Genomic DNA, 121,896 nt, shown 5'->3' on the forward strand with positions numbered 1-121,896 from the left:
ACCTAAAAAAAAGGGTTTGAGATCAATTACCATTTCCAGTCTTAACTGTTGCACGTTCAAGGTTTACAGTCAAAGACACAGAGAAAAAAACATTACAGAAACACAAAAAAAGTTTTAAAAATTGAAGTATGAATGTATTATTAGTCTCCATAATTCACTGTTCACTTGAATTGTTTATAGAGCTGTGTTTTTGTTATTTTATATCTATATATATATATATATATATATATATAATATATTAATAATTTGTTAACTAATGAACTAATGAAATTTTAAAAATAATAATACATTTTTAAAAAACAATGTACAGCAGAGTGTAAATTCTATTTCCATGTAGGGATTACAATTAGTGATGATAATAATAATAATATTTCAGGAATCCCATTCATAGCAATAATATGAATACAATTTGTAAATTGCCACCAGAATCAGCTGCTGTGACTTGGTTACCCCTGGATGCAGATTCAGGTATCATACTGCCACCTACTGGTCTGCCAGTGCCACGAGAAAATATTCCCTCATTGAGCTCCTTGTCAATAAAATTATTTTGTATTATTTCAGAGAGGATGAAATGACGGATAAGAACCAGGAGACGGCTTCATGATGCTGCAGATGAGATGTGATCATGTCTCAAGACTCTTATTGCTCAACCATACAATGAAACATAAAAGCATTGCGATTTATTTTAATGGAAGAGTCGCATCGATATATCATAGTTGGGCGCTACCGCTGTAAATAAATAAGAAGTGGAACATCTGCGATGCCCAGGAGATACACTGACAGCCCATCAAAATAATAACACAGGTACTATTATGAAATATTTATAAATATGTTATAAAGTGTTTAGAAATAATGAAAGTTAGGGACAATGGTCACAGCATGAAATTGTGATTAATGAGCTACGACCACTTTGTGTCAAGAGGGCTTAGCGTTGGATCTGAATGTTTGCTCGCTATTTGGCAAGCAGGAGGTCTCTTCTGAGTGTGTTTTCCAAAAAGACTTTTTAAATCATTTTTTTTAAATAAAACTAAACAATGACAACTTGTGTATGAACAATTAATATGCATATCCCTGTTGTAAAGTGGTACCCTTTAAAGACCTATTTTCATGATTTTTCCAGCGCCTTACAATCCATGAAAATTAAATATCTATTGAACTAAAAACATCCGAAGACTGAATGTAAGAATAACAACAGAAAGATGCTCTTAAGGTGAGATTTGGTTTCATAATTGACGGAAAAGATTATGAAAGGACTGCTTTTGTGGGAACCATATTTGGAAACTTCAACACAAAATGGATGCCACGTGCTTCATTATAAAGACAGTAGAAGTATGTGATTTCTCCCCTAATTGTTACAAACTATGACATTCTTAGTCTTGTAACGCACTAAAATCATTTTCTTGAGGTTTCGAATTTTCAAGTTCTTCAGCGAGTGCCCTTAATGCTTTGTTTCTCCATCTAATGAGCAAACTACTGAGTTCCATTTGCTGTAGTTGGGGGGGGAATAAAGTTGAAATTTCAATCATTTACTCCAAAATTGCAAACAAAACAATTTCTCAAACTCTGAAAGCATTTTCAAGAATTTCAAAATGGCACTGGAATAGTGTTTCGAGTGTTTCAAGTATTTTGCCCCTCTCTCGTGTACAGTATCTATTAGGTAATCCAAATATTGCCAACACTTTTTCTGTACAAATTCTTTGTAATTACTAGATATAAATATTGTTAAACTGAATTTCTCCCTCATCATCACATTTGGACATCGTTATCCTCATTAATTTATTCAATTTTTTTGCATTTACTTACTCAACTGTAGCATCTGTGAAGGGTAAAAAGATTTTTTAAAAGGTTACGCCTTTATTTGTCTAATTGTTTTTATTTTAAAAATGTTTCTTTTTTTGCCTGCATTCAAACTTTTCTCTTCAAACTCTCTTCAGACAGTGTCTTAAACTTTTGTAATCTTTTTGTACATTTGTTAAATACAGTTCAGTTGTATTGAACTTATGTACAATGCACTTGCATTTAATCTTTCAGGACATCGAGGGAACATTTTTATTTGACTTCTATGTCCAATACATTTTAATGGAATCATTCAGAACTGTTTTTATTTTCTATATTTTAGCGCAGTGTTAACAGTGCATAATGTTACAGTGTTTTACAATAACCTTAAATATACTTTTTAGGAATAAAACATCTGCCTCGTTTTTAATGAACACTTGAGTCTACTGCTAGACTGCATTTTAGTGTCAGTTATGATGGTGGTACTTGGAGACCCAAGTATTTTTTTAGGTGCTATTTGGTGTAAAAGGTTTGAGAACCGGCGGCACGGTGGACGACTGGTTAGAGCGTCAGCCTCCAGTTCTGAGGACCCGGGTTCAATCCCCGGCCCTGTCTGTGTGGAGTTTGCATGTTCTCCCCGTGCCTGCGTGGGTTTTCTCCGGGCACTCCGGTTTTCCTCCCACATCCCAAAAACATGCATTAATTGGAGACTCTAAATTGCCCGTAGGCATGACTGTGAGTGCGAATGGTTGTTTGTTTCTATGTGCCCTGCGATTGGCTGGCAACCAGTTCAGGGTGTACCCCGCCTCCTGCCCGATGACAGCTGGGATAGGCTCCAGCACGCCCGCGACCCTAGTGAGGAGAAGCGGCTCAGACAATGGATGGATGGATGGATGGTTTGAGAACCGCCACTTTAGATTATGTACGTGTGCCTAATGTTGTGTCCGTTAAGTCTATTTGATATTGAACATACAGCACAGTTAACTCCAAGTTTCTGTCAGACTATCTAGCCATCCATCCAGCGAGCTGACCCGGCCAGCCAATTGCAGGGCACATATAGACAACTATTCAGACTCAAAACAGTGAGGAATTAAGCAAGCAAGCACGCGGAGAACATACAAACTCCGGAATCTAACCGAGAACCTCAGAACTGTGAGGCAAACGTGCTAACCACTAGTGCGCCGTCCGCTATTTTTCTAAGATTATTCATCCCTGCAAAACACACAAAGTAGTTGAGGTTCATTGTGTTTGCCATGTTTAAAAACCTCCCGGAGGCTCGGCATCTGCCGCCATGCCGTGTCCACAACTGGAGGAGAGGAGGCGGTTGTCACTTTGGTGAAGCAGCCGTGCCGGAAGACGGCCGGATGACGCAATCGCAAAGGTTGCAGGGATGGCCTGGCCTGGCCTGCCCGCCTGCACGCGCGTCGGCAGATGGGCCGACGTGTCGCTGCGTGTTCACGGCCAAACGAATGACCCCGCAGATGTTTAACGTCGAGGCCGGCCTGTCACATGCAAAGGCAAGTGCACACAGAGTACACTTTGTTACCGCATTAGGAGCAGAAAAAGGCACGCTGTAATACAGATTTATCCCAAAATAACCATCACTCAAGCACACAATCGAGAGATGCAATGACCTCACAAGAACTTTTAAAAGTCCTCTGATGGCCATATTAAACATATGAAAAACAATGTATTATTATTATTACAGTGAATATAAAAGTCTACACGGCCCTGTTCAAATGCCAGGTTTTGAGACCAAGCTGAACCACTTCGAAACTTCTTCCACCTTTAATGTTACCTATAATCTGTCCAACTCAATTACACACAAAAATAATCAGGATGGATGAAATCTTTTAGCGAGGGGAAGTTTAAAAAAATACAAAAATTAAAAACTGCTATTGTCTCATACCTTGAGATTTGGCTGTGTTCAGAATTAACAATTGCATTCAAATTTATGCCAAATGGGAGTTGGCACTAACGAGCCATTTAAAGTGCTTCTGATTTACTCCAGCTGCTCTAGTAGTCTTTTCTTGTTGTTTTGTAACGTTTCATCTTTATTTCATTTTTGTTTATATCGTAAAAACAATTATTTGAACAAGGGAGTGTCGGCTTTTTATATTGACTGTATGAGTATTTGTTGGTTAAATGTCAAATTGTGGTCTTTTTTTTTTTTTAATAACAGTTGCTCTGAGGTTTTTATTTGGCTGTAGAATTGTATGGTAGCCTGGATCAAATGTTCTTGGAGGCTGTTTATGGCTCATGAGTGTTCTCACCAATTGATGTTGTGCAAATATTGCCAGATAATTTGGTGGCAATCTAAAGGAAAGGCACAAAAATATGGATATTCTTAAGTATGCTTTCATAGGTCAGGAACGGGTAAAAGCTAAATATTCAACAAAAACTCTATTCATCCCTCACCGTCAGATTTTGATTTTTTTCTAATATAATGGCTGGGGGTGTTTATTCCCTGAACTGCATAGGGCACCAGTCGCTTAAGGTGTTTTTTCAGGGTATACAGGAACACATTTTTATGAAAAATATGAATCACATTTTAAACTTCACAGTCAACTTCAGCTTTACAGAGGCCATGTCTTCTCTGCAGTCAGTGCGTGTTGGGAGGTAAAGACTACCGCAACACATAGTGATCAGTCATAGTGAAGGTAATTACAGCCACAAACTGGTTTTAGTGAGGGACAAAGGAAGCATTCTATGTGAGGTGTGGCGCTTATTAATGTGTGAAGTTAACATCAGTCAGTCACTTATTCCGCCCTGTTGTGTGGAAAGCAACGATCGCGGTTGGACAAGGATTTTTCGCCTTGAACTGTGCCGAAGACGTCAGCTTTACAGACACCGTGTCTTCTCTGCAGGCGACGTGTGTTGTAAGACATTTATATGAGGCGTGGCGCTTAATTATTGATGTCACTCAGTTGATTAATCAGAATACTGCGTCTATTAGAGGTCAGTATTTGAGGAAATAAATACAATCTAGAGCCAGGTCGGCGAACTCTAGTCTGCTTGTCAGAGCAATAATTTTTTTAACATTTTTTGCCCTGTCGCTGTTCTGTATAATGGCACCAACACGCAATGAGGAAATTAAGTCGATGCGGCAATTTTCCAGTTATGGAGGTAGTATAAGATTCGTAAAAGAGGGATGCCGTCTGTGTGTAAAGATATTTTGTAATCCTGGGAAAGGGATGTGAAGTTTAAACTCCTCACTCACTTCTCCCACCATTTAGTGTTGAAAAGAATCATTGGTATACCATCCTTCTTTTGCTGGGTTCTGTTGATTTTGCGGTGTCTTTGCGTGAAAGAGGTTGCTCGGAATATCATTTTTGGCAGATGTTGATGATTTATTAGCATAAAGTATACGGATCTTTAAGCAAAGAGTTTCTGGATGTTTGAGGACATTTTTGAGGTCTGCTTTCAGTGAAAACCTGGCCAGATAAAATGCAAACACTAGGACGGATTGAAGCCATCACAACATATCAGCATAAAACCGCTGGAGCCTTTTTTTTTTTTTTTTTTTTTTTTTTGCCCTCTGCATTTTTCAAACACAGTCAATAGATCTAAATATTTTACGGTGCCGCCGTGGCTGATTTATTGTTTGATGTTTCAGAAAAAAGAAAAAAAAAAACTTGCACGGAATGAAAGCGGCTTCATTAAAAGCAGAAGACCCCCCACCCCACACCACTCCCCATACCCACTAGCCTCCCCTGAATGAACGAGACCCCGCCATAGGCTTTGAACATGGAGTTTAACTGGGATATTGATCATTCTCTTTCTTCTGTGACAAAGGCCACCAGGGACGCCGGGAGGTGTCGGCGGATAAAGGCGCGCCGCCAATAATACCAGTGTGTGTGTGTGTGAGTGTGTGAGTGTGTGTGTATGTGTGTGTGTGTACAAGGTGAAGCTGGGACATTCTTAAAAAAAAAAAAAAAAAAAAAAAAAAAGTCAATTTCTTGACTTCTAACGTGTCAAAAAAAATGAGAACCTTTGTTTGAGACTTCGGTACCTCAATAGACCTTTGTTCAGCCAGCACCAAATGATTAACTCCTCCTTCAGTCCTTTTCTCCGGATTTTTGCGATTTCTTTTTTTCTCGCCATGCTTATTCCAAGAGAAGAACCAGCCTTAAAAAGTGTCAAGGGAAGAAAGTACGCAAAGTACACAGACTCACATTTAAAGCAGTAAAGCGCTAGCATGTTCGTTATAGCTGGAATCCGACTGGCCAGCACACATTAACAAGAGTTAACAGTACAATGGTTCAGGTATTTTTACACTTGAATGGCCATTGAAAATGTCTTATTATTAATTAAGGTTTTATGATTGCTAAAGTCTGACCCTGGACCAATTTATTTCCTATAGGATTTTATTTTATTTTTTTATCCGAACAAACCCTTTTCCAACCCCTGACTGGTACCCCGAATATGTTTATCAACTTTATTTTTTTTAAAAAAGGTATGTCAAAAATGTTTTTTTCTTTTTATACAGTCGTATAAAACTTAATTTACCTCAGTAGATCAATTCAAAAAGTGAAACTTAAAGCTTTACTACACAGAGTGAAATACTGTATTTTTAAGTTAAGTCAAAAAAAAAAAATTTTTCTCTCTTAAATTGTGTTGATTATAGCTTACGGGTAACGGAAACCCAAAACTAATTTAAAACTTATTTTATCTGTTATATTTAATATGTAAGCTGGTTCAAGAAGCTGCTCAAGAGCTATTTTAAATAATATTTAGGAATCACTTTTTCGATACCTATTGACGGGCACTGCATGATGGGGGCCCATCAGGCCTTTGGTCGGGAGTCTGGGCAAACATGCCGAGGTGGCGCAAAAAGAGGGGGACGGTTGTCCTTCATAGATATTCTACACGCTAGCCTCACCCTCGGCCGCCCTGTCAAGGTCTGCGCGCCGACCTCCAAGGGAGCCCTGACGGGGGTCACGGATGACGCCTGCCGCCTCGCTGCCAGACGTGACAGCGCAGCTGGGCCGCTTAATGACAGAAGCGGCCCGGCTCGCACCTGCCCACCCCGGGCAGGGCTGGCAACCTCGTGAGAGGAAGGGGGAGGACGAGATGCCGCCATGTTGGACAGGCAGATGTTCGGGACACGACGGAGACAGCTGCACCGTGGGGACCCCTCTCATCTCACTTCTATAATTGAAAATCATGTAAAAGGTCAATTGTGAGATACTGTCTCTGCAAGAAGAATGTGACAAAAACAATGCATGACAGTTTTGCCATTTAAATGCACATAAGGGAAGATGTGAGGGCCATCTGCTGAGGGAAACCTCATCATGAAGTTTATTAAGCAGACTGTTGTGACAAATGGACTCCAAAACAAGAAAGAATGCAGGGGGAAGGGATGAAATAACACCGATCCCAAGCTTATCAACATGTGATTAATGTCAGGCCACTGTGAGTCCGCCGAATACCTTCACGGGGGCGATCCTCGTCTTGGGTTTCAAGTTTGATGAGAAGTGGCAGTGTTCCAACCTCCCCTCTGCTGAATGTACTCTCCATTTGTGGTCATCTTTAAGCAGAACCAGCTCCGGAACTGTCACAAAACATCAGCCTCTCTGGAAGTCTGCAGAGACGTCCAAGCAATTGCGGCAGATTACAGCGGACAGCAATGAGGACTTGTCAAACTCACCAAACAGGTAAGTGAGAAACTAGTTTTGTCTTAGTTTTGCATTGATCTGGGAATTTTCCAGAGGCGAAGGTAGTATGAAGCCCTTTTCAGGCCACCTGGATTTTTACCATGCCACTGTTCTGTATAAACGGCACTGACACTCAATGGAGGTTTAAATCGACCCTGTAATTTTCCCTCATCTGTTCTATCAAAAGCCCCTTTCACACTACCTGTAAAATCCATCATTATCCCTGTTTCACCCTTGTTGATCTGTATATGGATCACTGGCATGGAAGAGGGGGATAAAGTCGACCCAACAATTTCTGGATTCTGAGGTAGTATCAGAAGCCCATTTCCTACTGCCTGTAAAAGCCGGCATTTTCGTAGATATTCCCCTGACGCTCCTCTGTATAAATGGCACTGATGCAGAATGGGAGAACAAAGTCGACCAGTAAATTTTCCAGGTTCAGAGGTAGAGTGAGAAGTCCCTTGCACACTTCCTGTAAAAAAAAAAAAAAAAAACTGCATTTTCTCGGGTTTTCCCAGGTCACTGTTCTGTATAAACGGCACAGACCTGGAATGGGAGAGGTGGGAGGGGGACACGTCAATTCTCCAGATTCTGAGGTAGAAACAGATGTCCCTTTAATATTGCTTTTAAAAGCCAGCGTTTTCCTGGGTTTCCCCATGTCACTCTTCTGTATAAAGACATTGACATGGAATGGGAAGACCAAATCAAAACGGAAATTTCACACACTCACAAAGATGTGTAGCACTGACTTCCAGTTCTGTTTCTATGGTCATGATCACATTTCCGTCTTTGCCATCCTAGGTGTTGATACTGACTGAACTGAAGTTCCGCAATATTTGTTTAGACTTTATAGCTGTATTTTTCCTTATGATTTGGGTCAGTTTGGAAAATGTATAGAGTTTAGGGGATTTAACTTGCATGGTCCACAGTCATAAAACTAGAGAGGATGCCTGATGGCATGCACTTTTGCATTTCTATTTTTGTTAGAGCATCATTTTTAATATGATGATTGTCACAGTGTACACACTTGGAGCGCAGAATGCACATTTCAAAGGCAAGACAGCTTTTGGGCTTGCTGAACTTTTGCTTGTTATCAGGAGCTGAGAGTGAAGTGGAGGGAATTGATCTTTTGTCTCGCAGAGGTGCGTTTCACCCCCCCCAAGCCTGGGCTCTCATCCTTCCTCACCGCCCTCCCTCCCTCTTTCGCTGCTCCCCGCACGATGGCTGCCTCTCCTCCAGCTGACACTTGTCCTGCCACTGCTGAGAGAGGCATATGCGGAATTGCTGACACCGGGATTGATCCTTTCTCTCTTTTTTTAAAGCTCGGTATCAAACTCCTGGAGACTACTTGCAGACAAAGGGTGGGCGGAGAGGCGGGGCACGAGTCAGTGGAGATGGGGTGAGAGAGTGAGGGGGATGAAGGATATTGTCAACACCCATTGTGTTATCAAACTAACAATGGTTAGAGATGAGTAGGAAAAGAAAACACTGGATTACAACTAACTTGATCATGCTACAGCACAACAGTGAGGTACATATAGAATGAAAAAAAATAGAGTGAGGCTCTTCTTCAAAGCCATCCAGCCACGTTCTATAGTGCTTGTTTTCAATAGGGTCACTCGGGTCTATTACCTGAAATCATTACACTTACTGTTTTTTTTCCTGGTGCGTTTATTTGTTTTGAGTGGATGACGCAACTACTCTACTCAAAGAACGGCCACTGCTTGAGGAGATATGTATATGTTTGGGATATGGCTGGATGTTGGCAGTAAAGATGACACTTCCACATTTAAGGAGACATATTTTCATTCCCCCCACACACAAAAAAATCTATCACTATTGAATCGTTTTAGAATCGCATCACGTATTGATTATTGATCGAAAAATCAACCCCCCCCCCCCACACCCCCAACACGATTAAAAATTTAAAAAACTTACTACTCCCATGCATTTATTGTCATTTGTGAGGGATGGACTTCAATCCCTAAACTGCATATGTTGGTAGTGAGTGTATGGTATAAAGTTGGTGTACAGAATTTGAGACCACAAAATGTTAAATGCTAAATGGTTAGCAACCACGATTAGCATTTTGCTGTAGGTCAAACAAACGCTAACTACCATTCAGCTCACTCATACTTATCATGTTATATATACATTACACATCTAACAGTGTCTTAAAAATCACTTACAGACGCTGCTTTGTCATTCTGGCAAAGTTTATTATTGGCCCAACACTGCGTCTGCCTGCTCCGGCGGCACAAACATGGTTCCAGGTGAAATTATTTTTTTTGTCCTGGCGGAGTTTCGAGGCAGAACTTTTGTGTTGACATATTTATTCCTTTTTTTCCCAGCCCTAAAAAAAAATCAGGAACATGCTTTTATCAAAAAGACAAACAGAATTCACCCTCTTTTTCGACACTCGCTGAAAGAAAACCGCTTAGCGCAGCCATCTACTGCTTGGCTCAAGCTTATTATGGCCTTTAAGAGCAACTAGGAGTAGAGATACTTATTGAGCTCTAACTCTAGAATAGCAAGTGCAAACTGTGAAGCTCACATCGCCTTAGTTTTGGTTTCTAAAACAAATCCATACGTATTTATGTTCCTACAATGGCAAATTTGTACGTAAGTCGGAACTCGTCGAAGCACTTCGCTACACTAACGCAATAGTAAATTCCAAATTACAGTAAATATTTGTGTGAAAAACACGTACCGTATGGCATCATATTCTCACACCAACTAGTTCTTTGCACACCAATCACAATCTCAAAACATCGTATGCTGGCACTGTCGTAAACCAATGATCCCCTGTAGCACTACCCTCTTAGTGAAGGCAACACTTTCGAGACACTTCTTGTATTAGGTCTATTTTATAATTTTTTTTTATTAAAAACATACCCCAAAGAGCATGTTGTCAGAGGCTTCTTACGACTTCTGTTATGTTTGTTAGGCCAGTGGATTTGTGTGGATGGACTGGGGCATCTTTACAGTTATTACTGTGTGGTTATTGGCATTGTGAAGGGCGGGGGTGTAGGAGGGTGGGGGGTTATGGGGATGGGCAGACAACGGGGGGACGTCTGGCAGCAGACGCGATAATTTGCAGGTTAGCCAATTTCAGTGGGTTGGATGGCCCGATACCCTTGGTAAGCATCGGCGAGCGGAGCGGGGCTGAGGCACGCTGGAGGAGACGAATCAAGTTTAATAACAAAGGGTTCTAATTGCCCCCCGCAACCTATCAACCCCCCCCCCCCCCCACCACCCCCACCTAAATTCTGAACTCTAATTACGGTGAGAACACAGCACACTGTCACCCAATATTAAGTTGTCGAGGAGCCAGGCCGAGATAATCGATAAACACTAAGTTGCGGCGAGAGCGCGGAGAATGAAAGCAATGACGCTGCTTCTGTTCAGTGGGAACCGGCAGCACCCAAAGCCCTCCTGGCTCATGAGAATACTTTTGGGATGGTCCGAGGATGATTGCGGGGTAATAATCCTGAGCACACTCGCCCCTCGTCGATAGAAACACTCAAATACTTTCATGTGAGGAGAACCCCACCACAACCGCTGGCAGCACCTTCCCAGCGGGCCGCCTGAGCACCCGTGTGTCTTGAGTGGAAAGGTGAACACGGTCACTCTAATTACAGGGGCCCCGACTCTCTCACACACTCGCCAGGCATAAGTAAAGACAGGCCAATTAGGGCGAGCGGGAGATAAGGGAAGTTTTATTTGTATACTAATTAAGCCCCTGATGAAATTCAAAGGGGAGGCGGTCGGAAAGGGGATCAGGGGAGGGAGCGGGTAATTGTGTGTTTGAGGAAAGGTTGCTCTAGGTGCAGTTATCTGAGAAGCACAGCCTTGAGATAGTTGCCCCCTAATCCCACGCTGAGCCCACCGCCGCGCTGCAAGGTCTCTCATAATTTGATCCGTTACGTACCAAACGGTAAGCTCTGACAGCAAGATCATCAGCGGCGTTTATTGCTTATTTGCTGGGAAACAACAACAAAAAAAAGTAACGTCATTGTACTACTGTCGTTTACACCAAAATAAGGACGACGATTGCACAGGTTAAATTAGGTACAAATTCTTATTTTTGCAATCTGTTTCCACTGACAAAAGTTGAAGGGCACCAAAATAACCGATCCGTAGAATACCGCGAACTTGCAGCATGGTAGATTCGACCGCACCGCACTCCAGTCCTTTGATTGGTGTACAGAGAATCGTCAGTCCTGTGGGGCAATTTACGGATTGCAGGCAGTTTACCGTTCCAAACCGTACTGAACTGGACCACTGGGTGGAAACATGGCTTTAGAGCAATAACATCCAATCATCCTAGAAAGGTTTGCTTATAACACAGCAGGGCGGGAGAATTGAGTATCGGGTGTTGAGTCACACTATGTTACAGCTCGGATATTATCCCTAAGGACAACAGATTGCCAGGTTGGCTTTGTCCACCCATTCCTGTGTTTACCCTTTTTTAACTGTATTGTTTCAAACTGAACTTTCAAATTGACTTATCCTAGAAGGGCCCAAGTCTTTTTCGTTACGCCCATGCTGTCGTTGCTGTTAGAGAAGTCAGCAAATGCCAGCACACCTAATAGCCGCAATTCCTTCAGGTCATGTCCTGTATAAATCCATTAAACAGCCACAGATCCGAGTGAAGCGTCACTTATTGCGACCACCTGAAGAAGTCATCATTAGCAGTCAACCCTGAAGCAGTCCTTTAAAGATCAGCCGGGCTATTCAATCGGGAGGAGTGTTTCATCCCTTATTAGAGATTAGCTTCACAGAGGCACCCCTTGATCCGTTGTCACAGTAAGCCATGTTGGTTCGGCTATCAAAGCTAGTTCCCTAACAGAGCTTTTCAAAGCCACCTCTTTTCCCCGGGCCCTCCAAAAAGACCACATGCGGCAGCTTCTTGAAAAAAATAAATAAATAAAAAGCGTGCCACAAAACTCAAGAAATCTGCTAATTGAGGGACCGCAGCAGGGGGCCTGTTTTCACCCATTTCTTAGACCAACTTTTCCATCCGTGCCTCACCATTGTGCCAAAGCTCTCTCTACTTCAAATTGAATTTGCACACTGGCGGATAAAAATATTAATGATGTAATAATTCCAGCTCACATTGGTAGTGTAATGTGTGAGGGGTAAAGGGAATACATTATGTCCCTAAACGCTAACACGCCAATAAAAATGGCATTTTGGGGTTCAGGGCTGCATGAGTAGATTGTTATGCGATATTGTCTTGACACTTTGATGCTTTAATGCTGACTTTGAACTATTCCCACTGTCACACACACATTTTTCATGTCATTTACATTTAACATCACCACACCATGAGAAAAATAACATTTAGCCGCGACCGTTTGCGAGTTGATGCGCTCGCCGGAGAGCCAGTCGGGGAAGATTTGAATAATTCATCCACGTTAAACCCATTAAGAATATCCGTGTGGGCACCTTTTTTGATGTTAAAGACAGTGTATGATCTCGGGGTGCTTTCAAAATAGCTCGGGCTTTACTTGGGGTGCTTGTTTTCCCCCCCAAGCGACAAAGATCAACTGGCTCTTGTGCTAATTCTGCAGAAGTGTACTGTACAGAGAAGTCTTTGCTACAACTGGCAGGCTCCAACCCCAATCAGCGTCTCGATGCCTCTACGGCCTCAGATTGCTGAATCACTCGGTACGTCTTTCAGTAGATGCATGTTGTAGGGTAGAATTACTGCACTTACTGTCAAACGACTTTGAGAGTGTACTTCAAAACTTGGACTTCTACCTCAAAAGTTTATCAGCTTGAGAATTACTCGCTGCTTTTTCATATGAAATTAATGTTGTTTACTCATTTTCTGCAAACACATCAGTTCAATCTTCATCCATCTGATAGGTCCTCCTCACCCCTCTCCAATATATATTTGTAGGTGATGCAAACTCAAGCAACAACCAGTAGCTCAAACAGAGGTCCGAGGAGCATAAATCATCAAAAATCAGCGAGCACTCCGAAGTGAGTACCAGACAAGCGTCAGTGTAAGCATTTGAATGAAAAGTAATTCAACACAATGCACGTCATGGATGGCAAAGAGAGACAGGCCGTTGTCTCCTGCAGCACGAGAGCTGTCAAATTTTTGCATGATACTTACCTGACTCTTCAAGGCCTATCGCCCCCACCCACCCACCCACAAGAGTGGGGGCGGTCAAGAAGCGCAGAGAAAGCAGCCACTCACCCTCAGGTCTTCTCCAATGCCAGACATTGTGCGCTGAGGGTACGTTTACATGTGCGCGACCAAGTAAAACGTGTCTGTGAAAAGTTTCACATAAAGACGACAAAGTTGCAAAAACCAATGAAAACACTGCAATCTCAATGCCAGGCCAGTCGTTGCCCGTGCCACTCTGTGCATGCGGACCAAGTACTTCTACCAGGATTTGTCTTCAGCCTTTATCTCAGTGATTCTCAAAGTGTGGTACAAGTACCACTAGTGGCACGTGAATGAATCATTGAATTAAATGTTCAAACTGTGCATTTTACCGTGGCTTAAATCTTTTTTAAATTCAGTACATTTGTTTAGTAGTTAAATTTAAGTCCGTTCTATTTTACTTTTAAGTACTGCATTTAAATTGAATCTCTCGTTTTCAAGCATTTAGGTAAATTTTTTTATATAACTTTTATGTGCAATAGCCTACATTATAATTGAATCATTATATAATTACAGTTTTTTTATTTTCCTATATTTAAACGCAGTGTTAATGTTCAAACGATGCATAATTATACAGTGGCTTACTAGTGCTTAAATTAAATGTACTTTTTAGGAATAAAACCTCTGCCTTGTTTTTGATAAACACTACCTACTAAGCTACTGTATTTTCATGTTGGTCATTATTGTGGTACTTGTCAACCAATTGTTGTTGTTTTTTTTTGAGGTGGTACTTGGTGTAAAAAGTTTGAGAGCCACCACTTAACTGAAAATCATTTCCTGATTCAGAGTTTAACATATGTACGTAATGTGGCATAAGCAATATCACAAAAGAAGCACAAAACAACACAACAATGCATCAAGGTTTTTAATTGCCTATAGATGCCACAAGGTGACAGCAAAACATTTTTTCAATTAGACAAGGCTATATGGCCTGACTGAATGAAGCTCCTCCCATTATGTGAGATGCCACAAGATGGCACCAAAGCAATGTTTTTATATAAGACATGGCTTTGGCCTGCACATTATGTTTTTCAGCATTTAGACATAAATGATGGCTGCGTCATTTGCAAAAACATTCACGATAAGATGCATTGTCAAATTGTGAAAACAACTTTTTTTATTATCCATTTCCAGTTGATATTCTGTGAATGGTCCTTCACTTCATTTCCATCCATCCATCAATTTTCTGAGCCGCTTCTCCTCACTAGGGTCGCGGGCGTGCTGGAGTCTATCCCAGCTATCATGGGGCAGGAGGTGGGGTACACCCTGAAGTGGTTGCCAGCCAATCGCAGGGCACATACAAGCAAACAACCATTCGCACTCACGTTCACACCTACGGGCAATTAAGAGTTGTCAATTAACCTACCACTCATGTTTTTGGGATGTGGGAGGAAACCGGAGTGCCCGGAGAAAACCACTTCATTTCAATGGGGACAATTTATTTGCCATATTAGTAAATTTTTATAATTCATTTATAATTAAGTTATCAACTTGCTCACAGAACAAATTAAACTCATACGGGGGCAAATGAGCATTGCTCACCCTGGCCCTCTAGTACTGGGCCATATTGAGACCTCACAATCCAGCGAAATTCCATTTTAATTTTATTGATGAATAATTTTCTTCAGTTTTTTGTCAACAAACCTATTTCTTCTGATGAAAACAAGATGAATAAAAACAAAAACAAACTATGGCAAATCAAAATGACACTTTCATCACCAAATAAAAATGAGACAAAATCCAATCAGATCTAATTTTGCCCTGTTGAAGGTGGAGACAAGCCAGAAATGTATCCAATCACAACTACTTTAGCCATAACTGTGTGGTAAGCCGGGACAAATGCTGTAAAGACAAAAGAGATGATTATCTACCCAATGCAGAGGGAAAAGCAGCTTGCACGTCTTGTCATCAATTTGACACCACATCAGCGATGACCTCACATGGACCCACAACACACAGCATATCATTAGGAAGGCTAAACAGAGAATGTACTTCTTGAGGAAGCTGAGACGATTTGGAGTTCCCCACAAACTGCTCAGCAACTTCTACAGGTTTATAGTGTAAAGCATCCTGGTCACCTCCATCAGACTAATGTACTGTACATGACAGGGAGGTTCCCCAGCGTGTCATTAAAACTACACAACACATTTGAAGAGTAGCCTTCAAGACACTACATCACATTTATAGCAACCATGCCACCAAGAGGGCACAGAACATTATCGGATACAGCACACATCCACAACACACACTTTCCAAACGTCTTTCATCTGGCAGACTTTACAGGAGCGTCGCGGCCAGAACGAGACTAAAAAAAACAGCTTCTACCCACACACCAGACTACTGAACAAATGACATCACAATCTATGAATCGCACTGTGCAATATTTTTTCATTTGTTATTCTGCTGACTTGAATGTTTACACTGTGTCATACCTTTTGCAACCTGGTATACTTGAAATCGAATGCCTGCATCTTTGCACATTATATAAATCTTTTTTAGCTTTCATTATTTAAAATTGCTCTTTTTTATATTATTTGTATAAGTGGAGGGAGACTAAGAAAGGAAGAATTTCATTGCTTAGTGCTACCATTGGCTTTTTAGTGTGCATATAATAATAAACATCTTGAATCTTATACTCACATCGACAGCGTGAATCCGATTTGTCTCTTTGTATTGCATTGCCAGATATGCGAATCATATAAGATTTTATTCAGTGTAGATCCAGACATGTAGGCTCCAAATGTCAAGTAAACAATGGCAGAAACTGCATCGTTTCCATCAGTTTTCACTTAAAATAGTTCTCGTGTCAACCTTCCCTAAACCACCACATATACTCCAGGGTACACTTTACATGACCACCATCAGAAGGTCTCGAAAAAGCGCATCTACAAATAAACATATCTATGGCCCTCATTCACAAATTCCTGCAAGCGCAATGAAACCAACAGGGACCAAACAGGACTGTACCAAGCCTTGTGACCCTTCAACGGTTCCTAGAGTAGTTATTAGCCAGAGGCCATTGAGGAAGGGGAGGGTGGGGATGCGGGGGGCTCTGGAGAGCATCCCACACAAGAGCCAACGACAAGCCCCGCACGGAAAAACTGCCAGAGAAGCACATTAAAGATAATTAGCAATGAGACCACTGACTGCCCCATAGCTTTGTATCCCCCCTGGTTATCTTTACCCATTTGTGCTTTAAGAAGTATTTCACCATTACAAAGATGATAATTTCATTAACTGCGCAGTGGAAAGAAACCAACAATAAGCCCAGTGCACGTTTTCAGGTTTGTCCCAATCCAGTGTTAGCCTTCTCAGCTAACATGCCTCATACTGAAGAGTTAAGTGAACCTAAATACTCAGCTGTTCTTCACCTAAGCAACACACACCTAGACAAAAAGATGGACCTAAAAACGTATATGTTATCAATCTATGTTAACTGGCCAAAGCCGATTTACCTTTAAGAATATCTCTTTTAGCATTCAAAGATAATTGACCTCTCCTTGTGGAATATTTCTCCTAAAATGTAGCTGACCAAGTTACACACATTTATATGCCTATAGAGCTAGATTTGCTAAAAAAAAAAAAAAAAAAAAAAAAAGTCACTAAGTATTATAAGGCAACTTTAATCTTCCTGTAGAAGAGCTAATTTTACCTAAAAAATATCAGTTAGTACACTTAAATAACTTGCCCCTGCCTCTTGAAACAGAGTTATCGAAAAACATGTTACTGTTAGCATTAGAAGGTAACCATCATCTGCCTGAATAATCAGATTTAACCCAAAAATGTCCTTTAGCATTCAAAACTAATTGACCACTGTATTTTGACCCAATTTACAGTGCATCAAACTGTACCTGTTAGCAACAGGGCAACTTTCATCTTGTAGAGCCAGATTTGCCATGAAAAATGTATGCTCTTAGCATTCTATACTCACATATATAGCAGGATTTACCAAAATAATTTAGCCATTTTTTTTCCTACGCTAGATTTCTTTTGACCAGAATATATCTTTTAGCATTCTGGAATAATGTTAATATGATTGTTGACCCAGATCAACCAGCAAAAATGTAACAGTTAGAAACTCAAGATAACGTTCATCTCTCTGTAGAACCAAATTCACACCCCTCAATAATTTGTTAGCATTCAACGCTAACTTGCCACAGCTTTTAGAACTCTAGAACCTTTATATTATTAGCAATCTAAATTAACATGAAGAATCAACAAGAATTTAACCTGTTTCTGTTATTTAGCTTCACGCTATCTTCGCTCTGCTCTTAGAACGGAATGTAGCGCAAATATTTTCTCTGAGCATTCAAAGTAACCCACCCATCTGTCTGTAGCATGTATCACATTGTCAATTCTGCAGTTATACTTATCGTAACATATTCTAACCTTGGCCATCAGCATTCTAAGCTAACCGCCCTCTGTCTATATAATCATGCCTAGTCTGGCAGACCATGAGCGGAGCAGCGACACGGCACTATTATCCCGGCCCTTTAGCCATGTTCCTCCCGTCTTAAAAACAAGGTAGTGTAATCTAGAACGCATTTCAGAGCAATTAAAAATTCTCCGGCACAATTACTTATTCCCCGCGGCGCGGGCTCGCCTCAATCAGCACGCTCGTGTAATGGGTTTACGGCCTTGACGCGCCCAAACATGTCCTGCCTATCTGCCCGCTGCTCTTCTCAAGGCTGCGGTTATTCATCGTGGCTAAAGTCGATAAATACAATCACCGGTGCTCTTAATGCTAATTAGTCTTTGAGATAATATTTATGATTTCATAAGCGCATATTTCTCCAAAGGCTGCGGCGTTGTGGCCCCCTTTCCGTTGGTCGTAGGCTGTCTTGGATATAATCTATCTTTAGGGAAACGCGAGGCCAGAACACAGGCAGTAAATACTAATAGTACTTAGAGGGAGCTTTGCGGGGCTTTACTGAGCCGGGCCGCACAAGCAGACTATTTTATATTGTACTTTTATAGCGAACATCTGTATGATGACTCGGACTCTCTTTCAAAATGGGAAAAATGGGTTCTCAAAAAGACACATATGTAAATGATTCACTGTAGCATCTAAAATAAGAACCCGGCTTTCGTTTTAATTCAAATAATAATAATAAGTGGGTGCCAGTTTGAGTTTACAACATAAACACAATAATTTTAATGTTATCTTCAATATCTTTTATTATGTTAGCTCGTTAGTGCAGAATGCTACATCATCAAATATAAAGTAGTATTTTTTTTTTCTAAAGTAGCATCATAACTTTGCATATACACTTTATCAATTCATTTTAGTGAAGGCTAAAAATGTAAATCATGATTAAAATGTCATAAGGCACTCACTGAAATAACTACTCAAAATAAACAAATTCAGCGTTAAAGTTTTACTATGCTTTTACTTTTACTATTTTACTAATACTTGCTATTTTTAAACAATGATCATTATCATGACACCCTCCAATTTTAATGCATTCAATTAAATACTTTAAACATACTTAAATTTTTTTCAGATAATTATTAGAGTACACTGTATTACAAACATGTCTATTGTGATATTTATTTCAATAATGATGTCATTTGTGGTAACATATTTTACTGACAATGATTTTTAATTAATCATTCATTATTTCAATAATATTTCATTAAACTCTGTTTAAAAGTACCGGCAAGTATTTTAAAATATTAACAATTAATAATATTTATCCTTATTTTTGACCCAAAATGTTTTTACTTACTAATTACTATTATTTATAAATATTTTAAAGAAAAAAGACAAATGATTAAAAAATAATTACAATACAAGTTTTAAAATTGATTTAAAAATGTGATCATTCTTTGTCAATGGAAGAAATCACATGGACAGTTTGAACACCCACTTAACAAAATATGACAGTTTGAACACCTACATAACAAAATATTACAGTTTGAACACCTATGTAACAAAATATGGTCAATAATTTTGTATTACTAGTATTTAGATTTATTTAGTTTTTTTCGTCCAAATTTTATATATATATATATATATATATATATATAACACGCACGCACGCACGTCGGACCTCGCGGCACAGTTGACTACTGTTTAGAGCGTATGCCTCACAGTTCTGAGGACTGGGGTTCAAATCCTGGCCCCGCCTGTGTGGAATTTGCATGTTCTCACCGTGCCTGCGTCCTTTTTCTCCGGGCACTCCGGTTTCCTCCCACATCCCAAAAACGTGCATGGTAGTTTAATTGAAGGCTCTAAATTGCCCGTAGGTGTGAATGTGAGTGCTAATGGTTGTTTGGTTAAATGTGCTCTGCGATTGGCTGGCAACCAGTTCAGGGTGTACCCCGACTCCTGCCTGAAGATAGCTGGGATAGTGTCCAGCACTCCCGCGACCCTTGTGAGCATAAGCGGCTCGGAAAATGGGTGGACGGATGGTCGTACCTCGAAAAACACGAAAGTTGGGGCAATAGTAAGTGAAGGTACCACTGCACAGTATACTGAAATAATGACAATCTTGTCTCAATTTACTCACAAATTTACTTAGTTTGGAATCTGCACCTGTTTACTTGAACACAAAGCTATTACTGTATTATCTTGTATGAATGGCAAAAGGTGGATACAGAGGTTAATTGTACCTTCTGCCATCTAGTGGAAGAGCATGTGATTTTTCTGCCTGTCACTATACCACACTGGCATAGATAGATGAACAAAGATGCACTATTTATAGTAAATAAATAATCATTTTCAGACCAATTAAGTGAAATTGGATATTCCCGTGGCACAGTGGTTGGGAATCACTGTTCTATGCTGACAGGTTGGAAATCATATACATCCTGCTAGTAAAAGCAAAGAACCTAGTGTTCTGATCTCTGGGATGACCCTACCTTCCTTGATGTACAATAAAAAACTACACCGTGTTCAAAAATACATTTAAAGAGGGGTGTTTTCCCCCCTTTTCCTGGATGAATAAGTTATAGCGCTTTGCCAAAAGGGACCTGGTATTTTTTTTTCGCCCTGTGGGCACAGCAGTCTGCATTTCCCTCCCTCCCGTCGTATATTCCCAGCCGCTTGTTGCAGAGTTTGATTGAGTTCCACATATTGGAGTTCTATCTGGCAGCCAAGTGGGTTTATCTGCTTGGGCTGATAACTGTGCCAGCCAGTGTGAAGCCCAAAGACGAGAGGAAGAGTGAAAGGTATAAGAGTAGCGCGGCACGCTCGTATATTCTCCATCTCCTCTGGTCTTTCCTCAATGATTTAGCACATCTTCATCACGTCTGACCCGGGCTAACGCGTGGCTCTTTATCTGGCGCTCCAGCTGAGAGCACTGCTGCGGGCTCGACAGCAGCCTCCGCCCAGCTTGTGTCAGTCAAAGAAAGGCTAAAGAAGGCCGAGGAACATTTATTTGTCGATACCGAACACTGACTGCGGAGGGATGCAGTTCGGAAATCTCCATTCCATATTCCTTGGTTGGAAAATTTGACTATAGTGTAGCGGGGTACTCTGGTTTCCTCCCACATCTCAAAGACATGCATGGTAGGTTAATGGAAGACTCTAAATTGTTCGTAGGTGTGAATGTGAGTGTGAATGGTTGTTTGTTTATATGTGCCCTGCGATTGGCTGGCGACCTGTTCAGAGTGTACCCAGCCTCTCGCCCAGAGTTAGCTGGGATAGGCTCCAGCACGCCCGCGACCCTAGTGACGATAAGTGGTACGGAAAATGAGTGAATGAATGAATGTAGTGATAGTTGCTCAATAAATGGATATGTGCCCATGTCAATATGTGCTAGAATGTCAAGGCAAGAGGTGGCGTTATAAACCATTTTCTATACGGCTGACTTTGGACGAGAAGCGGGGCACATCCTGGACAGAAGGCCAGCCAATCGCAGGGCACAGATAGAAAATCAAGCATTCACAATGTGAATTTCATCAATATACCACAAGGCTCAAGAATGACTTTTCTTAAGAGTTGGGCGGTCCTGTCTCATGCAAATGAGCCACTGCTCACCCTGCTCCTTGTGCTGTCACAATTCAACAAAATTTAGAAAGGCTTGCTCAAAGATTCCCACCCATCCATTTTCCGTTCCGCTTATCCTCACTAGGGTCGTGGGCATGCTGCCGCCTATCTCAGCTGACTTCGGGCGAGAGGTGGGGTACTGACCTGAACTGGTCACCAGCCAATTGCAGGGCACATGTAGATGTAATGGAAAATGGACGGATGGATATATACAGTACAGATATTATATCATATATATATATATATTTTTTTTTTTTTTTTTTTTTGGGCCACATGACATCCCGCATATAGCTTATGCAATGCGCGAGGATAGTTGTGGCACCCTGAGATGGATGAAAATTGATGAATTAATCTGTTTTAATTCTTATTCAATGAACACAATATTAATCAGTATATATATATATACATACAACGTAATCTTGCCAAAGAAATGTTGGCTTGAATTTGCCTTTATATACCAATCATTTATCCTGCTCATCTAAAAATAGATAATTATATTTTAAAATAGATATTATATTTTTATTTTATTATAAATATTTTTATTAAAAATGTTTTTCTTCAAGTAAAGTAATGTGGTGACAAACGCCGGTAGTGGGGCGGCACCCTAGCGCCCTCTATTGACCAGCCACTGCTGATTGCGCCCAAGGAAAATCAACATATCGAGACAGAAGGCGTGCTTTACGGGCTCTAGCTCAAAACACGGCCGTGCGTCTTCCGACTGGTTTCGTGCTGGAGGGTCACATTTAGCATTGGTACTAAAACCAGGAAGTAAAGGTTACAGAGAAACCTTTGCAGTGTCTCCACTTCCTCACATAGACTATGGGAATCTATTTAAAAGGAGAGTAGTGAGGCATTTGGATTGTGGGAGTCTCGAATCCGAGGGAATGCAAACACTCCGGAGCAAAGCAGTGCTTGCTGGAGCCTGACTGCGTGCGAGGCCTCAATTATTCATGCGGCGGTGCACATGTCAAGAGCTCACGGACATGCACAACAGCGAAGCTGAGCGTGAATCAAACACCGCGTCCGAGATGCCACATGGGCAATGCCCACAATGCACCTGGAGGAGGAACACGCCCTTCTCACTCGTTCCCGGATAAACAGACAACAAGTCTGCCCGAGCGCCGCCTCGATAGACTTTTATTTGTTTGTGTCTTGGCGGAGATATCGGTGCGGGTGGGTTTCATCTTTTCATGGGTCATCAATCCACAGTTTGCTTCACTTTATTCTTCTCAACTAGCCATCGTGCCTGCAGTGTTTTTAAGTCGGCTGTCTAGTGTCTGTGCTGGTCCCCGACATGTCTAGATTAGCTGACTGACCTCCAGAATTCTACCACCATTCCATTTTCTACAGTACTTTTTCTTGTACAACCCCAATTCCAATAAAGTTGGGATGTTAAAAATAAATAAACACAGAATACAATGATTTGCAAATCATGTTCAACCTATATTTAATTGAATACACTACAAAGGCAAGATATTTAATGTTCAAACTGATCAACTTTATTGTTTGTAGCAAATAATCATTAACTTAGAATTTTATGGCTGCAACATGTTCCAAAGAAGCTGGGACTGGTGGCAAAAAAGACTGAGAAAGTTGAGGAATGCGCATCAAACACCCGTTTGGAACATCCCACAGGTGAACAGGCTAATTGGGAACAGGTGATGCAGTGCCGCCTGTCTTTGTAGTGTATTAACTTAAATATAGGTTGGACAGGATTTGCAAATCATTGTATTCGGTTTTTATTTATGTTTAACACAACGTCATGGATAAATCCACTTACGGATATTGTGAGACTATCCAGTAATACAGAGCGTACTTAAAGTCTGGGAAAAATGCATATTTTCAAGAAATGACATGCAACAGCTGCGATTGGCTGGCAACCAGTTTAGGGTGCCTCTTGCCCGAAGTCAGCTAGGATAGGCACCAGCGCACCCGTGACCCTATTGAGGATAAGCGATTCAGAGAATGGATGGATGGACATTCAACAGGCAGCACGGGAGACTAATGGTGAACACAGCCACCTATTGTTTCTGAGGTTGCGAGTTCAAATCTGGATTCCTGCCTTGCTGCATGAAGTTTGCATGCGCTCCCTGTGCTTCTGTGGGTTTTCTCCAGTTACTCCGGCTTCATCCCACATTCCAAAAACATGTATGTTTGGTTAATTGAAGACTAAATTGTCCTTAGGTGTGATTGTCAGTGTGAATGGATGTTTGACTATGTTATATGTGCACTGTAATTGGCTGATGACTAGTCCAAGGTGTTACCCCTCTCGCCCCAAAGTCAGTGGAAATAGGCTCCAGCTCAACCACGACCAGGGGCGGTTTTTGATATAGGCTCACCTTGCCCAGCCCCCCCCCCCCCAATCTCTTGGGTATTCCATCGTGCAAGGTTAGACACCTGACAGCCTTCTCCTGCCCTTTTGTGTCAAAAGCAACTGATTGCGGGACACCGTCTCACTGTGGGAAAATGCAGTCAATGGAATAAAAATGGAATGGTTGTCTTTTAAAACAGTTGTTAATTGAATACAGTCACTCAATAAGCTTCTCTCAGAGGGCATGCAAATAAAAAAAACAGTCTAATTCACATTCATAAGAGTGGCGTTACTCACACACTCACACACACAGCAAAACAGACTCAGTCTTGCGAGTGAGGCCATGTCGGTTGAGCCGCATGGACAGCGAAAACAGGCTCAGCAGTACTCGCCCTCCGATGGCACCAGTGACTGCTTTATCAGCATCCCATAATTTATGTTGTGCTAATTAGGTCCCCTGTGGCTGTCTCTCCCTGACACTCGCTGGCCGATAGCGGTGGCTGGTCGTACGTAGATGAGCTAAGGAAGAATGGGGTGGTCCCCGCCAAACTGAGACGCGGGCATGTCATAATTACTGTTAGTGAATAATTAACGTCCCTGTCTCGGTTTGCCTCCCAGAATAAAACATCCACACAGCCTTCATGGACAGATGTCACGGAGGAAGGCTCGGCAGCTGCTGAGACCCAGCGCAACCGTGCTACCTGCTCATTAGCCCGCTGCGCTAGTGGCGAGCCAGGTCGCACACGGTGGTCCAAAGCGAGAGCCTGTGAGTACACGTGGTGTAAACAGGGGAATACAAAATAGATGCTGTCACGTAACGCACCACTCGCTCACATGTTCGCTGCATATACTGAGGTGTTAGGATTCCATATTGACAGACTGGAATCCTGTGAATTATTCCTCCAGGTGCAGCTCATTCCATTTTAGTTCCTTTCTTTCGAATTCCACTGTCGTCCTTGTATTGGCTTCCTGTTCATTATAGGATTCAGTCCATTTCTAACATAGAGACATTAATGGTGATAATGACAATAGTCATCATTAACAGCTCTCAATGGTCAGGCTCCTCCATACTTGGTGGATTTGGTGTCATTTTCGTGTTTTGTTAGGTCAATGCGGTCGACTGTCTGCCTTTACTTAATGTCCCTCGCACGAAATTAAAACAAAAGTGATAGACTCCTGCAGTCCGTTGCAACCAAATTGTAGAATGCACTTTTCTTTTGTTTTTTTAGATTGGGCATTTTTTTAAAAACAGTTAAAAGAGTGTTGTTCACAACACTGTCAAATTTTAAAGATTGAAAAAAATCTTATGTAAAATGAGGCTTAGAAATGGTGAAAAAGAAAGCAGTCGTCTCCGACTCAAACACAGTGGGCGTGTCCGCTAAATGCGCTGAACCCATGCCCCGCTCAACTGTCAATCAAACACCACTACTCCAATATGAAAATGGATGCTACATTATCTGCCAACTTTCTCATGCCTACATGTTTGAGCCACCAGAGCCACAATCAAATTCTGAGCTGAGAATCAACCCCATTCCTCTCAGTCTGCAGTAGGATGGAGCAGCATTTAAAAGTTACCAAAACAGAGGAGTCTAGCATAACCTAACATTAACCACTTGCTAAATAAAGCTAAAGCTGGGCTACCAATACAGATAACTAACATATTTTGTCACTATAATATGTTGTTGCTTTTTAATTCAATCAGAGCCAAGAAACAATTACTACAAACTATACAGGAAATACCTCTGGTCAAAAACTGTTGTTAGCCAACATCATGAATTATAATAGCAGCCTGTCAGACCAGGCATTAATGTAAGCTTGGGTTGATTACATGCTTCTCGCTAGCTATACCACAATGCAAAACCAAGCAAGCCCGCAACAGTAGCTCACTATAATAAATGTTATTTATCTACGGCAAAAGTGTTGGTCCTCTCCATTGCTCTTTGTTGCCTGTAAAAATGGAAAAATGTGTTGCACAGATGTCTAGCTTCAGCCCCTCTTACGTAAATTGTAATAAGCCACTCACAAACTAACAGATCTAAATGAAATACAAAAATGAAATAATTGAACATAAAAATACACTTTAAAACAACATAATACATAGCATATTTTTTAAATGTTATTGTCATGAAGTGCGCCAGCAACAATATTTGTTCCAGTTGTAGTGATAATTTATCTTAAGATATACTGCAATGATATTTTAAATGTTTGATCATTTACAGTGAAGGAGTTTCTTCCAGAGATACAGTATTGCACAATAACAGTATATGTATTGTATGTGCTCAGTTCATGGTGCACCTTTAGACAGTCCCAGCTGCTCCTATCATTGATGTCACTTTATTTGAGTGTTGTTGCACTTACACTGCATTTCATAAAATAAAACAGCTTTACACCCTGCTGGTATGCATAATTAATGCAAACCCAAGCACATGAGGAATAAATATGCTTTTTGAACACACATTACAGAGGCACGGCTTGACAAGTTGCTTTTTCCAAAAATTATTATTTCATTTTCCCCTTCACATACTGTATAAAGAACGTAATAAAACTCACCCCAAGACATTTAAATTGCTAATCACCACATAGCTTTTAATATCATACAGACAATAAATAATTCACACCAATGTCCATTCGGCGAAATTCATTAACTCTGGGCCAAATCCCTCTTTATTTCCAATTTGCACGGCCTTGAAACACTTTAATCTGGCCCTGCTAAATGAGATCAAATCATTATGACGACATGCAGAAGGGGGAGGAGCTCTTTTAAACCTGTTCAAGGACGCACTTTTGAGGAAAAAGGTTCAGTGAACCCCAGCATAGTCACAGATCAGCATTCGTGAACTCACCTAGTTGCTGATTTTTAGGGGGGGGGGGAACCTATTCTCTGAAAAACTCAGCTATTTGTTCTTTTTGTGCTCAGGCCAATGCAATAAAATGATTGCTTCATCACCGTCTGGTGGCATCTTGGTGTCAAGCTAGTATGTTGAAGTGAGTTGAGGTGTTTCATTTAGGAATAAGTAGTATTTTGATTGCCATATTGTGGCATCTATAGGCAATTACAAACTTTTTTTGCAGAGCATTGGCTTGACGCCGACATCCGTGCTGACAAGCCTTGATGTTTACCGCACGTGTGATAGAGCTGCCGGAGCCAAATGCAACCCAATGCAACACTGTTTACCATCTGTGGATGGCTTATTTGTCTGAGTGTTGGGGCGTTTTGCAACACGCTTGCATCAGTCAGGGCTGAATAGAAGAGTGTCTTCTGTCCTGCAAGGAGCGAGATGCGAGTAGTACCACCAGTCCCTTACTTGGGTCTGGATGCAAAGTAGGGTCATTGATGGCAGCTGCATTGGAAATTCAACAAACGCGTACATGGCTTCAGTTACCTTTCTCCAAAGTGGAACAAAAAAGTTTGATATGTGACGCTGGTTGACTTCAAAGTTGCCCTCTTTTTCTTTTAAAGTTCACGTAAAATAATAATAATAAATATATATATATATATATATATATATATATATATATATAGATAGATATATATATATAGAGACGTGGCAGGCCCAAAACGTATTGTGAGGGTCTGCTGGGAACGTCTGGCAGAATCCCCTGTCAGAAGGAGTTTCAACTCCCACCTCCGACAGAACTTTGCTCATCTTCAGGGAGAGGCAGGGGACATCGAGTCCGAGTGGACGATGTTCCGCGAGGCGGCCGACCGGAGCTGTGGCCGTAAGGTGGTCGGTGCCTGTCAGGGCGGAAATCCCCGAATCCGTAAAGCTGAAGAAGGAGTCCTATCGGTCCTTTTTGGCCTCTGCGGCTCCTGAGGCAGCTGATGTGTACCGGCTGGCCAAGCGGAATGCAGCTTTGCTGGTCACTGAAGAAAAACTCGGGCATGGGAGGAGTGCGGTGAGGCCATGGAGAAAGACTTCCGGACGGCTTCGAGGAAATTCTGGTCCACCACCCAGAGTCTCAGGAGGGGGAAGCAGTGCACCATCAACACTGTGTATAGTGGGGATGGGGCGCTGCTGACCCCGACCCGGGACGTTGTGAGCCGGTGGGGAGAATACTTCGAAGACCTCCTCAATTCCACCGACACGCCTTCCCTTGAGGAAGCAGAGTCTGGGGTCTCTGAGGCGGGCTCTCCTATCTCTGGGGTTGAGGTCACTGAGGTGGTTAAAAAGCTCCTCGGTGGCAAGGCCCCGGGGGTGGATGAGATTCGCCCAGAGTTCCTAAAGGCTCTGGATGTTGTGGGGCTGTCCTGGTTGACACGCCTCTGCAACATCGAATGGACATCGGGGATGGTGCCTCTGGATTGGCAGACCGGGGTGGTGGTCCCCTTTTTTAAGAAGGGGGACCGGCGGGAGTGTTACAGAGGGATCACACTCCTCAGCCTCCCTGTTAAGGTCTATTCAGGGGTGCTGGAGAGGAGGGTCCGTCGGGAAGTTCACCCAACCAGTCTACATGTGTTTTGTGGACTTGGAGAAGGCGTTCGACCACGTGCCTCGGGGGGTCCTGTGGGGGGTGCTTCGGGAGTATGGGGTACCGAACCCGCTGATACGGGCTGTTCGGTCCCTGTACGACCGGAGTCAGAGTTTGGTCCGCATATCCGGCAGTAAGTCGGACTTGTTTCCGGTGAGGGTTGGACTCCCACAAGGCTGCCCTTTGTCACCGATTCTGTTCATAACTTTTATGGACAGAATTTCAAGGCGCAGCCGAGGTGTAGAGGGGGTCCCTTTTGGTGGCCTCAGTATTGGATCTCTGCTTTTTGCAGATGACGTGGTTCTGTTGGCTCGGTTCGCAGCCGAGTTAGAAGCGGCTGGGATGAGAATCACCACCTCCAAATCTGAGAGCATGGTCCTCAGTCGGAAAAGGGTGGAGTGCCTTTTCCAGGTCGGGGATGAGATCCTGCCCCACGTGGAGGAGTTCAAGTATCTTGGGGTCTTGTTCACAAGTGAGGGAAGAATGGAATGGGAGATCAACTTGCAGATCGGTGCAGCGTCCGCAGTGATGCAGACTTTGTATCGGTCCGTTGTGGTAAAGAAGGAGCTAAGCCGAAAGGCGAAGCTCTCGATTTACCGGTCGATCTACGTTCCTACCCTCACCTATGGTCACGAGCTGTGGGACGTGACCAAAAGAACAAAATCCCAGGTACAAGCGGCCGAAATGAGTTTCCTCCGCAGGGTGTCCGGGCTCTCCCTTAGAGATAGGGTGAGAAGCTCCGGTCATCCGGGAGGATCTCAGAATAGAGTCGCTGCTCCTCCACATCGAGAGGAGCCAGATGAGGTGGCTGGGGCATCTGATTCGGATGCCTCCCGGACACTTCCCTGGTGAGGTGTTCCAGGCACTTCCCACCAGGAGGAGACCCCAGGGACGACCCAGGACACGCTGGAGAGACTACATCTTTCAGCTGGCCTGGGAATGCCTAGGGATCCCCCCGGAAAAGCTGGATGAAGTGGCTGGGGAGAGGGAAGTCTGGGCGTCCTTGCTAAAGCTACTGCCCCCGCGACCCAACCTCGGAGAAGCGGTAGAAAATGGATGGATGGATGGATGTGCCGCTTTGCACAGTCGCTATAATACCCAAATTAGATTCCACCATTTTGCAGTGAAAATAAAATTAGCAAGGTGAGGTTTGTTACTCGGTACAGAAAGATATGTAACAGACATTTCAGCAAAAATCTAATTCCTTGTACTGCTAAGGATGGACGGGGCTTAGTCACATTCTGTACCATCCGTTCATTTTCAGCAATAAGTTAGCTAGAAACTAATTTACCAATCACTGGCGAGATTGGAAGTGGGTCACGGACCTGGGTGGTGCACATAGTCGTTGTACCACTTATGGGGTATCGGTATTTGACTTAGGGGGTTCCAATGGTTCCAATACTGGACATACTGTAAGTACTCGTAGTGGTGTTTGATGGCCTGAGATGCAGCAGACGTGCCGTAAAAAGCAGCGCTTGAGGAATTACAAGTGGGTTGTGTTGGCTAAAATCAGGTCTCTCACCACAAAAGTCAAGAATCAACACGAAGAATGTCAATGTTTGCGCCAGGAGAGAGAGAGAATAAAATATACATTTATTCAGAGCCGGTGTGAGATCAAACAGCAAAATTGATCTGCTCTTCCTTCAACCCTTGACACCCCCCCAGCTGTAACACCCCCCGCCCCCTTACCATGTATCAACTCGCCATCATAACAGCCATCGAAGTCACAGAGCAGCCCACTGTCACCCTGTGACCATTTCGACTTCATGTGACCACCTAGGGCAATGATGTGTTTGTGAGAGACTCATAACAATCTCCCAAAAGCCCCTTTTATGCTAACCGTGCTGCAATCAAGACAACGGAAGGGAGCCAATGTGGTCTCCGGGATCCTCTTGCACGCGTTAGATTAAAGACTGTGACTCGTCGCTGCGGTTTTAATTAATTGGTCTGTGTCTCTTCTCGAGGCTCGTTGTTTAGACGAGACGGATTAACGCAGTGTTTCCCAACTTTTATTGAGCCAAGGCACATAAACAAAAAAAGTAAGGGCATTCGTGTTGAATAAATAATTTATTTGCTGTGACAATGCATCTTGGCAGTCAATCTTATACCATTGGAAATAATTTCTCTCTCTTTTAACTGGTGCCACATTTGTGAGGAACTTTCATTATAGGATGAGCAGCAGAGTTGCGTATGTGGGTTGCGCCCGTTTGCCAAGTCTTCTCTGGTCCCAATGGCAAACAAAAACTTCCCAAAAGGTACTATATATCTGTCTTGTCTCAATTTATTCAAAAATATACGACTTACTTTGAAATCTGGGCCCGTTTAGTCAAACACAAAGCTTTTATTCTGTTCTGAATGGCAACAGGTGGATACATAAACGTGTATTGATTGTACCGTCTGCTATCGTGGAAGGGCATTTATTTGTTCTGCCTATCACGAGACATTGGTGGCACAGTTGGATGAACAAAGATACATTGTTTTTAGTACGTGAATAATAATTTTCAGACCAATTATGTGAAATTGGATAATTTAATGGATTAATGGATAGGAAAGAAGATGTATGAAATGCATTACATAGAGCGACTTCATAAACCCGTCAGGACTTTCCACGGTTCCGATCCACGTACGCTGTGTCCTGCCTCATTTAGGGCACTGATACGACATCCCAATATATATACATATTGGCTCGACGACTTGGTACGAGCAATTTATGTCACTGCAGCTTGGAAAAAAAGTAGAAAAATGTGTGCTTTCATGCACTTCTAGCCCCTTTCTGACATGCCAAAACTAATGAATGAAGTTGAAACTGAAAAAAGAATGAACGCAAAAACCAGGAAGTTGAAAGAAAAATTAAAAATTAAAGTGCAGTTAATGAACAAACATTGACATGAAAGGGAAATCTGGAGACTGTGTGAATGTGGATGTTTTTATATATATATATATATATATATATATATGTGTGTGTGTGTGTGTGTGTGTGTGTGTGTGTGTGTGTGTGTGTGTGTGTATTACATTTTTCAGTGTTGGTTTTATATTTTTATTGTGTTTTATGTTAATTAGTTTTTCTTTGTCTTCATTTTGAGTATAATACTTGTTTTGGTGTCAATTCAACTTTTACTACATGGCAACGTTTATTTTCAATCTCCCAAATTTAATGACAGTGTTCAGGCTCTATGCATGAAATTACAACCAACATTTTGTCTTTCTCCAACGAAGGCTAAACAGTTGCTGGCTAGTTGTCGAGTAAATATTTTCACTTATGTTTGGTAACATCCATCATATTGCACGTGTAGTTGGATGTTGTCAAGCTGAACATGTCCAAAAACCTTTCAGAAATTCGAAATACATTTGTTAAGCAGCTTGCTAACTGAATCATCTTGCTAAGTGAAGGTCCAATATGTGCTAATTAAATGGTAAGATTAGCCAAAAATATCCACACTGTCATTGTTGATTGTCCTGTCGGCGAGCTCCCATATTTTACTGTCTGCATGTACAAATATCTGCTTGCAGTCAATTTGTTCAAGAGTGGGAGCTTGACCAACAGCTAACAAGAGCTTAGCATTTACTTAATATCATGACTATGAAGTTCAACTTTTTGTGGAGTCAAATAGGGAAGTCCCAAAGTCTCACCTTTTGGTTATGTTGGGCCTCTGAGAATTCTGGTTTTTTTTTTTGTTTAGAAACTTTCCTTTCATATCCAAGTGAGATGACCCAGAAGTACTTGGAAGATAGGTTGCTCAAATTCTAGAAATGCTGAGGAAAGGTGCCTCCAAGACAACTTTGACATAGGTTACTCTTGACCAACCTCCATGGAAGAAAAGGAGATGGAGGAGATGTTACCCACAATCCCTTACGGCAGCAATATTTAAAGCAACAGGCCACCAAGGAAGTCGCTTGAGAGTTTCATGCTCGAGACTTTTAAATATATATGTATATATATATTTTTTTTAAACTATTGAATAACAAAATAGTTCAGTATATATAAACAAACAGCTATAGTCTTACAGAACAGTAGCAATGTGAACATTAAAAAAATGCTTCAATAATTGTAAGACTAACATTACTATTCGTACAGAAAAAAATTGTTGTAAACACGAAATATTAGAAAATACATAAACGTGTGAGTTATAAAACTTCAAGTGAAAGAGAATGAGGACCGAAAAAAGAAAGAAAGCAAGCTAGAGACTTACGTTAACAATACCATTGTGTGGTGACGTCCGTTCGGAAAGGTGGAGACGAATTCAATTGAAACAGTGCTGTCCTTTCTTATGTTCAAAAGAAAGTGGATTCTCAACCCTCCTTGACCTGATGACATATCCAACAAATATTAATAAAAGCTGTCATAAAGGTTAGGAGATTCGACTTTCCGAAGAGGCCCCTTGACTGAGGACTCGTGTCCTAGCTCTGCCGTGGTTGTCATGGTAACAAAAGCTGGGATTTTTATGACACAGACCCGCCTAGTGAAAACGAGCGATTTGGGCCACAGTGCATATTACTAACTGTAAGTGTGCTGTAATTTTTTAATCAATTGTGTATTTTGATAGAATGTCAGAGAGCTTTTCAGAAACCTTGTGGGGGGAAAAAAACTATGTATGTTAATTTAATTTGCAATCTATATTCAAGAGAAGTTACTGTCTTGATGGGCTGCTTGTGCCCCAACCCACCGCAACCCCCCCCCCCAGAGCCAGCCTGTAGGTCAGTCGGTCGTTGTCCCAACGAGGCCGCCCTGCCGAGGGTCACCCACTGCCCACTACCCGCCTTCGTTATTTATCTCACTGGAAGGCTTCATCCCTCTTCCTGTCAAAGCCCCTCCCTTCCCCATCCCCACATTGGTCTCCACTGAGGTTGGCACTGATCCTCGCGTGGGTTCGCCAATACCAGCTACCACGGGCCAAGGCCTGTAGTGTCCACCCCTCCACATCCAGGTCAGATGACATGCAGCTTCGGGGCGCTTCTCTAACAACTGAGACCGACGTCTGTGTGCGAGCAGTCCGTCTGAGGGGTAATTGCTTCCCTAAGTTGGACTCTGGAACTGAACTTCTTGGCCCCCACAAGTCTCCGTGGACCGGTCAGGACGCAGCATCCCCTTCCATTAGGAGCACCCCCGGAAAACAGACCACAAGTGATGCCTGGTGATAAATTGGTTCGCCTCGCAGACTTGGGAGGCGAGGGCGGAGAATGACACTCAGAGGACACAAAGGGGATGAGGAAGTCACAAGTACAGCGATTGTAGATAAAAATATCTTTGGTATAGTGCTCCAATTTCACAGGCGGGAGGCCACACCAGTGGTAGGCCAGGCATTTGGTACCAAGGCTTTCAGTGGGGACTTAACCATTTCTTAGTACCACCAATATCACTATCACAAAAACACAACATTAACAGCATGCAACATCATCTGGAGCAGTTAGAAATTAATATTTATCTAATAGTGACGAAAGCATTTTGAAATTTTGAAATAAAATACACCTTACTCACCAGAGATACTAATTATAAATCGCTACAGACATGTTTTTCTAGTTGAAGTTAGCTGAAACCAGAGGTTGGAAAAATGAGTAGTTTTGTCATTCACTAACAAAGAAATCTTGTGAGGTGAACGTAGCCTACTGTCTGTTCAAGTTAATGCTTAATGTCTGTTGCTACAGGTATGTACAGTATGTTCAGACTGTGTACCAGCTGTGAATTGCCTCAGACTAAGACTAATAAAACATAAAGCATATGCAAAAAGATCTGAAAAGGGAAAAAGACAGTTATAAGGTCATTTAAAAAAATCCTTTATTTCCATAGAAAATTAGTAACAAATAGGACAAATGTCTATAAACTGACATAAGTTCATGAGGTCGGTGGAGAATGGACAAATTAGCACCAAGCAACAACCCTGTTTGAGAACCAGACCAAAATTGCTATGTGCACCCCTGTGCTATTTTTCCTTATTAAAACAAAAACCCAACATTTTTCGTTTTTGGGGCGAGGCTGGAATGGATTAGTGGCATTTCCATTCATTTCGATGGGGGGAAATGATTTGAGATATAATAATATTGAGTGTTTTGAGGTTCGAGTGTGACCACGGAACAAACTGAACTTGTACCTCAAGGCACCACTGTATTAGAATTTAGGTTGTAAATGTGCAGTGTTTAGGCCTTGCTGGGCCTGACCATCCACCACTAGGGCACATACATGAACGACAGATCGCAAAGTAGGGATCATTAACCTCAATGTAAGATAATGACAGAAAAATGGTCGCTCTAAAGCATCCCTGCAGTTTGCACTGACAGACTAAAGTGACACTATAAGGAAAGAAAGCAGTGCAATTAGAGAGCTTCACGTAGTTGCGCTTTGATTTATAATTCAGTGCAAGCAAGCAAGTAGTACCCCACCCCAAACCCCCCACACCCCTGCTAACCCAAGGCTAAGGGGATGACTCGGAATGAGACCCGCGACTGGGAGAGTGTGCAGCAGCGGGGAGGGGAGGTGGAGGGTAGGGGCTCGAGTGAAAGAAGCCGCCTAATTTGTGCTCCGTTTGAGGTGGATTTAAAAAGGGAAGGAGAGACGTGAGGTCCATACCTGTACCTGCGAGGCGTTAGATCACAGAATGTGGCGTACAGAGACGAGCTGAAGGAGGTGAAGCATATGAAGTGAAGAAATGAAAGATGGGATCAGTCACTTCAGAAGGAAAAGTTAGTTAAATTTTGTTTTGTTTTTGCTCCATGGCTCCTCCTACAGGTGAGAGGTTTACAGCACGGTCAACAGGGGACTATATAAATGTAAACCATGTAAGTATTATTTAAAACTGATCTTTTGCAAGCTGCCTTTGAGCAGTGTCATTTGCATGAGACCCCCTCAAGACAGGTTAATTTCAGTGAGGCAACAAAAATGAAAAGTGTGCTATATTTCTTGATCATACCTGTAACCATTTGTCGCCTTTGAACGAAAACACAGGTAAATTCATGTACCCGTCCAGATTATTTTAAAATCCCAGCAGAATGTTTTTTTACTGGTCGAAAAATTTGGACATGGAGACCTTCCGTCTCTGATTGGTTGTTTTTCAGAGATCATGTTTATCATGTACCGCTGTTGTCATAATGACTGTTTTAACAAATTGGATGAAAAGGTTTTTTTGGGTTTTTTTTAAATTAAAGTTCCCTCTGGAACCCACTACTACCACTTTGTACATTAAACTATATAATGCTGCCATAAATAGTTATGATTTTTAATAAGGACATTGGTATTTCCACAAATAGTTGCTGTGTGCGTCCTTCACTTGAGAAAAATAAACACCTCCCTCAAATAGACGCCTCACTTTATCCGCATAACCTCATTTCATAAATGCAATTGTTCACACACGGACATGACAGACTTAACTTGCTGAGCTTGTTTGAGCTCATTTGCTAACCAAAACAGCAGCACCTACCAAAGCATGTTAACAGTCTCTCATATGAAATAAATGAGCTGAGAATTTCCCTGATGTTGTGAATAAATTCTCTGCACAGGATTTAGGATGTTACGTAGGGAGGGTGATTAGCATTCCGGTCGAGATAATAGGTGGTCGCTCCGCTGTGTTGTGTTCGTCCATACGCCGTCAAATTCCCGCTGTGTCTCTGTGTTTTCGCCGTAATAGTCATTTGAGTTTCGTTTTAAACTCCAGTTCCTCTTGTCGTAAACTGGATTATACAATTTTACTATGATTCCAAAAAATAAGTAAATACAGTGAATGTATAACACTATAACCCCATGCAACACTCATACTTAATGTTTCATTGTTGTAGATAATGTAATGACTTACGTTTCTCATCCTGTTTACAATTAGTGCTTTGGGCAAAAAATAAACAAATAAAATAAAGATAAATAAATGCCCCAAGAGCCATTTGTGGAAATACTGTATTCATTTGTGCATTTTCTACTGGAACCCCCCACCCATTCACCGCACAGTTGATAATAGAGGCTCTCTTCTCAACAGCGGCCTGGTTTTCGTGCGTTCAGCTCGGAAACATGTCGGATTCCACCGGGCTCCCCACGGGTCCCGTGATCCCTTCCGATCATCCTGTATTCTGACGCCCCTTATAAAAGCTAATGTGCTGATTTTACGTTTTCAACCTGCCGTGATCCCTCCCCGCAATCCCTCCCTGTTCCCTCCGGTTCTGCTTTCAGCGAGGATCGGCGGCGGCTTTGATCACAGTCCCCCGTTAAAGGTTTAAAAATGTCTCAATTCCTAATGATTGTTGGGGCATCGGCGGTTTACTTAAAGCGTTTCCCCGTGCCCCCCTGTCCAAATTTACCACTCCTAAATGAGACACCTTCTCTCCCATCTTCCCATCCCACCGCCGCTTTCAAGTTCCCCCGTTTGGGTGCCATGGCCGTAAGCCCTAGATTTTGTCTCCCCCATCTTTTTGCCAAATACAAAAAAAGACCCAGTAAGCCGGGTCTTCATCGACGTAATCCCTAGATCTCCCACTCTCTCGGAAATCGATGCCGAGGTTGAGAGAGGGTGAAACTTCCCTCTTAACTCATCGAGCTGGGAAGTGATAAAGTCTTGGGATCACTTTTTTTTTTTTTTTTTTTGTAATCACAGTGGTGCCATGATGAAACTAATGATATGATTTCGTGCTCTTGTGCCGCTTCACGGAGTGTCCATCATCATGAGCCTCAGCGTGGTTTGTTTTTGTACCATATCAGGCAAATATTCTCTTAATTTTAAACTCATTATAAAAGCTGATCAATTTCATTATCTAACGCCTAAACTGTACAGGAAAGGAAAGTAGTGAGACACCCGGCCTAAAGTCAAAAAGGGCTGAGACGGCCTGCTGGCTCATTGCAGTTCAAGGTCATCCCGATGGCTGTTTGACATGCATCTTCCACACCAAACTCATCCAAGCGTGCCTTGGTGGACCTTGCTTTGAGAAGTTGGACCTAGAAAAGGGCCTTTCTCCAAACTGTTCCCCACAAAGTTAGAAGTATCAATCAAACCAGTATATGTTTGAAGCCCAGGCGTGGCTGGTCACCGCAGGATCGCCACCCTTACATTTGTACTGTATAACAGTGTAATTTTACTGCCCCCTCAAAACAACTCATCACACAGCCATTAATGTCTAAACCGCTGCGAAAAAGAAAAAGTGAATACAACTCTAAGTGAAAATGTCCAAATTTTTCCCAATTAGTCATTTCCCCTTCCTGATATCGTGTTACAAGGCCTCAGTTGTGGATCTGGAGCAGGTATGTTAAATTTGGTGCTATCGCTCTCACACGCTCTCATTCTGATCACTCGAAGTTCAATATCGCACCTTGTGGTAAAGAAGTCTGTTAAAAAAAAAATGAATTGTTGCTCTAGTCCAAGATGGCGTTGGCTGTCAACCAACGTGAGCAAAGCTACGGGAACATATTGTTTTGATGGCATAAAATTCAGCTAGCTTTTTGTTCTATACATTACAAGCACGATGAAAGTTAACAAGGGAGGGAAACTATTTTGTGTGGTGTTTTTTTTTTCATTGTGCCAAACAGTTATTGTATGTAAGTGACAGTAAAAATAGTTATGTTTTACTTTTGATCAATTTCAGAGGGTACTTTTTTGAAAGTTTGACTTAAGAAGTGAGTCTTTTTTTAGTATTCTGAACTTCTACTTAGGTAGAATAGTTTTGCCACCTTCGGTCTTAATAGAACTTCCTTATTGGACATGACTCAGAGGTAGCAGTTGTGTTGCATGCCAGTGGTCAGGTTGAGGGTCAGTGCTAGGTAGGACAACAAGATCTCTGCCAGCCATTCTTGGCTAATGTCAACCTGATGGAGGCTACGCAGCAGTGGGGTGGTATGTTCCGCTACAACCCTCTGCCCCTACGCTCCAGCGCTGTAATTAATATGTTGTCGTATCAAAGTTGAAGCGTTTGCCTCGGAAATGTCCCGCGCCCGGCCCCCGCCCCTTATTGAACAGCTGACCTCCAAGCAGCTGAAGGTTGCTTGGCAAACTTGGCTCGCCCCCGAGCGAAAACATCTGCTTTCCTCACGGGCGCGACTGCCGTGGACCCCCGCAGGACCCCGCGCCTCAGCTGGCCGCCGCGGCCCCGGTGGGAGAAAGCCCTTCCGCTGTCCTCGCGCGATGACCCTCACATTTATAACCCCTCAAAGCCTCGGGCCTAGACTCGCGGCCCTCTCCATCACTGGAGTGCCAACACGGTCACTTGACCGCTGAGAGGGAGCGCTCCTGTCTTGTTAGCCCCTCTTCATGGCCTGTCGGCAGGAATGGAGGGATGGGGAGGAAGGTGGTGCAGGGAAGAGGGGGGAGAGTTCTCTGGGCATCTGCGCAGCTCCCACAAAGCGGCGACGGTTGGAACTCTGACAGAAGCATCTGTCATCCCCTTGCCTTCATACACTCACCTGCTGTCCGAGGGCCCGACTGGTCCTGTCTTCCCCTTTTACTCCCCACCCGCTTCCATTCGCCTCCTATCTCATGAGAAGCTCTTGGACGCCTCCTTTGGAAAATCTCACATACTGCAACCTTTCCCATGTTTTGTTCAACTACTGTCAAGTCAGTTTTATGACTTTATAAACATGTGAACAAAATGGTGGTTCATTAAAGAAAGATAAACCAGGAACGGTCACTGAAATAACCTAAGACTAATACTGGAATTTGCCAAAATGCAAACTGACAAGTCAAAAAAGTCAAACAAAAGACAAAACTGGACCTTTTTTTGACAAGTCACACCAAGTCTATGTTGAAACATACATGAAAAGAACACGTCTTAGGTATGTTCTGGGGGTGCTTGCGTTGCATCCAGCACAGGGTGTCTTGAATCTGTGCAAGACTATAAAAGCATTCTGGAGCGAAATGTTGTGTCCAGTGCCAGAAAACTTGGTTTTCTTTGTTTTTTAGGGCTGCTTCACTGCATCTGGCACAGTGGGTTTTGAATCGGTGCAGGGTGCAATGAAATCTCAAGAAAATAAAAGCATTCTGGAGCAACATATGCTATCCAATGTCAGAAATCTTGGCATCAGTCATTGTTCTGGTGCTGCTATGCCGCATCCAGCACTGTGTGTCTTGAATATGTGCAGGGTACAATAAACTCTCAAGATTATCAAGGAATTTGGGAGCAAATTGTGCTGTCCGGTATCAGAAATCTTAGTATTGTACTGTATATGCTCTAAGGCAAATTTGGCGCATCCGGCGCAGGGTATCTTGAATCCATGCAGGGTGCAATGAAATCTCAAAGATTATCGAGGAATTCTGCAGCGAAATGTGCTGTCCAGTGTCAGAAAGCTTGGTCTTGGGTATGTTCTGGGGCTTCTTTGCCACAGCTCCATTGTTTTAATATTAACCTTAGTTCTATTTCCATTCTGATGATTTCCTCTGGATTATTTTACTCTTTTACAAAATAGTGAGCGTTGCAAGAGAGTTTAAATGTGTACATTTGTCACATGATAAGAATAACATGCTGCAGATGGTGCGGGATGCTCTCCTCGGCACTTGCGGCCTCTCGTGATGTACACCAACAATTAGGCCTCCACACATCCCGCGCGTCTTTTAAAGACATTGAAGGATGTCGGTGATACTTGAAGGACGCTTGTCTTCGAGCCACACACGCTCCCAGAGAGGGGGTTAAGGGAGACGAGGAGGCCAGGATGGGGGTCCGGCAGGTCCAGGAATAATACCGAGGCACCCCCCACCCACCCACCCACCCCCCTACCCGCCCAGCCTGCCAGGTGAGAGACCTTCCGTGTTGGAGCCAAGCCAGCTCGGTGGGGGTCCTGCTCAGACAAGGAGATGACAGTGTGTATGACGTGTATGACTGAGCGCGTATCCTTCACCCCGACAGACGAGGCGTTGGCACAACATCCCGACCCGCTCTGTCTCCGGAGGGTCTTGCAAAAAGCCTTCATTTGTTCAAGCTTCTTTTCCACGACCTCGCTCTCACGCCGAGAAGCTACTTTTCCCCCTTCTCCCTGTTTGGCCGCTGCCCTCTGACCATCACGCCAATGAGAGCGTTCATTTGATGAGGGAATGTCAAAAGCTGTCAGAACACCTGTGATTTTAATCCACGCGTTCAATAGCAGAGAAATTTCAATTTCTACAAGGGTTTGTCCAAAAACACCTTGTAATTAAAGCCCTCTGCCTAAATTTTGCTCAAGGATGCTTTGGAAGTCTTCACATTATACTGCACGCCGCACCGATTGAAGAAACCCTGTGCTGGATGCAATGACGCAGCCCCAGAACAAAATCAACACCAAGTTTTCTGACAGTGACAGCACATTTGCCTCCAAAACATTTCGATAGTCTTCAAATTTCACTGTAACCTGCACAGATACAACACACTCTGTGCCAGATGTGGCAAAGATAGACCAAGCTTTCTTACACTGGACAGCACTTTTTGCTTCAGAGGTCCTTGACATTCTTGAGATTTCACTGTACCTTGCACAGATTGAGAGATATCAAAAGCTGACAAAGCACCTCCTGTCTATAGGAGAGAAATTTACATTTTTATGAGGGTCTGTTCAAAAACTTTTTGTAATTAAAGTCGTCGACCTAAATATTAACACAGAAAAAAAATCCATAGCTACCTAAAATCTTTGATTCTGGATCACTGAAGCACTCCTATGTTGAAGGGCACATTTCCTGGACTTGAATGAGCGATGGCGTCCTTGAGCCGGTGTGTGCGTGCGTGTGTGTCATACACATGGATTGGCATCTTTCCCCATTTTACTGCTGGCAAGTCTTCAGCGTGTTCAGGAGAAGCCACTGGAGAATGATAAAGTAGTCACAAGACAGGTCAGTGTGTTCATTAACACCACGGCAAGATTGCTTGATAAATACATTGGATACTCACAGCTTGCCAAGGCTAGAAACCATGTAAGTTCTATTTGAAAGTCGCAGTAATACTGCAGATTTTTTTTTCTGTACATATTCGTTAAAATTCTGAATTATGAACTGCAGTTGCGGGACATGCATTTACAACCTGGGCCTTCATTCGACTTTATCCACCTGCACCCACTATCACGTCACAATGATCGAAACCATCAATACAGTACAAAACATGCAATTTAAAAAAAAAAGCATGTACCTGTGCTACGTACATTATCTGGAGCAGTTCAGAATCAATGTTTGTCTAATAACATGACAAAAAAATAATAATAAATAAAGCACATCATACTTACCATAGGTGCTTATTATTAAATGTATCAATGTCTGCAAATTGCCACAAATGTGGTTGGAAAGTCAAAGTTGACTGAAGCTGAAGTTTTGCACCAACCAACCAACCCACGAGGAGGAATAAAACCTCATTTCTGATGAACACAAAGGCCATATTACGATTTTGTATTTTAATGTTTGACATTTCGGTGGTACTTGGAGATCTCACATGTTTTTTTTTAGGTGCAACTTGCCGTCAAAAGTTTGAGAACCCCTGCAATAATAGATGTACTGAATTTTATTTTCTCCCAACGTGTATTATACAGTAATAGATAACTGCTTACAACACAAATGCACAGAGCCAAACAGTTAACCAAAACAAGTCCTGAATAGTGACCAATAGAAATACAGAAGTCATCCAAGATGAACACAGGAAAAGGAAAGGAAAATAAAATAAATAAAATGAAAATTCCAGTTATATAGCATGCTAGGGGCAAAGGTATTCATATAAATACATTTAGAGCAATTCAAAACTCAATTTGTTTCAGTGCTTTTTGTTTGTGAAAGTACTTAATTGACAGAATGTATTGTGAGACGTACAGAAATTCAGCACCACGGCAAGCAAGTGATGACACAATTCCTTCCTTGCCGTCCTCGCTGTGACATCAGAGCATGGCGCATACGTGTTTGTAAGCAACGATAGCGGCTCTCATCTACTTGTAACGGGGGGTGGGTTATTTATTGATATTTAAAAGTATAAAACAAACCGTCCGCGTGAAATAATTGAATAGATTTTTTTTTTAGTAATTAGAAAATATGTCGTTTCTTCACCATAGTTCAAAACGGGGATTATTAATCTCAGCAAGATGTTTTTTTAAAGTGGCACCCCACGGTATTTTATATCGTAGTGGTACTGTCCGATGACGTCTCGCGCGGGAGGGCAAAACGTGGTTTGGATTGTGTGCGGAAAGGAAGCTTTTCTGGGAGGGTATACGTTGCGCCACAGCGACTGACAAGTAAATACCTCACTCCTAGTTGACGTCGTTATATTCTCCACGCGACTCAAAATCGGTCGGCAGACGCTGATTTTTGGTCGTGGGTAAAGCATTAGCATCGAACAACCGACTGCTAGCGAGATGCTAGCGCGTTTGTTGACGTCCGGTGCTGCCTCCCACGTGATGCCGCTTGAGCATTTGAGTCCTATTTATTTATATTTCCGTGTGAAATGGAAGCATTGTTGTGCTGTGTGAATCATCTTTGTGTGTGTGAATGAATGGTTGAAGATGGTGACGGTCAGGGGGAGGGGCACCCACATGTCATGTGTTGGCAGTATTAGCTTCATGTTTTTCCTCATGTTTTGCGACAGAAAAATGGCCGGCGACTGGAAGCCTGGTGATCTGATTTTTGCCAAAATGAAGGGCTATCCCCACTGGCCAGCGAGAGTAAGTATGTTACTCTGACACATTTACATGGTCAACGACATGAGAACTGCATCTGGCTTTTATTTACTCAACTGCAGAGAGTACCTGCCAGTGGTTGGACCAAAGTCAAATACGGTATTAATAAAAAAATGTCTGGACAGACTGTGATTCATTACACTGCTCTGTCATTGGTTAAATCGGTGTCACGTGATTTATGGGCACCATGTTGTTACCCAGCGTCTCCATTTCCAAACAAAAATAAAGTGACTATTTCTTTTTTAGATGTGAGGGTAATTGTTTCTTTTTGGTAGGTAGTAGCTAGTCGCTGTCAAAAATTGCTCACATTCGTTGTTGTTGTTTGGCGCACTTATATGCGTTCAGACTGCGCTGTCACAAAAAGCAGGTTGCATACGTTCGACTGCAGACGGGCCTGCAAGGACCCTCGCACACTAGGATGGATGACGATATTTTCATCACATGCACCATCATAATTCCAACAATAGCTATAAAACACTTCTAGGTGACAGCCTTGCTCTGCAAGGACCTTCCTGTACGCTCTCGATTACGTCTTTCAGAGGTCTTCACAAGGGTAAACAGTTCTCCTTTAGTTTTATCCGACAGGGGTTAACGTGTATGACACAGAGGAATGTTCAAATGCTACTTAACCCTAGACGTTTTTTGGCCGTGAGGTCTGAAATCAGGTCATTTGCAATTTCTTGAGCTAGCGAAGCTCTCCGTCTACCTCTCCGCTCCCGAGCCAGCGCCGTCACCATAACAAACACATGCTCTCACAAGTGGGTCTTCTAAACGGAGGCAACCAATCGGAGGAAAGGGGGTGGTCTTAGCCAAATATGGACAAAGTGGATACAAAACTGAAACAGAAGTAACTGTCTGAGGAGCCTTTTCTAGACACACGGATGACAAAACCAAGGTGTTTTTTTTTTGTTTGTTTTTTTAATAAATAAAATGTACACTTTTATACTAACTCCATGGTAGATAGTCACTCTATGGAGGTCTAAACAGCCAAAGTATGGGACCTTTAAAACAAGGTTTTTTATGATGGCAAAAATAATAAATTCACTTCATTTTTTTATTCCGCTGACAGATCGATGAAGTCCCAGATGGCGCTGTAAAGCCATCCAACATCAAATTACCCATCTTCTTCTTTGGTACCCATGAAACGTGAGTGATGACACAAAAGCTTTTTTTTTTTTCTTTTCTTTTTTTTTTTTACACTCATTGTTGCAGCACTTCATACACTGAACTGTGTGTATGTGGCACATGGAGATGTCACCAAACACAAATCCTCTACTGCCTCTAATGACTTTGCAACTTCATAGTAGCCTGGAAGACATGGGGTGTAGAGGGAGGTCTTTGGTTTACGGATTTTTATTGTCCTTGTACCTCATCACACTGAGAGGCTCTGAATATGTCACATGTAGCTAAATAAAAAGATACAAATATAGTGAATTTGGTGGGCTAGGTACTGGAGCTCGACTGATTTATCTGTGGGCCGATTATATTATTATATCACCAATAAATCGCCATCAGTCAGTATTTAACCAATGTATTATCTTTTTTTGCTGTGTGGAGATACTTTCGTGCTGCTCCCGTTTGTCTATGCTGTTGTGCACGCTGCCCAAGCGTCACACACAGACATGCAGCACACAATCACACACTTGCATGATGCCTTCACTTACAGTTCAGAAGCATCAACATTACACAGTGGAACATTTAACCGAGTAAATATAAAGTAAAGTATGTGGGGTGTCTGTGAACAACTCCTTTTATGAACTGTATGACCACAATCTTTCCTGAACATTAATGTCTCTCACATAACTCCCATGTCCGCCAATATTATAAAACTACTGTACAGCGTCCCACTTCATACTGCCATGCAGAATTTACCGGGGCACATACACTCACAAGTTAACGTCTTCAAAAATGATGATTCAAATGATTGATTTTAAAAAGGCTTTCATTTATTTAGAATTTTGTGCTGAATGAAGCAAAATTTTTACTTAAAATCTCAAGTCTTCTTAAGTCTAGTAACGTTATACATGCATGCAAACTGTTTTTTTTTTCACTTTTCAGTGTTTGCTTCAGCATTTACTTTTGAAATGTTTCCAGTAAGATGAAGATGATTTTAGGAATTGGTAGTGTTCTGATTCTTTGTCTTGAATATTTTGGGTATTATGAGTATTTGTGTTCATGTACAGTACATATTCTGTGTATATCAATGTTCTTTTTTCACATATCTGTTATATTGTTTATCAGATAGGATATCGGCCGATACATCAGATATCTGCTTTTTTCAGCCCCCAATATCGTTATCGGCCCTAAAAAAAACACTTATTGGTCACGCTCTAACAGGGCCGTGCCCTGCCGCAAGTAGCAAAAATCTGCAAATAATTGACGCCCCCCGCCAAAAAGGGGTTTGTAATTGCGCATAGATGCCACAAGATGGCGGCTAATCACTTAAAATGGAGAGGCTCATAAAGCACCAACACCATGCTTATAGCATGTACACAATCATTAACCCATGTTACATGTATGACTGTATTCAGTAGTTAAATTATTCAACACAAACAAACGAGCTTCACGTGAGGCTCATCGATAGTATTTGCTCGTTCACCAATCTAAATAACACGCTAGCATCAACTGATCTGACGTCACACATGCAAACACAAACAAATATGCACACTGGCACTTTACACAAACGGTATTAGTCATTAAACTCACTTCTTGACAATATGGGAGGCTCCACTGTATTCGACACCGCTGTATCAACGTTACGCTCAATCTTCCCAACAGTGCCTTTCTTGGCCCCAAAGACATCTTTCTGTACCAGCCCAACAAGGAGAAGTATGCCAAACCCAACAAGAGGAAGGGTTTCAACGAAGGACTGTGGGAGATTGAGAACAACCCCAAAGTGGAGCTGACGGCACCCAAGGTTTGCATCTCTCATAGTTGGCAAAAATGTATTAGTAAAAATTTCATTCCTGTGCATCTCACGTTATTTTCTTGTCTTTCTATAGCCGATTCGTCCTGAAATTTTGTCTGAGAAGGATTCAGACGCTGGCCTAGAGAGGCAGGATGAGGCAGATGATAAGGAAAGAAATTCATCAAAAGTAAGTGTTCTTTTGGAACGAAATCTACTTGGAAAGTCATCTGCTTGATGTCATCGACTGCTACTTCTTCATCATAGCTTCCTGTTTTCTTGCTTCTGTTTTATATATTGATTCAAAGCAGATATGTTTGAATTTCAAAATCATTTTTCTCCATCTGAACTAGTGAGGATAAGCGGTACAGAAATTGGATGGATGGGTGAACTAAATAAGCCATCCTTGTATCAAATTACCGGCATCGTAAAACCTTTATTAACTGTAACGACAGTGTTGTAAGATAAACATGAAAAGAAAACTTAAATGACAACGGCATAACGCGACTTTAAAAATACGTTAACATAATGCAAAAGACAACAAAACATGTTACCTTTAATAAGCAGTAACATTGTATTCATACTGAGGCTAAAATAGAATAATTCGACTCTCGTTTACTTGCCTCTTTACATCGAGACTAATAAGGGTGTAACGATTCGTTTGCTTTCCTGTGTTTATAGTTATCACCGCACGTTTCTTCTATGCTATTACTGGTACCCTAAACCAAAAACACATGCATTAAAAAAAAATTTTAAAAAAAGGAGGGGGGGGGACAAATAAGGGAGAAAAAAACAACACTGCTATTCCCAATTGCACCACTAATTTTGAGGTTCCACAAACTGGAACACACGCCCTTTAACCTTTCAGGTTCCAGGAAGGGAGGCAGAGGTGGAGGAAGAAGGGCCTATGATCTCTGAGCAGGTTCTTCAGAAGCAGGATGTACGTACTTTGCATGCTGGGAGATATAAGATTGGCAGGGGCATGGTTTGGTTTTACTAGGTGTTCAGCATTTATTTCACTAATCAACGTGTTTATATTAGCAGTACCACTGATCCATAAAGTGTCTCAGCAAGCGGTCAAGTTGTTGTAGGAAAATTAAGATAAAAATCTGAATGATGTCTGTGCCTCTGTGTCATCATCACTGTGATGATTGATTTTAATTTCCTGCATGGTTTCCTCTGTGGGCTTCGGCGTCACCGCTTCCTGGTTTGCATCATGTTCAAGATCTTTTTAACAAGTTCGCCACTGCATGTTTCACTTTCGCTTTGCTTTCACATCTGCATCTGAACCTTTTAAATGGGCTTTCCCAAGTTTCATTTATATTGCTGTAAAATGCGTTCTGGTTCAGATCCATTGGAAACTCTTTCTCAGTGTCATGGTCATTTTCATCAAATGTAATATCTGATGTATATTTTTGCATCTTCTAAATTTGAATTATAAACTGTGTAGTGAATTACATACAATTCCAGTCAAAAGTTCGGATTACAATTTCTCATGCCTTTTAAAGCTGTGTCCAGACTTTTTTTTTTTTTTTTAAATAAATGGTTTTGGGTCCTTCAGTAACAGGAATACACACACACACACACACACACGAATACATCTCAATAAATTTAAATATCATGGAAAACTATTTCTGTAATTCAATTCAAAAAGTGAAATTCGTAGATTATATCGAGTCACTACACAAAGTGAAATAGTGTATCATTTTATTTTGAATAATTTTGATGAATATAGTTTCCAGCCAATGAAAACTCAAATTTCCCCATCTCGAGAAATGAGAATATTACGTAAGAAAACATCACAATCATTTTTAATATGAAAATTTGATAGGAATTGGAATTGAATTTGGATTGTATTTCCCAATGTGTTTCATAAATCTATATCCTATGAGTTTTGCTTTTTGAATTGAACTGAAATATTTGAATATATTTATGTACAGATATACCTTAAATATAAGATAAGATAAGATAAGATACTGTTAAGCATCCTTGGGTCCCTTGAAGAGCGCTAGTGCATTGCTTAAGCTTGAAAAGAGTGCCAGTCCTGACCTCGCCACATGATGACACTATAGTGCAAGAGCAAAAAAATTAATTAAGTTGGCTGTGTTTGCTGTATTTCACTACATTAGCAGAATAAATGCATTTTAATTTTTTCTTTTATGTGTAAACTGACGCCGGCACTTTACAGGATTTAGCCCAGGTGGAGGCTCCTAAACCGAAGAGAGGACGAAAAAGAAAGGTCATTGTTTATTTATTTTTTTATTTAAATTAATGACGTCGCTAGGTGTTTCAATTATATATCTATTTATGAAATCTTGTTCGAAAGAGATTGAATTTTGATATTGTTGTTTTTATTCAGAATGAGGGTGAGCGGGAGGCTGAGGCAGCGGAAGCTCCCCCGGCGAGTCCAGTCAGTCCTGCTGGTAAATTGAAATGTCCTTGGTCATCCCATAATATTCCGTGTAATGTAGTAATAACTAATGATGTATGTGTTTGTCAGGTGGGGATGCACCCAAACGACGAGGCAGGAAGCCCAAAAGTGAAAAATTGCTTAAGCTGCAGCAACACGACCGGCCAGGATCAGGGAGTGAAATGTAAACGCTCACACACATCCGTCGCAAAACATTAGGTTAAAAAAAAAAAAAAAAAAAAAGATAATTGACACTGTGGTCTTCCTGGCCCTTCAGAGACATGGCCGAGTCGGACAAAAAGAGGAAGAGGGTGGCGGAGGACAAGTCCAAGACCCTCGAGGAGGACAAGCGAAGGAAGGAGGACGTCAAGGCGAAGGACGGCGAGGGGAAAGAGCCCGAGACCAAGAAGAAGAAACAGTCCAAAGACGGCAGCTCCTCGGGTGCCTCGGATGATGACGAGGCAAGTGTGTTCACCAGCCAATCACAGGTAACATATACAGTGGGTATAAAAAGTGTACACACCGCTGCTCAAATGCCAGGTTTTTGTGATATAAAAAAAATTAGACCAAGATACATAATTTCAAAACTTTTTCCACCGTTAATGTGACCTATACAGAACTTCATTGAATTTTTATTTATTTATTTTTTACATTTTTCAGGAGGGGATGTAAAGATAACTGAGATAATGTGGTTGCACACCCTCTCATAATGAGAATGTAACTGTGTCTAGAATTAATCAATCATATTAGAGCTTAAATGCGAGGTATGGCTCAAACACACCGCTGTTCATCACCAAAAGTACACCATACCTACAGTGAAGCATATTGGTGGCAGCATTATGCTTTGGGGCCCTTTTTCTTCAATTGGAACTGTGGCAACATGACAAAAACCTTGCACTTGAACAGTGGCGTGTCGACTTTTTATATACACTGTAGATTACCATTCACAGTCACACCACAATTTAGAGTCTTCAGTAAGGCTAATCATGCATTTTTCTCAAATGTGTATGAAAGTACCTGGAGAAAAGCCACTCAAGGATGGTTAGAACATACCAGGAGGCCCAAGTGGAAATTCCGAAACCTCGAATCTCTTATCTATATATATCCATCCATCCATTTTCTGAGCCGCTTTTCCTCACTAGGGTCGCGGGCGTGCTGGAGCCTATCCCAGCTGTCATCGGGCAGGAGGCGGGGTACACCCTGAACTGGTCGCCAGCCAATCGCAGGGCACATAGAAACAAACAACCATTCGCACTCACAGTCATGCCTACGGGCAATTTAGAGTCTCCAATTAATGCATGTTTTTGGGATGTGGGAGGAAACCGGAGTGCCCGGAGAAAACCCACGCAGACACGGGGGGAGAACATGCAAACTCCACACAGGCGGGGGCGGGGATTGAACCCGGGTCCTCAGAACTGTGAGGCTGACGCTCTAACCAGTCGTCCACCGTGCCGCCTCTATATATATATATATTTTTTTTAATTTATTTTTTCCTCAACCTATCTTAGAAAAACAAAAGCAGGAAAAAACATCAGAACGCTGACATGGACAAGGACGCACGCCGGCGGAAAGAGGAGTAAGTACACGTGTTGTTACTAAAGTATTACAATGCATGAGCGCTGGGAGACAAGTACAGCAGAGGGGAAAAAGTATGTGAACGCTTAGGAATTTCTAAAACTTCTGCATTAATTGGTCATAAAATGTGGGCTCATCATCTAAATCACAAGAATGAACAAACAGTCTACTTAAACTAATACCACACAAACAATTCTGTTTTCATATTTTTATTGAAAATAATGTAAAGATTTGCAGGGCAGGGAGGGAAAAAGTAAGTGAACCTCTAGGCCACGGATTCTCCAAGAGATAATCAAGAGTCAGGTGTGAGCCAACCCGGAGTCCAATCAATGAGACAAGATTGGAGGTTTGGCTGCAAGCTGCTCTGGCCACTCAAACATACACGACTTTATAAATATCTCTTGTTGAGAAGCATTGCCTGATGTGTATCATGCCTTGCTCAAAGGAGTTCTCAAAAGACATATTTTGTGTCATTTGTAGTGTCAAACATCTTTTTTTTTTTTGTTGTTGGTACCATCTGCAAACAGAGCAAACAAAGATGATTCCAAGAAAACCGAAGAGCGGTCAGGGGCCAAGAAAAAGGGTAAGTTCACCACCAGGGCTAACCTCTCAATACTGTGTGATTCCTTGTAAGTGTTTCCATATTTGTCAAGAATCAATGGATCAAATCATAAACTTCACTAATCCCACGAAACCTGTTACATGAGACCATGTGGCACAATGAACCAAAAGCGATTAAACCACTGAACATCCTTTTTTCCCCCATTAGACGCTTTCTTCTTTTTGAAAATAGTGAACGCCACCATTGAATTGGGCCTCTTCGTTCACAGAAATCTCCACAGATGTGAAGCTCCAACGTCTGCACAGTGAAATCAAGATTTCGTTGAAGATCGACAATCCTGTGAGTTCCTGTTTCCTTTTTTGGGTAATAAAAGTCTGTGCGTCACTTCGGGGTGATACGCAGAACAATGTGTTGATTGTTCATCTCGCCGTAAATAGAACCAGAGTTTGTCCTTCTAATGTTCTACCATGTGCTAGATGAATAGCTCGATGCGCTTGTGAGTTGATAAGACTGTGATTGTACCTTAAATACTGTGTTAATTTACCGCCATGCTTGATTACTGCAGTGACGTCGACAAGACATGTCCAAAGGTGTTTTTATTCATTTGGAGATGATGACACGATGAATTATGACAATGCGCTACAGGGCATTCTGACCCTGACCTTGCACAGAAGACGTATTATGTTTTTTTTTTTAAATTACAATTTAAAACAGTTCCCAGTTGATCAATTGCATGCCCGTAATATGCTTTTGTCAAAATACCCAAAGAATTTTCTTTTTTTTTTTTTAAACCAAATAAGTAATGCTACTTTGCAAAGAGAAATATTCAAAAAGGTGACTTCACAAGTAGTGAATCATAAAAAGGCAGGGGAACACTTAATACGGCAAAAAAGTCTGAACACTTGGGTTTCCTTAATAATTAATCACTGTTAAATGAACAGAACTCAACGACACATTGCGTAAAGTAGCCCAGTGTCGTTGAGAGAAAGGAACAAGAATGACGTCTCCGCTGAATAGTATGAGTGTACCAGGATGCTGAAATTATAAACCCGCCATCACATCACGTATGACGTCACTCGCAATAGCTGCTGGGTCTTAAATTTTAATGTAAACAAACAACTGCAGTTTTCTGCAGGCGCCTCTTGGAAGTTCACTACATCGTGGGCATAACAATAGATTCATTCATCGTTAAGAATTCTGTTGATTGCGTAGAATCGATTGCTTATCAGTCACTCCTTGTAGCAAGTGAATACAATGGAGTACAATAGTTGATATGCTGACAATTCAACTATTTTGCTGTCTAAAGATACACATCAGTTAACTCCTACATGCATGCAGACCTCTGCTACAGAAACTCCTCCATGATCTTTATTAATACAACATTGATATGGAAACAGGAGTTTAAAACATTCTGCGAGAGATTCTCCCGTCACACTACGGTTGAAAAAGTGTAACTGCGTGTGTTTGTTCGTGTAAAGGACGTGAAAAAGTGCCTGGACGCCCTGGATGAGATCAGCACCCTTCAGGTGACCACTCAGCACCTGCAGAAGCAAAGCGAACTCATCGCCACACTGAAGAAGGCAAGACGCGCTCCTGCCAAAAAATATCGCAGTCCCGACCTTCCGCGTCACGTTTGTTAATTGTGTTCCAGATCCGCAGGTTCAAAGCCAGCCAGGATGTGATGGACAAAGCCACCATGCTGTACAACAAGTTCAAGAGCATGTTCCTGGTGGGCGAGGGCGAGTGCGTGCTCAGCAAGGTGCTCAACAGGTCCTTAGCCGAGCAGCGGCAGCACGAGGAGGCCAAGAAGGGAACGCTGAGGAAAGCGGAGCAAGCGCAGGAAAACAACGCAGGCACAGGTTGGTGTCATTCTTTTGAAAGTACAGTGGTTGACCTTCATTTTGTTTGGCTATCATAGAAAAAGAGAGTACAGGCAGTCATTACATTCTTTCAGCGGTGACGTCACCCAAATTTGTACGCAACTCAGAATGCGCCGTAATCTATCCCTCGTCTACACTAACGCAGTAGTGAAATCTTAATGACAGAAAAATGTGTCTAGGCCATAAATCTATAACTGTGCAATGAAATACAGTACATATGGCGCAGTGTTAATTTTGTTGGTTGGCAAAAATATTTTCCTCATAGTTATTTAGTTGGTTAGTTAAACGTCAACAACGTTTTTGTTTCCCCGACAAGCGTGACAATGATTACCGGAATTTCTCGTGTATAATGCGCATCCCCCCCCCCCAAAATGTCAAGTCAATAGTGCGCATTATACATGGGTATAGGGGAAAATTGGGGAAAAAAGCCTGAAGTCACTGATGGTGTAGTGGTACACTCGCCTGAGTTTGGTGCGGGCAGCGTGGGATCAGTTTCCACTTAGTGAGAGTGTGAATGTGAGTGCGAATGGTTGTCGGTGTCTATATGTGCCCTGCGACTGACTGGCGACCAGTTCAGGGTGTAGTCCACCTTTCGCCCGAAGTCAGCTGGGATAGGCTCCGGCGTCCCGCGACCCTAACCAGGATAAGCGGTGTTGAAAATAAATTGATGGATGGGAAAAAAACTTCACATTTGATAAATGTATGCCGCCATCTAGAGGTTATGAAAAAGCTGTACACTTTCATTGCAATATGCCACCGCCACCTAAAGGTTATGAGAAAGGTGTACACTTTAATTCTAATATGCCCCCCCCCCATTTAGAGGTTATGAAAAAGGTGTAGCCTACACTTTCATTCCAATATGACAGGGGTACGTAGGACTGCATATATGTACAGTTGTGCTCATACCTTTACATACCCTGGCAAAATTTGTGAAATATTGTTGGTTTTTTTTTTTTTTTTTTTTTTTTTTTAAATACGACTGGTGACTGAACAACAACCATCATTCATTTTATTATGTTTTGGGGGGTTATGTTTTGTTTAATGATAATGCTTTTCTGAATTACTTGACAGTTTTAATTTGAATCCAATTAAAATAAAATTAAATGGGTTTTCACCTGGTCCTTCATGTTTTCTTTAAAGAATTGTACCCGTCTTACAAATTCTGCCTGGGAAATCAAACGCAACTGTGTGTTTTCTCATTTACTAAATAAAAGTAGGACTGCAAATTTCAAAATAAGAGCAAGTAAATAGAAAGTATTTCATGTTCAAATAAAGTGCTTAACTTCAGAATAATTCTTTGGGGAAAAAAAACTAAGTACACCCTGGACTGGTCCCCAATCAATAGCAGGTCTAAGAGAAATCCCACGCAAGTACAGGGAGAACGTGCAAATTCCACAGCTCAGATTCAATCCCAGAGACCGGGCGGACGTGCTAAACGCTTATCCGCCCTTCTTTATGCTTTCAGCTGTACGCTATTCACGTTAGCGCCTACTTGGTAAAATGTGTCCACATAATTGATATTTAATTAAGTGTGTTGCTCATGTTCAAATGAGTCACAGCACAGATGGTGGTTAGCTAGATGGCCTCACAGTCGAGAGGTTCTGGGTTCCAATCTCAGCTCACGGCCCTCATGTGCGGCGTTTGCATGTTCTCCCCCTGCTTGCCTGTTTTTCTGCGTGTACTCCGGCTTCCTCCCACATTCTAAAACCAAAGTATGCTTGGGTCATTGATCACAATATCTTAACTTTCCTTTTTGCCATTACTGGCATCCTCCTCAGGTGGCATCGCAAAAAAAAACAAAGAACCACTTGTAGAGTTCGGAGTTTCCGTTGTACCATACAGACATTTTGTGTACATTAATCCCAAAAACATGCATGGTAGGTTAATTGACAACTCTAAATTGCCCGTAGGTGTGAATGTGAGTGCAAATGGTTGGTTGTTTGTATGTGCCCTGCGATTGGCTGGCAACCAGTTCAGGGTGAACTGGTTGCCAGCCAGGGCTCCTGCCCGATGACAGCTGGGATAGGCTCCAGCACGCCCGCGACCCTAGTGAGGCCTAGTGAGGAAAAGCGGCTCAGAAAATGGATGGATGGATGGACATTCTACATCCTTGGGGGGAGAAAATAATATAACCATCATTAAATAAAATACTTGACAAGGATGTAAACTAACAATGGTCAAAATTAAATTCCCTCCATGGAGGAATTGGTGATCAATGTGCAAAGATTCATTCATAGATTCATATGATTAGCTATGAAAGCGGTGAGGGTGGAAAGAATCCATACAAGGCCAACAATGTGCACTTTTGTGTTTATCATCGGGCGTGAGCGCTCCTCTTAATTGGAGCCCGTTGCTTAACGCGGGGACGCAGCACACTACCATTTTGGTAAAAAAAAATCAAATGCCTGGCCGAGTCACTTGAGATTCTGACTGACTTCAGTTTGGCCGCCGGCGAAATCCATTCAGAACCGACAAGTCACGCAGCATCCTGAGAACCGCGTTCCCGGTCTGCATCCTACGTCCTTTTTCAGCAGGTCACAGGATCTCTTGAGAGCGAGGTTGCGGGGGGTGGGGGACACGCCACATCCTGAGCTTGAGCGGGTGGTCGGGCCCGATGAATACTTTGCTTGCGTGAAAAGGTTCCTTTCTCAGGCGAGGGTGCGGCCAATTTACGTGAAATTGTAATTATCCAAGGTCTGGGGCTAAGACATGTGTCATCACATGCTCACGAATTCTCGTCTTTGCTGTGGTTTGTTTTGGACGTCTGAGCTTGTGTGTGCTTTAACCATGTAGACAAGGCAGGCGAAGGAGATCAGAGCACTGAGGAGAGCAAGCAGGAGCCACGTGAAGATGCCTCGCCGGGGGAGAACCTCAGGTAGCCTCTTACTTAAATAAATAAATAAATTTACCGGTAAGTACCTGGTATACAGTGCGTTAAATATTGATTCAATCTCCTGCTGAACCTCTTATTTTGCTCACTTACAAAGAAATTAACAGTTTCCAATTTTTATGGTTGTTTATTGTAATCGCAGTCAAAAATGTATAAAAAAACAGAAGAGAAAAGTTGGGAAATGTGCATACAGTGTAGCCTTGAGACACAAGTTTAATTCGTTCTGTGACCGCAACTCTACATCACTCTCATCACTCATCACATCATCTTTCCCCATTGAAATGAATAGAAATGCTATTTTCCGTTCTAGCTTCCCCTACAATTTTTTTTTCTTTCATAATACAAATGGTACTCTATAATATTGTACTTTCTAAAACAACAATAACAATAATAATAAATATAATGTAAGGAATTAAACAGTTTGTGCATCATGATTTAATGCTGCAATGCAATTCAGTGTGCCGTTCCTTCTGGTGTGCCCGCCTTGGCCACTGGGAGGCAGTATATCACTTGTGGCATGCTGACACACATGTAGAAGAAGAATGGACTACTTCGACTATAGTACTGTAACTTACTCTATAAGATGCTGCAATATTAGTCATTTTTCATAAAGGATAGAGAATATATGCCAGTGAGTATTGTTATGATCTGTCTACATGTGTTGCTCCCGTTTTGTGTTCAAATATCCGTGGCTTCTAAAACTGCGAATATCCACTCTAACCATTACCATGTCGATGGCGTTTTACATTGCTCCTTAGCATTAAGCTGGCGAGTCGTTCTTAAGGTTATTTCCAACATTGTATTTTACTGCAACTGCTCTAATTTGGTTGATCGGCTCTTCCACAGTGCTCCCGTGTCCCAAGAGCTCTCCGCCTGACTTAACCCGACTGGTCCCTCAAGGTCTTCACACTGGGAAGTCCTGTCCAGTTGCTTGTGACTGAGCACCTTAACAGGTTTCCACGTTAATGAGCTCTGTAGTCGAAGTTGCTGCTTCAAGTTACCAGTTCTTCAGTAGTCGTAGTAGTTGAAGACGACGCAGTTTGTCAGCTTTTACAGTTACTTAGGTAAGAGAAGAAAATGTTTAATTCCAAACATTGTTCATGTCTTTTTTAAATGTGTGTGTAAATAAGAGTTATTTTTGTGCCTTTTGGTTTGCTCTGTTTCAGCGTCAAATAATAAAGTAGTGCACCGTTCTATCCAGTCATCTATGACTGATGTCACTGTTTTTTTTATTTTTTTAACTGTAGTAAAAAAAAGTAACTATTTATTAACCATTTTAAACAGAGATCCTGCAACATTGCCACATCTGTGCCTTGACTCAAGAGCTGGCCTTTATCCACCCAGGATTTGATTCAGATTTCAAAATTTTGATTCAAAGATTATTAAAATAAAAATGAGTGGCATTATGCATGGTTTGCAACTCCAAAAGAGATAACTGCAGACGTCCAACTTATGTCATACTGAAACCCAGAAAGCTCCGTTAACTTCACAGTTTAGCTAACCGATAGCTGGTCAAACAAGTCCGTCACTAAGCGTCATCCCGATGAATTGAGGAAGTAATAGCCAATACAGATACTGGTTTGGTTCCAATATAATACTGATTGTGAATGTATTTGTACAGGTAACTAAAGCAAGTACAGATACTGTGTGCGAAGTGGTTAATGTACAAATATGCAGCATGTTGTGACAGAGCAATCGTATGACTTTCTTGATTTTTGCCACAGTAAGTTGAGTTGCGCCGGCACGGTGGACTACTGGTTAGCACATCTGCCTCACAGTTCTGGGTTCAAATCCCGGCCCCGCCTGTGTGGAATTTGCATGTTCTCTCCGGGCACTCCGGTTTCCTCGCACATCCCAAAAACATGCATGGTAGGTTGATTGAAGAGTCTAAATTGCCCGTAGGTGTGGATGTGAGTGCGAATGGTTGTTTGTCACTATGTGCCCTGTGATTGGCTGGCGACCGGTTCTGGGTGTACCCCGCCTCCCGCCCGAAGATAGCTGGCATAGGCTCCAGCAGCCCGCGACCCTAAGCGGTAAAGGAAATGGATGGATGGAAGTTGAGTTGCTTGAAACTTGGTTAAAAGCTGAGACTTGCTCATAAGTGACTTACGCCCACTTCTCTACGTTCCTTTGAACTACTAAATCACAGTCAACAAGCTTTCAAAGTCTTAATTTTATTACAAGTCTCTTAGAAATATAAATAAAACTGTACAACACAGGAAGTCAGCCTGTCGCCACAACTATGAACATATGTAGTAAGCACATCGAGTGAAGAAAAACTGCATCAGTTGAACGCGCCGCTGTCCACGTAGGGATAGGCCAGAAAGTCTCCCAGCTTGTTGCCGTCAGCATTGTAGTGCAGCATGCGGAAGCACTTGTCGCAAAACAGACACGGGTGACTCGGGGCGAACTGGTCGCCAGTGGTGCACCACCTGGGGATAAACAGCACGTGTGATGTCAAGGGTGTAAATCGGGGTGGGGTGGGCAAACTTTTGTGCTCAAGAGCCACGTTTCATTTTCAAAATGAACAGATAGGTCATTTGAAGAGGTGGTAAAAAGTAGAATAATTTAGATGTATGTACTATATGCATAATTGTTTAGTTTTAAATTGTATTATTTAGTCACACCTTGAGATACAACTAATTCATTCCGTTACCAAGCTCATAAAAACACTTCTCAAATCTTCTTTCACCCTTGAAACTAATTTTCAGTTTCAGCCTCCACCACAAAAAAAATAGTAATAAGGAAAAAGTAATAATTAAATAGAATGTAGACAAACAGTTTGTGCATCAGAATTTAATGCTCCAATTCATTTTGCTGCTGCTCCTGATAAGCCCAACTTGGCCACCACGAGGCAGTATACTATACTGTACAATGTACAGAAAATAGACCTACTACTATGAAAGACTCAGTAAAATGTAATAGTCGTTTTTGTGGAAGATAAAGAATATGCCTCGAAGTATTATAAATAAATATGTGTGGCTCGACAGTTTGTATTCAAATATGCCTTGCTTTTTAAACCGCAACTATCAGTGCTCACCGTTAGCATGTCAATGGGTTAGTGAATTGTTAGTATTAACCTAGGCAGACTTTCCTAAGGCAAAGCTATGTTGTTTTAAATCCTCAACATGTCATTCTCTTTTATGTTTAGTGTGACAGTAAACCTCAAATGGGAGTTGAAACAACTTCACTATTTTCTAAACTTCTGCCTATCGTGAAGCGAGTTCAGTTAACTACCGCCATACAGAGCTCTCAAGTCAAAGCAAAAAAATAAATACATTCGGCCAAATGATGGCTTGTAACTAAAAACTCGGTCAGGTCACTCGAATTGCAAGACACGACTAATTTAATCATAACAATTTTAATTTGCAATAGTCGAACTGATTTAATGAGATGAATAAATTCATTTTGATTGACCAATTGTAAGGGAAAACAATTACATTTAATTAAATGAATGCAACAAAAGTTTATTTTCATAATCATTGCTCATTTTTTAATTGTATTATTTATGATTAATGAAGGTAGCACATACACCAAAATCAAATCTTTGAATCTGGGCTGCACAGTTTGCATGTTTGTGTTTTTTTTTTTCCCCCTCCAGGTACTCTGGGTTCCTCCCACATTCCAAAAACATGCTTTAGGTTAATTGAAGGCTGAAAATACATTCATTTTAACACAAATTTTAGGGGGGGGGGGGGGGGATCGGCTATATTAATGCAAGAAATATTATAGGACTTCATAATATAAATGGTTCAGTGGGCTACCAAAAAAAAAAAAAAAAAAACAGCACGGGCTGCATGTGGCCCACGGACCATATTTTTCCTACCCCTGGTGTAAATGGACAGATGTGTGGAGTGAGTATTTATTCATTTATTTTTAAGAGCGCACCTGGCGATGAAGGTGTAGCAAACGGCGCACTTCTGCGTGGCGACCCGGTGTTTGTGTGTTAGCAGCGGGTAGAACTTCCGGTCCAGGCAGTCGTCCTTGTGTGTAAGCCTAAAAATGGACCCAAAAAATACAAATTCAGCTTTTAATAAGGTGTAAAGCATCAGCCGATTTGCCTCTTGTTGAGGCTGCTTTCACGTGTAGTGAGCTCCCGCTTACGCATCAAAGATGGAGTTGTCTGTTGGCGCAACAGCGGTTTCTTGTGAAGAGCAGTTAAACAAGCCGCTTTTCATATCACCCGATACTACAGAGGTTCCCAAGCGCATCACGTCTTTAAAAGCCGAGCAACCGCGAGATGATTTGCTTCGCGGAGGTACAACGGTGGAGTTCATTCATCCGAGGTGGTGTGACTCCATTTATTTCCGCCACTGAACACAAGTTTCCGAAGTAGGTCATGGTTGGCTCGCTCGCTGGAGACTGAATGCTTGGTAGTGAACAGCCAAAGGACCATATCTCTCATTTGTATTACCTACACCAAGGAGTGTACTTTTGCGTCATCTAGTTTGGTCTCTTAGCGAGCAAACTGTAGAGGGATTGCATGTGAACATATTTTCTTACGATCTCTTTGCCAAAAAAGTATGACGTCCCACGGTAAATGACATTTACTCGTAGGTAATCTTCCCTATGTCTTAAAGTGTTTTTAGGAAACCCTTTTTAAGGCAATTTCTCACAGAATTTGTCTGAAAGGTCTCAGGGTAAAAAAAAAAAAAAGAAACTTCTCTCAGAGGCTGGAAAGAAGATTTTCAGGGCACAAAGAAGAGAAACATATTGCTGTATATTAAGACAATGTGCAGAACAGACCAATGATACAAAAAGAAGAAACAGCTGAAGTCTCAATGTCACTTGGGGAGGGGGGAATGAGCAAGCTCAACTTGTCATTTACACCTAGCGATGATGGTTTGAAAACTGGAGCGGAAATATGAGCCCCTCCACCCTGAATTGTGTGCTGTTCAAAAGCAATAGCGTTCTTGCCTTGAAAAAAAGCAGAATACTTATCAAACATTTGAAGAAGTGTTGTTGATAGTTGCACTCGGCAGAGCAGTGAGCCTTTTACCTAAGAAAATAGCCATTCCTGTGTCAGAAAGCCTCTCAAATCAATAGGGTTCTTGCTTTGGCATACAAATCTTGGTAGGTCCCCTGAATGTGTTGAAAATTGGGACTGATGGGGTGAGAGGCCAAAAAAAACCTCAATGACGTCTTAGGTATGCATTGGTTTGACGTTTCAGCTCGGTTATCTTATGTGAGAGCTTTGATATCAATAGGGTTATTGTTCAAATGTTGCTTTGGCTCCCGAGGTTAGAACGTACCAATTCATGTTGATCGTGATAACTGGTGGCGTGTTGAACAGAACTTTTTGGAATCTCCCAGCATTCAAAACCAATTGGATTCTTGCTCTGACAAGAGCTTGCAGAATATTATTTGATGATGGTAAAAGCACCTTTAGCCTTGGCGATGTCATTCATTCCTATGGCATCATTAAAAAAAAAAAAAAAAACAAGACTTGCTTTGAAATGTTACCATCGTCCCCAAACATCGGAATTTGAAAACCGTGACGAGAAGACATCAAGTATACTGAGATAACCAGCCATGGTTTGAAGTTGATGCCAATAATTACAACTAGAAGAGCGCTGAATAGAAACAGGTTTTTGGGAATACAGTGGTACCTTGAGATACGTGACCCGACTTTTTTTCGAGATACGCTGTCATTTGGACAGTTTTTTTGCTTTGATTTGCAAACGCATACTTGAGATAAGAGCGCTGTATGGTGGCAGTGAACTCAACTCACAAGCAGCACTTTGATAAATTCTTCAAAACAATTCCAAAAAAAAAAGAAGAGGCTTCAAGCTGATTAATGCCACTCCCAGTTGAAGTTTACTAGTGAAGTAAAACAAACAAAAAAAACAAGAATTGCACATTTAAAACAAACACATAGCCTTAAGTCTGCTAGCTTAATGCTAACACATAATGGGGAAATGTATATTAACCATTTAAGCAACTGATATATGAACACAAAAAGTCCAGCAACACATTTAGACATTTACGTATCATAACAGCACTCGGTCATATTCTTTATCCTCTGAGAGGAGCTGAGACGTCTATACTGTACAGACGTCCATGTACGGTGTGTCCGTCTGTCTTGTCTTATGCTGTCCTTAGGTGGCAGTGCAATGGCCATTTAACAGACGCGAGGTGTGGCAAAAACTGTTTCACTGTCGTTTTACCTGACGTCCGTGATGATGACGATGTGCTCGCAGTCGCCCTGGTGGCAGTAGAGGTACGGGAAGCCCACTTTCACCTTCAGATCCACCAGCTTCGTGTCCTCCATCTTGGCCTGGGAATACGAGGGGAAGTTGTTGGCCTTGACCCATGTGATCGTGGTCCTGCAACGACGATTACAAAACACAATGTTCGTCATAAAATGTAGTCCCTTGACATCTTTTGTACAAATCTTTAGTCTTCCCCGAGGTGATATAGAGATTGAAAGGTAAGAGATTGATTCCTACAACAGGGATCAAATACTTATTTAACTCAAATTTACCACGTTTTATAAGTTTTACTGTTTTGTTGTTTTTTTAAATGCATTTTTGACTGGTTTTCCGTTTATGACCATAATCAATAGAACTGTTAATTTCTTTGTCTGTGAGCAAACTTCAAAAACCAACAAATTCAGCAAGATATGTAATTATTTCCCCCAATTTACATCGAGTTAAACAACTTCCGGCATAGGAGTAGGTATATTTTTTAGTGTAGACATAAAAGTGCAATGTTTTGCCCCATGGGCCTACTCTACTTACGTGTGATTATTTTAGTAAACGGTTCCTCTAAGGGAGTAAAATATACACAAACACTTCCTTAGGGCATCTCCATCTGGATCGTACTCGCGATGGCTTTATGTAATCGGCCGATTTGACCACAAATGACCCTTTGACCGAGAATTTCTCCCTTAATGTTTTTTCCAGTTCCGATTTTCCAGGCTCTTTTATCGATAACTCAGTCGGAAACCTGTCTGTACAATTATTCAAGAGATCTTAATTCATGAGAGGCTGCGTTTGTCTCTGGTTCCCAAAGTCAAAACAATGAGTAGTTATGGATTATTGTCCACAACAAAGAAGCGTATTCAAACTCACTGGCTGATGTCGCAGCACTCCGGGTAGCGCATGTCGTTATAGAACACCCCTTCGAAGAAAAAGTAAGCAGACTTGTAGTGGTCCTGAAAGACAATAGAATAACCTCTGCGTATTAAACGTGCGACATAGGAGGTCCGGGTGGACAACGATGATTCACACTCACTTTGCTGACAAAGTCCGGCGCAACGTCCGGCGTGTCGCTGAACTCGCCGCACACCTGCAAGTCGCTGATGCAGCAAATGGCGTCCCGCAGCTCCGTCAAGCTTTGGGAGCCCAGCAACAGTAGCGTCACGTGGGGTCGGACGTAGCAGAACTACGACGGGAAGGGGATCCGTTGAAAACATTCCTCAGCCAACAACTGGTACAAGTGAATTGGAGTTTTCCTTTTCTTGACAACATTGTAGAAAATAATCTTCTGAACTTTAAATATAATCCGTTGAAGACGAGGAACATTTGAGATCTTTTTTTCCTTAACCGACATCTTTTAAAGTCCAGCAAGCTCTGAAGGGTCCATGCCGAGGTCGGCACTCACCTTTTCGAAAGTGGCCGGGTAGTAGACATTGATCGTCAGAATGACGTCTCCTTCGGGAACCCGGTTTTCCACGGCCTCGGGTTTCATTCTGAAGGCCAGTCGCTCCTGAGGAAATGCAGAACAGGAATTCGGTAAAGCTGGTACCTTCAGAAAGGCCCAACCGTGCATTGGCGTCGTCGCCAACTCGCCTGCTCATCTGCGTAGAGGTCGTGTCTGTTCTTGCTGATTTTTAGGGAGGATTTGTAATCTTGCCTCTTCTTCCTTTCACTGTCGAGACAAAATCAAGCGGGTGTCAACGTGGTCTTCGAAGCTGGAGAAGACCAGTTCAAAGCCAATAAAAAGTCGTACACAAGCGTTTTCAACGTGGGGTCCTCTGGTACGACTTCTGGGACAGGCTGCTGGTCCTCGGGATGGCAACGAAGCGCCTCAGTGCTATTCGAAAGATAAAATAGAAAGATAAAACAAGATGACAATGAAATAGGGCTTATGCCTGCTTTCTGGCTGTATCAAACGTCAAAGAGCAGTGGCCTGCTTATGGGATATGACTATTCCCTGACAACAACACTAGGTGCGATGGACCTTATTTCTAATGGAAGTGGGGTCTATTTCCAGACAACCCCAGGTTATTTCTAAATTATCCTCTTATTCCTGACGTCAACAATCTAATAGTCTAATAGGGGCTGTCTTTTTTTTTTTTTTTTTATGATTACGTACACCAGTGTGAAAGGTGACGTCTACTACCTGAGCACAGCAGGACGGATGTAGGTTTTCCATTTCTTCTCTACCTGACTACATCGTGTGTAATAGCGGCTGTGTCTACTTTCCGAATTTAGCAGGTGCGACGGGCATCAATTTCCTCACATTCAGCCGATGTGAAGGAAGCCGTGTCCACTTCCAGACCGCATCAGGTGTGCTACAAGTTACCTGCAGACTTCTTTCAGCGCCCGCATCATGTCCACGCTGACTCCCATCTCGTGAGCAAAGTTGGCGTGAAACGCGTCTTCGTCGTCGGCCCGGTGGGAGTAGTCGGACGGCGTGAGTCGACTCAGCCACTCCTTTCTCAACGAGTCTATGTGAAACGTTGTGGTATTCGCGTTGCCGTATTCGTATTCGGGGATGTTTGGATTGTTGTCCGACGTCGGAGTTGAAGCCGCCATGTTTCGGAAGGAACTGCCGCTCGCTGGGGATTGTGGGTAATGTAGTACGGGTACCGCAAAGCCTCAATAGCAAATGTAAGTATTGTTCTTAATGTTGGAAACAATATAATCGGTCCGGTTGGATTCGTCGTTGTATGACCAAGTTGACAGGAGTCTGGTTTAATTTTCAACCAGAAAATGCGCCGCGCAAAGGATTGTGGGTAAAACAGTGGAAAACGGTGTTTACCTTTTATGTTCTTTCCTTTTTTTTCACCTTCTCATCTCAAATCAGGCAAAATAATAATAATTTGCCGATAAAATTCCTATATCCAGAGTAGAATATGCAAGCTACGAACAGGAATTCGGACCACTGTAGTAGCATTTGAGCACGGTGGAAAATCATTGCCTTAAATTTGTATGATTATTATTTTTTGTAATATCTTGTTTTTTAATTAATCATCTCTAATAATGCAGTGTTATGTGTTTGCTTGCAATGTTTTTTAGGTTTTTTTGTTGTTGTTTTTTTTACAAAATATCACATAACTGACATCACTTGAGAGTAAGAGAAATAGGCCTCATTAATTAATCTCACTAATCTCATTGAATTTGTTGCAAAGTTCTTATATTCCCCAATGCAAATTTGCCAAGGTAAAGCCTATTCTTCGTGTCTTTATGAAAGAACTAAAAGTGTATAATACCTGCTGCTAAAAAACAAAAAAAAGCTATCAAAACATTTTGTGCTTCCATTTCAATCTCTGTCCTCAATGTCATTTAATTAGATTTTTACTCTTGACATTTTTTTAATTTTGTTTTTCTTATTCATCCTTGTATTTGTTTGTTATTTATGTTTGTCTGTCTTCCTCAATGTATCTTTTGTTTTTAAAGGCAATACAATGAAACAGATACAACTTGTACATAAAACAATTTCCTGTATTATAAAACCTAAATGTGTATTGTAGCACAACAAGACTACCTCTTTTAATGTAGTAAAATGAAAAAATATTTAATAAGGTAAAATGTAATCCGCCATACAAGTAGTGTGCTAGAAAAGCTTAAAAATGGATCTTGCAAATCAAAGGCACAAAACATGTTAGTGAGTACTACAACCCCAATTCCAATGAAGTTGGGATGTTGTGTTAAACATTAATAAAAACAGAATACAATGACTTGCAAGTCATGTTCAACCTATATTTAATTGAATACACTACAAAGACACGATATTTAATGTTCAAACTGACAAACTTGATTGTTTTTAGCAAATAATCATTAACTTGGAATTTTATGGCTGCAGCACGTTCCAAAAAAGCTGGGACAGGTGGCAAAAAAGACTGAGAAAGTTGAGGAATGCGCATCAAACACCTGTTTGGAACATCCCACAGGTGAACAGACTAATTGGGAACAGGTGGGTGGCATGATTGGATATATAAGGAGCTTCATTCACAAGCAAAGATGGGGCGAGGTTCACCTCTTTGTGAACAAGTGCGTGAGAAAATAGTCGAACAGTTTAAGGACAATGTTCCTCAACGTACATTTGCTAGGAATTTATGGATTTCATCATCTACGGTCCATAATATCATCAAAATGTTCCGAAAATCTGGAGAAATCACTGCATGTAAGCGGTAAGGCCAAAACCCAGCATTGAATGCCCGTGACCGTCGATCCCTCAGGCGGCACTGCATGAAAAACCGACATCAATGTGTAAAGGATATCACCACATGAGCTCAGGAGGAACACTTCAGAAAACCAATGTCAGTAAATACAGTTCGGTGCTACACGTGGAAGTGCAACTTGAAACTCTACTATGCAAAGCAAAAGCCATTTATCAACAACACCCAGAAACGCCACCGGCTTCTCTGGGCCCGAGCTCATCTAAGATGGACCGATGCAAAGTGGAAAATTGTTCTGTGGCCCGACCAGTCCACATTTCAAATTGTTTTTGGAAATTGTGGACGTCGTGTCCCGGGCCAAAGAGGAAAAGAAGCATCCGGACTGCTATGGGTGCAAAGTTCAAAAGCCAGCATCTGTGATGGTATGGGCCTGTGTTAGTGCCAAAGGCATGGGTAACTTACACATCTGTGAAGGCACCATTAATGCTGAAAGGTACATGCAGGTTTTGGAGAAACATATGCTGCCATCCAAGCAACGTCTTTTTCATGGATGCCCCTGCTTATTTCAGCAAGACAATGCCAAACCACATTCTGCACGTGTTACAACAGCGTGGCTTCGTAGTAAAAGAATGCGTGTACTAGACTGGCCTGCCTGCAGTCCAGACCTGTCTCCCATTGAAAATGTGTGGCGCATTATGAAGCGTAAAATACGACAACGGCGACCCCGGACTGTTGAACAGCTGAAGCTGTACATCAAGCAAGAATGGGAAAGAATTCCACCTACAAAGCTTCAACAATTAGTGTCCTCAGTTCCCAAACGTTTATTGAATGCTGTTAAAAGAAAAGGTGATGTAACACAGTGGTAAACATGACCCTGTCCCAGCTTTTTTTGAATGTGTTGCAGCCATAAAATTCTAAGTTAATGATTATTTGCTAAAAAAAAAAAAAAAAAAAAAGAAGGTTTATCAGTTTGAACATTAAATATATTTTATTTGTAGTGTATTCAATTAAATATAGGTCGAACATGATTTGCAAATCATTGTATTCTGTTTTTATTTATATTTAACACAACATCCCAACTTCATTGGAATTGGGGTTGTACATTACCTTTAAAACAGGCCTAAAAATATTGTTGGAAAATGATCAACAGGCTTTGCAGTGACGTACAGTGCAGGGGTGGCCAACCTATGGCCCTTAGCCCCATAAATGCCCATTATGCTGTATATAACAAATTTGTTCCAAAGTCTTTAGTTTCCTCTTTTAGCATTTTGATCAACCTTTTAAATATCCAGAGAGCACAATGCTAATTTAACACCACAGTCTGGCTGGATAGGTCGCTTTTTAGATGGCGAAACAACCGCCGGATTGTGTGCTTGCACTCACAGTGGTTCTGTGTGTGTGTTTGATATCAGGATATGTAAGAGTGGGCTGGCCGTAGTAACCTTAGTACAGTATAAATATCAAGGAAGGGACTCCCTAATGAACATTTATTTGCCAAAACGAAGATCTGCAACAAAGTTGCAAAGAAGCTTCTTTCCATTCATTCACAGGCGTACGGAAAATCTTTTGATTCTTGCAAATGGAGTTTGAAGACTACTCCCGGAATCAGGTTAGTGTTTGCAAACTAATTTTCTTTAAACACGTTAAACATGTGCAAAAGCCATCTTTAAATTGACATTAACATGAAGATTATGGTAAAAAGAACTATGATAAAAACATTAGTTTTTCCATCCTTTTGCTTCTAGGTGGACAAACTCTCTTCTGACAATTTATTGTAAGTTTTTCTTTTATTATTATAATTATTATTATTCATTTTCATTTAATTGTTTTGGGTCACTAATTGGTCAATACTACGCGGGCAGTGCTATAACACGAAACATTTGTAATAGGCTAATCACCCACTAGAGGGCAGTAAGTGCATTAGGAATCACATCCTTAATATTACACATGAAAATTCAAAAATTATGACATTTAGCCCTAGAATTTATTTTCTTCAAGACTTTTAGTACTTTTTGTGTGTGCCGCTGCACATATCATAATAATGATGTGCCAGGAAAACTATTTGTAACGTTGGTCACCCTGTTTTAAGCCCATTACATGTTTTTACTACTTTTGCACTGGAGTAACTTTTTTAAAATTGTCTCTTCGTGAGTCATGTGGTATCCATTTTGGCTCAACTTTAGGTAGATCATTCGCTTCCGTTTCAGCCTGAGCGAGTGAAATGCATCTACAGTGGGGAGGGAAAGTATTCAGACCCCCTTAAAATGTTCACTCTTTTTTTATATATTGCAGCCATTTGCTAAAATCATTTAAGTTCATTTTCTTTCCTCATTAATGTACACAAAGCATCCCATATTGACAGAAAAAAAACGGAATTGACATTTTTTCAGATTTATTAGAAAAGAAAAACTGAAATATCACACAGCCATAAGTATTCAGACCCTTTGCTCAGTATGTAGTCGAAGCACCCTTTTGAGCTAATACAACCATGAGTCTTTTTGGGAATGATGCAACAAGTTTTTCACACCTGGATTTGGGGATCCTCTGCTATTCCTCCTTGCAGATCCTCTCCAGTTCTGTCAGGTTGGAGGGTGAACGTTGGTGGGCAGCCATTTTCAGGTCTTTCCAGAGATGCTCAATTGGGTTTAAGTCATGGCTCTGGCTGGGCCATTCAAAAACAGTCACGTAGTTGTTCTGAAGCCACTCCTTCGGTATTTTAGCTCTGTGCTTAAGGTCATTGTCTTTTTTGAAGGTGAACCTTCGGCCCAGTCTGAGGTTCTGAGCACTCTGGAGAATGTTTTCGTCCAGGATAGCCCTGTACTTGGCCACATTCATCTTTTCTTCGATTGCAACCAGTCTCCCTGTCCCTGCAGCTGAAAAACACACACCCCTGTCAATACGGGGTGCTGTGTGTACATTAATGAGGGGGGAAAAATTATTTCAGCAAATGGCTCCAATATAAGAGAGTGAAAATTTTAAGGGGGTCTGAATACTTTCCGTACCCACTGTATAAGGTTTAAGTCTGGAGATTACCTTGGCCAGTCTAAAACCTTCACTTCTTGCCCTTGATTAACTCCGTTGCTTTGGCAGTCTACTTTCATTATGCTGTTGCATGGTGAATGCTCTCCAAATCACTGTGGTTGCATTATTCTTTCAAATGCTGCATTGTGATCCTCGTTGTGCTCCCGACAACATCATCGATAAAGATTAGCGAGCCCGTCCAAGAAGAAGCCATGCGAGCTTGAGCCGTGACGAGTTTGTGTGCTTGGGATCACAAGCAGAGCCTTTCTTTCGCCAAGCCCGAACCTTCAAACAGGTTTTTATGACCAACGTTTGTGCGGTGGCTCTGATTGACTTTCCAGTTTCTCTCAGCTTTACAATTGCTTGTTTTTCACCCGGCTCTCTGGTTTTATGTTGGTTACACCACAAATTAGTATAAACGTAGTCCTCACAGGCACACAACAAATCGATGAAATGGGTTTGTTTATTGTTTGATCAGTGAATGTAACAGAACACACTTTGGCAACAAAACTCACCGGTCAGTCACGTTCCACATAAATAATGGGGTTGTTGTTGTCAACAAAAGGTTGTTGTTGTTGTTGTGACTTTCAGCTTGTCCCGTTAGGGGTCTTCACAGTGAGTTCCTCGCATGATTTGTTTGACATAGTTTTCACACCGGGATGCCCTTCCTGGTTCAACTCACCCCTTTGTTTATCTGTGCCTGGGACCAGCAGTGGCTGTATATTGTTTCCAGTCCACAACAAAATAGAAACAAATGGACTTCACTGTTCAAAATTTTTTTGAGGGGATTGTATACAGACTGTTTTTTTTGTATACTGAAGTTTTCATTATTCCCTCCAGAGCTCCACCGGTGGATTTGGAGACTGCGTTGAAGGAATGCTCGGACGCCCTTGATCTCTTTCTGAACAACAGGTTCACAGATGCCTTAGCTCTTTTAGAAGCCTGGTAAGTCCCACTTCTCAGTCTGCACACTTTAACATGATGTACACTGCAAGATATGATGCAAGATGTATTTGCCTTGACTTCAGGAAGAGCCAGAGCATGTACCACGCGATGGGCTACAGCAGCATTCTCGTGATGCAGGCGGCCATGACTTTTGATCCGAAGGACATGAACGCTGCTATGGAGTCACTGAGCGACGCCCTGCTGACGTGCCAGAAGTGTGGGCCGTTAGTTAGTCGGAACCACAGTGCCTTTACAAATACCAGAATTACTCACTTCGTATACACCATTAAACATGTTTTTGTCTTATTTAACTTTAGGTTTAGGAAAAAAACGGGAGTAATGGAGACTCTAGCCAATCTGTGGTACAGACAATCACCTGAAAGCCTAACAGAAGGTGAGACATCACTTCCCACTAGGTCAAGGGTGTCAAACTCGTTTTTGTCGCGGGCCACATCGTAGCTATGATTCCACTCGGAGGGCCGTTATGGCTGCAAACCCATACGAATGTATGATTGCCTCATATTATTACATAAACACAAATTAATGGATAATTAGTTTTGAAATCAGAAGCCAGTCAAAACTGTTTGTTCAACTAGAGTATGAATCAATTTTATTTTAAAAGGGGGGTTGGTAACAAAAAAATGCTTGCAATATCTCAATATTTTTAAAAGTGAAGACAATTTGCAATTTTGGTGTTTTAGCACAAAACACAAAGTCGATGCACACTCTCACAGGCCACATAAAATGATGTGGCGGGCCGCATCTGGCCCCCGGTCCACCAGTTTGACACATGTGCACTAGGTGAGCAATGCAGTATTAACATGCCTATGAATTTAAAAAATTATAATAGAAAACAGACAAATATACATTGTTTGCCAAAACACATACGTTAGGTTCATTGAAGACTCCAAATGATCTTTAATGTTCACGAAAACATGTTAGTTTCATTAACGCAAAATTGTCTGTGATGTTTACAAAAGCACATATAATTTTCATTCAAATCAAACGTTCATGAAGACACACGTTAGGTTCTTTGAACTATAATTTCACTTTGATGTTTACAAAAATATGTAGGTTAGGTTTTTTAAAGATTCAAAATTGACTTTGGTGTTTACAAAAATGCATATTTTGGTTTTGTTAGACATTTAAGAGTTCATTTGAAATGTTTTACGCAACACGTACTTTAGGTTATGTTAAAATCTAATTTGTTTTGATGCTTCAGCAAACATGTACATTAGGTTCCCTGAATCCTAATTTATCTTCAGTTTTTACGAAAATGCATATGTTAAGTTCTTTTTGATGTTACAAAAACACATACTTTTGGTCTGTTAAACTCTAATTTGTCTGCAGTGTAAGAACACGAGTATGTTGGGTTTGTTGAACTCAAATTTGTCTTGGATTTTTACGAAAACAGGTGTTGCTTTCATTGAGGACTAAATCTTCAGTGTTAACAATAACACACGTTACATTATTGAACTCAAATGTGTCTTTGTTCACAAAAGGTTTTTCAAAGATTCTTTTTTTGTGTGTGTTTATGAAAATGTATGTTGAAGTGTCAGTTTCTCTTTGATGTTTACAAAATTGCGTTTTGTTGAGCGATAAATTGTCTTTGGCGTTTACAAAAACGTAACTTAGATTTGTGGAAGGCTAAATCATCTTTGGTGTTTACAAATATGCATAATGTTAGTTTAGTTAAACACTAATTTGTATTTGGTGTTTATGAAAATGCACGTTAGGTTCTCTAACAACTACATGGTCTTTGATGTTTACAAACCCACGTGAGGTCAGTTAAACTTTATTATATTTCATCTTCATGGAAATGCATGTTAAATATGTTAGGTTTGTTTTATGATAAGGAAAACTTTTCAATATAATTTGTCTTTGATTCTAATAAAATCATGTACATTAGGTTTGCTGAAGCCTAATTCACTTTGGGGTTTACGAAAACGTACGTTAGTTTTATCCAACTCCAAATTGTGTTTGATGTTTACGAAAAGGTACGTTTGGTTGGTTGAAGACGAAATTTGTCTTTTGTGTTTTCGTAAACATGTTAAGTTGTTTAACATACAATGGGCTTGTGAAACACTTTGTGTTTGACGTTTAGGAAAAGGGATGTAAAAAATTGTAAAAAATTGTCTTCATTTTTTACATAAAACTTGGACCAAAATGTTATAGTTTCATCCATCTTACGTTGTAATTCTCCCTTCTTTTGTTCTACTTAATAGACAAGACGAGCGTATACGTCTGTGTTTACTCCCATCGCGTCATGTTTCCCCAACAGAGGAGATGCACGCCGAGCTCTGTTACGCCGAAGTGCTGCTGCAGAAGGCGGCGCTCACGTTGCTCGACGAGAGCATCATCGGTTTCATCAAGGGAGGCATGAGGATCCGAAACAGCTATCAGATTTTCAAGTAGGCGAGATGCAGATGTTTGGGATGTTTGTGACGGTTGAATGAATACATAAAAAAAAAAAAAAAAAAATGTTGTGTTTGTGCAGGGAGTGTCAGGCCATGGAACACGGCAATAGCGAAATGGAGAAGAAGAGCACGTACAGTCACTTTAAGGGCGGTGTCAGCATGGGCATTGGATCTTTTAATCTGGTGGGAGCACTCGCACACCTATAGCCGTTCACATAAAAACATACCTAGAGCTTGCAGTATTTCAATGAACTTGTGTCTTTTTCAGATGCTATCGCTCCTACCAGGTAGAATCCTCAAACTGATGGAGTTTTTGGGTTTCTCAGGGGATAGGGTAGGTGCCCTCAGCCCAATGTATGGATAGACACTCACAAAAAGTTAGGGATATTCGGCTTTAGGGTGAAATTTCAATATGAATCTATGACGCCCTTTAACCTTTACGTGTGAACTTACATTGACTTTCTCTAAACCTTTGAATGCACACACCCAATCGTTCAATATTTCAGTAGTTTTTGCACAACTTTCTGTTCTCTGTGATCAGTGAAGCTGTGTGATCCTTGAATGGGCCTTTCCAAAGACGGCCACTTCTATGCCTTTCTGTGCCTCTTCCAGTCTCTCTGAATCTCTTTTGCACCCTTGTGATGAAACGTTACGTTTCGTAGTCACTGCCCTCGTGTCATCCTGGTGTCATGATGTCAAAATGTGAACAGCGTGATGAAGAAAAAATAAATACCAGGAAATGTATTGCCAATATTAAAGCCGAGTATCCTTACTTTTTTGTGACTAGTATACAGGATATGCAATATAGATTATTGTGTGTTAAGTGCCTATGTATTTATATATATTTTTTTTTATTCCACAGGGGATGGGTTTGTCCGAGTTGCGAGCGGGCGCATCCAGCAATAGTCTGCGCTCTATTCTCAGCACATTGACTCTGCTCATGTTTCACCTCTACATTTCAGTCATTCTGGGTAAAGGACATCTCGCTTTTGACATCCGAATTCAAACATGCTATTATTATTTTTATTTTATTTTTTTTAAGCATTCTCTCATGTACCCAAAGGTTCCGGCGACGTGGACCTGAGTGAGGCTGAGGCGCTGCTGGAGCCTTACGCTAAAAGGTTCCCAAATGTAAGTTGTTAAAGTACTCGTGCATCATCAAGTATAACCTAATGACCCACGGAATGGAATCCTGTAGTTACAAAAGACAAATTTGTAAACTTTAAATTTGTAACAAAATTGCCCCATTGACTGCTGTAATTAAGTATAAACTATATCATATTGATGATGGGGAAAACAGGTACGCAAGGTAGATTCTTGTCAGTGTTTGCGAAAACACGTATGTTAGGTGTCCTGAAGACCAAATATATTTTTTTACATTGGTAAAAACAACTACCTCAGGTGTGTTGAGGACTAAATGTTCCATGATGATTACAAAATGTGTACGTTAGGTTTACAAAAACACATATATTAGGGTCTCTGAAGACTCAAGCCTGTCCCAAAACATTGACGATACAAGACGAAACGCTCTTTAATGTTTGCGAAAACGCATTTCGTGAAGTTAATCGAAGACTCAAATTGTCCCTAAGATAGAAATATAGAAAAACATGCAAGCTAGATTTGTTGCTCTAAATTGTCTTTAATATTTACAGAAATTAGCAACAACAACAAAAATTGCAGTGTTTTTTTCTTTCAATGTATTCATGTATATTTCTATCCAACAGGGAGCCCTCATGCTTTTCTATGTTGCAAGAATTGCCTTGCTCAAAGGAAACATCACATTTGTAAGGGATTCCCACGAAATTCACTTCATTTTGGATCCGCTCGTTTGTGTTGATTGTTGCGCTTCTCTGCGTAGGCTCAGGAAAAGTTCCACGCGTGCATTGCCGCTCAGCAGGAGTGGCGCCAGATTCACCACCTGTGCTACTGGGAGCTCATGTGGGCCTGCTCCTTTGAACAGAACTGGCGGGAAGCGTACCATTACGCTGATCTCCTCTGCAAGGAGAGCAAGTGGTCACAGGTGACTACTGAAAAAAATGAAGTGTTCCGCTGTGTATTTGCGACTCGTGGATTATTGTTTGCTGCTTTTGTCATCAGAATAGGCGATGCAAGTTTTGCTTTGGTATCATCTTGTGGAATCTTGGTGCCAAGGAACTATGTTGAAGTTAGTTGAGGCGCTTCATTCAGACAAAAGTAGCGGGTTGCCGTCATCTTGTGGCATCTATAGGCAGTTGTAAACCTTTTTGTGGGGGGCGTCAATAACTCACAGATTTTCACTATTCACAACTGAGCGTATTCCTATCTCCATCAGAATCGTGTTTCACAACTTTTACTGAGCCAATTCAGAAAACACAGGCGTTATGTTCATTGATAACTAAATGGTCTTCATTTATTTTCTTTGATGTTTCCGAAAAACGGACACGAGGTTTGTGAAAGACTGAATCAATCTGAAGAAACAAAAACGTAACTATGGTTAGTCAAGCACTAAATTGTCTTTGATATTGAAACAAATTAATGTTGCGTGTATTGAAAACAAATTGATGTTTAAAAAACGCATGTCAAATTCATTTAAGATTCTTCTTTGTTTAAAAAAATTTATCAAAGATTTTCTTGTAAGTTTATGAAAAATGCATGCTATGTGCATAAAATACGGGTCTTTGGTGTTTGTTAAACAAGATTGTAGACTGCTTAATTATCTGACATTTGCAAAAACGAATGAATGCTTTTGTTGGTTTCATTGAAGAATGTAAATTCTTTGATGTTTACAAAACTTTGTTGTTCATTGAGAATTGTCTCTGTTTATGGAATCACGGTAGGTTCACCAAAGACTGGAAATTTTCTTTTTAAGTTTATATAAAACATTGAAGTTCTTTGAAGACTCGACATTGAATCAATCACTCACTTTTCATACATACGCCGCAACTTTGCTTGCAGGCCATCTATGTGTTCCAAAAGGCTTCCATACTGAGCATGCTCCCCGAGGAGGAAGTCAAGAAACTTGGTGAAAACGTGGTGGACTTATACAGGTACGCAAAAAAAAAAAAAAAAAAAAAAAAAAAAAAAAAGAGGAGATGACAGCATTTTGCGCCTTGACGTACGGGGAGTGACAGTAGTGTGATTTGCAGGGAGGTGGACGGTCTGAGGTTGAGGATGGCCGGAAAGTCCATCCCCACGGAGAAGTTTGCGGCCAAGAAGGCTGAGCGCTACGCCTCCTCCGAGCCCGTCAAACTGGTCGTCCCAGCCCTGGTGAGGACTGCTCCACGTGATTCGTTGAAGGTAATATTTCGAGGTGACATTGAGACAAATGTCGTCCGTTTTGTTGCCCCGCAGGAGATGATGTACGTGTGGAACGGCTTCACCATCGTAGGCAAAAGAGCCGACTTGACTGAAAACATCCTGGCTACGTTGGAGAAAACAGAGGAGGAGCTCAAGTATAATTCAAGTGAGGAGAAAGACTCGATGGTAGTGAATAAAAGGCTCTTTTCCGCAACTATAACACTGTGTTGGCAATGTTAAACAGACATGTCCGACTACCACCTGGATGACCAGTGTGTAGTTCAGCTGCTCAAGGGCTTGTGTCTGAGGCAGTTGGGGCAGCTCGACCAGGCGGAGGTCTGTTTCAACCGAGTCTTATCCAGGTGAGATCCACATTGACTTCCCCCATAAGCCTACAGTAAATAGGCCTGAACGGTTTTGCTTGATGCCAGAAAGAAGACAAGAGAGAAAGGGAAATTGGACCGCTTGTCACCACGTCAGACCCACCTAGTCAAAACATGGAGGAGAATCACACAGGCTCTTACATACACTAAGTCATTGACACACAACTCAACATGTAACCATAATAAGGACCGTTATCACACGAACTTAATATGTGATAATACTAATAACAACTAAATGCCTAATGTTACGCTTTAATGATTTCTTAATTGACATGAAATTTGACCACATATTGAACCCATTTAGTTGCATTTAGGGTAACATCAACAGACCTTACGTGGGACATTAGCAAACAACTTCATGTGTAGTGATAATAATAATAATATGATACATACATACGTATTATAATTCTCCAATGTTAAGTTGTAATCAATTCCTGGGAAATATGTCACAGACTTTTCACAACATATCAACCAAATCCTTCTCGCACCCCTCCACAACTTATTATGTAAAAGTAATAATAAAGCTGGAAAAAGAAGAAAAAAAATGCCCCAAAATGTCCAATGTTAAGTTTCATTGCTTCCTTCATTTACTGTAAGTGAAATTTGACAGCTTGTCACGACATGTCAAGCCCTTCCAGTCACATCAACGTAGTCCATCTATTTTACATCATACTTTATGAACCTGATATGGCACTTTTAACTAGGATGATTTTTGGGTTCACGATTCTGCTCTTGTATTTTCTCCTAAAACTGAAAGTCGATCACTCCAGTGCTCATTCCGGTGTCGAATTGTTGTTTTGTCGCAGCGAAAGCGACCTGACGCACGACAACTACCTGGTGCCGTTCACCATGTACGAAATGGGCCTGCTGCACAAGCAGAGGGGCAACATCGAAAAGGCCATCTTTGTAATGGAAAGCGCCATGTAAGTATCTACTAAAAGCACAAATGTTTCTTTTTTTGAACGTTTCCTGAAAGAAGCCATTGCGGCTTGCAGGATGGACTACAAAGACTACAGCATGGAGTCGCGGCTACACTTCCGCATCCACGCCGTGCTCAACAGCATGGGCTCCTCGTCGGCCAAGATGCCGCCTTCGCGTACGCTGGCGTGAACGCTCCCTTGACTGCATTTTCTATTCTTGGATCGTCATACTCCTCCATGCTGCCTCATGACTCTGATCGGCCCTCGACGGCATCCTATTAACGCAACATTGTACTGTAAATGCGTCACACTGAGGCTTCTGCAATATTGTATTAACACCACAACTTTTTAAAATCCCCTTTTTATTTGTCATATTGTCACTACATTTTTGTGCTGAAGTGTTGTATTTCGTCATATAGTGTCCTTAGTCAAATGCACACATTTTCGGAATTATATTAAACCTCTTGCGAAAGTAATGTGTGTGTGTGTGTGTGTGTATGTGTGTGTGTGGATACTGTAGTTTGTGCTGCTGTTTTGGTTAGCAACAGAGTTCAAATTGTGCTGGGCATTAGTAAGCTCATTAGTAAGCTCTTAAAGATTGACATGTAAGGAAAAATACAATCCCTGAAATGAGATTATTATCTTTCACCAGTTACCACCTGTTTTCTCTCCAAATGGGAAACGGGAGCCGTCTGTTTGAGGTTGGTGTTTATTTGTTCAAGTGGAAGTGTTTATTAAGGGTTTGGGGCACTATTTGAGGAAATAAAATCAGCATAGCATCTTTGAAATGATGTAATTGAGCATAATTTAGATTCTGTCTTCTTTCCTGGTGTGAAGATCAGTGTTTCGCAACCTTTATTGAGCTAAGGCACATTTTTTTACATAAGAAAAATCTTACGGCACAGAAACCACCAAACAAAAATGTCCCAAAGACTACATACTGTATATATTGTATGAATGACAACAGGTGCATACACAGGTTAATTGTGCTTTCTGAAATCTAGCGGAAGAGAATTTAACTGCTCTGTCTGTCACAGTAAGTTGCTGGCAAAGATACATCAACGATACGTTATTTGTAATGAATGGATGGACGGATGGATGGATAGATCGATACTTCATTCACTCCATGTGGGAAATTAGATCTTATTGTATAAATACATACCAAAGACACGTACTAAATAATAATAATAATAATAATAATAATGGTTAGAGCGTCAGCCTCGCAGTTCTGAAGACCCGGGTTCAATCCCCGGGCCCACCTGTGTGGAGTTTGCATGTTCTCCCCGTGCCTGCGTGGGTTTTCTCCGGGCACTCCGGTTTCCTCCCACATCCCAAAAACATGCATTAATTGGAGACTCTAAGTTGCCCGTAGGCATGACTGTGAGTGCGAAAGGTTGTTTGTTTCTATGTGCCCTCCAATTGGCTGGCAACCAGTTCAGGGTGTACCCCGCCTCCTGCCCGATGACAGCTGGGATAGGCTCCAGCACGCCCGCGACCCTAGTGAGGAGAAGCAGCTCAGAAAATGGATGGATGGATGGATAATAATAATAATCTCTCACAGAATTAAGTTAATGGATTTCTGGACCTATTGTGTGATATTTGAGAATTTCCGTCAGCACACCAGATGATCGCTCAAACAAACAAGCGAACAAAAAACAAACAAAACAAAAACAAATTACGTAGGTCACCTGCGAGTTTTTTTTCCTCGCTGTCAATCAAATGGAAGTCACGTGGTGTATCATGTGACCCGCCCAGCACGAGAGGAGGGAGGAGGAGGAGGAGGAAAGAAGATGGAAGGGAACCGAGACGAGGCTGAGAAATGTATTAACATTGCGTCGAAAGCCATCGAGGTTGGGGACAAGGAGAAGGCGCTGAAGTTCCTCCACAAAGCGGAGAAGCTCTTCCCGACAGGGAGAGCCAAAGGTAAAGCTTGGTTTCCGGCTAGCCTCACCGGGGACAGCCAAGCCGGCCAGTGCGATAGACACACGGAATGTATTATATAACCCATTTACATACGTTGCAGACATTTTATTACCACAACGTCACGTTTGAAACATAGTGTGGTTAAAAAAAATGACGCCAAGAAGTGAAGGTTTGTCAAAGCTACGCGCAATCTTGTACGCTAATAAACTAAGATGTGCGTCTCGTTAGCTCAACATAAAGTGAGCGTCGTTCACAACTATCGTGGATACTGTTTACATGTTCACATTTTCTCTCAAAACGACAAGCCCAAAATGTGTTTATTTGGCGTAGTTGTGCGCGTTAGCAGCATCTTAGCTAACTGCAAAACGTCACTGCTGACAGTGCTGTTACGTCATCAGCATGCTGCCAATGTCAAGTTTCGTTAAACTGGGTGATATACATGACTGGCTTTACCTGAAAGTTTTCCAACTAAGACATTTTTCTCTTGAGGACATTTCGTTTGGTCTCATTATGTTCAATACAAATAATGAGTGTTTGCAAAAAGTTTTTTTTTTTTTTTTTTTAACAAAAATGGTATTTACCAAAGTTTTGAAGGTGAAGCCAACATTCTCTTTTTTCCACAATTTTGTTTCACTCTCAAAATCCTTCCAACTTATGAAACATACAAATGCTTTTAATCTTTCTTGCATAATTGAATATCTTATGTGAAAAGCCCGAGGCAATTTTCTTTTATATATATTTTTTATTCATTTTGTTTCTTTTCTTTTGAATGTACCCATCCCCAGGGTTTTTACGTCACTAGGTTTTATGGAAGGGGGGGCCTTGTAAATATAAGACTAATTGTTTTTTAGTGCATTTAAAAAAATATAATACTGTGTATAAGTTTGACGCCACCGTTAAGTCCATTAATCAATTTATTCTCTGTACCGCTTAGCCTCCTGACAGGTCACAAGGTGTACTGAAGTCTATCCCAGCTGACTTCGGGTGAGAGGCGGGGTACAGTTTTTTAAAAAATTATTATTATTATTTTTTAAACAAACTTAATGGAGATCTCGGTAAAGCTAGCTGCCTGATGTAAAATACACGGAAGTTCAGCACCGGCCGAACATTGCATGTACAAAACGCAGACATAATAAATATAAAAGGAGCCCTCACTGGAGAAGGTGACCGCAGCACAGTGGCAGATTTAATGCGAGAAAGTTGATGCAACACAGCGTGAAGCTAGAGCGGCTAGGTAGCCAGCAGGCTAAGTAGCAGCAGGCTAGCTGGAAAGGCAGCAGCTTGGTCCGGTCCGTGAGGATTTATGGCACCGACGAGTGCGAAGCGGGCCCGGAATTCTACCTGTGGGCCAAGGTACGGCAAGGGATCCTTGTTAAAGTCAGCCATTTTAAACTAAAAAGAAAAACTTTTCAGTACGGCGACGCAGCAGCTACAACCCGTAAGTCAAAACGTGCCAGTGTACTCTCTTACAGGTTCAGTAGATAGTTTTAAAATAATCAAATTGGAGTTTTCATTTGTTGGGCTATTATTTTGGAGTTGTACAAGGAGTAACGATTTGATTGTGATTTGTTAGTCATTTATAACTGTCAATACGAATAGCGAATTTGGTTTTAGGGTGCTTGATTCTAATTATGTTTGTACGGTGACCTTGAGTGGCTTGACAGGCGCCTATAAATAAAATGAATTAATATTATTTTACATAATTTTATTTATTTTATTTTTTTTAAATCACAGTCTTGTTGGAAGCGCTAACCAGGAACGGGAGTTCTGCGGCTAAAGGTGCACATCGCAGGCGGCAAGCGCACAATGCGGAAGACGGTGGCGCACAGGCGGCGGGGGAACGTGCAGAGTCCAGGGGAGCAGGATCGTCCAAGGTGTTCACGCAGGAGCAGGTGGAAGGCGTCCAAAGGTGAGAGTGCTGGCTTAAAATGTGACGGCGACACTTGTTAATGTTCATCTTTGGACATTCATGCATCCATTTTCTGTAGCGCTTGTCTTCATTATGGTCGTGGGTGAGCTGGAAACTATTCCCTGCTGACTTTGGGCGAGAGAGGCAGCGTGTGCTCTGGACTGGTCTCCAGTCGATCACAGCGTTTTGTGTATGAATATGCTTATTACATGTTTCTTTTGTTTAATAAAGTGATTAAAAGTACGTCGGATGGCTGCCTCTGTACTTGACCACTTATGGGGGCATTACAGTAAATTTGAACTAGGGGTGTTAGGCTTTATTCAATTAGCTAACGATGTTTATGTTATCTTGTCTCGGCGATCATAGATGTGCCGTTGTGAAAGCCAGTTCTGCTTTGCGGTAAACATGTTACACTTGATTTTTTCCCAAGTGTGAAATGATCCTAAACTCTGGACATTCTCATTGTCATTTATGGACTACTTCCTTCTCGCTCTTCTGTCGACAAGGAGTGGTGCGTGCATCTGCAGTAGCATAAGTCCGTGTGGAAAAGTGATCTATCTGATGCTTCAAAGCAGGCTATTTGAGTCATCCTTTTTTGTAATGGAATTTTCTGAGTTATTCAATTAATCGTGTTAGCCCTATTGGGGTTAGGCTTATGAGAGACGTCCTTCAAAACATTTCTTGAAAATGTATCCAAAATGTTTGAACCCCTGTATTAACATACCTGGGAACTGTTTTAAATTGTGGGGAGGAAAAGACATAGCATGTATCCTTTACAGCTTGCCCATGTTTTGTTTTTTTCCCCCTGCCAGAATAAAGCGCTGTAAAGACTACTATGAAGTGCTCGGTGTAAACAAAGAAGCCAGTGAGGATGAGCTGAAGAAGGCGTACAGGAAACTGGCCCTCAAGTTTCACCCGGACAAGAACCACGGTCCTGGAGCAACAGACGCCTTCAAAAGTATGTCTCCTTCAGTCGTATGCCGTTCAAATTATGTGATCTAAAATCAATAGAATCTCCGTGTCGCCCGTCAGAGATCGGTAACGCGTACGCGGTGCTGAGCAACCCGACCAAACGGCGGCAGTATGATCTCACGGGAGGCGAAGAGCCGAGCGGACCGGGTCACGCGCATGGCGGTGGCAATGGCTTTGACTTCCACAGAGGGTTCGAGGCGGACATCACGCCTGAAGACCTCTTCAACATGTTCTTTGGAGGCGGCTTCCCCTCCTGTGAGTTACACACATACCTACCTACATGTGTTAGTCTTTATATAAAATAACGTGGCTTAACACAAAATGGAGAAAGAATCTGGAAAAATATTTTGTGCCATTACATTTTTTTTTAATGATCACAAATTACCATTTTAATTTATTTTTTTTAAATTTTGACTTATAAAATAGAAAACATACTAAATATGTAAATTTATAACAAATGAATGATAACTAAATGCACAATTATTTTTAAAAAATAGTTCATTAAAAAAATACCAAATACCATGTAGATAGTATGATAAAAATGTACCAATACCAAAAGAAAACAAATGTGTCGAGGGACTGTAATTGATTTTTATTCTTCCTTCCATTTCTCAGCAAGCGCACAGTCGTTCACCAACGGCAGGACGAGTTACAGCCATCACGGCGATTACCGACAGGAGAGGACTGACGAAAGAGGAGACGTACGTGCCGTGGTGTCGTGACACGACATTGCTGCGGTGTCCTCAGTGTGCGTGTTGTTAAAGCCGTGTTTCTCTCCAGGGTGGTTTCTCCATGTTTATTCAGCTGATGCCCATCGTGGTCCTGATCTTAGTGTCGATACTGAGCCAGATGATGGTTTCTCCACCTCCCTACAGCCTCTACTCTCGACCGTAAGCACTACATCCCTCTCCTGAAATCCTCTACATATTTGTGTGTAATCTACTACAATGAACCTGTGGGATACATTCCAGAACCACCCGCGATATGTGAGAATTCACCGGAAGTAGTACCACCCTAAAAAAAAACATAGCTATCCAATTACCACCATAATGACAAATGTTAAAATAAGGGAGTAAATAATAGTCATTTTAAATCATCCATTTAAAATGTATTGCAGATAAATTAGAGCATGCAACAAAAGAGAATTAAACGGCTTACATTTAAACACCAAAATGTTCAACCATATACTTTCATCCAACAAATGTTTGCTAGCTTCACGAAGACATATAATATCAGAGGGGAACGCAACGCCATAGAAGGGCTACCAGAAATTAGCATTGATGTTATGGTAATTATAACTCCACGGATTCTCTCCAGGTCCACGGGTCAGACGGTGAAGCGGCAAACGGAAAACCTGCACGTGGATTACTATGTCACCAGAGACTTCAAGTCGGAGTACAAGGCGGCGGCGCTGCACCAGATCGAGAAAAACGTAGAGGAAGACTATGTGTCAAATGTCAGGAATAACTGCTGGAAGGAGAGACAGACAAGTAAGATGACATATCATGCCATACTGTATGCCAATGAATAGGAGTATGAATAAAAATCATTGAATAAGTTGGCATTCCATTAAATAGAAAATACTTAACTACAAATGTCATTAATTTAACATTCCATTAAATAAAAAACTATTCACTCAATGAAAGTCAATTTAATTGAATAAAAAAATAACTAAAAATGCAATCAATCGATTAAAAATGTCGTTAAATGAATAAACATTTTGTTAAATTGGAGATAATTCTATTAAATAAATGTTCTTGTAGAGATTAACATTCCCTCTGAGAATAGTAACAATGCCAATAAATATGACTTCATTAAATAGTTGATCAAATTTAAATACAAATCGATCAACATTCATTAAATATACAAACATCTACGGCAATTTCTCGTGTATAATGCGCACCCCCAAAGTTGAGCTAAAAATTCTGGAAAACCCTTCTACCCATTTATAATGCATTTTTACAATGCATGATTTTCCTTCAACCCATATGATCAAAACATTAAGGATTGTCTGTATTTTGTTAGTTTTTTTTAATAATTATTCTGAAGTTAAGCACTTTTTATTTGAACACATAATACTTTCTTTTTATTTACTTGCTCTTATTTTGAAATTCACAGCCCTATTTTTATTTTGTAAATGAGAAAACACACATATGTGCTCATATGCTCACGTTTTCTTACCCAGGCAGAATTTTTAAGATGTGTACAATTATTTTAAGAAAACATGAAGGACCAGGCGGGATTGAAATTAGAGGCACGGTGACGGAGTGGTTAGAGCGTCTGCCTCACAGTTCTGAGGACCAGGGTTCAATCCCCAGCCCCGCCTGTGTGGAGTTTGCATGTTCTCCCCGTGGTTTTCTCCAGGCGCTCCGGTTTCCTCCCGCGTCCCAAAAACATGCATGGTAGGTTAATTGACAACTCTAAATTGCCCGTAGGTGTGAATGTGAGTGGGAATGGTTGTTTGCTTGTATGTGCCCTGCGATTGGCTGGCAACCAGTTCAGGGTGTACCCCGCCTCCTGCCCGATGATAGCTGGGATAGGCTCCAGCATGACCGCGACCCGAGTGAGGAGAAGTGGCTCAGGAAATGGATGGATGGATGGGATTCAAATTAAACTGTCAAGCATTTCAAAAAAGCATTATTAAACAAAACATAAGAAATTAATGATGGTTGTTGTTCAGTCTCCAGTCGTATTAAAATAAATAAATAAATCACAAATTCTGCCTGGGTATGTAAACTTATGAGCACAATTGTACATACATGCAGTCATATGTACCCCTGTCATATTGGAATGAAAGTGTAGGCTACACCTTTTTCATAACCTCTTGGGGGCGGTGGCATAGTGGAATGAAAGTGTACAGCTTTTTCATAACCTCTAGATGGCAGCATACAAAAAAATTTGAAAGTCGGTAATTTTCTCCTATACCTATGTGTAATGCGCAGTATTGACTTTTGACAATTTTTTTGGGGAAAAATGTGCATTATACATGAGGAATTACGGTATTCAATAAAAAGGCATTGATTAAAAATATCTGAAAATTTGATTCAATAAACAATTACATTAATGTTATATTAATAATGTGTATTATTATTATACAGTATTTCATCCAAATATGAAATTTAAAAAAAATCCTAATAAATGATTTCACCTCTGCCCCAGAAACGGACCTGCTGTACGCTGCCAAGGTGTACCGGGACGACCGCATGCGCAAGAAGGCCGAGCATATGACCATGGACAACTGCAAAGAGATGGACAGACTAAATAACCTCTTTCGAGGTGGATGACTTGCTTAGACACTGTTAGATGTTATAATGTATATGAATAGATGTGTGTATGTTCAGGTTTTTTTTTTTTTTTTTTTTTTTTTTTTTTTTTTTTTTAAAGGAGAGTATTTACACTAGGAGCAACACAAGGAAAATCTCTACTGAAAATATCTCATACTTTGTGCACCTCACTGTGACATCCTAAACAAACTCGACATCCTGGAAAAAGATGACTCCATTACTTTAGGTTCTTCTGCTGTTTCCGTAAAATCAAGAAAGATTCAACAACAACAAAAAAGTTGATAGTGAGCACATCCACTTCCCTGTTAATGTCACCAATCAGCTTCCAGCATGAAATCAATATCCATGTGGAAGGATGGCAATGTCACCAGTGAAGAATGAAGAACAGTGGACTCACTTTGGCACATGCATTCATAGTAGATGTACATGTTAATTTTTTTTGTTTTGTTAATGTTGGACATTTATGCATTTATTTAAGTAACTATAGAAGAAAGTGATTTTCTTCCACGCTCGCTTATCAATGAAATAAAGTAATATTATTAATAACTGGAGGTATTTGTCTTGGTATAGGCAGATAACTGGATGTATTGTGTAAAAAAAAAAAAATACAGAGTCTACTTATCTTTACCCTAATAGCATAGTTGACCAAGTCTTATTTAGATGTTTTTGGAAAACAAGAAGAGTCCACAGGCTTCAATTCAGTTTAAGTGGCTTACCATGACATGGTTGACTGAATCTCAACAGACGACAAAAAAAAAGCAAGCGCATTGTTTTTTTCCATTGATATTGGGACAGGAAGTTAAAAATGACTTGGGCAATTATGCGCTTGGGATAATATTAAGATTAACGATATTAAGATTTTAGACAATCATGTAACAAGGAGAATAAACTACTAATCTTATGATTGAATTAAGGTGGGGAGAAGTCGCTTTCTTTATTTCCGTTTAGCTGGCTACAACAGCCCGTTCAGGTGAAAAACTGGCCCTTTGTTTCATTTCTATTTTGTTTTCTGCCGTAACGAGGTAGAAAACATGGGTGACTAACTGCATTCTCTGTATTATTTTGCTTTATTAAGGTTACATACCCAGACAATGACGGATTAAGACATTATTGTTTTCATTTTTGGGAAATTGCTGACACTTGGGAAGTCGGGGTCCCGTCCCGCCTTCCTCGTCCAACACCATAATTAAGAAGTAAAAAAAGTAGCTTTGGTGTAAAAACAACAAAAAAGCTTTTCCCCCAGTTTTTGTTTGATGGTGTTCCGTGAGTTTGTTCTAACCTAAACTATGTGCTTTGGCTCAGTAAATTGTGGTAAACACTTCCTGAACCAAAATGCTAAACACGTCACAAAAAGTAAGAGTTTCGGCATGTTCTCATTGGCTTATCCTGACGGTGCGATCACCAACACTAGGAAATCGGAATGTTTTCATCCTTCGATCAGGAATGGGATTGGAACACCGCTCCGTTTTCGTCGGAAATCCAACAACCTCCGCATGTACTTAAGATGCAGACAAATAGAACGTCATACAAAATACTAACAGTAACGGAACGCTTTGTGGCGGTATGTTTGTAATGTTCCTGATTTCGTAGAATGCAGCATAGATCATGTGACTGGCTTAAACCCGGAAATAAATGCCCTGGCGAGGAAAATGAAAACACAGTAAAAAGAATGCCGTCAAGACGACGCGTACTGCATTAACTGTCTGTCTATTATCGGCTCTTCTTTGTATCTAGCGGGCCATGCTAACGATAAGACATGTTGTTTTCGTCCTGGTCGTATGTGTGGCGTCCGTGTCCTGCTGTGGACAGAAAGCGGAGACTCCCGACTGGCGATTGACTCTGAAAACGATCCGCAATGGCATCCACAAGATCGACACGTACCTCAACGCGGCTCTCGACTTGTTCGGCGGCGACGACGGCTTGTGTCGTTACAAGTGTAGTGACGGTAAGCACATTTTAGTTTAATTTATTATGTTTAACATGGTTTAGTGACGCTGCTACTTGGTCTCGGTGCTCACTTTGAATAGAAGTTCACATACTTGGGTAAAAATAATCACAATAATAATAATACTCGGGTAAAAGTAGAAGTACACATTCAATTCCTTTACTTAAATAAGTCAAACAGACTGGGGAAAAAAACTAAAAGTATATAAGTAAAAATATATTTTTACTGCCAATTCTATAGAATACCCGTTTTGACAATTTAGCACCAGTGGCTGTTTTTTGGTCATCTGCAATATGTGGGGCCGCACAGTAACTAATGATAACGACTGACAAAATACATCTTAGTACTGTGTTGTTGTTTTTTCCCCCCAGATTAAACAATTTTGCAGCGCCAGTGTTTTTTCTTTTTAGGTAGGGACAAGACAACAAATCCACCATTAATTGCTTTTGGAGGCGACATGAAAATATTCTCTTGAATAAGGCCACTGATAGGGAGTATCTTGTTTCTCCACATCTGTTGCCATCGTCGATAATTCTCCCTCGTTCACATTCGTCCACGCCGCAGTCCTTGTTTTTTTTCTGCCATATAAGTACCTAAGATATCAATCAATCAATCAATCAATCAATATCTCAACTGCAGTTGACTTTACCTCTCTCTATTTACTAAACTCAACTCAACGCAACTTTATTTATGAAACAAAAAAACAACAGCTGAAACAAAAATATATATAATTGATAAATAAATGAATTCATAAATGAATAAACATTGATTTATAACACAAAAAATGTACCTCTCTAAAAACAATCTTGCAGCGCCTCTGCTGTGTCTTGTGACCAAACCGTCACAGTACTTATGTATTTAAGTCTTTTTTCCATTCTTTCGTCATCCGCGGAGGTTGAAAAAAAAACCCGTCACGAGCCTATTTGGATAAAGTATGAAATTACAAATAATCTCTTTTCAAATGTCGGGAGTAAAAGTAAAAAGTCATCAGGAAAACAAGTGCTCAAGTAAAGTACACATACCTGATGCATTTTGTTATTCATGTAAGGGGTTTTCAGTATAAAAGCAAAACTAAAGTCAACTAAATACTAGCATTTAAAATATCTCTGTTGCACCTTGAGTGGCACACGCTGCTGATGTGTTCATCAGCCTCAAGTAGATAACAGCGGTAACCTTTGCTCTCCTCTCTCAGGTTACAAGCCGGTTCCTCGACCCGAATACAAGCCGCCGCCGCCCAACGGATGTGGGACGCCGCTCTTTGGATTCCAGGTAACGCCACTTGACTTTGCACCCCCCGCCCCCAAACCCTCCACCCACCCCATTCCGTGTCAGTGCCGTTTAACTGCAGTACTGACAAAAACTGTAATAATGTTGGATTTCGTAGGCAGCCTGAAATGAGCTCCTGATACTACCAGACGGTGAAAAATTGTGAGGTCAATCCGCTATATGCGGAATGTCACGTGACCAATGCGGACTCACGGAATTGCTTACTTCCTGTGTATGATACGCTAACGAGCATAACTCTGTTTGATGAAATGATTGTTTGAAGCTGAACTTGCTAGAATTATGTTTAGCTGTGTAAAATGGCTTCTCTTACTGGCTCCAAAGCCGGAAAATTGGTTATCAATGTCGTTTAAAAACAAAAAGGCCGGCAGCGTGAAAGTGCCTTGTGTTTCCAGTTCGACATCGGCATCCCGTCCATGACCAAATGCTGCAACCAGCACGACCGCTGCTACGACACATGCGGCCGCGATAAGCATGACTGCGACGAGCAGTTCCAGGACTGTCTGGAGACCATCTGCAGGAACGTGCAACGGACCCTGGGATTGGCCCACAGTGTCCAAGGTAAGAGATAAGCATACCGGGGAGTGACACTATGCTAATCACTCTCAAGAGTTTCACTTCTTGGCGCAAATGAAGTAAAAGGGAGTGTGCAACTTCGCAGCACAGGTCCGAAGTGCGGCGGTGCCTTGACTTGCTAGTTTAATTCGTTCCGAGACCAAGCTCGTAACTCAAAAGACTCTCAAATCATCTTTCTCTATTGAAATGAATGCACATGCCCTTTAATCCGTTCCAGGCCCACAAAAAAATGCCAATGTGACGTGTTTACTAATAAGAAAAATAACACTCTAGTCTATATTTTTGCCCAAATATTATAGTGGTGAATTTATTTTTACACTTTTATGAAAATCAAGAATGTTAAAAATAAACATTATTAAAGTTACAACTGGGTTTTTAATCATTTATATTAACATTGGTTAATTTGTTTTCACACCTAAACAACAATTAACAATGTTAATTTCAATAATTATTCATTCAATAATTTATTATTTTATTTACATTTTACGATTAACAGCAGTTCACTTATTTTTACACTTGCAAGACCGTTAAGCGTGTTAAAAATTTGTGGTTGAAGGTTTTGTTTTTAAAATTTCTGACTGACAGCGCTTTTCATACTTATGTTATAAACTACCAATTGGCTATTTTAATGTTTTACAATCAACAGTGTTTCACTTATTTTTACACAAGTGACAATTAAATAGGTTAGAAATTGAGCATCGTTAAAATAGTTATTTTTTTGGGTAATTTTTATTCACGGTGGTTTATTTCTTTTTGGACATGTACGACGATCAAGAATGTAAAAAAAAAAAAAAAAAAAAATTGTTTTAATGTTTTTACGAAGTACGATTAACAGCGATTAGCTGGTTTTAGCACTTCTATGACAATTGAGAATGTTCATAATTAGTGATTTATGATTGTTTTACGATTAAGAGAACTTTCTTTCCTCTTAAAACAGTTGAGAATGTTAGTTATCCACTGTGTTAGCGGACGTGTCCAGAAGACGGTGCAACGGAGCTTTTATTTTATTTGATTACTGTTTAAAGTGTTATAATGGCTCCTCAGTACTGTAAAATACAATATTGACTGAAAGAAGCTAAAACGAAGCGCATGCATTTTTGTACACTCAGTTGCTCCTTTTGTGTCTTTTTTTGCTCAGCGTGCGAGTCGGCGGTGACGCTGCTGTTCGACACCGTGATGCACTTGGGGTGCAAACCGTACTTGGACAGCCAGCGGGAGTCGTGTGTGTGTCAGTACGAGGTGAAGAAGGAGCTGTGACCAAGTGTGTGCATGGACTCTTGAATTCTCAGGGATAAGAGCTGCTGCTGCTTTTCAGACACCGGACTAGAAATACTCACTTTTGACTGATATTATGTAAATAATTTGAAATGCATTCAATTATTTATGCTTTTTGTGTGTGTTGTGCAATGGCTTAGTCCACTACTGGGTTTTTTGCCCTGTGGCACCATGCTGCCTCTAACAAGTCGGTCTTGGTACCACGACAGATATTAATGTGTGTGGTGTGGTGTGTTGGTCACCTGGAGTCGTCACACTGCAAGAGTAGTAAGCACACATTTGCCCTTTTTTGTTTGTTTGTTTGTTTGTTTTTATTCTTACCCTTGTCGCACATTTTAAAAATTGTTAAAGATAAAAATCACTGTGCTCTGTACCTACATGAAAATGTCATTAAAATGAAGATAATTTATTATTAATATAACCTCTGTGTTAGTTGTCTTGAATTTGATAACTTTTTTTTTTTTTTTTGTTTAGAGGTGAGTTGGAATACCCCTTTACTCTGCCAGGAGAAAGTGACAAGAGTTTTACACACTGCACGCTCTGTTGTCAATGATTACACACAGTGTGGCAGCAGTTATTAAAATAATAATGAAGTTACGTTGAGAGGCTTTATGTTTTTCCAACCCCTACAGGCATTGGCAGAACCTGTCGAACTCGACACACGAGGGGTTACAATTTGAACAACTTCACGCTCACAGTACGTTGGAGTCTTGCGCAACAGAACACAAATCGCAGAGGGGGAATGCAAGGGTGAAAAAGAAGCCGAGGAGACGCAAAGAAGGAAGGATACATGGAAAAGGAAAAGAAGTCCAAACGTGAAGGGGATAAGGACAACAAAGCCAAAATGGAGGAGGAAAGGAAAGATGAATGCGCTGAGGAGGACAGAAGGGAAACAAGCCAAGAAGGACGTAAACCAGGAGAAGGAGCTAAGGAAGACGGAGGGAGAAAGGAGACAACAACAATGAAGGAAGGACACATGGAAAGAAAAGTTAAGGAGGAGCCAAAGAGAAGGACCTAAAGAGGATGCAAGGAATAAAGACATTAGGAAAGCTATCCAAGAAGGAAGGTGAGAAGGAGACAAAAGTCAAATGGGGACAAACACACAAGGAGACAAGGAAAATAAATCTGAAACAAGGAGCTAAGGGAGAGACAAGGAGAAGATGTCAAGAAGAAAGGACCCAAGGAGATAAGGAAAAGGAATCAAGGAGTTGAGGGTAACAAGTAGAAGGACGCGGGGTGTGTGGGGGGGCAAAAGGAAGGAGGAGACAAGGACATGAGAACCAGGAAGTAAGCGAAAGAGATGAGGAAATCAAAGGGAAGGGGACTGAAGATAAAAGTAAGTGGTCAAGGACACAAGAAAAGCAAGACGTTGAGTAGAGGAGGAAACTTAACCAATGAGATGACAAGGAGGTAAGGGAGAGACAAAGGGAAGGAGAGAAAGAAGGACAAGAAGTCAAGAAAAAAGGACCCAAGGAGATGAGGAAAAGGAACCAAGGAGTTGAAGACAAGGAGCTAAGGAAGGAGTGTAACAAGGAAAGAAAGTCAAAAAAGGAAGGAGTGAAGGATGAGAAGGAGTGAAGGAACATTAGTCAAAAAGGAAGGCAGGACACAAGGACAATAAGGCAAGGAACGAAGATCAAAAGAGGACACAAGGGAAGTAATTCAAAGAAGGAAGCAGGCAAGGAGAAAAGTAAAGAAGGGCGGAAGCCAAGGAAAAGGAGATAGGAAACAAGTCGAAAGAAAATAGACAAGAATACAAGACGACTGAAACAAGGAAAAGAAGATAAGAAGGGGAGGAGATAAGAGCACAGGGAGAAAAGAAACATCCATAAATTTTCCGTACTGCTTACAGGGAAAAGAAAATAGGAGAGAATGAAATCAAAAGGAAGGAGAGCGAAGACATTTGATTGGCAGCTCGTGACGGCCAATCGCCTCCCACCCCTTGGCCAATGAGCGCGTAGGGGGCGGGGCTAGTTTAAGTATCTGTGAGGAGCTGTTGTCAGGGAAAAGGGCGAAGGTGGAGGAAGGCAGCAAACATGGCCCACACCGGAGAACATTGCGCTACAGGTAAAACCACATTTACATGTGTATATACATTTATTACATGCGCGTACGTGTATTAGAAGATTGTACGTGCAGGGCAAAAGACGCGAAAGTTCCCTATTACATGTTTAAATAGTTGTCGCCTTAGCGAAATATGCCATACAACTCTTGTTAATGTTAGGCGGTAGCTGTCACGCCATTTTCTGAACAAAAAAGTGTCTTGACTACGCCAAACAAACTTCTCAATTGTACTTTAATTAAATGTTGAATTTCTCTCTCTTTACGTCTTTTCTTCAAGCAGCCAGTTTTGCCATGGGCAACACGACCGTCACTGACAGCACGAGTAAGTCATTGACACCAACTTTTTAATTAAAAAAATAATAATTCAGAAATAAAGTACCATTAAAGTATTACTTGGTGAAGTAGAAATGAATGCTACATGGAAAAGGTTCGAAAGTGAAACCTCCTGTTTATACTTTTGGTTTATTTAATTATTAACATACAAAGCAGGGTTGTGATTCAATATTGTAAATTAAATTACAGTAATTAAATCTTGCAACAAAATACGAACGATATAGTTATCTCCACTTAAGTAGTTGGTTATTATCTGCCTATGTGTTTAAAAAAAAAAAAAAAAGGCGTAGATAACAATCATCAACAAAAACAAATCTCGAAATCTAAAAAATTTAATATGGGGTGATATTTTGTCGTACATTGATTAGCAATAATAATGTTTTTTTTACATTTTGAGTAACCTAAATATGTGCTTTTGAAACCATTGCTGTTTCACTTGAAACTGTTGAAGAAATCAACGTACCTATTTTGTAAACATCCAAGATAGAAAATACAAGTTTTGAAAGATGCCAAGAAGCTAATGAGACAATTCAGTCTTTTATGAACCTAGCAATGGCGTTTTTGTAGACATAAAAGAAATATTAAAATAAAATTCTTGTAGCCGGTAGTCTTCAATGAAGGTAAACATAATTTTTGTATAACATTTTATAGACGTTCAAGTCTTCAGTGAACCTAACCTGTGTGTTTTTGGAAACATCAAAGTTTATTTGGAGCAGTGGCTCTCAAAGTTTTTACACCAAGTACCACTTAAAAAAAATACGTAGCTTTCCCAGTATCATGGCCAACAATAAATTACAGTCATGTAGTAGGCCCAAGTTCCCATCAAAAACAAGGCACAAGTTTTATTCCTAAAAATATATTTAATATTTTGTTAGCCACTGTAAAATTATGCACAATTTGAATACTAACACTGTGCTTATATCGTAATTTTTTTTTACGTAAATAATAATTAAATTAAAATGCATTGCATATAAAAGTTTATTTCACCTAAACATTTTTTTTTAAAACAAACATTTGTAAATGACACTGCAATTAGAAGTCAAATACAACTGACCTGTCCTTGGCAAATGTGCTGTATTGCATTTATAAAAAAAAAAAAAAAAAAAAAAAAAAAAGTTGAAGCCAACATTATGTACAGTTTGAACATTTCATTCAGTGATTCTTTCCACTTCCACTGGAGGGAGCCCAGGTACCTCTAGTGGTACTCGTACCACACTTTGAGAATGACTGCTCTCGAGTCTTCGACAAACCTAATGTACGTGCTTACAGAAACAAAGACAGCAGTTTTTATAATGTTTGCGAGTCTTCAATGAAGCAAATGTACATGATTTCGTAAACAATCAAGACAGTCGAGTCATCAATGAAACTGCCAGAAGCATTTCAGACAATTTAAAGTCTTTGAGAAACCTAACATACATCTTTTGCAACAATTAAAGACAATTTAAAATGTTCAAAGAACGTAAGGTGTTTTGTAAACACTAAAAAATGTATCTAATGTATTTGTTTTTGTACACATCAAAGGCAGTTTAGAGTATTCTGTATTCTCCAATGAAGCATGATTTAAATAAAGGGTGTCCAAATTATGAACATCCATTTTCTTAGCAGCCTGCAGCATAAACTAAAATGAACATTTGACTCGGCGTTCTTTATAACCAGTATCAATATAAAACCTATGAAATAAAAGGCAATGTGTGTGGAACTAACCCGATTGACCTAATATTCATTAATTATTTTTTCAGCCAAAAGTTAAACATAGCATTGTTTAAATATTTATTTAGGACTATTTTAATCACGTCAAATGGTTTATATGTGTAAGTTTTAACTTCCTGTTTTAAGCACATAGCCTTTTATTTTGAAGGGTATGCACCAGAACTCAGCATTTTGGCATGAAAAATAACTTCACAGGTAAAAACTAATTTAAAACGAGATGCAAGAAAAAGAGTAATAGATGGAACCAAATGCTCTGTAAAATGTTGCTTCCTTTACCTACACACTGATGAAACACAAGATTAGTGTTTGTGATACTGTGAGACGTCTATGTGAAATTTGTCCCAATTCATTGTGAATGTAAAGTTGTTAGTTTGACCTTGGGTGAAATTTTAGCTCAGTGTTAAGCTTGTAATGGGACTGTTTCTACTTTATTTCCAGTATGGTAAAATTATTTATATTTTATTTTACTCTGTCCTCAGCTCTTATGTTGGTTTGAAGACTGAAATAAACCCTAAAAACTATCAGTGCAAGAGTGCAACCCACCGTTTAACTTGTTAGCTGCCTCAATGTTGGCATAGACGTATTTTATTGTTTTAAGTGTTGCACTGAGGTGACTGGTCATTTATTTTCACATAGTTAACACTTTTGTTTGCCGCCGCCGTTGGGCACAAGCACGTTTTCGTGCACGTTCTTCTTTGTTGATTTTTCCGCCGCTTCTTTGTTGGTTTTCGCTACTTTCTTCTTCGGGGTCAGCGGACTGTAGGCATCGAAACTGGGAACTGAAACGTTTTAATTTGAACGATTCCAGGAGAACCGGAATGTCCGTCGTCCCAGTTCCAATCGGTTCTCGAGTCTCGATGCCCAACCCTAGTGAAGGCGATTTAGGGTCCTTGTAAAAATTGCAAGTCTTGAGTGACGCTAATGTAAGTTTTTTTTGTAAATCACTCACACCATTTCTAATCTTCGGAGAATGTTACCTACCCTTTTGTAATGATCAAAGACAATTTAATATCTTCGATGAACTTGTGAACGTTTTCTAAATATTGAAGACAGTTTAGAGACATCTGTAACTTGGAAGACAATTTAGAATCTTTAACTACGGTGTATTTGTATACATTTTCAACATCGAGGACCCTAAATAAAACTTTTTTTCACTAACCAAAATCTGGAATGGACCCTGCTCGGAAAAGATTCCTCTACCCCTGCTTCAGGTTTTGTCACTGGACCTGCTTGGCTTTAATTTCACTATTTCAAACTGAACAAAAACATCCCGACTTACATGTTTTAAAAAAAAAACGACAACAACAACAACAACAAAAAAACACTCAAAGAATAACCTAGCTGTGGTGTCATCTTTCTCCAGCTATCTGCCTGCTATTGAATGCAGCTAACACTCTAAGATGGCCCAACAATGGCTGCTTGACCCCCATGCTAGCAGTGCTGATGTACCTGTAGTTGACGCTGACATGAAAAAAAAAAACTCACTTCTGCAGTTGTTTGATTCAAAGTTAAATAAAGCCTTATTCCCAATGTATGGGAAGGTTTACAAAACGTCATCATGACATAGTTATGCGCGTGTGCATAATATTGATGTATCCTGATGTATCTGGTCAGCACCTTTTAATAAAGGCCTACACAAAAGATTTAATGAAAGTCTACAAGTCTCTTCATGCATACAAGTGTTAATATTTCAGTTGTTGACTGGAAAATAGACAGCGAAATGTTTCAATGCGTGACATGTATTTGCATGTTTGGTTAAAGTATAAGGCTCAATCCCATTTGTAATTTGTATACAATGGTATGCCTATTATGAAAAGTAAAATATCGGCAAAAGTAACGCAGGCATCAAATATTTAAAAGTGAGATGTACGAGCTAATGTGGGATTAATCTTTTCGTCCTTGCTTTTGTGCCAAATGTCACAAATATAAAGATTCAATAAGAGCAATATCTATATGATACCTAATATCGTAATATTATTTGCAAAACAAGTTAAAATGAAGTGTCTTATCACTGTATAAAGTGCCAAAACCAAACATGGTCGGTCAGTCTAGGTTCCACTTGTGTCACGTTATGCTTTCGTTGAGCTTCAGGTTTCTTTGGGATGCGGTAAAAGCTCTTAGAATCACGTATCAAATTTGCATGTATAGCCTATAACGCAAAATGACACTACCACTTATTATTTAACAAAAATAAGGTGTATAACCCGATGACTCCCGGTCAGCTGTTGACCGACACGCCACGTGACCATTTAATGATGACATGGCGAACACTCCCATTATTTTGTGGTTTCAGCTCCATGTGTCCAGAATCTAACGGAGACGGATGCCTTCAGGAGGTACGATCATACTTTCTTAAGCTCAGCTACCGCTAGTTCCCCCCTCTAATATTCAGTGTTCCGTGATCACACAGCAATAAGCTTTTGGACCCCACTGAGGAGTACAGGATGGACTACAGACGACGAGGCCAGGCGCTCATTTTTAACCAGGAACGCTTCTTCTGGCGCCTTGGCATGAATGACCGGCTTGGCACTAACACTGACCGCTACAACCTGGAGATCAGGTTTAGTCAATCTCCATTTCCGACAAACGTTTTTTTTTTGTACAACCCTGCAATGCGTCAATTTGTCTGTTCCAGGCTGAAGGCGCTCGACTTTGAGGTGAAAGTTTATGACAACTACAAAAATGCGGAAGTCCTTGAGATAATCCATAAAGGTGATAGCCTAAAACTCAGTTTCTTTCTTGATTTTAGCAAGTTACCTCTGCTTGTTAGCAGGATTACATTAAAACCATACATCCAATTACTCTACCACATAAACTGTTTTAGAGTCGCCAAAGAATGCAACATAGGCGTACGCGTTTTTGTTAACTTTGAAGACATTTTAATGTTTTCATAATCACAAACGTCAAAGACTATTTAGAGTCTTAGATTAGCCTAAAATCTGTTTATGTAGACATTGAAAGGAATGTAGTGTCTTTGATGGACCTAAAATACTGTTTTTTGTAAATATCAAAGACAATCTAGTCTTCATTAACTTTAAAATATATTTTTGTAAACAAATACCAACTAGTCTTCAGTAAAAGTGTTTTTGTAAACAGTGATGACATTTTTTTCTGGGAGTAGTGTTTCTGTAACAAATCGCATACCCATTTTCATGAATATAAAAGACAATTTAGAGTAAAAACTGAAAGGTTTTAGGGGTCTTTGATGAGCCGAATTACTGTACATGTTCATCACAGTGTGTTTTCCTATGTCTTCAAAGCTAAAGTTTTTTATAAATACTGAAGAATGTTTCTAAAGTATTTATCGAAAACAAAGACAGTTTAGGATTTTCGTTGGACCTAATGTATGTTTTTGTAATTGTTGATGATAATTTAGACCTCAAAGAAGATTGTTTACAAAAATGTGTATAGTAAGACAATTCTTAAGACCTTTTCACACCACACTTGCTCAATGAGAGCAATGTGAAAGGACTGTGTGACACAGCTGCAACGACCACGGCGCCCCGGTCCAGCGTGGCCAAAATGTGGAAGTGCTGACGTAGCGGCCTACCAGGAAGTAAACGGTACGTTTTCCAGTTAGCGAAGTAGACCGGACCTCGGCAACTTCGGAAAGACCATCCCTGTGCCTTTTTATATATGTCACGATGCGTATTTTCTCTTGTATCTCAAAGTTTGGGACACTGCATTTATCAGAGCTTCGTCTCTTTTTCCCAGTACAAATCTGCCAAAAATCACTCCGCCAACCCCTCTCCTGTTGGAGGAGCTTTCTGATGTCACCACGACGCCGCTCTTGAATAGAGCATTTTTCTATTCAAGGTCACGCCGCAGAGCGTCAGCCGCACTCTGCATTGCGCTGCAAGACGGCAAACCCCCTCAGCACATACACAATGTACGGGAAAGTCAAGGGTGGCATTCGCATTGCCAAGTGCGGTGTGAAAAGGCCTTTAGTCTTTGAATACTGTTCATATTTTCGCAGATCTTGTGTTTCCTTAAACAGTGACAACTATTTTGAATCTTCGATTAACCTAATGCACGCTTTCAGAAACAACAATTGGGAGTCTAAGATGAACTAACATACATTTTTCTAAACGCTGACGACAATTCCAGACAACTTATGTCGTAAAAAAAAAAAAAAAAAAAAAAGCCAACTTGGTCTTCAATGAATGCAAGGTTCATTCATTTTGTTCACAATGATGACTATTTAGTCTTTAATTAACCTTACGCACACCAGGATGGGTATATACAGAAGGTGCTAATCCAAATTATGACTATTTGTCCTGAGCAGAGTTCAGTGCTCAACTGATGTTTGTGTTTTGTAATGGTTCAATAAACACTTGCTGTCCGAACAGCTGCTGAGGAAAACCACTCTGATGCCGATTGCTTCGTGCTCATTTTCCTGAGCCACGGCGAGGACGAGCATGTGTACACCAACGATGGGAAAATCAGCATCCAGCACATTACGTCGCTCTTCAAAGGAGACAAGTGCCAAAGCCTAGTCGGGAAGCCCAAGATCTTTGTGTGGCAGGTATGCACCCCGACGAGTCAATAGTGCAGCATCTCTCGATTAGGTGAAAACGAAAATGTCCGCCCACCACCAGGCATGTCGTGGAGACAAGCACGACAACCCCGTGGTGGCCTGTGACGCTGTGGACAGCGAGCTGAAGACAAACGAGGTGGTCGTTGACGCCAGCGCTGTTCACACGCTTCCGGCCGGAGCTGACTTCATCATGTGCTACTCGGTGGCAGAAGGTGAGTAGCTAGACCTAGAACATAACTTTTTTTTCCCCCCCCCCATTTTCAAAGCAAATTTTGTCTTTGATTTGCGCACTCTTTTTATGGCCTTCAAATGCAGCCTCTTTAATGGGATCATGTTTTTGTGGAGGGCTGGGGCAAGGATAATAGTGGCATACACCCTCCCACAAAATGGGAAAGGCGCCCACATTTGAAGTACTCTTTGAGGTGGGACAGCTTGCCCGCAGAGTTATATTGTTTCCCCTTCATACGCACCCTCTGAGGATTGTAGCCCCTGAGGTGTAACAAAGAAGCAGATAGTAGTAATAGTAGCGTATCCCCCCCCAAAATGGGAGAAGGCGGTCGGTCACATGTGAAGGAGTCATTCCATTTGAATTGGGTCTTTGTACTGTGTTATGACATCATTGGCAAAGTTAGGATTGCCTTCAAATTAACCATAGCAAGAATGCAGTGGTGACGAAGGAGTGGGGGACCAAGGGCAGTCGTTGTGTACCCCCACGAAAAAAAAAAAAAAAAAGGTCACATTTCAAGGAGCCTGAATTGGGACAGCTTTTCCATGAATATGTGGTCTTTGGCCTTTAAATGCAAGCTCTGAGGAATACAGCCCCTGAGCTCAGACAAAGTTTTTGTGGAGGGGTTGGGACAGGTATAGTCTAGGTTTACCCCTCCCCCCCCCCTCTAAAATGAGAAATTGATCAGTCCGCATCTGAAGGCATTTTTGCATTGGAATCGGGTATTCTCGTACAGCGTTATAACCGCCATGTTCCCCTCTCAAGGATACTACTCGCATCGGGATACAGTGAACGGCTCGTGGTACATTCAAGACCTGTGCGAGCTGCTGACAAAGTACGGCGACTCTCTGGAATTCACCGAACTCCTGACGCTGGTCAACCGCATTGTGTCTGAGAGGAGCGTCTTGGTCAGCAAGGACAGAGAGTCCATCGGCAAGAAGCAGGTGCCGTGCTTCGCCTCCATGCTCACCAAGAAACTCTACTTCCGTCCCAAAAAGTAAACATTCCGCCACTTCTTGCGTCCATCCTAAATGCCTTGACAAACGATACCAGGAACAATTCTTTAATTCTCAGAGATCCCCCTGCTTATTTTCTTTCTCTTGTTTGAATGTAAATCAAACAGTAAAGTTTCTGAAAGGGCGTAGACTGGGTTGGTAGAACCTTTGTTTATTCAATGGACCTCTTGTCTTGAGATCCACCGTAGTTTGTGTTCGGAAATTCGATTGTGCTGTCCAGTTCCCTACGCAGTACATTACCACTCCCCCAACCTCACAGACCTCACTGCTAGTTACAGCCATGACGAACAGGAACTCTTAAATGTAATATGTAAACCCAAGTACAACTAAGAAATTATTTTATAAAAATTAGCACTACTATATATTTTTTTTGAAATGTATTGAAATTAGCGGCACGGTGGACAACTGGTTAGCACATCTGCCTCACAGTTCTGAGGACCCGGGTGCAAATCCCGGCCCCGCCTGTGTGGAGTTTGCATGTTCTCCCCGTGCCTGTGTGGGTTTTCTCCGGGCACTCCGGTTTCCTCCCACATCCCAAAGACATGCATTAATAGAAGACTCTAAATTGCCCGTAGGTGTGACTGTGTGTGCGAATGGTTGTTTGTTTCTATGTGCCCTGTGATTGGCTAGTGACCAGTTCAGGGTGTAGCCCACCGTTTGCCCGAAGATAGCTGGGATAGGCTCCAGCACGCCCGCGACCCTAGTGAGGATAAGCGGAATGGAAGATGGATGAATGAATGAATGCATTGAAATTGTATCACTGCCCCCAAAATTTGTTGTTCCAGAAATGTTCTGTTCAGAACTTAAGTCACAGTCCCATTCTTCTAATCCTTATGAAGTCATTTTCAAATAAGTTCGAATATCGCATGCTTTGGTTCACAAATAAATTTTATTTTCAGTACTCAAGTCGCGTGGAACCATCCACCCAGTCCCAGAATTAAAAAAAATGTTTCAGTCCCATTAGTTTATCCACAAACCAACAAGTAGCCTGCTAACAAATGACCCCATAATGAAATACAACATACCCTAATTCATTTGGTTTCAGGAAATTTTCTTTTCTGCGCTTGGGTCTCGGGGACACCCTTCCCCTTTGGTCGAAGAATACAAAAATCGGTACAGTGAGCTTGTCCATTTATTCGTAATGAAGTAGCCTGCTAGCTAACAAATGAGTTGGCTTTATAAAAATGCAGCACCTCTGTTTTTACCATTTTTAACTTAGCGCGTCAGCTCTGCAATGACAAATACTAATTCTAACAGACAACCTTGAAATACACACAGGCTCTTCAACTGAACAAACATTTTAGCGTAAAGTTTAACAACTGGTACGAGGTGTCCCTGTTATGGTTCGTTTACACTTTTACAAACTTTACAGTTGACCACATTTTGAGGCTTTCTATATGCTGTTTTCTTGTTTTGTTTTTTAAAAGAAAAGAGATTCATGTATCTGCGTGTGTTTGTTGGTCTTTTGATTTGCAAGTGGACGAACAAAAAAAAATGGGATTTTTTTTTTTTCTTGTATCCAAAACAGCAGCTGACACCAGTGATGACTGTACCTCAGGGAGGATGGGTGTGTGTATTTTTTTTTCTCCCCCCAAACCTTTGCTACTTTTGTAAAATTGCATGATCTACTGAATGACTCAGGAACAACAGAGCCACTGTCAAACGCCAATCCCACTTTACTCATCTGTTTTAGTCTAGTTTTCCTAGTGACAAACAGGAGATTCAGGAAATGAGTTTATTTCAGTATTCCAGTTTTGGTTTCTATCCATCTCCTTGTCCCTCTTCCAAAGACAACCATCATCAATATTCCTGATTAAAAATGCAGCATTATGAAAATAAGCAAGTGTTTTTTTTTTTTGTTGCTCTGTGATGACATCATGGCTTGGGCTGGATCTGTTCAATGGGGAGTTGAAGCTGCGTTGGATATCGCAGGCGTTTCAGGTCATCCTCCACCTGAAACATGTATAGTTTATATTGAATAGAAAGTAGTGGTTCATTTGCAAATGAATATATATACCTTACATAAAAAGTGTTCATTATGACCTGACGTGGTTTGATGCAAATACCTGTATGACCTTGTTACGAGTCAACTTTTAACAACTTTTTCCAAATAGACCAGACTTGTCGTTTCCTTAGTGTGCAATTAATTTCCATTGGTGCTTGGGACAGTTAAGAATAAGCCTTGTGAAGACACACACCTTTCTAAACTACAGTTAACATTAACGCCATTCATGTGTAAAAATAAATAAACCACTGTTTATCATAAAAGCGTAATAACTTACAAATCGGAAGATGAGTCCTTTAAAGCTGTCACACAAATACAATGAACAAAAAAGTCAGTGGTGTAGTTTCCTGCGACTTTACAGGTGAAGTTTAATTCTAAATTGTACTGTCAAATTTTCAGTTCAGTAGCCAAGCTAAAGTGGTTGGTGCCTAAATAAAGAGCACATTAGGAAACAATAGGGTATAGTCAAACATAAGACTAATACAGAATGTGGCTAGTGAAAACATGTTAGCATTTAGCGTACATCTTATTCCACTGTATATCTACACTACTAGCAATGGCAACACACCTGAGCAAACTCATCTTTGAGTTCATTATACTTTTCCACATTGAACTTCTTCTTGCTAGCCCCCTTGTAGAAGTAATGCAGGAACTGTCTGTCTTTAGCATTGGGATAGACATAATCCTGGAAAGAGAAAGTACATTGAGGAAATGACAGAAAAATTGAGTCTGCAGGACAAAATGTGGCTCGCTTGCCTCCTTTGTGAGAACGTAGTAGGCGAAGGCCCCCATACTGGTGGCGTAGGTGACAAAGTAGGTGACCGGCTCCATGACGTCCCACGAATACACCCACCAGGTGAGCCAGGCCAGGGCGCCGCCCTGCACAGACAGCAGCGCCAAACCCGTCCAAACCGCCCTGGACGTTTGGAACTCAGCTGTGTGTGAGAGCTGTGCCTTCATCTGGTGACACAGAATTGCACAGCGGTTCTCATCTGTTGTTACTCTGGGACCCACATTTTCCTACTGTCGTCAACTTGCGACCCACTTTTACGTTGGTTGTTTTAAAATAACTACACTTTGCTTGAATCATGTAAGTTACATGTTTAGAGTGCCCTTTTAGAGCACCTTATCAATAAACTGTAGATTAACATGACAACTCCATGTACATAAATGAACCGACTAAAACTGACACTCACACTTCCGCAAAACATGGCCAAAAAATTTCACTTGTATCTGTGCTGTGAGTTCTTCTTTTTATCAAGTCCTTGATCTAATAACGTCCGTGTACAAATACAGGTTTCATTACTTTTCTGACGCATGCCTGTCAAAATACTATTATTTTCCAAATAAAAGGCAAGTACGACCTGGGATTTCTGTAAAATATTTCACTGTACGTCATTTATGATGGAGTTCCACTGCTACAAATTTGTACATAAAGCAGAACGTGTTAAGTACAGTATATTACTAAGCTATACTAACGCAGTAGTAATGTCATATCACTGTAAATGCACTCTTTGTATGATAAAACAATGTAAAACAGTAAGTTGGATGTCGGTACCGTCATGAACCGAGGACCCCTTATTTTTTACGCCCTGTCCACGACCCATCCATAATGAATCAATCATCCGCTTTTGTGTCCCAACCCACAAGTTGAGAATGACCGCAGCAGTAGCATAGGAGCCCAGGCATGCATTGAAAAGCTGGAAATGCAACTTGGAGGTGGGCATTTCAGTGACATTTACAAGTAAATAAAAAAACTTTTTTGATCATTAGGACAAGCTGATAGTTCAACATCGGCGATGTGATCATCTTGACAAAATAATTAGTCACAGAGTGTCCCAATATTACAAGTAAAACATATACTGTACATGTCCACCTAGTTTGGAAATGATCAGATAAATGTGGGGAAATTTGTTTGTGTTTGATGAGTCTTCCGACTAACTTAACCACTCATTCTAAACAGTGAGCTTGCTCGTGATCAAGAACATACAATTACAATTATTGGAACATCCAAATAATCCACGAATGAGAGCCACATACTGCTTCACCAAGTCTAGAAGACATTGTTATGACGTTTTCATTCCAGCAGACAAGTATTTTGGCGCACCTTTTCCAGGGGTGACAGCTCCTGTTGGAGGCTGTCAAGTCTCTCCAGTAGTTGGCGCTCTTGGATCAGTTGGTGTTCCGGTAGGTGCAAGGCCGTGTGCAGCAGGTGAACCACGTGCTTCATGTCATCCAGCTGCAGGGCGTGCTCGCTGGACTTGCACACTGCAAACACAGTGGACGGAGACTTTTTCATTTTCTTTTCAGTACTCTGGTCACAATAGAACCTTTCCTCCCGTGCCTGAATGCAAATGGTGGAGCCTTTTTTTTTGTCTTATCCAAAGATACTGTATATAGCCCACTAATGAACAAATATCACACTTAATAGTTGTTTTTATTTTGGTTCATTTTATTTCTGGCACTCGAGTTATGATGGAACTGTTATCATTTCCCATTCTCAGTCCCATGTGTTTAATCCTAACGTTTAATGTAATTCCCCACGAACCAGAAAGTTGCCTGCAAACTAACCAACGAGCTGACAAATATAGCAGTCCACAATTTTGTAACCTATGTATCATTAATTCATTTTCTTTTTTCTTTTTGGTGCTCAAATCATAATGAAACCCAACCCAAAAATAAAAAAAAAATAGTTCCGTCATTCTCGCTCAACGAGAGACTAGATACGACATGGATTTTTTTTTTTTTTAAAACAGAGTTAATATATATATGCAGTAGCTTTTAGCACGGTCTAACAGGTTTTGAGGTTAGGGTGACCTTTGATGCAGTTATAAGTGCATTCAAACTGGTTACCTGTGTCAAATAGGAATCTTGACTAGCATGAATTGAAGAACATTTAATGGTGCCTCAAATAGGACTGGATGCATCGAACGTACATAACAATTACGTTCCACTAATTCCAAACGACAGTAAAACTAATTTGAGAACGAGTCGTTCAGGTTTGACAGTCAAAATGTTTAAGTGTGGAATTGTTTATACCTTTCTCAGGAGAGTGGACATTGTAAATGGTGTTGTTGATGACCAGCTTGAAGTGCGTGTCTATCAGCAGGGCTTCTATCAGCGTGTTGGAGGCTACACGTTCACCATCTGTCCGGACAAACAGAATCATAATTAGGAGTCATGAAAACACAATATAAATGCTAAACAGATGAAAAATACCCACAAGAGAAGACAACTCAACAACACAAAGTCTATGCTGCTGCCCTCTTAAAACTGTTAACGTGACAGTCACGTTAAGAAATCCCATGTCTGTTTAAAAGCACAAAATTTGACCACCCCTGCTCTAAATTGTCCATAGGTGTGAATTGTTTTTATGTGCCCTGCAATTGGCTGGCGACCAGTCCAGGGTGTGACCAGTCCTCGCCTCTCGCCCAAAGTCCGTTTGGAAATGGCTCCAGCTTGCCCGCAACCTGAATGAGGACAAACCCTATAGAAAATGGATGGATGGAACGCATTGCCTTGGATGTTTTCCCAAGACGTGAAACGACTGTTTGTGGCTTGGGTTTGAGGCGTGAGGCTGTACTCCGCCCACGTTCTCTACCGCGCTTCCACGGAACCCATTCAACGACATGAAGGGAATCGGCGCCGCACGAGTTAGGTACCTTTGGAGAGCACCGTGGCGGCGGCGCCGGGGTCCTCCCTCTGCAACTCGTTGACGAGGTCGCCCACCGTCATGAGCATGGGCTGCAGAAAGAAGAGGCACGTCTCGCTCCTGCACGTCAGCGGCACCTCCAGAGCCAGGCGGCCATGTTTGTACCTGATGGACACTTCTACAGAGATAAGAAGAATCACAGTCTGGAGCAGGGGTGGGCAAACTTTTGATTCTCAAAACAAACAGATGGGCCAGGCCATTGGTACAACAGAAACATTTAATAAAGTATTTTTTTATTTTTTTTATTTTTTTATTTTGTGTGTTGATGTGTGCCTTGAAAGACCCTCTAAAGTGAATTCAGCGATTATGTTTCTAAAGCCATTCTACATGTTTGAAGACAATTGCTGAAAATGCGCAAACACTGCGCATTACTCAATTGTGGAGCTATAGTGTTAAACGGATTTTCTCCATTTCAGTTTTCCTGATATTTTTGTCGCGTAACTAAAACGGCGCCTATTGACGCGCTTTGCCATTGAATATTGCTGCCATAAAGGATTATAACCTATCTCCTTTAGCAAAGGTTAGTCAGGACTAACTTATGCTAAAAAGCATTTTTAGAATTCAAACAACCTTTCCTCTGAGTATTTCCGGGTCGTCTCGCTTCGATAGGAAAAGGGAAGTTTCGAAGCAAAAACAATCTGTAGAGTCCCCTTGTCCCTTTCAATAAACGGTTAAAGGTGCACCAGCAACTGTGGTTCTCATAGCTCACGTAGCACATTTAAAGCCTGCTTGCAATGCAAATTTTCACTTTCAACGCAAAGATAGGAATGTTTTTTTTTTTTTTTTTAAATTAACCAAAAAACAAAACAAAAAATGGACCGAGCAACAGCTTGTAACTCAAAAAACTCACACTCTCAACTCGAGGTACCACTGCATAAATAAAATTATTCTCGTATTTTTTAATTTTTTAAAATTAATACAGCAAATTAATTAATTCATCTTCCGTTCCGCTTATCCTCACTAGGGTCGCGGGCGTGCTGGAGCCTATCCCAGCTATCTCCGGGCGAGAGGCGGGGTACACCCTGAACCGGTCGCCAGCCAATCGCAGGGCACATATAAACAAACAACCATTTGACCTCACATTCATACTTACGGGCAATTTAGCATCTTCAATTAACCTACCATACATGTTTTTGGGGATGTGGGAGGAAACCAGAGTACCTAGAGAAAACCCACGCAGGCACGGGGAGAACATGCAAACTCCACAGACGGGACCGATTTGAACCCCGGTCCTCAGAACTGTGAGGCAGAATGTGCCGTTATACAGAAAATATTACATACATATTACCAAATAAAGAATGGAACAGGCCATACTTTGCCCACCCCTGGTCTGGAGCCTTCATAATTATTATTATTATTAATCATCAATCTTTTTATTATGATTAGTGAGTGCAGTAAGCAGAATTACCTGTAGGGGGCGGACGCGTGCTGCAGAACACAGCCTGATAAGCCCCAAGCAGAGGCAGTTGCACCTGGAAAGACAAGATAATCCAAAATGATTTAGAGCGCTCCCTTGTTAATTGTTTAAACCGGCAGGCGTTGGATTGCAAACAAACAAAGCCAGGAAGAAATGACACAGCATTTGTTTCAACTATATATATATAACTATATATATATATATATATATAATTAAAAAAAACGTGCACACTGCATTTTCTTTCCCTACTTAATGGTGTAGAATCCCACCAGCCTCTGACTGCAGGTTCTGCTGATTAAAAGCGGAGCTTCTTGCCAACGCAGGATTTTGCCTCACATTTCATAAACTTTTAGCGCAATAAACGGCACATTCACGCATCCGCGGGGTAAATTGCTCTTTTCTTTGGCAGCCAGCAAGAAGGCCGTACAGCTGCGATGCAGCGGGCGCAGCGAGGCCTGCACACGTAGGAAGCGGGAGGCTGTAGTTTAACAACAGTACTGTAATGATTCAGGTAAGGGTAGGAATAATCATATTGCCAAGAAAAATGTAATAATCATTAGGCACAGTCTCAAAGAAATCAGATGGATTCATTGGCAAACTGTGAGGCAAGAAAATTAGCTCCAGTCACTTTACATTGAATGATTTTGCTGCCAGGCCCTTTGATTTTTGATTTACAGTATTTTTACTCCTTCTTTACCACAACGGACCGATACAAAGTTTTTCCCTCACTCGTGAACAAGAACAAGACCCCAAGATACTTGAACTCCTCCACTTGGGGCAGGATCTCGTCCCCGACCTGGAGAGGGCATGCCACCCTTTTCCGACTGAGGACCACGGTCTCTGATTTGGAGGTGCTGATTCTCATCCCAGCCGCCTCACACTCGGCTGCAAACTGCTCCAGTGAGAGTTGGAGCTCACGGCTTGATGAAGCCAACAGAACCACATCATCAGCAAAAAGCAGAGATGCAATACTGAGGCCACCAAACCGGACCCCCTCTACGCCTTGGCTGCGCCTAGAAATTCTGTCCATAAAAGTTATGAACAGAATCGGCGACAAAGTGCAGCCTTGTCCAACCCTCAACGGGAACGAGTCCGACTTACTGCCGGATATGCGGACACGGTCGAACGCCTTCTCCAAGTCTACAAAACACATGTAGACTGGTTGGGCGAACTCCCATGCACCCTCGAGGACCCTGCCGAGGGTGTCGAGCTGGTCCACTGTTCCACGGCCAGGACGAAAACCACACTGCTCCTCCTGAATCTGAGATTCGACTTCCCGACGGACCCTCCTCTCCAGCACCCCTGAATAGACCTTACCAGGGAGGCTGAGCAGTGTGATCCCCCTGTAGTTGGAACACACCCTCCGGTCCCCCTTCTTAAAAAGGGGGACCACCACCCCAGTCTGCCAATCCAGAGGCACTGTCCCCGATGTCCACGCGATGTTGCAGAGGCGTGTCAACCAGGACAGCCCCATAACATCCAGAGCCTTTAGGAACTCCGGGCGAATCTCATCCACCCCCGGGGCCCTGCACCGAGGAGCTTTTTAACTACCTCGGTGACCTCAAACCCAGAGATAGGAGAGCCCGTCTCAGAGAACCCACACTCTGCTTCCTCATGGGAAGGCGTGTCGGTGGAATTGAGGAGGTCTTCGAAGTATTCTCCCCACCGACTCACAACGTCCCGAGTCGAGATCAGCAGCGCCCCATCCCCACTATACACAGTGTTGGTGGTGCACTGCTTTCCTCTCCTGAGACGTCGGATGGTGGACCAGAATTTCCTCGAAGCCGTCCGGAAGTCTTTCTCCATGGCCTCACCGAACTCCTCCCATACCAGTGTTTTTGCTTCAGAGACCACCAGAGCTGCATTCCGCTTGGCCAGCCGGTACCCATCAGCTGCCTCAGGAGTCCCACAGGACAAAAAGGCCCAATAGGACTCCTTCTTCAGCTTGACGGCATCCCTCACCGTTGGTGTCCACCAACGGGTTCGGGAATTGCCGCCACGACTGGCACCGACCACAGCTCCGGTCGGCCGCCTCAGCAATGGAGGCGTGGAACATGGTCCACTCGGACTCGATGTCCCCTGCCTCCCCCGGAACATGAGCAAAGTTCTGTCGGAGGTGGGAGTTGAAACTCCTTCTGACAGGGGATTCTGCCAGACGTTCCCAGCAGACCCTCAAAATACGTTTGGGCCTGCCACGTCGGACCGGCATCTTCCCCCACCATCGGAGCCAACTCACCACTAGGTGGTGATCAGTTGACAGCTCCGCCCCTCTCTTCACCCGAGTGTCCAAGACATGCGGCCGCAAGTCCGATGACACGACCACAAAGTCGATCATCGAACTGCGACCTAGGGTGTCCTGGTGCCAAGTGCACGTGTGGACACCCTTATGCTTGAACATGGTGTTCGCTATGGACAATCCGTGACGAGCACAGAAGTCCAATAACAGAACACCGCTCGGGTTCTGATCGGGGGGGGGCCGTTCCTCCCGATCACGCCCTTCCAGGTCTCACTGTCATTGCCCACGTGAGCATTGAAGTCCTCCAACAGACCAATGGAGTCCCCAGCGGGAGCGCTCTCCAGCACCCCCTCCAAGGACTCCAAAAAGGGTGGGTACTCTGAACTGCTGTTTGGTGCATAGGCACAAACAACAGTCAGGACCCGTCCCCCCCACCCTAAGGCGGAGGGAGGCTACCCTCTCGTCCACCGGGGTGGACCCCAACGTACAGGCGCCGAGCCGGGGGGCAATAAGTATACCCACACCTGCTCGGCGCCTCTCACCGTGGGCAACTCCAGAGTGGAAGAGAGTCCAACCCCTCTCGAGAGGACTGGTACCAGAGCCCAAGCTGTGTGTGGAGGCGAGTCCGACTATATCTAGTCGGAACTTCTCGACCTCACACACCAGCTCTGGCTCCTTCCCTGCCAGAGAGGTGACATTCCACGTCCCTAGAGCCAGCTTCTGTAGCCGGGGTTCGGATCGCCAAGGTCCCCGCATTCGGCCACCGCCCAGCTCACACTGCACTTGACCCCTATGGCGGTCGGGTGCCCCCTTTCCTCAGGAAAAATATCACCTTATAAATATTGTACTTTCTAAGTACTGTATAACAAATAGAATGTAAAGAATTAAACAGTTTGTGCATCATGATTTAATACATTTTATTGTGCTGCTTCTTCCGGTGTGCTCGCCTTGGCCACTCGGAGGGACTTTAATGCAGTCATGCAGACACAAACGAAGGAGAATATGTACTACTACTATTACTGTGACTCAGTAAAATGCTGTAATTGTCATTTTTGTGGAGGCTAAATAATATACAGGATACTTTGACTGTTCTATCATCTGTCTGCATTACGTTGCTTTGCGTTTAAATATCTGTTGCTAAAAGGGTATTATTAAAACCGCGGCTAGCAACACTAACCACTAGCATGTCAATGGCAACATGTTTGAAATACACTGGATTCTCTTTCTTTTATATTTAGTTTTACAGCAAACCTTAACTATGAGAGGCATTAAATAGCTTGAAGCCTCTTTTTTTTCGAGAATTGTTACACATACTTCTCTTCCAACACTTTCAAGTGAAAAAAAAAATGACAGATTTATTACCATATATAAGTGAATAATGACAGGTATATGATTTAAAAATAAAAAAATAAAAAATGTTTAAATTGAAACTTACACTTCGGCCATCTTATATTGGCGAAAAATATCTACATACATATATATATACACATTAAATCAGTAGTAAAGTCTCAATGACAGAAAATATTTGTATGAAAATTCTTTGCTATAAGTGTAAAACTATCAACTAGAACTAGTACGTGGAGCAGAAACTGGAATAATCCGTGACCAACTATTCTTACACTCTACTGCTTTCGACCCCACAAGCTGAGTTTTTAAATCAAGGACTTTATTTATCTTGGGGGTCCCGAATGAATACGCCCTTCAATTCGACTGGCGTCTTGAGGATGTGACTCTACCCCACCCCACCTCCACCACCCCACCTCCACCACCCCCACCAGCTTTTGTCCTCCAGCAAGTCTCCCATTCAATCAATATCAAATTAAAAGAAGAACAGAGAGGCAGCCCACAGTAAAATGACCAGAAAAGAGCAGACTGACGTTCACCAGGTGGACAAAATAAAAAAAATAAAAAAAAACATCAATTGGCCTGAATGCTATTATTCAGCAGCAGCAGTGCCTCAGTCTGTATTGACTTAGACTGAGGACTGATTTGTTTTGCATTGAGATGGTCCACTGTGGGTTAGGAAGAAGGGCTTTTTACAGTTAATAATGTTATGGCACATTTGCGACAGAGTGATTTGTTTTCGCATTTTAAAATCAATAGTGGTGAAAATATTCATTCCTTCAGTTAAGAACGCTTCCATGATTCCATGCCATCAATTTTTAATTTGTCATAATCATTTGTCTCTTTATTGGGTTTGCAAGATAATTTGGGTTGAAAATGCCCAAAATGCCCTTTTTCAAGCTATTCAGGTTGGCCTTTTACACCTGGCATTTGAGACAGACGGCTTTCTCATTAATATTCCATATAATAAGTAAGGTTTGTTCTGACTGGATCGCTGATATTTCTACTTCAAATATTGAAAACAGCATTGCTCGGATTGGTCCTTGGCGATATCACGGCACCTTGTGGCTTGTGACGGCCAAGCAATCCTAGGAAAACAATTTAGTAGACTTCCTGTGTATGCTACAATAATGAGCATCACTACAGTTTGATGACATATTGACGCCGAACTAGCAAAAATGTTTTCTTTAAGGCTGTCTTTGAACAAAACATAAATTTATTTTATCTACAATTAAGATATGTAAACATGAATGAAGGTTCAAATTCTAATATTGTCATCTTTGGTGGCCCTGTGGTGACATCGTGTTAAAAAAAAAAAAAAAAAAGCCTACGGTGTTTTGTCACTATACCTTTAGCCATTCACCCGAACCGGGAGGAAGTGCTTCGACCGGTTTTGCTGAATGCGGAAGTAGGTTGCACATATACCAGATTCACCAAACGTTGGGATTATTGGCCCACTAATGAGGAACGTGAGCTGAAAGGAGATGTGGGTGAAAATTAAAAGAGAGGGGGATATTTTGAAGTTCTGCTCAAAATCTACCCGTTTTGAAAGCCTCGTGCCTTTTGCGTTAAATCGCCAAACCACATAGATGTCAAACTTAAATGCATTCTTTTTTTTTTTATTATTGAACCATATCACAGACTCATTTTGACCCATGTTATGCATTTAAGTTAAAAAAGGTTTTATGCTGGCCAGTTTGACCACGTGACCAACGGATCATTTCTATTTCCATTATTTCCTAGTTGAGGGGGAAAATGTCAAATCCGGACAAATTGGAGATTAAACAAAATTGACTGTGTTCAACTTTAGAGGTTCTGCTAATAATGCATTATTAAACTTAGAGGTGTGCTTATTCACTTGTTTGTACTGCCTTCAAGTGGGCGAAAATAAAAGGGAGGGCACGTTGAACAAGACCAGCATTTACTTCACTGAGAGCTGCCTAAATTGAGAAAAAGGATTACCCGTTCTCTTCATAAATATTAAAAATGTACAGTTATTCATTAGATCACAAACATTCAGCACAGAAAAATCAAAACCTCAAAAAAAAAGGGAAAAACAATTACAATTAGGTACAAATGCAAACTACAATCAAAACTAGTCAACGTACAACAGTATGTAACCAAAACAACAACAAAAAGCTGGTTGTAATGAAGATCATTGATCGTGTACACAATGAAGTGGCCACTGAGTGTAAAAGAAAGAGTGTTACACCTCAGGATAAAATGTAAATGTGAACAAGACTGAACAAGTAACATATGGGGTCTGCCTGGTCATGTGATTCTCCACGCCGCAGAAAGGAGGAGTTTTTTTTTTTTTTTTAAATTAACACTGCAGAGTTTGGAATCCATGTTAAAGCTGCACACTTGCTCAACATGATCACATTAAACTTTCAGCTGATATCCCTCTGGCCCCCGGAGCCATGCGTTTTCCTATTTATGGCATGCAGTCAAGGCCGAAAACTGACAAAATGCCTTCTGGTAGCGCTAAATGAAGTAGGCCCCTGCGTCCTGCCTGAATGATTGGTAATGGTGAGCGCGGCGACAAGCAGTCTCATTTTCCCTGCAGCTCGACCGCTTGATGAATCCCGACATAGCCGAGCATCGGTATTCTAAGTGTGGAGCTACACCGCTCAGCGTATTTTGATACAGGCGGTGATCATCACATGGCTGGTGTATCTCCCAGGAAGTAGAAAATAAGCAGAATGGAACGCCCAAAAGGCTTGAGGGGAAAACAAAAGACAGCCACTTTGGAAGAAAATTCAATTATTCCCAGCTGTCATTGTGATGAAGTGTAGGCAGCGAAGAGTTTGTCTTGTTCTCCAGTCCATGATCCTAGCATCTTCGGAGGGGAAATACAGCTCGATAAAAGTATAAGAACCAACTAGAATAACATGATTTTTACACTCCTCACTCATAGCATAACAGAGACCAACATCCACAGTATTAGGTCAGACCATGCCCCATATCGCTTAATTAGCAACAGGAAGCAAACCTCAACCCAAACCCAGATGGCGCTTACATTTTTCTCTTCTCAAAGACCCAAATTGAACCACTTACTTAGGGTTACCTACCAACCTTTCTCAAGACCAACACCACTCCAGATGTAACAGCTAGTACACTTTGGGAAACTGCAAATACAGTCTTAAGAGGAACAATAAGTAGGAATGAGCAAGGCCTTATTTTCAAGGTATCGGGTACGCGTGAAGGCTGGCCGATACCAGCCACCAATACTTCAGGCAAAAAACTGACAGAGTAAGTCCTCCTTGGCGGTAGTTGGCGCTATTGTTGTTTATTCGGTATTGTTTAATGATGAACCTAACCCAAATAAACAACAATCAATCAATCTCACACGAGAGGGAGTGATGTTGTACTCACAAACCTTGAAACTGAGAGCTACTGCTTCAGTGAAAGGTACTTTCACAACAAGGAATTCTTCTCGAACCCATGGTGCAATACGAAACAGTTGATGATAAAAGTTCAAATATAAATAGACTAACAAGGAAAATAAACTGAAATGAGCATAAAGAGTGTGGAATAGGAATCAGGTGTAGGTGTGAAATTATAATGGTGAATTACAGTGCAGTGAAAAAGTATTTGCCCCACTCTCAAATTCTTTTATTTTTGCATTGTTTCCCCACTTTAATGTTTAAGATCATAAAATAAATGTAAATAGACAAATCTAACTCAAGTGACTTAAAATGCTGTTTTGAAATTGTGATTTCATTTATTAAGGAAAACAAATTATTCAGTTACCTGGCCCTGTGAGGAAAAAGTAATTGCCCCCTAAACCTAATAAGTGGTTGGGCCATCATTAGCAGCAACAACTGCAATTAAGCATTTTCTATAACCGGTAATGAGTCTTTCACATCTCTGTAGATATTTTGGTCCACTCTCCCTTGCAGAATTGTTTGAATTCAGCAAAAATGTAGGGTTTTCAAGCATGAATGGCCTTTTAAGGTCATGCCACTTCATTTCAATCGGAGTCAAGTCCGGACTTTGACTAGGCCACTCCAATACCTTCATTTTGTTTCTTTAAGCCATTCAGAAGTTGACTTGCTGGTGTGTTTTGGATTGTTATCCTGCTGTGAAACCAGAGTGCGCTTCAGCTTGAGGTCACAAACTGATGGCTGAACATTCTCCTTCCGGATTTTCTGATAAAGAGCAGAATTCATGGTTCCATCAATCACACCAAGTGGTCCTGGTCCTGAAGGAACAAAGCAGCCCAACACCATCACACTACCACCACCATGTTTGACTGTTGGTAGGTTGTTCTTTTTCTGAAATGCTGTGCTATATTTACACCAGATGTAACGAGACACACACCTTCCACAAAGCTCAACTTTCATCTCGTCAGTCCATATAGTATTCTCCCAAAAGTCTTGGGAATCATTCAGATGTTTTTTTTTTTTTTCCAAAAAGTAACACGAGCCTTTATGTTCTTTTTGGTCAGCAGTGGTTTTTGCCTTGGAACTCTGCTGCGGATGCCATTTTTGCCCAGTCTCTTTCTTATTCTTGTGTCATGAACACTGACCTTAACCTAGGCAAGGGAGGCCTACAGTTCTTTAGAAAATGTTCTGAGTTCCTTTGTGGCTTCCTGGATGAGTCATTGCCGTTCGCTTCGGGTAGTCTTTGTAGGCTGGCCAATCCTGGACAGGTTCACAACTGTTTCTCCATTTCTCCATTTGAGGTTAATGGCTCTCCCTATGGTTCGCTGGAATCCTAAAGCTTTAGAAATGGCTTTGTAACCCTTTCCAGACTGATAGATGTCAATTACTTTATTTTTTTGACTTTTCTTGAATTTGTTTGGATCGTGTCATTTTTGTCAGTTTTTTTTAGTCCAACTTGATTTTGTCAGACAGGTTCTGTTTCAGTGAGTTCTTGATTGAACAGGTCTGGAGGTAATCAGGCTTGGGTGTTAGTTCACTTGGGTTATCTTTGTCTGGTATATACATTTGTTTGATTATCTTAAACATTAAAGTGGGGAAACTATGCAAAACTATAGGAATTTGAGGAGGGGGCCCATTACTTTTTCACAGCACTGTAGTGTTCATGAGTCTGATGGCAGAGAGGAAGAAGCTATTCATGTGGCGGGAGGTTCTGATCCAAATGGAGTCTCCTGCCTGAGACACTTTTTTTCTTGTCTGCATTTATTTTAGTGATATGGTGATAATGCTGATAACCGTAATAATTTTATTATCATTATTATACTCGTGGTGTTTTATAGGAAAAGATGACTCCTGCTGTTGGCTCTCAATGGAGCGTCAGGCTCCTTTCACAAGTTACTGCTGCTTACGGAATTTATCACCATTTCAGGAATAAAAGAGAAAATGGTTTTAAACCTATGTAACGGCAAGTAAACTGGAGGTGTAAAAAGTTAAATTCAACTACCCTGAATGGGATGTGGCAACTGTGTGATGCAGCGGTCTGTCGATTAACAGCTCTATCACGACAGGTTTTAGTGGCCATTTATCTATAAAATGCCACTTATTGAAGAGGTGGGAAATTGATACGTTTAATCTGGATTTAAGGAATTACACACCGGCTTCAATCTTGTGGTTACAAGGGTTTCAAAAATAGTCTGCAACAGAGATGTCTTCAGGGTTTGTGGGTTTTTATATGATGCACATACAGTGAACTCCTGCATATTTGCGGTTCAGTGATTTACTAATTTGTGGATTTTTTTGGGAACCTATCCTGTTATTCGTAGAAAATTTTGTCGCTGTTTTTGTGTGCATCCCAAAGCAATAACATTGACTTTGGCACTATCTGGTGGAATCTTAGTGTTGTTTTTGGTTTAATTAATTGATAGTGTTTCTTCATCTGCGTTTGAGAGGTCCTGATTTGTCTTTGGTCTTTGAATGCACTTTGTGTACAGTCAAAAGTGAATGTTTGTTTCTGCTTCTCTCCCGATGTAGCTACGAATAATAGTCTACGGTGTAGTCTACTTTGCAGGTACAACAGCAAACATTTATTATTGCGTGTAAATGCCAAAAGGTAAGTTCAATTATGTAAAGGGGAGGAAAATGGGGGGGGACAAAAAATATGTTGTACATGCTAGAGGCGGACATAGGAGTGGATTTTGACTCCCACTCTCACAGATATTGATTCCATTCCCCCCCAATCCTGAGGCAAAATATTAGAGATTACCACGAAAATCATGGTTTCTACTCCAGTCATGCTTTCCATTCCCAGTGACTTTGTTATCGTAGTTCCCGCTCCCACCAACTCCGGTGACTTTCGTTCCCACTCCTGCTGCTCCCGGTGAGGTTTGCTCCCCGTCCTGCCCCATCCAGCGTTTAATAGTGAAATTCAGTCCCATCCCGGGGGAATCCGGAAGGACCCGCGGGTGCTGGTGGCAATCCCGAAAAATGTTAGCCTCTAGTATATGCCCCCACTATTGTAAACATGATATGCTGATTAATATTGTATTCGTGGAATAAAAATTAAATAGATACATTCATCACTTTTTACCTACCCCAGGGATCAGCTATGTTGGTCAATATCACCCTCTGTTGCCGTATAAAATTAACGTCACAAGTGCCCTCGCTCTTGCATTGTCAATGTCACATGACCAAACGCGGAAACCAGTATATCGAGCTCCCCATGTATGCTATGTTAACTAGCAAGCTGCAGGTTGATTACGTGATGGTTAAAAAACATCATGTAATAAAAAAAATATTTGTTGTGCGTTTCCTTTAATGCCATTTATGTCAAGTGCTATTGCGCATATTTATTTGCATCCCACATGATGTCATGTCAGTTTGTGCTAGTGCGTTAGGCAAGTATGCTAGCTATTACTATTGATGAGCCTCAAGTGTAGGTGGTTCTTTTGTGTTGAATGATGTAACTCCTCAATACTGCATATACATGCTCGATACATGGCCTTGGTGCTTTATGATCATTCTGTTTTAAGTGCATTGCCGTCATCTTGTGGCATCTATACGAAATTATAAACCCCTTTCAGAGGGAGCGCAAATTATTTGTTGATTTTCGCTATTCGTGGCAAGGGGCAGTCCCTATCTCCGCAGCGGTTTACTGTAAAGAAGTGGCACCTTTAAAAGGTAACGTCATTTGGAATTTGCTGGAAAAATGGTTTAACTGCCATCATGCACGATGTCACGAGAGACTCTGACATAAGGATTAACTCCACAAGTGTGTCTTGCTTTTTTGTCAAGCCAGAAATGGCAACGAGGAAAAATGAGACGATAACTATAAGAAATGGAACTTTACGTCCACATAATAATCTACAAAAAGAAAGCGCACCACGAAGTCAGTTACGTTTAGTCCTTACGTGAAGAGACTCACCTCAACAGAGATATTTGTGTTTAACAAAATGTCCGCTGCAGGTTTCCCATGCTAGGATATGCACACTAATTGTAATTGTATTTGGGCGTCTTGGTGTTGAAGTGCTGCCTCCACGAGTGGAAAAAAAACAACAATCCATACTTCTGTTTTCAATGGAGGGTCATGCACACTTTGCAGTTCACTTTCACTTTTTCAGACCCGGGGCACAACAAGCAGCCACTCCCTAGTCATCATGGTAACGAAAGACATATTGGCTTATTTGCATGACACAGAACCACCCCTTCAAAACAGGCAGAATTCAGCATCGGTTTAAATGTGGGTGAAAAGTGTTCTATAATTCTTGATCCTTGTGGTCTTTTGACAAATGCATATGTATCCTTTAAATGGTGAGCGAGTAAACAATTTACTGTTTAAGATAACCTATTTTTATACTTGCACCGCATTTTTTAAAATATTCTTTACAGTCATACATGACATCAAATCACTTTCAGCAAGCCTCTATACATTTACTTCCTTAAAAGGTGGAGTAAGAAGCTTTCAAGCTGCTCACAAAAGCTGAATATAACCTTACATCACTCCTCTAAAATGAAATTAGAGGCGTTAGATGGGACCAGAGAGGGAAACATTTTCAAAAGATCGTCTTCATAATATTCTACTGTTAGTCAATACAAATAGTGAACGTATATGAAATTATTATTTTTTTTAATTACAAACACCTTTTAACATGACATCCCTGTAGTAGTCTTAGTATACAGCACTAAAACAAATTTTTTTACACTTGTTAGTTAAAATGTGACTTAAAACATTGTCTGCACAGTTGAAGGTTTTATACTTGTCCAAGTTTGACCCTAGAAGGGAGTATTTCAATTATTTTCTATGGGGGAAAAAAAGTGTACACATTTACGAGTGAATCAGAGGTCGCGCCCAGTGTCCCGGAACGAACGTACTGGCTCAGCTTAATCAATCTGAAAGGCGAGAGTGAATCTTAATAGAATGCACACTTAGCTTATTTTCAGCACCCTCAACCGGTAGGCCATTACTGACGATAGATTTTGTACCCCCGTCCTTCTCTGTGCTGATGGTCATGGATGATCAACGGCTAGTAAAAAAGATGGCACTTTTAACAGCTGAGCTATAAATCAGAGACTAGAGGATGGTCTGACACGACGTGGGAGTCACTTTCTGTCGTGTTTGCCCCCTCTCTTTTGCATGTAACTATATTCACCTGCATACGGAGACGTACCCCGCTTGAACGTGCTGCTGTGGCAATGCAGTGTTATCCGGGGAACTATAGTGGGCAAGGCAGACCATTCATTACCGTTTAAAAGCACACTTTGGAGCCGGAACTGCGGTTTGTCTTCCAAGACGAGGGCTTGGACTGAGACGTAATCGAGTGAGCACTGCTGTGATGAGCTCGTGTATGATGTAATGATCAGTCAGGTGGACATGTATACACTACGAAAACCTCTGCAGACCGTAGTAATGGACTTGAATAATTTATTGGGTTCTGTTTGCCGTCCATGAACAGAAGATGAAAAAACTGCTGGTATAATGCTTCAGAGGCAAGGCATAAATGTGGATGCGTTTTCCAATATTGTGGTCCAGTAGAGCCTATTAAATGATGATATAAAAAAAAAAAAAAAAAAAAAATTAAATTAAATCAACACTACAGTAAACTGCCAAGTATAGGGACTGAGCTCAGCCACAAATTAGTGTTATAATTGCCTATAATAATCGTGTAAACCACAAATATACCACAAACTTTGATCTCAAAGCACTTTCATATCATTTCAAAAACATGATCTTACAAATATTACCCTTAAAAATAAATGGCTAATACTGTAGATGATTTGATTAAGAAATGTTCATGCACGTGCGGCAAAAACTCTAACTTCCACTGATTCACAACCCAGGCTAAACTTAGCTCCTCCCTGACATATAACAGTAGAGATGTATCACTTAAGCAATACTTCCTTGACACCAATGACTACTTTCCTATTAGCCATGGCACCATCTTGTAGCATCTTAGGGCGTTAGAGGAAGAGCACAAAAATTTGTGAATAGGTGAGTTTTTCAGCTGAGCATAGGTTAAAAAAACAAAAACAGTGCAAAACTAGTTTCCAAAGTCAGTATTTAACTGATGCACAATGCAGCAGTGGCTCATCTTTCTTTTAGGCTTTGGAGACAGTTCAGGTCCTGCTGACAAAAATATATTTAAAAAAATATAGTTGAATATAACAAAATTAAGTGAGTTACTGATGGTGTAGCGGTACATTTTCCCCTGATTTCGATCCACACAGCGTGGGTTCATCTCACACTCAGTGGCAGTGTGAAAGGGAGTGTATATGGTTGTCTGTCGCTATATGTGCCCTGTGATTAAATGGCGACCAATCCACGGTGTAGCCCGCCTTTTGCCTGAAGTCAGTGAGGCGCCAGCCCTTAACTGGATGCAAAATAAGTGACAGGGTAGGCTACATTGTATAAAATGCACTGAATATTCCAGCCTGTCAAAAATAAACAAAAGCAGTGCACAACAACAATGAATTAAAAAAAAAAAAAAAAAAAAAAGTATTTACAAAAACTACATTACCTAGTAGCAAAAACTATTAATATGCATTCTATCGTGGGACAGGTGTCTGTGTGATTTATTAAATTTATTTTACTAGTAACAATCCCTCAGACAAATTTGATTATCTCTGTGGTGTGCAAAAAATATATATGGTAGTATATAGTTTAAACTTTAGGGATCTTTAAATAACAGTATTAATTAAAAAAGCAAAAAAACCTTTCGGTGCTGCACCTTTGAGACGGTCCCTACTACATGTCAAACTGATGTTATTTGGTCCCAACCGAGGAGGAAGTTTAGTTTCGATTGAAACAATAATTAGTCGCTTTTTGACAACCACACCCACACTCAAGTTTGCACTCCCAAACTCAACCGTGCTTAGCGCTCAACTCGCAGCCCCTATAGTGTTTGTTTTTAAAAACAGTGAAAGTAACACATTTCAGTTTTAGAAACTTGTGAGCGTCGTGACAAACATGGGGGGTGGGGGGAATAAATCGCCGTTTACCTTGCGAAGAAATGTCGCCGGGCGCGGCGCCTGAAAAGCGGGCCGACGAGCTCCGAGACTTCCCAAAAGTCTCCCAGCAACTTTGCCGACTATCCGCGTCGAAGCCATTATCAGGCGTCCAGTGTTTAACAGCCTAGTCGGGGCATTCCGATCGGAAACTAAACCACACACCTTGCCCAGAGCCAACAAAAGTAGCTTAATAGTGTACAAAATGACACAAAAAGCGAACAATTCGCCCCTCTCTCAAGTCCAAAATATGCGTGGCTGGTGTGGATAGTTAGAAGAAGACACAGCCCAGTTTGAACCGCATTTCCTCTTCGCCGACCTCCCCTCCCTCTTTTGACTCCACTTGGCTGCTTGTTTTTGCACAAAACAACCGGCAGGGAGGAGAAGTGAGCGGCCAAACTCCCATGTTTTGAACGTGAAAGCCGTCCTTTTCTTTTTTTTACTGGTGTCATTTTTGGGCCGAAGTAGCAGACATGCTAATTGCTAACCGCTAGCAAGGCAACTGTTACACGGTGAGCATTTTATCATACGCTCAAAGCAGCTACCTACTAAACATAGTCAGTTTAGAAAATTTAAATGAAATTGAAAAGAAAGACGATGTTACAAACGTAAGTTGTAAATTAAAAGAAATGGTCAGAAATTCAACATTTAGACTCGAAATGAGCTTATGTTAAACACACAACTTAGTGAGTTTTTAATTTTTATTACATGTATAGTTTTTGGAATCTTTTCCTTCCTGACCACCATTATACTACTTTCTTCCTCTCCAACCTTCCTTCCCCCAAACGAGCTTTTCATTCATGTAGGTATGTTACTAGAATTTGCAAATATGTTCATATCAAAATAGACAATATAATTGGATAAAGTGTTACATGAATAAATTGAGCCCTGGTTTGTAAGAATTGGATAAGGATTAAGGCTTTTATGCCACTTTTTATGTCGAAAATTTGCCCAAATGTTCTGCCCAGAAATCAATGAAAATAATTAGCAAACTTGTGACCAAAACCAAGACCCTTTGGTAGAAAAAATACCTGGATGTTAGTCTTATTAGTTGAAAATGGGACGTTTAAAAAGGCCATTTTCCAGTTTTTGACCCATTTGAGCATCTCATTTTGATGATCAAACTGAGAGCAAGCAAATAATGAGAATTACTTCAAACTTAACAGAAAAGAAGAACAATAGTAAATCACCACCATATCGTTTTCTATCATCATAGAATCCTATGAACATGTGATTTTCGACGCTGAAATCGAGAGACAT

At 41.2% G+C, this 121,896-nt stretch overlaps 7 protein-coding genes across 10 annotated transcripts; 5 read left to right on the top strand and 2 right to left on the bottom strand.

Annotated features, from left to right (window-relative positions):
- The first annotated feature begins 42,428 nt into the window (after positions 1-42,428).
- On the top strand, positions 42,429-56,371 carry psip1a (PC4 and SFRS1 interacting protein 1a). 3 transcript variants are annotated; one of them, XM_061679510.1, is made up of 17 exons: positions 42,429-42,513; positions 42,864-42,939; positions 44,024-44,100; positions 45,733-45,871; positions 45,957-46,049; positions 46,728-46,799; positions 48,048-48,098; positions 48,219-48,282; positions 48,360-48,453; positions 48,547-48,757; positions 49,778-49,845; positions 50,372-50,427; positions 50,675-50,745; positions 51,885-51,986; positions 52,058-52,265; positions 55,080-55,161; positions 56,023-56,371. In XM_061679510.1, exons 2-17 carry the CDS (start codon positions 42,868-42,870, stop codon positions 56,051-56,053), a joined length of 1,491 nt encoding a protein of 496 aa, XP_061535494.1. In that variant the 5' UTR covers positions 42,429-42,513; positions 42,864-42,867; the 3' UTR covers positions 56,054-56,371. The 3 variants fall into 3 exon arrangements, with proteins under 3 accessions (XP_061535494.1, XP_061535495.1, XP_061535496.1); XM_061679511.1 differs by having other exon boundaries at positions 48,547-48,730; XM_061679512.1 differs by lacking the exon at positions 46,728-46,799.
- Positions 56,372-57,340: 969 nt separating this feature from the next.
- snapc3 (small nuclear RNA activating complex, polypeptide 3) lies at positions 57,341-64,075 on the bottom strand. Its single transcript, XM_061679962.1, has 9 exons — positions 63,706-64,075; positions 63,130-63,213; positions 62,970-63,048; positions 62,782-62,886; positions 62,413-62,562; positions 62,250-62,332; positions 61,344-61,502; positions 59,065-59,172; positions 57,341-57,608 (listed from the first exon to the last, which is right to left on the bottom strand). The coding sequence occupies exons 1-9, from the start codon at positions 63,936-63,938 to the stop codon at positions 57,461-57,463; spliced, it is 1,149 nt and encodes a 382-aa protein (XP_061535946.1). The 5' UTR covers positions 63,939-64,075; the 3' UTR covers positions 57,341-57,460.
- Positions 64,076-67,273: 3,198 nt separating this feature from the next.
- On the top strand, positions 67,274-76,838 carry LOC133404106 (tetratricopeptide repeat protein 39B-like). Its single transcript, XM_061679727.1, has 17 exons — positions 67,274-67,298; positions 69,386-69,490; positions 69,574-69,705; positions 69,808-69,884; positions 71,772-71,901; positions 71,988-72,090; positions 72,176-72,241; positions 72,770-72,878; positions 72,971-73,038; positions 73,632-73,691; positions 73,766-73,927; positions 74,842-74,933; positions 75,033-75,153; positions 75,238-75,349; positions 75,428-75,545; positions 76,373-76,489; positions 76,562-76,838. Exons 3-17 carry the CDS (start codon positions 69,587-69,589, stop codon positions 76,674-76,676), a joined length of 1,569 nt encoding a protein of 522 aa, XP_061535711.1. The 5' UTR covers positions 67,274-67,298; positions 69,386-69,490; positions 69,574-69,586; the 3' UTR covers positions 76,677-76,838.
- Positions 76,839-78,245: 1,407 nt separating this feature from the next.
- Positions 78,246-84,627, top strand: dnajb14 (DnaJ heat shock protein family (Hsp40) member B14). The gene is made up of 8 exons (XM_061680377.1): positions 78,246-78,409; positions 80,144-80,318; positions 81,131-81,276; positions 81,351-81,545; positions 81,906-81,991; positions 82,071-82,180; positions 82,608-82,780; positions 84,450-84,627. Exons 1-8 carry the CDS (start codon positions 78,277-78,279, stop codon positions 84,572-84,574), a joined length of 1,143 nt encoding a protein of 380 aa, XP_061536361.1. The 5' UTR covers positions 78,246-78,276; the 3' UTR covers positions 84,575-84,627.
- Positions 84,628-85,996: 1,369 nt separating this feature from the next.
- pla2g12a (phospholipase A2, group XIIA) lies at positions 85,997-90,075 on the top strand. Of its 2 annotated transcripts, XM_061680379.1 has the most exons (5): positions 85,997-86,135; positions 86,384-86,519; positions 87,712-87,788; positions 88,199-88,364; positions 89,518-90,075. In XM_061680379.1, exons 1-5 carry the CDS (start codon positions 86,079-86,081, stop codon positions 89,634-89,636), a joined length of 555 nt encoding a protein of 184 aa, XP_061536363.1. In that variant the 5' UTR covers positions 85,997-86,078; the 3' UTR covers positions 89,637-90,075. The 2 variants fall into 2 exon arrangements, with proteins under 2 accessions (XP_061536363.1, XP_061536362.1); XM_061680378.1 differs by lacking the exon at positions 85,997-86,135 and having other exon boundaries at positions 86,148-86,519.
- Positions 90,076-90,337: 262 nt separating this feature from the next.
- LOC133403865 (caspase-6-like) lies at positions 90,338-102,453 on the top strand. The gene is made up of 9 exons (XM_061679227.1): positions 90,338-91,721; positions 91,996-92,040; positions 96,055-96,097; positions 96,172-96,321; positions 96,397-96,473; positions 98,111-98,286; positions 98,360-98,510; positions 99,290-99,521; positions 101,069-102,453. Exons 1-9 carry the CDS (start codon positions 91,691-91,693, stop codon positions 101,073-101,075), a joined length of 912 nt encoding a protein of 303 aa, XP_061535211.1. The 5' UTR covers positions 90,338-91,690; the 3' UTR covers positions 101,076-102,453.
- Positions 100,411-120,960, bottom strand: LOC133403863 (calcium uniporter regulatory subunit MCUb, mitochondrial-like). Its single transcript, XM_061679226.1, has 8 exons — positions 120,631-120,960; positions 106,666-106,729; positions 105,208-105,375; positions 104,585-104,692; positions 103,653-103,813; positions 102,302-102,505; positions 102,114-102,230; positions 100,411-101,493 (listed from the first exon to the last, which is right to left on the bottom strand). Exons 1-8 carry the CDS (start codon positions 120,736-120,738, stop codon positions 101,416-101,418), a joined length of 1,008 nt encoding a protein of 335 aa, XP_061535210.1. The 5' UTR covers positions 120,739-120,960; the 3' UTR covers positions 100,411-101,415.
- Between the last annotated feature and the right edge of the window lie 936 nt (positions 120,961-121,896).

Source organism: Phycodurus eques, chromosome 6 (genome assembly GCF_024500275.1).
Source record: "Phycodurus eques isolate BA_2022a chromosome 6, UOR_Pequ_1.1, whole genome shotgun sequence".
Classification (NCBI taxonomy): domain Eukaryota; kingdom Metazoa; phylum Chordata; class Actinopteri; order Syngnathiformes; family Syngnathidae; genus Phycodurus; species Phycodurus eques.

Coding starts and splice junctions, on each gene's coding strand:
- dnajb14 (XM_061680377.1), top strand. CDS start 78,277: ATGGAAGGGAACCGAGACGAGGCTGAGAAATGTATTAACATTGCGTCG. Junction 81,546..81,905: donor TGGAGGCGGCTTCCCCTCCT/GTGAGTTACACA, acceptor TCCATTTCTCAG/CAAGCGCACAGTCGTTCACC. Junction 82,181..82,607: donor TACAGCCTCTACTCTCGACC/GTAAGCACTACA, acceptor GATTCTCTCCAG/GTCCACGGGTCAGACGGTGA.
- pla2g12a (XM_061680378.1), top strand. CDS start 86,315: ATGCTAACGATAAGACATGTTGTTTTCGTCCTGGTCGTATGTGTGGCG. Junction 86,520..87,711: donor TCGTTACAAGTGTAGTGACG/GTAAGCACATTT, acceptor CTCCTCTCTCAG/GTTACAAGCCGGTTCCTCGA. Junction 87,789..88,198: donor CGCCGCTCTTTGGATTCCAG/GTAACGCCACTT, acceptor TTGTGTTTCCAG/TTCGACATCGGCATCCCGTC.
- LOC133403865 (XM_061679227.1), top strand. CDS start 91,691: ATGGCCCACACCGGAGAACATTGCGCTACAG. Junction 96,474..98,110: donor CCTTGAGATAATCCATAAAG/GTGATAGCCTAA, acceptor CTGTCCGAACAG/CTGCTGAGGAAAACCACTCT. Junction 98,511..99,289: donor GTGCTACTCGGTGGCAGAAG/GTGAGTAGCTAG, acceptor TCCCCTCTCAAG/GATACTACTCGCATCGGGAT.
- psip1a (XM_061679510.1), top strand. CDS start 42,868: ATGGCCGGCGACTGGAAGCCTGGTGATCTGATTTTTGCCAAAATGAAG. Junction 49,846..50,371: donor GCACGCCGGCGGAAAGAGGA/GTAAGTACACGT, acceptor ATCTGCAAACAG/AGCAAACAAAGATGATTCCA. Junction 50,746..51,884: donor CGTTGAAGATCGACAATCCT/GTGAGTTCCTGT, acceptor GTTCGTGTAAAG/GACGTGAAAAAGTGCCTGGA.
- LOC133403863 (XM_061679226.1), bottom strand. CDS start 120,738: ATGGCTTCGACGCGGATAGTCGGCAAAGTTGCTGGGAGACTTTTGGGA. Junction 105,376..106,665: donor CACGCGTCCGCCCCCTACAG/GTAATTCTGCTT, acceptor TTATCTCTGTAG/AAGTGTCCATCAGGTACAAA. Junction 102,231..102,301: donor ACTACGTTCTCACAAAGGAG/GCAAGCGAGCCA, acceptor TTCTCTTTCCAG/GATTATGTCTATCCCAATGC.
- snapc3 (XM_061679962.1), bottom strand. CDS start 63,938: ATGGCGGCTTCAACTCCGACGTCGGACAACAATCCAAACATCCCCGAA. Junction 63,214..63,705: donor GCGCTGAAAGAAGTCTGCAG/GTAACTTGTAGC, acceptor TCTTTCGAATAG/CACTGAGGCGCTTCGTTGCC. Junction 59,173..61,343: donor GTCATCATCACGGACGTCAG/GTAAAACGACAG, acceptor GTCCATTTTTAG/GCTTACACACAAGGACGACT.
- LOC133404106 (XM_061679727.1), top strand. CDS start 69,587: ATGTACCACGCGATGGGCTACAGCAGCATTCTCGTGATGCAGGCGGCC. Junction 72,879..72,970: donor CTACATTTCAGTCATTCTGG/GTAAAGGACATC, acceptor ATGTACCCAAAG/GTTCCGGCGACGTGGACCTG. Junction 73,039..73,631: donor ACGCTAAAAGGTTCCCAAAT/GTAAGTTGTTAA, acceptor TCTATCCAACAG/GGAGCCCTCATGCTTTTCTA.